The 144179-nt window shown below is 39.9% G+C and overlaps 1 long non-coding RNA gene across 1 annotated transcript; it reads left to right on the top strand.

The window, feature by feature from the left end:
* The first annotated feature begins 29340 nt into the window (after positions 1–29340).
* On the top strand, positions 29341–136729 carry LOC128642759 (uncharacterized). Its single transcript, XR_008399703.1, has 3 exons — positions 29341–29353; positions 34792–34847; positions 136651–136729. It is a non-coding gene; the product is annotated as an uncharacterized LOC128642759 (long non-coding RNA).
* The last annotated feature ends 7450 nt before the right edge of the window (positions 136730–144179 follow it).

The raw sequence follows: 144179 nt of genomic DNA, 5'->3' as shown, positions 1-144179 counted from the left end.
AAACTGCAAAAAGAGGTGTCGTTGGGGCGCATGGCGGGTCCTTTTGATTGGCCTCCTATTGCGGATTTGAGAATATCTCCGCTGGGAGTGGTTCCAAAGAGGGAGCCTGGTAAGTTCAGGCTAATTCATCATTTATCTTTTCCTACAGAGGGGTTGGTTAATGATGGTATCCACAGGAATTGTAGTCTTTCAAATATGCCTCTTTTGATCAGGCGATTGACTTGGTGAGGGAGGCTGGACCTTCGGCTTTGTTAACGAAAATTGACATTGAACCGGCTTTTAGGCTGTTGCCTGTGCACCCTACCTCGCAACATTTGTTGGGTTGTTGTATGGAGGGCTCGTACTATCTTGGTCTGTGCGTGCCCATGGGCTGCTCCATTTCATGTTCGTTCTTTGAGCAGTTTAGTACGTTCCTGGAATGGGTTGTCGCAGAGCGGTCGGACCTTTCGTCATTGGTTCACTACCTTGACGATTTCTTGTTTGTGGGTCCGGCTGGTTCAGGGGCTTGTAAGCGGCTAAGGGATGTTTGCTATCAGGTGGCGTCTGATTTTGGTGTGCCCATTGCTCTCAAGAAATCGGAAGGGCCTATTACGTCCCTAGAATTCTTGGGCATTACAATTGATTCGGTTGGCATGGAATGCAGACTTCCAAGTGACAAGGTGACAGACTTGCTGGAGGTTATTGACCGCTGTTTGTTAGCAAAAAAGGTTACGTTACGTGAACTCCAGTCGTTGGTGGGCAAGTTTAATTTTGCATGCAGAATCATCCCGATAGGGAGGGTTTTTTGCAGGCGATTGTCTGGCTACGGCGGGTGTTGTGAAACCGCACCATTTCGTGCGGTTATCCAAGGAGCTAAAAGATGACTTACGGGTTTGGAGGCATTTTTTTGGGGGTTTTAACGGTTCAGCATTGATTCAGGCCGTTAGGGTGTCTAATGAGGAGTTGGGGCTGGTGACAGATGCGGCTGGTGGTTGTGGTTTCGGTGCATATTTTATGGGCCGTTGATGTGCAGCTGAGTGGCCGGCTGAGTGGGCTGCTCTGGGGCTGGTAAAAAAATTGGTTTTCTTGGAGCTTTTCCCGATCGTGGTCTCCCTGTTTGTTTGGGAGGCTGATTTATGTAATCAGTCGGTTGTGTTCTCGACTGATAATATGGGAGTGGTGTATGCTTTGAATACTTTGACAGCTTCTTCTTTGCCTGTGTTGAGATTGTTGCGTCTGCTGGTTCTGAAATGTTTGAGGATGAATGTTTGCATTAAGGCTAAACATATCCCAGGTGTTTATAATTCTATAGCCGATTCCCTCTCTTGCTTTCAGTGGCAGTGGTTCTGGTAATTGGCCCCTCATGCGGACGTGAATGGTTGCCAGTGCCCAAGTTATTTGTGGCGGCTTGGGGTGGAGGATTGGCTGGACTGGTTAAGGCTTTGCTGGCTCCAGGTACTTGGGCTGCTTACTCTAGAGTGTGGTGGGAATGGGAGTCCAGGTTGGGTTCAAGGGGTATCCGTGAAGAGGGTGCCGATCTTACTGGTTTTCTGTTGGAATGAATGTGGGAATGGGGGTCCCTCAATTTGTCACCTTCCGCAATGGATAGGCATCTGGCGGTTTTGTCCTTCCGTTTTCAAGCTTTTGGGTGTGCAAGGTTTCACAAGAGGTTTTTGTGTTCGACAGGTTCTAAAGGGTTTGAAGAAGGGTTCGGTAGGACCTTCCCCTGATCGGAGGCGACAGATTTTTTTTTCGCTGCTAAGGAGTTTGTATAGTATTTTGGAGGTTGTATGCTTGTCGGAGTTTGAACTCTGTTTGTTCCGATTGGCTTACATTTTCGCCTTTTTCGGGGCATTCCGGATTTCGGAATTGGTCAGCAAGAACTTGAGTTCTATGGGTGGTTTGGGTTTTGCTGATGTGTTTTTGAGTCAAGGGTTGAAATATTTTTGAGAAGGAGTAAAACGGATCAGTTGGGGAAAGGTAGGATGATTGTCCTTTTTCCTAGTGGTTCTGAGGTTTGTCCATGGCTTTGTTTACGGTCGTACTTGAGGGTTCAGCCTGTGGTGGGTGGTTCGTTGTTAGTCCACCAGGATGGGAGGCCTTTGCCGCACTTTCAGTTCCGGGCGGTGCTTAATAAATCTTTGTGTCGTTTGGGCCTCAATTCTGTGGATTTTGGGACCTATTCTTTCCGTATAGGGGCAGCGACTGAAGCTACAAGGAGGGTTCTCTCTGAGGCGGAGGTTAAAGGCATTGGTAGGTGGGGATCTGGTCATTTCCACTTGTATGTCCGTCCTGAGTTGGGTCTTTGAAGGGGTTTTTTCTTGTGGTTACTTTTGTTTTCTGTGTTTTAGGTGTGGAATGTTTGTGGCTGGTCGGCCACACTTTTATTTATTGGGCCCAGAGGGTGGCTTCGGTGAAGGTGGATGGATTGCAGTTTGGTATTCCCAAGTCTCGTTGTGAAGTTAAATGATTTGGTGTGAGGGGGCGCCGGTGGGACAGATTGTTGCCTCTAGTGTTGGATTATTGCAGGCGTTTTCAGCCTCCGACTGTGTTGTTGATCCATGCTGGGGGGAATGATCTTGGTTTTCTGCCGCAGAGGGAGTTGGTGAAAGGCATGAAGAGGGACATTGGTAGACTGATGGTTTTGTTCCCCTCTCTGAAAATTGTGTGGTCTGACATTTTGCCGCAAATGGTGGGGAGGGTGGCTTGGGACCCGTTGCGTTTAGACAAAAGCAGGTGAAAGGTTAATAAGATTGTGGGGTCCTTTGTGTGGAGGCTTGGTAGCACGGTTGTGCACCACACGGGCTTGGCTGAGGTTGGCGAGGGTGAATTCTATTTGCCTGACTGGGTGTATTTGAATGACTTTGGTCTGCAGCTGTTTATCCTTAATTTTAAAGGGGCACTGTGTTCAATTGGTGGGTTGGCGGGACTGGGCTGAGGTGTCAGGCCAGTCAGTGGCGGGGGTGCTAGCCCTTAAATTTCAGGAAATTATGGCCAATGGTTAGTGTGGTGGTATTTTGCATTCCCATGGGGGGAATTCAAGATGGGGGGTTTCTAAGGGCAAGGGGTTCCTTAGAGACTTATGTGGATTATCGCTGACGGGCCCAACCACTTGCACGGTTGGGTCCAGTAAAAGGAGTTACAGCCATAGTTAAAATATATATGAAAATCAGGAGGAACTAGCACCGCTGTGGGTTGATGTGTAATATGTTTACAATTATTTGCACTGTTATTTATTGAGTTATTAAAGTTTTATAAAGTTATTTATTAAATAAATGGGCTGTGGCCAATTTGCACCAAAGCTAAGTCTGTTGTCTGTTATTTATGGGGTTGGTTGTCTGGAAGGATTAGTGATGGAGGTTTTTGGTGTGTAAGGGGCTCGGAAAATGACGACCTAAAAGGTCAAGAGAATCTGAGGGCCAATTACCATAAAGTAATCAGTATGGAGAGAATATATATATATATTAGCATTATCTTGTAATATATGTGTCTCTACTACACACCCAGAACCCGTAAAGTTAGATAAACATCTCTAAAGCTAAAATTTGCATTTATAAAATTTGTTGCAGTACAAACGAGACCCTTCAGAGAATCTCACCAGCCCAGAGGGCATTAGAGAATCACGCCCTGGGTGAGAATTTATCCTGCCCTGTCTATATGTAAATGAAACAAGAATTGCACACATAATTCCAATGAGGAAATCACAGCCAACTCCCTGTACCTATGGACTTCAGAACCACAAGTTGGAAAGAGACATATTAGCAGAATGAAAGTATTTGCAGAAACATATGGTACACAGATGTACCACAAGGTGCCAGCTGTATAGACAATATCTGCACAAGTTATAGAGTAACAATTTCTACAACTGAGGCTGCACTTCCCAGACTTGCACACACAAACATAACTCCATCCAAAGACAAGCCTAACAAAAAGCTTTTTGTGCTCTGCCAGATATCAGCAAATCTAAGCTGTTACCGGATCTGAACAGAAAGCAATTCTTGGGATGGTTCCTTGAGTTTTGCAAGACAGACTCAACAGACAGTGACTGCTAAATAGAGACCTAGGGCTGTCATAATCCAAAGATTAGCTCCAAGGGTGAGAACAGAGTTCTCAAATAAACGTGTAAAGATTGTGAGATATTGCATAAAGGCTGTGGAATCCTCATCATGACCTTGCATTAGCTGGAGACTGGTGAATGCCTTGACAAACTGTTAATGATTTATTTAAATTGCTTAGGCTGTTCCCATTGTTAAAAAAAAAGCTCAATAAACTCAAAGTAAAAATAAAAATCTCTATAGCTTCTGTCCTGTGACTGGAGATATTTTTAAAAAAAACCCCACAAGAGTTGCAACACAGCAATACTTATATAACGTGTTGGAATCTGAGCTTGGAATCCAACTAACTGTAAAAAAAAAACAATAAACAAGTTAACAAAGAATTCTCAGCTTCAAAGGATCTTATAGCCGTAAAGCCACCTATAAAATCTTACCTATTACACAGATGCCAACATTAAAAAAATAAATAAAAATAAAAAAAATTCCTGGGATACTTTACAGCAGAGCAATTAAAGGGAGAAAAAGGTTGAAAATTGAAATGTGCATGAGAGTATTTCAATTTTGACTAGAAACATTTTTATATTTTCATTAGCAATGGCATATGCACATATGCTGTGAAGGCCCGGGCACTAGTATTTAAACACTGCACCTTCTCAGAGAGTCAGCAGTAACATGTATGATACACAGGCACAGTACATACCACACCAGCTCTCTGAGCATGCATGTTGTTGCAGCATATGTGCATATGCCGCTGAAACAGTAATAACGTTTATTAGAAGCATTTTTACTAATGGATGTATATTGCAAACAGGTTTCTATTTAAAATTGAAAATGCACCCATGCACATTTTATTTTTGACTGTTCTATCCCTTTAAGTAAGAAGGTTACAGGAGTATTAACCACACTAACTGCTCTGCCCTAAACAAACCAATATAAATTGCAAAACATATACAAAAAGCACCCAATTAAAAAACTCCTAATCAGCATGAGCAAGAGTTCACAGCATACACTAGTATGCCTTTTGTGATTGGCTGGTGGCACATTATACAGGGGGAGGGGAAATGAATAACTTTTAAATTTGTCAGAACAAAATCCACTGCTAATTTGACATTCAGAGCAAATGGTATTGCATGGTATTTTTACTGTGCATTTGTCATTTTACCGTATTTAACTCCTTTGCTGCTAAGCAGATTTGAGCCTTTTTTGCTGCTTACATATTAACACATTTAGCGCTGCGGAATCTGTTGGCGCTCTACAAATAACCAATAATAATAATAACACCGTTGTAAGTCATATTTCAGTGAGTGACCCACACAGATTATGGGGTAGATTTATTAATGGTCAAGCGAACATGATTTGCTGTAGCATACACTGTTGGTATTTAACATTGCACTAACATTTCTGGTGACGATTGTGCAATGCCGCCCCGTGCACTTTCGGCTGCTAGCAGGGGCCACCAATCATCCCGATCGTATTAGATTGAGATCATTTCAGTCCACCACCTTAAAGTAGGAGGAGTTAAGAAGCAGCAGTCGTACTTACTTTTCAGCATCCGCTGCTTAATAGATCAACCCTTTCATGTTGTATTTTTTTCAGCAGACCCAGCAGATACAGAATACATAATCCCATTCCCCAGCAAATCCCCATGTTTTGAGTTTTTACATTTAAGAAAATGTTTGGGGGTCCATGGATTTCCAAGAGCAGATGATTATTTTTCAAATGAGGGATCTTGGAGGTCTGGAGCTAAGATAGAGGGGTTTGAACAACCTGCCACCATCTAGCTCCCTTTATGGCTGTCACTTCCTGATCCCACCCCCTCTGTGATGTCACCATGCATGTTTGCGGTGACTTCCCCAACACTCCTAGCCTTGGGAGTGCCACTTATTTTACCATCACAGATCATAGCCTGCAGTGAGGAGGATCGCTGACAGTAGCATTAGCGGTGACGTCCCCAGCACTCCTAGCCTTGGGAGTGCCACTTATTTTACCATCACAGATCATAGCCTGCAGTGAGGAGGATCGCTGACAGTAGCATTAGCGGTGACGTCCCCAGCACTCCTAGCCTTGGGAGTGCCACTCATTTTACCATCACAGATCATAGCCTGCAGTGAGGAGGATCGCTGACAGTAGCATTAGATTGGCGATCCCCTTGCATGACGAGAACCAGTCGTCATGTGATCACAGGAAGAGACTTACATGGCGACCTGTTTTTGTAATGCGCATGAAAGCAGTTAAAGTGATGGTAAATCCTAGCATTTGTTAAATGTTAGGATTAACCAGTGCTACAAATAAAGGGGACTTCAAGTCATGAAGAATACAATACTTCATGCTATAAGCTCCTTTATTTGTCTGAAGCATATGCGCTTAGTGCTTCAGGCCTCCACAGCAGAGCGTTCAGACGTTTCCACCTCTAAGCCAATAGCCGTGCGGCCCAGTTGGTATTATGCCGGATAGCTAGCACGCTATTGACTAACATCACCTAACTGACAAAATAGCGTTCAGCGCTGCATATGCTGCAGGCAAATAAAGGAACTTTCAGCATGAAGTGTTTTATACTTTATGACTGAAATTTATCTTTATTTGTAGCACTGGTAAATCCTAACGTTTCACAAATGCTAGGATTTACCATCACTTAATGGTCATTTAACTATTCTACAATTTGATCTTATTTGTAAACTAAAGGAGACTTGTGTGTATGTGTATATATATATATATATATATATATATATATATACTGTATATATATATTATACTGAACCTCAGATCAGACCCCAATACATGTAGCTTCTACATGTAGTAAGCCCATGGTATGCGTCCAGAATGCACCTCAGATCAGACCCCATTACATGTAGCCCCTGTTATATGTCCAGAATGGACCTCAGATCAGACCCCCATTATATGTAGTCCCTGTTATATGTCCAGAATGCACCTCAGATCAGACCCCATTACATGTAGCTCCTGTTATATGTCCAGAATGCACCTCAGCTCAGACCCCATTACATGTAGCCCCTGTTATATGTCCAGAATGGACCTCAGATCAGACCCCCATTATATGTAGTCCCTGTTATATGTCCAGAATGCACCTCAGATCAGACCCCATTACATGTAGCCCCTGTTATATGTCCAGAATGGACCTCAGATCAAACTTCATTACATGTAGCCCCTGTTATATGTCCAGAATGGACCTCAGATCAGACCCCATTACATGTAGCCCCTGTTATATGTCAAGAAAGGACCTCAGATCAGACCCCATTGCATGTAGCCCCTGTTATATGTCCAGAATGGACTTCAGATCAGACCCCATTACATGTAGCCCCTGTTATATGTCCAGAATGGACCTCAGGTCAGACCCCATTACATGTAGCTCCTGTTATATGTCCAGAATGGACCTCAGATCAGACCCCATTACATGTAGCCCCTGTTATATGTCCAGAATGGACCTCAGATCAGACCCCATTACATGTAGCCCCTGTTATATATCCAGAATGGACCTCAGATCAGACCCCATTACATGTAGCCCCTTGTTATATGTCCAGAATGGACCTCAGATCAGACCCCATTACATGTAGCCCCTGTTATATGTCCAGAATGGACCTCAAATCAGACCCCATTACATGTAGCCCTTGTTATATGTCCACAATGGACCTCAAATCAGACCCCATTACGTGTAGCCCATGTTATATGTCCAGAATGGACCTCAGATCAGACCCCATTACATGTAGCCCCTGTTATATGTCCAGAATGGACCTCAAATCAGAGCCCATTACATGTAGCCCCTGTTATATGTCCAGAATGGACTTCAAATCAGACCCGATTACATGTAGCCCTTGTTATATGTCCACAATGGACCTCAAATCAGACCCCATTACATGTAGCCCCTGTTATATGTCCACAATGGACCTCAAACCAGACCCCATTACATGTAGCCCTTGTTTTATGTCCACAATGGACCTCAAATCAGACCCCATTACATGTAGCCCATGTTATATGTCCAGAATGGACCTCAGATCAGACCCCATTACATGTAGCCGCTGTTATATGTCCAGAATGGACCTCAGATCAGACCCCATTACATGTAGCCCCTGTTATATGTCCAGAATGGACTTCAAATCAGACCCCATTACATGTAGCCCCTGTTATATGTCCAGAATGGACTTCAAATCAGACCCGATTACATGTAGTCCATGTTATATGTCCACAATGGACCTCAGATCAAACTTCATTAGCTGAACCCCCTAGTATATGGCCAGACTTGATCTCAGATCAGACTGCATTACTATTCTGTGTGTGCCATACAATAACACAGTGTTGCTTTATAGGAACTTTGTGCAATACATTTTACTGATACTCAGGGTTTAAAACAGACTTACTCTAATAAATAAATATATAATATGGACTTGTCTGTGAATATCTTCAGAACTGAACACAACATCTCCTTGGTCAATACTCACTGATATGTATAAGGTTTTTGAGGTATTGTATTGAATTTCCATACCTAAGCAGGAACGGTGCTAAACCAAAAAGTTAAAGGGACATTAAACACTTAGAGATTATAAAATAAAATTATAAATCGTATATATAAAAAAACCTCTGCAATATACTTTCATTATTTATTTTGTCCCCTTTTCCTGTAGTTCAATTCTGAAATTGTGAGCTTTTCAGTTCCTGTTAGAAATGGAAGTGCAGAACACTGTTAAATCCAGCACAACCATTGGCTGCACACTCTAGTGACCTATTTATAACTGCCTCTAATTGGCCACAGCAGAGAAGGTAACCTAAGTTACAACATGGCAGCTCCATTGTTTTATAAACACTAAGGGGCCCATTTATCAAGCTCCGTAACCATAACCTGTCCGCCTGCTATGAGGAGGCGGACAGAGATTGCGTGAAATCAACCCGATCGAATACGATCGGGCTGATTGACACCCCCTACTAGCGGCCAATTGCAGGGGGCGGCGTTGCACCATCAGTTCACAAGAGCTGCTGGGGCAATGCTGAATGAGGAGAGCGTATTGCTCTCCGCATTCAGCGATGTCTGTCGGATCTGATCCGCTGATCGTATCATGTCGGACAAACATTTGTTAAATAGGCCCCTAAAACTTTACACTTATTTTGTCAATATTTAAACAGATAATGAAGTTTAAAACAATTTATCTACAAGTTATTCTCAGGCTAATCTTTTATTTGTATGCATCATTCTATCTGGCATTTATTTAGTGTTTAATGTCCCTCTAAGGACTCGGGGGGGGGGGGGGGGTCCAGGTGTGGACCGCATCTTGTAGTATTTTTTCCTACTATTTTGCTGTTAATTCGCACTCTACTCCTGAGTGTAGCACCGGTCATGTAACAAACTAACATTCTGGCACATTCAGGGCAGCTGGCACCTTTGAGATTTCTAGCGAGCCACAGTTATGAATAGAATCTCGTTTATGTCACATGTAATATTGTACCTTGTGAGTAACACTTGAGAACACGTTGATGCTTTAAAAAACAACTAAAGGAACCAATAAACTCGTCGTCATACCAAAAACACATAAATGGCCAGATTATGAGTGGTGCAATAACAGTTACGTGTGAGCGATAAGGGGTGTTTGCAAGCGTTGGGCTTTCAGCTGGTAAATTGAGAGTAGACGCGAATGCACTCAAGCAATGATTGCCGCATCCTCAGAGCTCTAACTGTTTCTCAAAGCAAAAAAGTGTCACATCACACATGAATAACAAAGTACACTTACACTTATAATAACACCATCTAATAACAATTATTCCACAAAAAGTTATAAAGGCTCAAAGATGTGCGGTCTCAGGTGTTAGAAAAAAAGCAGGCAAAGGGCTTTAAAGGGACATGAAACCCAATTTTTTTTCTTTCATGGTTTAGAAAGAGCATGCAATTTTAATCAACTTTCCAATTTACTTCTATTATCTAATTTGCTTCGTTCTCTTGATATCCTTAGTTTAAAAGCATATCTAGATAGGCTCAGTAGCTGATAATTGGTGGCTGCACGTAGATGCCTCTTGTTATTGGCTCACCCATGTGCATTGCTATTTCATCAACAAAGAATATCTGAAGAATGAAGCAAATTAAATATAAGAAGTAAATTGGAATGCTAAAATAAAATTTTTGAGTTTCATGTCCCTTTAACAAAGGGCAAAGGGCTTATATATATATATATTTAGCCCTTTGCACATATTTTGATATGTGTGGACTGTGTACATATGTATTTATATGTGTATATATGTATTTACAGACGTATATTCAAATATAAACACATAAATACATATGATTGTACACACTTTTATTTTGGATAAACCTGTGTTGTGTTTGCAATTGTTTGATATCCATGAGAGCAGAGTATTTTTGTTTAATTTTTTAACAAAAGATCAAAAGGTTAAACAATAAAAACATTTTTTCACAGCCTTCTTTGCTCATATTTACCAATATTAGAGGGCACTGTATATAATTGCATTGGAGCCCTTTACAGACATATATACACATATAAACACATAAATACATATGGATACATATATAGATATGTGTGTGTATATATATATATATATATATACATATATATATATAAATATAAATAAATATATATAAAACAATACACAGTATATATATATATATGTATTCTCATTATATTATATTGCTAGTGCGCAGTTTCTGAGAAAAAAAATGCAAGGGAATTTCAGCTATTTCCAAAACCCGAAACCAAATGGACAGTTGCCACATTTTTTCAGTTTGAGAGAAAAAAATGAGAGAGAAAAAAAAACAGGGATTCCAAACACCAGTAAAGTTAACCCTTCACAGAGTCTGTATCCTGGAGTCTGAGAAAAGTAAAATGAATACAATGAATTTTAAAATGATATATATTACAGTTGTGAATCAATCAATCTATCTATCTATCTATCTATCTATCTATCTATCTATCTCTCTCTCTATCTATCTATCTATCTAACTATCTATCTATCTATCTATCTATCATCTCTCTATCTATCTATCTATCTATCTATCTATCTCTCTATCTATCTATCTATCTATCTATCTATCTCTCTATCTATCTATCTATCTAACTATCTATCTATCTAACTATCGATCTATCTATCTATCTATCTATCTATCTATCTCTCTCTATCTATCTATCTATCTAATTATCTGTCTATCTATCATCTATCTATCTATCTATCTATCTATCTAACTATCTATCTCTCTCTCTCTATCTATCTATCTATCTATCTATAATCTCTCTATCTATCTCTCTATCTATCTATCTATCTATCTATCTATCACTAACCCTTGGCTGTCAGAGATAGCTTCAGTTTCAATGTAGCCCTTTAATACTCAGGGGCCGATTTATCAAGGGCGGAATTGCCCTGATGCGCCTGTTTCTGCGCAACCCTTCAGGCTCGCCGGAAGCAGCAGTTATGAAGCAGTGGTCTTAAGACCACTGCTCCTTAACTGGTTCTCTGCCTCTGAGGCTGTGGACATCAATCCGCCCGATCCTATACGATTGGGTTGATTGACACCCCCTGCTAGCCGCTGATTGGCCGCAAATCTGCAGGGGGCAGCATTGCACAAGCAGTTCACAAGAAGTGCTTGTGCAATGATAAATGCCGACAGCTTATGCTATTGGCATTCAGCAATGTCTGTCGGACATAGTACACTACAGCGTATCATGTCAGACAGACATTGATAAACCAGCCCCTATGTCTAAATCAGTTTGTCAAGGTCGGTGTGAGTTCTCTGTTAACTAATCTGAAGCTGTTTACCCCTTGTACAGATTTAAGAAAAAGAGATAGAGAGGGCGCCACATAGCGTGATATTGTTTCAAAAGGAGTGATACAAAAGCAGAGAGGTAATGCGCTTACCAATAACTGTGGTACTGTGCTGTGACCAGTACAATCTCGCCTGCTAGCACTTAAATCAGTGGCTAGTACACTGTCAGACAGGATCCTTCCTGGGACTCTTTCTTTGGATTGAAATGTTTGCTGTGAGCGTATCTTAGTTTGGCAACTTTGATATCTTGCTCAATGTAGCCGTGTTAAAAAAGGGTGTACAACTTCCAAGGTTAAAAGAATTATAAAAGGCTTTATTATAACGCGTTTCTCAACCTCCAAGGGTCGTTTCTTCAGATACCAAAGCGAAGATTTAAGAAAAGACTTTTCTCACTGTATTTGTTGACCCTACGACAACCGGTGGTGAAATATTATTGAGTCTCCAAATCTGATTTGTTTTCTGACAAAATGAACTGAAAAAGAAGGAAAACAGCTCTCAATGGTTGTCCTGAAGATAAAGCACTAATTAGTAAAAAATACCCTCCTTTTCTTCAATTTAACTCTAAATTCTTCTGAGAGGTTAAAGTGTTTGCTCCAAACCTCAGAACAATATCCCTGCAATTTAAAGGGATTGTAAAGTTTAATGAATTAAAGCCCAGTACCTAAAAATAATCTTAAATACAGGGGCACTTTAATTCACTAAACATTACATAAATGCTACTTTTTAAAAATACTTACAACTTTGTTACAGTAAACATACCGCCGATCCTCCGCCCGCACCTCCTTCTGTATTTAGCATATCGATGACGAATCCGGCTTCCTCCAATCGTTGCTTGCCCCACGAGCTGGATGCCAAAGGGGGCATGCAACGATTGGAGGAAGTTGGATTCATCATCAATATACTCAATACAGAAGGAGATGCTAGCAGAGGAACGGCGGTATGTTTACCATAACAAAATGGTAAATATTTTAAAAAAGAAGAGTCTTTGTAAAGGTTAATGAATTAAAGTGCCCATGTTTTAAAGATTACTTTTAGGTACTGGACTTTAATTAATTAAACTTTACAATCACTTTAAACAGAGGTGTAATGGAGGGCGTTGACAGGGGCTGGAGCCCTGAACATTTTGACAAAAGCCCTGATTGTGCCACAGTTCCAACTTTTGCCATCTAATATAAATAAAACATTTTATTTTAGCATTAAACATTTACAATACTATTGCTGCATGCTAAAATACAATGGTTTATTTATATTAAATGCATTGTGGGATATGCAGCTGCGTGGCGCATACACCGGCGGGAAGAGGAGAGGGAATGCCGTGGGATCTCAGAGTGAACAATGCAGGCCAATTTGAAGCACAGCGCAGGGAGCACGTAGAGGACACAAAGGAGTGAGGACGTCGGTGGAGGCTGCTTATTAGCAGTAGCATCTGGGTGAGTTCTTCAGAGGTGCACAAACTACAATTCTGTCTCTATATAAGGTAGGCCTCAGGCTCAGCAGAAGAACTATATACACCAGGGGTGCGATCAAATATACGGCGCAGGTTTCGTCGCAAGCGTGGAAACCTGTGCCGCACGTAATTTCACCTTGCACATCGGGGTATTACATATACGGCGCCGGCATTTCCTAAGTGCCGTAAGTCTGATAAACTAGCGATGTCCAGAAATGAGCGTAAATACAGATTTCTGGTGTCGCCAGTGACTTACGGCACTTTAGAAACTGCCGGCGCCTAAGAAAAGTAAAGAAAATAACAAATCTCCCGTAAAAGTCTAACACGCCTCCCAAAAATAAGCCTGACACGTAAAACCCCTATATCCGCAACCCCCCCTCTCATTACTACTATTAAATGTATTAACCCCTAGAACAACAACCCCCCACAACGCAATATGCCTATTTAAACTATTAACCCCTATATCCGCCATCAAACCCACAACCCAAGTAATAACTCAATTATTAACCCCTAAATCCACAAACCCCAACATCGCAAACTACCTATTAAAACTATTAACTCCTAATCCGCCATTAACCCACAAGGCAATAAACCTAATCAAGTATTAAACCCTAAACCGCCATAGCCCACAACGCAATAAACCTAATCAAGTATTAACCCCTAAACCGCCATAGCCCACAACGCATTAAACCTAACCCCTAACCTAACCCCCCCTAACCTAACACCCCCTAAATGAACTAAAATTACCTAATTTACAAAATACTAACGTTACTATTAAATTTAAAAAAAACTAACACTACTTAAAAAAATAAAAATAAACTAAGTATAAATTAAAGGGGCAGTCTAATCAAAATTCAGGAGTAGACTGTCCCTTTAAGCAAGAATTACAGAAAATAATAAAATCTAAGATTACAGAAAATAATAAATAAAATTACAAAATTTAAAAAAAATTACACCTAATCCTTATGAAAATAAAAAAGCCCCCCCAAAATAAAAACACCCCCTAATCTAATAAACTATCAGTAGCCCTTTAAAGGACTTTTTGCAGGGCATTGCCCCAAGATAATCAGCTCTTTTGCACAAAAAATACACACAGCCCCCTACCAGTAAATCCTCCCACCCACCAAACCCCCCCCCAAAAAAAAACTAACACTAAAAATGCTAAACTACCCATTGCCCTGAAAAGGGCATTTGTTGGGCATTGCCCTTAAAAGGGCATTCAGCTCTTTTGCTGCCCACCCTAAATTAATCAGCTCTTTTACCTGTAAAAAAAAAGAATACATTACAACCCACCACCCACACTCCCCTACTCTAAAACCCACCCAATCCCCCCTTAAAAAAACCTAACACTAACCCCCTGAAGATCACCCTACCTTGAGCCGTCTTCACCCAGCCGGGCACAAGTGGTCCTCCAGAGGGTCCGTGAGAAACTTCCTAGAATGGAAACAAAGAGGCGCCAATCGGGTGATAACGTTTAAACAAACTGGCGTAACTGCAAACAGCAAACGAAAAAAGAACTACTCACAAGCGGAGCGGCACTAGAGGTAGGACATTTTTTTGTGGGTCTATATAACCATAAGAATAATTATATATATCAATAACATCCATTGGGATAATATATATATATTTTCCAGAGATATTTATGTGTATTAATTATGGTAGATTCTTATTAATTGAAATAGGAAGAGAGCTGTGGGATATTTTCATAAAAATGTTAATATGTCTATATGTCCTTACATAGTCCCGTCAATACGCATTAAATTAATTGTATATGTTTAAATTTTATTAGTTCTGGTACGATTCCACCATTTGCAATAATTTTAGTTTTTATTTTTATATGTAATTTGCCAAATATGTATCAAGAAAATCTTAAATGTTAAATTTTGATGGGTAGTATTATGGTTTTACAATATTTATCAGAGTGACTAAATTTGTCTATGTTTTTACAATTAATTGATTTTGACAGGTCCAGTGGCGAGTGTATCGATTTAAATGGGTGAAATGTCACAAATCGAACATGTGAAAACTTGAAAACTTAGATTTTATTTTCATTGTTTATTTTTCACACTGTGAATTCATACTTAAATATTCACCCTGAGATGTTTAGTTATTTTGCTCATTGGGGATATGAGATCACTAGCAATAGGGGAGTGGTGTAAAACTGCAATTTGATTGGTCCAGAGGGGTTTATATACTACAGGTGTGTATATGCACACTATTGCCTGATGAAACGGCTCTGTGTAGCCGAGAAACGCGTTGCATGTGTTTTAAACTTTGAAATAAACAGTTTTAATTTTATACCCCTTTGGAGTTCTTTCCAAGTCCTTCCTGCCTATTTTTGGATTGTTTGGCGTAGTTTGCCGCTTTGTCTTTTCCAAAACGCCAACAGAGTATAGTCACTGTGGAAGGTGTATGTTCCAGCTGACCGCTGATTGGCTGTTTGGTCTTCCGGACGAAGGTGTGGAGACAATCCCTCTTTGGATTGGTGGAAGGATCCCTCGTGATTGCCCTGAGAATCGAGCTGAGTGTTTGTCTGCCGGGCGACGAATAGGTCCCGGTCTGCTGTGTCTGGCACCTCTAGTGCCGCTCCGCTTGTGAGTAGTTATTTTGTCGTTTGCTGTTTGCAGTTACGCCAGTTTGTTTAAACGTTATCACCCGATAGGCGCCTCTTTGTTTCCATTCTAGGAAGTTTCTCACTGTCATCGTTGTACATTTGGGAGAGCAGCCTGCATCATCTTCGGTTTCAGTTAACCTTTCAGGACCCGGACTGTGTGACATATAGCGCACCTCTAGAGTTGGAATCGCCACCTCGTATTGAACTTTACTCCAGAGGGTCCGAAGTCTTCATCCGATCGGGGCAGAAGAGGTCCTCCAGACGGCAGAAGGCTTCATCCAGGCGGCATCTTGTATCTTCATCCTTCCGGAGCGGAGCGGGTCCATCTTCAATCCAGCCAACGCGGAGCCATCCTCTTCAAACGAAGTTCTAACGAAGAATGAAGGTTCCTTTAAATGACGTCATCCAAGATGGCGTCCCTTGAATTCAGATTGGCTGATAGAATCTTATCAGCCAATCGGAATTAAGGTAGGAAAAATCCTATTGGCTGATGTAATCAGCCAATCGGATTGACCTCGCATTCTATTGGCTGTTCCAATCAGCCAATAGAATGCAAGGTCAATCCTATTGGCTGATTGGATCAGCCAATCGGATAGAACTTCATTCCGATAGGATTTTTCCTACCTTAATTCCGATTGGCTGATTCTTAAGGGGGGATTGGGTGGATTTTTTAAGGGGGGATTGGGTGGGTTTTAGAGTAGGGGTGTGTGGGTGGTGGGTTGCAATGTATTCTTTTTTTACAGGTAAAAGAGCTGATTACTTTGGGGCAATGCCCCGCAAAAGGCCCTTTTAAGGGCTATTTGTAATTTAGTATAGGGTAGGGAAATTGTATTATTTTGGGGGGCTTTTTTATTTTATTAGGGGGATTAGATTAGGTCTAATTAGTTTAAAATTCTTGTAATTCTTTTTTTTTCTCTGTAATTTAGTGGGGGTTTTTTTGTACTTTAGTTTATTTCATTTAATTGTAATTAATTGTAGTGAATTAGTTTAATGATAGTGTAGTGTTAGGTGTAATTGTAACTTAGGTTAAGATTTATTTTACAGGTAAATTTGTATTTATTTTAGCTAGGTAGTTATTAAATAGTTAATAACTATTTAATAACTATTCTACCTAGTTAAAATAAATACAAACATGCCTGTAAAATAAAAATAAACCCTAAGCTAGCTACAATGTAACTATTAGTTATATTGTAGCTAGCTTAGGGTTTATTTTATCGGTAAGTATTTAGTTTTAAATAGGAATAATTTATTTAATTATGTTAAATTAATTTAGTTTAATTTAAATTATATTTAAGTTAGGGGGGTGTTAGAGTTAGGGTTAGACTTAGGTTTAGGGGCTAATAACTTTATTATAGTAGCTGCGACGTTGGGGTCGAAAGATTAGGGGTTAATAATTGTAGGTATCGGTCGGCGACGTTGGGGGCAGATTAGGGGTTAATAAAATTTAAAAAGTGTTTGCGAGGCGGGATTTCGTCGGTTTAGGGGTTAATACATTTATTAAAGTTGGGGCGATGTCCGGTCGGCAGATTAGGGGTTAATAATTGTAGGTAGGTAGGTGTCGGCGATGTTAGGGGCAGCAGATTAGGATTCATAGGTATAATGTAGGTGGCGGCTATGTCCGGTCGGCAGATTAGGGGTTAATAAAATTATTATAGTGTTTGCGATGTGGGGGGGCCTCGGTTTAGGGGTTAATAGGTAGTTTATGGGTGTTAGTGTACTTTGTAGCACTGTAGTTAAGAGCTTTATGTTCCGGTGTTAGCCCATAAAACTCTTAACTACTGACTTTTAAATGCGGTAGGAGTCTTGGAGGTAGAGGCTGTACCGCTCACTTCTTCCAAGACTCGTAATACCAGCGTTAGGCAAATCCCATTAAAAAGATAGGATACGCAATTGACGTAAGGGGATTTGCGGTAGCCTCGAGTCGCGGAAGAAAAGTGAGCAGTACACCTGTACCTGCCTGACTCGTAGTACCAGCGGGCGTTAAAAAGCAGCGTTGGGACCTCTCAACGCTGCTTTTTAAGGCTAACGCCAAACTCGTGATCTAGCTGTTTATTAGTTATTGCGGTGGGGGATTGCGGTTGACAGGTAGATAGACATTGCGCATGCGTTAGGTGTTAGTTTATTTTTGCAGTCTCTACAGGTGACCCCCTTATGTATACGGGAGAGACTGTGTACATTATGTTAACACGGTATGCAGTCATTCTTTATTAAAAACTTGTCCCTCACAGTTTTTGAGTGTTTAACTAGATTTTTATATATTGCTAATGTCATACAAATAATTAACAGTTTACAGATCCCAAATACCTCCCTCAAGCCTAGATTACGAGTTTTGGGCTAAACAGGGTGCGAAAATAACGCAAAAATTTTTTGCGTTATTGCACTCTCCATAGCGCTGCCATTACGAGTTACTGAAAAACCTCCTTGTGCTGTGCGTTATGGTGCGTTAAGCTCCATACCGCACAAAAGCCAAGGGGGACGATCTATGAAAGTGCGAGCGGACATGATACGATGTAGCGTATCATGTCTGCCGCGCATCTTTTATCATTGCACAAGCAGTTCTTGTGAAATGCTTGTGCAATTTCGCCCCCTGCAGATTCGCGGCCGCTAGCTGGGGGTGTCAATAAGCCCGATTGTATAGGATCGGGCGGATTGATGTCCGCAGCCTCAGAGCAGGCAGACAAGTTATGGAGCAGCGGTCTTTAGACCGCTTTTTCATAACTGCTGTTTCCGGCGAGCCTGAAGGCTCGTGCAGAAACAGGGGCATCAAGCTCCATTCGGAACTTGATAATTCGGCCCCAAGTGCTAAGTTTACGTGCTCGTGCGCGCTTTCCCCCATAAACATCAATGGGGAGAAAGTGTTAGAAAAAAAAACTAACACCTGAAGTGCGGAATGGCAAATCGCTGTAACGCAACCCCATTGATGTCTATTGGGAAAAGAAAGTTACGTTTAAACCTAACACCCTAACATAAACCCCTAGTCTAAACACCCCTAATCTGCCGCCCCCCGACATCACTGACAGTAATAAAAGTTATTAACCCCTATTCCACCGCTCCCCGACATCGCCGACACAAAATAAACCTATTAACCCCTAAACCGCCGACTCCCCACATAGCACACACTATAATCAAGTACTAACCCCTAAACCTCCAGCCCCCCACATCGTAACTACTAAACTAAACCTATTAACCCCTAAACCTCCAGCCCCCCACATAGCAAAACACTAAATTTAACTATTAACCCCTAAACCTAACACCCCACTAACTTTAAATAAAAATTACATTGTAACTATCTTTAAATAAAAACTTACCTGTGAAATAAAAAAAAAACTAACAAACTATAAATTAACTTAATATAACTATTCTATTAAAATAAAAAAAAACTACCAATTGAAAACCTAAATTAAAAATTTAAAGGCGTACCTTGCATTCCTTTTGGCTAATTTGATTCTTCAAATTCAAATCAGCCAATAGGATGAGAGCTTCTGAAATCCTATTGGCTGTTCAAAACAGCCAAAAGAATGAGAGCTACTGAAATCCTATTGGCTGTTTTGAACATCCAATAGGATTTCTGAAGCTCTCATCCTATTGGCTGCCTCCCACCGTTTACTCTCCCTCCCTCACTTCTCTCTCTCCCTCCCTCCATTCTCTCTTTTCCTTCTCTGCCTCCCATCCACCGTTCTCTCTCTCCCTTCCTCCCTTCCACCGTTTTCTCTCTCCCTTCCTCAATCCCTCCCTTCTCTCTATCCCTCCCTCCCTTTTCTCTCTTCCTGCTCTACCTATCTTTCACCGTTCTCTCCCTCCCTTCTCTCTCTTCCTTCTCTGTGTCCCTCCCACCATTCTCTCCCTCCCTCCCTCCTCTCTCTTCATTCTCTGCCTCCCCTCCTCTTTCTCTCTCTCTCTCTCTCTCTCTCTCCCTCCCTCCCTCCCTTCTCTCTCTCTCTCTCCCTCCCTTTCTCCTCTTTCTTTCTCTCTCCCTCCCTCCTCTCTCTCTCTCTCTCTCTCTCTCTCCTGGATCTCCCTTTCTTCTCTCTCTCCAACTCTTCTCTACTTTCTCTCTCCCTTCCTCCCTTCCACCGTTTTCTCTCTCCCTTCCTCAATCCTTCCCTTCTCTCCATCCCTCCCTCCCTTCTCTCTCTTCCTGCTCTACCTCTCTTTCACCGTTCTCTCCCTCCCTTCTCTCTCTTCCTTCTCTGTCTCCCTCCCACCGTTCTCTCCTTCCCTCCCTCCTCTCTCTTCATTCTCTGCCTCCCCTCCTCTTTCTCTCTCTCCCTCCCTTCTCTCTCTCTCCCTCCCTTCTCTCTCTCTCTCCCTCCCTTTCTCCTCTTTCTTTCTTTCTCTCTCCCTCCCTCCTCTCTCTCTCTCTCTCCTGGATCTCCCTCCCTTCTCTCTCTCTCTCTCTCTCTCTCTCTCTCTCTCCCTCCCTTTCGCCTCTTTCTTTCTCTCTCCCTCCCTCCCTCCTCTCTCTCTCTCTCTCTCTCTCCTGGATCTCCCTTTCTTCTCTCTCCATCTCTTCTCTACTTTCTCCATTCCTTCCTTCTCTCTCTTAATCTCTTCTCTCCTTCTCTCCCTCTATTCTCTCTGTCCCTTCCTTCTCTCTCTTCATCTATTCTCTTCTTCTCTCCTCTCTCTCCTTCCCAGACAGTTTATAGAGTCACAAATAAGTTTAAATGATCCCCTATTACTAAAATGTTTGGATTCCACGGGACCCAGAATCAAACGCACGAAGCCCAGCGAATACATGTTAGTTTACTAGCTCTCTCATGCCTCAACCTGTTGCCAATTTAAAGGGACATAAAACCCAAATTTGTCTTTAATGATTCAGACAGAACATACAATTTTCAACAACTTTCCAATTTACTTCTATTATCATATTTTCTTTGTTTTCTTGTTATCTTTTGTTAAGAACCATGAAAGTCAGTTCAGGACAGTGCACCTCTGCAACATTATATGGCAGCAGTTTTGCAACAATGTTATACATTAGCAAGAGCACTACTAGATAACAGCACTATTACCTGTTATGTAGTGCTACAGATACTACCTAGGTATCTCTATAACACACAATATTATACATTAGCAAGAGCACTAGATAACAGCACTATTACCTGTTATGTAGTGCTACAGATACTACCTAGGTATCTCTATAACACACAATATTATACATTAGCAAGAGCACTAGATAACAGCACTATTACCTGTCATGTAGTGCTACAGATACTACCAAGGTATCTCTATAACACACAATATTATACATTAGCAAGAGCACTAGATAACAGCACTATTACCTGAAAAGAAAAGTGTGGAGTGATACGTAGATGGGACTCAACTAGCTTCCCCAAATCTGATATGCTCCCAATATCAGATGTATAGAAATGTGCAAGTAGTGATGGGTGTGGGGAGCGCTCTAAAAGAGCTGTGAGTATAAACTATGATTTGAAGTGTGTATACACTGTGATAGAATGTGTATGGATTTACCAAATATAATTTCTTTGAATAAATATAATTACTTTGAATCATAAATATTGTGTGGTTCTGGTGTTATGTAGTGTCTCTCCAAAAAATGTGAACAAATAAACAAACAAAAACAAAACGTTGATTCTTAAAATTCTTCAAGGACAATTTTATAAAATCCTTCTATTTATCCAAAATGTGTATGCTCGGTGTATTATCACTGTACCTTTAAATAAATTGATGTGCCTCTAAATAAAATTGATACACAAATTGTGCTTCAAAATGGATAGACAAACAAATCGTTATGAATTTGAAACGTGATGAATTTAAAACGTGATGAATTTAAATGAATAAACAAACAAATCGTGATGAAAAAAAAAAAATGACTTAACTTCTAGGTGAATAAACAAACAAATCGTGATAAATTCAAAAACTTTACTAAGATAAAAAACAGTATAAGATCGTTTCGATCGTATTTTATGGTTATACCATACATTGAATCTGTTTAGAGCATGTGGGGGTACATCTTTATCGTAAAACAATGCTAAAAGTTCGGATTTTTAATCCTTATGGTGGAAGTTCGGATTTGTAATCCTTATGGTTTTCTTAAGTTGTGGCCACAACCAATTTTAAAACAGTTAAAATCCAAATGTAGTACTGTGCTGTTGTTAATTTTGCAGTTTATTCTCCCCCTAATATCAGAGGTCCGGTTAGGGGGAGAATAAACTGCAAAATTAACAACAGCACAGTACTACATTTGGATTTTAACTGTTTTAAAATTGGTTGTGGCCACAACTTAAGAAAACCATAAGGATTACAAATCCGAACTTCCACCATAAGGATTAAAAATCCGAACTTTTAGCATTGTTTTACGATAAAGATGTACCCCCACATGCTCTAAACAGATTCAATGTATGGTATAACCATAAAATACGATCGAAACGATCTTATACTGTTTTTTATCTTAGTAAAGTTTTTGAATTTATCACGATTTGTTTGTTTATTCACCTAGAAGTTAAGTCATTTTTTTTTTCATCACGATTTGTTTGTTTATTCATTTAAATTCATCACGTTTTAAATTCATCACGTTTCAAATTCATAACGATTTGTTTGTCTATCCATTTTGAAGCACAATTTGTGTATCAATTTTATTTAGAGGCACATCAATTTATTTAAAGGTACAGTGATAATACACCGAGCATACACATTTTGGATAAATAGAAGGATTTTATAAAATTGTCCTTGAAGAATTTTAAGAATCAACGTTTTGTTTTTGTTTGTTTATTTGTTCACATTTTTTGGAGAGACACTACATAACACCAGAACCACACAATATTTATGATTCAAAGTAATTATATTTATTCAAAGAAATTATATTTGGTAAATCCATACACATTCTATCACAGTGTATACACACTTCAAATCATAGTTTATACTCACAGCTCTTTTAGAGCGCTCCCCACACCCATCACTACTTGAACAGCACTATTACCTGTCATGTAGTGCTACAGATACTACCTAGGTATCTGTATAACACATAATATTATACATTAGCAAGAGCACTAGATAACAGCACTATTACCTGTCATGTAGTGCTACAGATACTACCTAGGTATCTGTATAACACATAATATTATACATTAGCAAGAGCACTAGATAACAGCACTATTACCTGTTATGTAGTGCTACAGATACTACCTAGGTATCTCTATAACACACAATATTATACATTAGCAAGAGCACTTGATAACAACACTATTACCTGTCATATAGTGCTACAGATACTACCTAGGTATCTCTATAACACATAATATTATACATTAGCAAGAGCACTAGATAACAGCACTATTACCTGTTATGTAGTGCTACAGATACTACCTAGGTATCTCTATAACACACAATATTATACATTAGCAAGAGCACTAGATAACAGCACTATTACCTGTCATGTAGTGCTACAGATACTACCTAGGTATCTCTATAGCACAATATTATACATTAGCAAGAGCACTAGATAACAGCACTATTACCTGTCATGTAGTGCTACAGATGCTACCTAGGTATCTCTATAACACAATATTATACATTAGCAAGAACACTAGATAACAGCACTATTACCTATCATGTAGTGCTACAGATACTACCTAGGTATCTCTATAACACACAATATTATACATTAGCAAGAGCACTAGATAACAGCACTATTACCTGTCATGTAGTGCTACAGATGGTACCTAGGTATCTCTATAACACAATATTATACATTAGCAAGAGCACTAGATAACAGCACTATTACCTGTAATATAGTGCTACAGATACTACCTAGGTATCTCTATAACACAATATTATACATTAGCAAGAGCACTAGATAACAGCACTATTACCTGTCATGTAGTGCTACAGATGCTACCTAGGTATCTCTATAACACACAATATTATACATTAGCAAGAGCACTAGATAACAGCACTATTACCTGTCATGTAGTGCTACAGATGGTACCTAGGTATCTCTATAACACACAATATTATAGATTAGCAAGAGCACTAGATAACAGCACTATTACCTGTCATGTAGTGCTACAGATACTACCTAGGTATCTCTATAACACATAATATTATACATTAGCAAGGGCACTAGATAACAGCACTATTACCTGTCATGTAGTGCTACAGATACTACCTAGGTATCTCTATAACACACAATATTATACATTAGCAAGAGCACTAGATAACAGCACTATTACCTATCATGTAGTGCTACAGATACTACCTAGGTATCTCTATAACACACAATATTATACATTAGCAAAAGCACTAGATAACAGCACTATTACCTGTCATGTAGTGCTACAGATACTACCTAGGTATCTCTATAGCACAATATTATACATTAGCAAGAGCACTAGATAACAGCACTATTACCTGTCATGTAGTGCTACAGATACTACCTAGGTATCTCTATAATACACAATATTATACATTAGCAAGAGCACTAGATAACAGCACTATTACCTGTCATGTAGTGCTACAGATAATACCTAGGTATATCTATAACACAATATTATACATTAGCAAGAGCACTAGATAACAGCACTATTACCTGTAATGTAGTGGTACAGATACTACCTAGGTATCTCTATAACACACAATATTATACATTAGCAAGAGCACTAGATAACAGCATTATTACCTGTCATGTAGTGCTACAGATACTACCTAGGTATCTCTATAACACACAATATTATACATTAGCAAGAGCACTAGATAACAGCACTATTACCTGTCATGTAGTGCTACAGATGCTACCTAGGTATCTCTATAACACACAATATTATACATTAGTAAGAGCACTAGATAACAGCACTATTACCTGTCATGTAGTGCTACAGATGCTACCTAGGTATCTCTATAACACAATATTATACATTAGCAAGAACACTAGATAACAGCACTATTACCTGTCATTTAGTGCTACAGATACAACCTAGGTATCTCTATAACACAATATTATACATTAGCAAGAGCACTAGATAACAGCACTATTACCTGTCATGTAGTGCTACAGATACTACCTAGGTATCTCTATAACACACAATATTATACATTAGCAAGAGCACTAGATAACAGCACTATTACCTGTCATGTAGTGCTACAGATACTACCTAGGTATCTCTATAACACACAATATTATACATTAGCAAGAGCACTAGATAACAGCACTATTACCTGTCATGTAGTGCTACAGATACTACCTAGGTATCTTTATAACACACAATATTATACATTAGCAAGAGCACTAGATAACAGCACTATTCCCTGTCATGTAGTGCTACAGATACTACCTAGGTATATCTATAACACATAATATTATACATTAGCAAGAGCACTAGATAACAGCACTATTACCTGTCATGTAGTGCTACAGATACTACCTAGGTATCTCTATAACACACAATATTATACATTAGCAAGAGCACTAGATAACAGCACTATTACCTGTCATGTAGTGCTACAGATACTACCTAGGTATCTCTATAACACACAATATTATACATTAGCAAGAGAACTAGATAACAGCACTATTACCTGTCATGTAGTGCTACAGATACTACCTAGGTATCTCTATAACACACAATATTATACATTAGCAAGAGCACTAGATAACAGCACTATTACCTGTCATGTAGTACTACAGATGCTACCTAGGTATCTCTATAACACACAATATTATACATTAGCAAGAGCACTAGATAACAGCACTATTCCCTGTCATGTAGTGCTACAGATACTACCTAGGTATCTCTCTAACACAATATTATACATTAGCAAGAGCACTAGATTACAGCAGTATTACCTGTCATGTAGTGCTACAGATACTACCTAGGTATCTCTATAACACAAAATTATACATTAGCAAGAGCACTAGATAACAGCACTATTACCTGTCATGTAGTGCTACAGATACTACCTAGGTATCTCTATAACACAAAATTATACATTAGCAAGAGCACTAGATAACAGCACTATTACCAGTCATGTAGTGCTACAGATACTACCTAGGTATCTCTATAACAGAATATTATACATTAGCAAGAGCAATAGAAAACAGCACTATTACCTGTCATGTAGTGCTACAGATACTACCTAGGTATCTCTATAGCACACAATATTATACATTAGCAAGAGCACTAGATTACAGCACTATTACCTGTCATGTAGTGCTACAGATACTACCTAGGTATCTCTGTAACACACAATATTATACATTAGCAAGAGCACTAGATTACAGCACTATTACCTGTCATGTAGTGCTACAGATACTACCTAGGTATCTCTATAACACACAATATTATACATTAGCAAGAGCACTAGATAACAGCACTATTACCTGTCATGTAGTTCTACAGATACTACCTAGGTATCTCTATAATACACAATATTATACATTAGCAAGAGCACTAGATAACAGCACTATTACCTGTCATGTAGTGCTACAGATAATACCTAGGTATATCTATAACACAATATTATACATTAGCAAGATCACTAGATAACAGCACTATTACCTGTAATGTAGTGCTACAGATACTACCTAGGTATCTCTATAACACACAATATTATACATTAGCAAGAGCACTAGATAACAGCACTATTACCTGTAATGTAGTGCTACAGATACTACCTAGGTATCTCTATAACACAATATTATAGATTAGCAAGAGCACTAGATTACAGCACTATTACCTGTCATGTAGTGCTACAGATACTACCTAGGTATCTCTATAACACAATATTATACATTAGCAAGAGCACTAGATAACAGCACTATTACCTGTCATGTAGTGCTACAGATGCTACCTAGGTATCTCTATAACACACAATATTATACATTAGCAAGATCACAAGATAACAGCACTATTGCCTGTCATGTAGTGCTACAGATACTACCTAGGTATCTCTATAATACACAATATTATACATTAGTAAGAGCACTAGATAACAGCACTATTACCTGTCATGTAGTGTTGCAGGCATGTGCATGCTACCTAACTAGATATCACTTTATAATTATAATTTATGTGTAGAGCGCCAACAGATTCCGCAGCGCACTTTAACAAAGAATTACATGAGTACGAAGCAAATTTAATATTAGAAGTAAATTGTAAATTCAAATTGTATTCACAGTCTAAATCATAAAACAAATAATATGCGATGCAATGTCCCTTTAACTAAATGAATCCATTTTCTATTTATGTTTGGAGTGAATTTTATCACATGACATTAACTGCGTTTCCCCTTTACTCTTTTTAGATAGAGATATAGGAGTTTGTGGCTCATTTAGGCTGAACTTGCATGGGTTAAACCTATATCCTTTTCACAGGGCAAGTCCCAAACTGGGCAAATGTATATATTGTTAAAAGAGTAAAGTTATGAAATCTTTTTATTATGTTTTTTACTGGTTTTGCCCATACTGATATCTTTCTTATGGGAAGATGGAAATTTGAGCCCTATTACATTGCTTTCAAAAGAAACACATAAATAATAGTAAATGATGCATGCTGCTGCCATTCATTTGTACGGCAACTTGTGCTGAATATGAGATTAAGTGGTTTACAATAGGTTTATACATAATGTAACAGATATTGGGAATACAGTCAGAAAAGGGCATCACATGATCCTAGCATAGGAGGCTTCCAGTATATCAATCTATTCGCTTGACACGGTCGTGCAACTGGAGCTTTCCAATATATTGCTCTCTAACTGGTAAATAACAATATTGCTGTTTGTGTGGTTTATAAAGTGGCTCCTGGAGGCTGCAGGGCATGGACGGAGGGAGCTTTGACCTGGGAGGAAGAGGCCCTTGTATGGGGTAGGAGGTGCTATAGGAGGAGCTGGAGGCAAAGTGTTAAATAGGCGGGCAGAGCGGGAAAACCAGCAGATTGTTATTGTATGACTAGAGAAAACATCTCTCTTCCTGGTTCTCCCGCTCTGCCTGTGGTTTGGCTGCGGTGGACGATCTTCTGCGTAGGCTTAGGGAGGTGGCTGAGGAGCGAGGACCTACCTGGCTGGAGTCGCAGGTTCGGTCGTTGTTGAGGGCTTGTGTGTCCGTTCCGGATGCGGAAATCTTCTCGGCCTTCGAGGCCTCCATCCAGGCTCAGTCCGGAGGTGAGCTGCAGGTCTGCTGGTGGGCGAAAAGCTGGATCCAGTGCCGGAAAAAAGGCGGCTGTTGCAGTGTCGGCTGTTGGCGCATCTACTCCATCCAGGCCTGCGGCGGTGACGTCATCGGCGGGGAGGAGCGGCGGTGATCCGGAGCTGAGGACTGTGGCTGTTCCGGCCACTTCAGGTAGATCAGGTGACGCGGCGGTTGTTCACGGCCAGGAGAGGCCTGTAATTGGGGGCCAGTTGGCAGGGAGTAATCTGGGCCTTGCTGGGCCTAGCGGTCCTCCTTTGGCTTTTGGGGGGGGTGGTAGGATATAAGCGAGGGGGAGGGGAGTTTGGCCCCTAATCAGACTTCTGTGGGGGATGGGGTGGGTGGAAGCTTTGGCCAGCATGGACAGGGTGTGTTGAATAGGCCCATCATGGCTCATCCTGGCGTTAGGGGGCAGGTGGCAGAGGACAGGTCCCAGGGGTTTTTAGTGGATAGTGAGTATGGGTCTGGGGAGGAGATTGAGGATTTTGAACTGGATTCTGGGGCGGTGGGGTTGTTTTTGAATTCCTCAGATGATGAGTGTGTCCCCCCCTCTCCAGGGACTAGTGGTAAGATGGTTAGCTGTTTTGGGGGGGGGGGGCAGGGATTAGGGCCTCTACTGTGGTTCCGCCATCTGGGGTCCCCTTAGTTGCCGGGAGGAGTAGTAATGTTGTTGTAGGTGGCTCACGTGTGAGTTTTTCTTTTTCAGATGCTAGCACTGCATTGCAATGGCCTTGCCCTCGGCCTGGCCCGTCCGCGGAGGCAGACACTATTGACGGCTTGGAGGAGGATTTCTTTGGCCTACACGGCTCTTGGACGGATACCATTCATCATGAGCTTGATGACGGCAGACAACGGGATGCCTTGCCAGTTGCTGGTGGAGAGGTGAGTGGAGGGGGTAGGGCCAGGGGGTAGAGAGAGCCGGGATCCAGAGTGGGGCCAGAACATGTACAGCGACCACTTGTTGTTTTGGGTGGGGGGGAACAGATGGCCGGGTAAATTGCTGGGCCATGTGGGGGTTTCTAGAGGGGGAGCTAGACATCGGCCGGGGGCAGAGGCCCCCTGGTCTGGGGGTGAAGGGGGCGGAGCTCCTAAGAGAGGGAGGGGGGTGCCTACGGCTAGGGGTGCCAGCCTGCATCAGGAAAGATGGGGGGTAGGGGTTTTCCTCCCCTGAATATGAGTTCACGTGCTGTTGTTTTTCAGGACCAGCCACGGCAGCCGGACCAGCATACACGGACGGCTGCCATAATGCAGGAGGGCGTACAGCAATGAACGGTGCCGCGTATTGGCGGGCTCCAAGCGTCTACAGGAGAGTCATCAAGGGGACTGCAGTCGGCGGAGGCTTCAACAGGTGAGACAGGGTTGGCTAATGTGAGGGGGAATGTTGTAGTGAGTGACAGTGATTCTGTGGCTGTAAGGGTAGTTGCGGGCTTGAGGGATTTGTTGTTACAGTTGGAGGGAGCTGTACCTGCTGGGGATGTATCTGTGGAGAGGTCATGGGTTCCAGCGCCGGGGGCGTCAGGTGCTCTGGTTCTGGGGACGCTTGAGGTCCACGCGGAGGCGGGACCCTTGGGCGTGGGTGGAGGGGCTCCTGTAATGGTTCAGGGTTCTGGGCCATCGGTGGTTTCTGCTAGTGGAGCCCCTAAGCCGGTTTATGGGGCAGAGCTGAGAGTGGCGGACACGGCGATGTCCCGTTCTTGCCTCTGTTCCATTGGCCCGCTAGGGATACATTTGACTTTGGAAATCAAAGAAAAGATATGTAAACGGGAATTTATTGAGTTGTTTTCCCTCCTTCCACTTGAGCAATCTTTTGAGATTCTGGAGGATTCGAAAAAGGACGTGGCCAAGAAGGAGGAGGAGGAGAGGAAAAAACGTTATAGGAAGTTACCTAAAACGTTTACTAATTGGTTCCAAGCCTTTGTGATGTAAGCAAGTGTGTTTGCTGGTAGGTTCTAGTAGGTTCCCGGATCAAGGCGGTGCCTTGTTTTGTTACCTAGATGAGATTGCGGCCGCGCAAAGGACATACGGGGATATGGCCTGGTGGTCATACAATGAACAATTTCGTCAACAGCTGTCGGTCAAGCCAGATATGAAGTGGGACGACCGGGACATGGGTTTGTGGCTCAAAATAATGACACCTTTGAGAGCCTCCCAGTCCTTTCGGTAGGGAGCCGGTAGCTCCTCCTCTAGCGGGTCCCCGGTGTCGGTTAGAAAGGGGTGCTGCTTTGCATTTAATGAAAAACTGTGTAAGTGGGGTTCCGCATGTAAATTTAAGCATGAGTGCTCTGGGTGTGGGGGATCCCACCCCTATGCAAAGTGTTTCCGTAAGGGTAAATCAGGTGGAGCAGGCGACGCGGCTGACAAAGGGGGTGACTCCGGTGAGGCTAGACATGATGGAGCCTTGGCTCGTACTGTACGCTATGGGTCAGGACTGTAGGGAGCGGGCGGCATTATTGTACCATGGTTTTCAGTTCGGCTTTATTATCTCATCACAAGGGGGGAGTCGGGTGTTCAGGGGTAATTTGAAGTCCACTCGCTTGTGGCCTGGGGTGGTTCTTGAAAAATTGCGTAAAGAAGTGTCGTTGGGGCGTGTGGCGGGCCCTTTTGGTTGCCTGCCCATTGCGGATTTGAGAATATCTCCGCTTGGGGTTGTACCTAAGAGGGGTCCTGGAAAGTTCAGGCTTATTCATCATTTATCTTTTCCTAAAGGGGGATCGGTAAATGATGGTATTCCTCAGGAATTGTCTTCAGTCAAATATGACTCTTTTGACCAGGGTGTTGAATTGGTGAGGGTAGCGGGACCTTCTGCATTGTTAGCTAAAATTGACATCGAATCGGCTTTCAGGTTGTTGCCTGTGCACCCGATTTCGCACACCATTTGCTGGGTTGTTGTGTGGAGGGCTCGTACTATGTTGATCTGTGTTTGCCCATGGGCTGCTCCATTTTGTGTTCCTTTTTCAAGCAATTCAGTACATTTCTGGAGTGGGTCATCTCGGAGCGGGCGGGCTTGTCGTCATTGGTCCATTACCTTGACGATTTCTTGTTTGTGGAACCGGCTGGTTCGCCGGCTTGTAAGCGGCTACAGGATGTTTCTTGTCAGGTGGCGTTAGACTTTGGCGTTCCCATTGTGAAGGAGAAATCTGAAGGGCCCGTTACGACCCTAGACTTCTTGGGTATTACGATTGACTCGATAAGTATGGAGTGCAGACTTCGCAGTGACAAGGTGATGGACTTGCTGGAAGTTATTGACCGCTGTTTGTTGGCAACAAAGATCATGTTGCGGGATCTACAGTCGTTAGTAGGCAAGTTTAATTTTGCATGCAGAATCATCCCGATAGGGAGGGTTTTTTGCAGGCGGTTGTCGCTGGCTACGGCGGGTGTTGTTTAACTGCACCATTTTGTGCGGTTATCCAAGGAGATAAAGGATGACTTGTGGGTTTGGAGGCGTTTTTTGGTGGGTTTTAACAGTTCTGCATTGATTCAAGCTCCTAGGGTGTCTAATGAAGAGTTGGGGTTGGTGACTGATTCCGCTGGTGGTTGTGGTTTTGGTGTGTATTTCTTGGGCCGTTGGTGTGCAGATAGGTGGCCGGATGAATGGTCTTCGCTGGGTTTGTTGAGGAATTTAGTCTTTTTGGAACTGTTCCCGATTGTGGTCTCACTGTTTGTTTGGGAGGCTGATTTGTGTAATCGGTCAGTGGTGTTTTCAACAGATAATATGGGGGTGGTGTATGCTTTGACGGCTTCTTCCTTGCCGGTGTTGCGTTTGTTGCGCCTGTTGGTTTTGAAATGTTTGAGGATGAACGTTTGCATTAAGGCTAAGCATATCCCGGGTGTTTATAATTCCATTGTCAACTCCCTCTCTCGATTTCAGTGGCGGTGTTTCCGGGAATTGGCCCCCCTGGTGGACACGACTGGTTGCCCATGCCCGGGTTATCTGTGGCGGCTTGGAGTGGAGGACTGGCACTTTAAGCTGTTGGGTGTGCAAGATGTTTCAAGGGTTTTCTGTGTTCGACAGGTCCTAAAGGGTTTAAAGGAGGGTTCGGTAGGACCCTCCCCTGATAGGAGGAGACCGATTACTTTTTCATTGCTGAAGAATTTGTATAGGATTTTGGAGGTTGTTTGCTTGTCGGAGTTTGAAACCTGTTTGTTCAGAGTGGCTTACGTTTTGGCCTTCTTTGGGGCTTTCCGGATCTCGGAATTGGTCAGCAAGAATTTGAATTCTATGGGGGGTTTGGGTTTTGCAGATGTGGCTTTGTACGAGTCCAGGGTGGAAATATTTTTGAGGAAGAGTAAGACGGATCAGCTGGAGAAGGGTAGGACGATTGTCCTTTTTCCCAGTGGGTCAGAGGTTTGTCCTTGGCTTTGTTTACGGTTGTACTTGAGGTTTCGGCCCGTTATGGGTGGGTCGTTGTTGGTCCATCGGGATGGGAGACCTTTGTCACATTTTCAGTTCAGGGCGGTGCTTAAAAAAGCCTTGTGTTATTTGGGCCTAAATTCGGCTGATTTTGGGACCCACTCTTTTCGTATTGGGGCGGCAATGGAGGCTTCAATGAGGGGGCTTTCCGAGGCTGAGGTTAAAGGCATTGGTAGGTGGGGATCTAGGCGTTTTCGCTTGTATGTCCGCTCTGAGTTGGGTCTTTGAAGGGAAATTTTCTTGTGGTTACATTTGTTTTCTGTGTTTTAAGTGTGGAACGTTTTTGGCTGGTCGGCCACTCTTTTACTTATTGGGCCCAGAGGGCGGCTTCGGTGAAGGTGGATGGATTGCAGTTGGGTATCCCCAAATCTCGTTGTGAAGTGAAATGGTTCGGTGTGAGGGGGCTCTGGTGTTGGATTATTGCAGGCGTTTTCAGTCTCCGACTGTTTTGTTGATCCATGCTGGGGGGAACGATCTTGGTTGTTTATCGCAGAGGGACTTGGTGAGAAGCATGAAAAGGGACATTGGTAGATTGAAGGTGTTGTTCCCCTCCATGACAATTGTATGGTCTAACATTTTGCCGCGGATGGTGTGGAGGGCGGCTTGGGACCCGGTGCGTTTGGACAATAGCAGATGAAAAGTAAATAAGATCATGGGGGCATTTGTGCGGAGACTTGGTGGTGCGGTGGTTCACCATTCAGACTTAGCTGAGGTTGGCGAGGGTGAGTTCTATCTGCTTGATGGGGTGCATTTGAATGACTTTGGTCTGCAGCTGTTTATCCTTAATTTTAAGGAGGCACTGTGTATGTGCCATGGGGGGAATTCAAGATGGGGGGTTTCTAAGGGCAAGGGGTTCCTTAGAAACTTATTTGGATGATCGCTGACGGGCCCAACCACTTGCACGGTTGGGTCCAGTTAAAGGAGTTACGGCCATAGTTGAAAGATATGGAAAACAGGAAGGACTAGCACCACTGTTGGTTTAATGTGTAAAATGTTTACAGTTACTTGCACTTTATTTATTGAATTATTAAAGTTTTTTTACAAAGTTATTTATTGAATAAAGGGCTGCGGCCAAGTTGTACCAAAGCTAAGTCTGTTGTCTGTTATTTATGAGGGTGGTTGTTGGAAGGATGGTATTGGGGTGTTTGTTGTTTAAGGGACCGGAGCTTGACGACATAAAAGGTCAAGGAACTATTTTAGAGTGATTGACTCTATTGACTCATGTGTTTGGTCCCAGTAACACCTGGTATTCCTGGGAATTTACCATCATCTTGTGATTCTGACATCAAACAACAAAGTTCTTTTAGCTTTCTAAAAACTAATACTGTGTTGCTGGAAAACACTATTTTTGAGGCTTTGCATTGGTCTGGTAAATTGCTTTCTTTTGCAGCATTTTACAGCTACCCGCAAAGCAGAGCTTCATTGAGCCAATGACAAAAGGCATGTGTGTGCAGCTAGCCCCCATTAGTGTATTTATGCTCATAAGCCTACCTAGGTGTGCTCTTCAACAAAGGATAATAAAAGAACAAAGGAAATTAGACAATAAAAGTACATTGGAAAGTTTAAATAATGAACGTAGAATTACAATTAGGGAGTTTTAAAATGTGTTTTCAATTCTTTGTTCTGAAATGTTTTGTCGGCGCGTTTGCGTTGGTGCACCTGGTGTTCTTCATAGTGGAACTTGTGCTATGCACTGGCTGGTTACAAGAAATATGCTTTTTTTATTGACCATAATGGAGAGTGAGTTACAATCTCTGACTGTGGCGAAATCTTTATGAATTCACAATTTTCCAGTTGCGATATTACGGCACGTTTTCCCACCATAAGATATTAGTTTTACATTCAGGTTTCATTAAATCTAGTGTATGCTCATAGTGTGCACACTTATAAGCCTACTTCAGTATGTTCTCATGGAAAATGATCTACATTTCAACAAAGGACACCAAGAGAAAGAGTTTAATTTGATAAAAGAAATACATATATTTAAGTTGTATCTGTTTTAACTCTCAACTGGAAATTCAAAGGATACCTGAAAGTTTTGGGTACCCAGATAATAAAAAATAATGACATTTAGTCAGGGTACACTTTTTTGTTAGACAGATGCATACAACATATAGCCAAAATAAATACAGCACAAGCGTAACAAAACCGCACGAGCTATGCATTGCAGCCTACTGGAAAATACGTTATTAAATATTATTTGAAACCACACTTGGTACAAAACCACACAATTCTGCCCAATATATCATTCCTACACATGCAAAAGAGAAAGTACAAACAAAAATTATTTTTTGAGGGGGCGAGATGTTCTTGTGGTGAGAGCTGAGCTGATTATAGACTGCAGATTACAAATAATTACCTTTCATTTTAAATAGGAACGCTATAAAAAGATATCATTCGCCAAAACTTGCAGAGCAAAGTGCAAAGGAAGGTAAGTAGGCGAAGGGTTTGTACAGACTGTGTGTCACCTGGTTCTGTATCAGAGTTGTCCAAGTTCTGCAAATAAAGGGCCACAATGATTTAGTTTTTGTTTAACTTGCAAGTCAATGTTTGCCTGACGTGGTGCCTGTCACTCTCTATTGATAACTGTCACTCTTCTCAGCTCCCTGTCACTCTCTAGTGGTATCTGCCACTCTCCTCAACTCCCTGACACTCTCTATTGATACGTGTCACTCTTCTCAGCTCCCTGTCACTCTCTAGTGGTATCTGCCACTCTCCTCAACTCCCTGTCACTCTCTATTGATTAGTGTCACTCTCCTCAGCTCCCTGTCACCCTTTAGTGGGGCCTGTCACTCTCCTTAGCTCCCTGTCACTCTCTATTGATTAGTGTCACTCTCCTCAGCTCCCTGTCACCCTTTAGTGGGGCCTGTCACTCTCCTTAGCTCCCTGTCTCTCTCTAGTGGTATCTTTAAATCTCCTCAGCTTCCTGTCCCTCTCTAGTGGTATCTGTCAATCTCTTCAGCTCCCTATCACTCTCTAGTGGTGCCGGTCACCTTCTTCAGCTTCCTGTCACTCTCTAGTGGTGCCTGTCACTCTCCTCAGCTCCCTGCCACTCTCTAGTGGTATCTGTCACTCTCCTCAGCTCCCTGTCACCCTTTAGTGGGGCCTGTCACTCTCCTTAGCTCCCTGCCACTCTCTAGTGGTATCTGTCAATCTCCTCAGCTTCCTGTCACTCTCTAGTGGTATCTGTCAATCTCCTCAGCCTCCTGTCAATCTCTAGTGGTATCTGTCAATCTCATCAGCTCCCTGTCACTCTCTAGTGGTGCCTCTCATTCTCTTCAGCTCCCTGTCACTCTCTATTGGTATCTGTTAATATCCTCAGCTCCCTGTCACTCTCTAGTGGTGCCTGTCATTCTCTTCAGCTCCCTGTCACTCTCTAGTGGAATCTGTCACTCTCCTCAGCTCCCTGTCACTCTCTAGTGGTGCCTGTCACTTTCCTCAGCTCCCTGTCACTCTATGCAGCTCCCTGTCAACCTCTAGTGGTGCTTGCCACTTTCCTCACATCCCTGTCACTCTCTAGTGGTGCCTGTAATTTTACTAAGCCCCCTGTCACTCTCTATTGGAGTTTGTCACTCTCCTCAGCTCCCTGACACTCTCTAGTGGTATCTGTCAATCACCTCAGCTCCCTGTCACTCTCTAGTGGTAACTGTCATTCTCTTCAGCTCCCTGTCCCTCTCTAGTGGTATATGTCACTTTCCTCAGCTCCCTGTCACCATTAGTGGTGCATGTCACTCTCCTCAGCTCCCTGTCACTCTCTAGTGATAACTCTCAATCTCCTCAGCTCCCTGTCACCCTTTAGTGGTGCCAGTCACTCTCCTCAGCTCCCTGTCAGTCTCTAGTGGTGCTTGTCGCTCTCCTAAGCTCCCTGTTGCTCTCTAGTGGTGCCCGTCACTTTTTTTTAAGCTCCCTGTCACTCTCTAGTGGTGCTTGTCACTTTCTTCAGCTCCCTGTCACTCTACAGTGATGCCTGTCCGTCTCCTCAACTCCCTGTAACTCTCTAGTGGTGCCTATCACTTTCTTCAGCTCCCTTTCACTCTCTAGTGGTGCTTTTCATTCTCCTCAGCTACCTGTCACTCTCTTGGGGTAATTGTCACTATCCTCACCTCTGTGTCACTCTCTAGTGGTAACTGTCATTCTCTTCAGCTCCCTGTTACTCTCTAGTGGTAACTGTCACTCTCCTCACCTCTGTGTCACTCTCTAGTGGTAACTGTCACTCTCTTCACCTCTGTGTCACGCTCTAGTGGTAACTGTCACTCTCATCACCTCTGTGTCACTCTCTAGTGGTAACTGTCACTCTCCTCACCTCTGTGTCACTCTCTAGTGGTAACTGTCACTCTCTTCACCTCTGTGTCACTCTCTAGTGGTAACTGTCACTCTCTTCACCTCTGTGTCACTCTCTAGTGGTAACTGTCACTCTCCTCACCTCTGTGTCACTCTCTAGTGGTAACTGTCACTCTCTTTACCTCTGTGTCACTCTCTAGTGGTAACTGTCACTCTCCTCACCTCTGTGTCACTCTCTAGTGGTAACTGTCACTCTCTTTACCTCTGTGTCACTCTCTAGTGGTAACCTGTCACTCTCCTCACCTCTGTGTCACTCTCTAGTGGTAACTGTCACTCTCTTTACCTCTGTGTCACTCTCTAGTGGTAACTGTCACTCTCCTCACCTCTGTGTCACTCTCTAGTGGTAACTGTCACTCTCTTCACCTCTGTGTCACTCTCTAGTGGTAACTGTCATTCTCTTTAGCTCTCTGTCACTCTCTAGTGGTGCTTGTCACTTTCTTCAGCTCCCTGTCACTCTACAGTGATGCCTGTCTGTCTCCTCAACTCCCTGTAACTCTCTAGTGGTGGCGTTAGGAGTCTGAAAATCAGCACAATGTTATTAAAAAATAAGCAAAACTATACATTGTTACAAAAACACTGCCAGGTGGGCTGTATAAATGGATCATCTACAAAACATTTATGCATTTTTTTCTTCCCTTTAATTTGTTCCCAATGATTTTTTTTTACCTGCTGAGGTGTATTAAAAGAACAGTCTACACCTACTATTTATTATGAACCTAATAATAATAATTAGACTGGAGTAGAGTGAGGGTAATGCACCTTTAAGACTTATAAAATTCAGTCTTGCAAGCCTCTGAGTATTCAGCAATATTATGTAATTTATTTTACAAAAATGCAGTAAAGACTGCACAAAAGAAAAGATTGCTTAACTCTAAATATGTAAGGAGCAAAGGTGATTGTAATATAAATAAGGGGATAGTATTGTCCATGCATACACACTAATTTTATTGGGCGGAAAAAAACAGCCAGACGATACATACACACACACCACAATTAAAATGACTTAAACTCTGAGTGCATATAGAATAACCTATAATGATACAATGTATACCAGAGTAGCAATGTGAATATAATAAGGAGCCACAGTAGCAATATTGTTAAAAAGATTTCAGCTAATCTAAGGCTAAGCCCCTTCTATAGCGGGATCTACAATTATTATTACTCTATCTGGTAGGTGAAGTTGTAATATCAGCGGTTATTTGAAAATACCAAAGACTGCAGAATAAGCAGTCTGTTTCACATAACGCTTCCTCTGAGGGGTACGCGGCGACTGGAATTGTGATCTTTTATTTGATCCTTAGTCCCACCTCCTACGTTTCATTGGATCCAGGTTAAATTTTTAGTTGATCTTATTAGTAGCTGCATTTTCAATCACAGTATTGCAGCCTATTGTAAATGGCGATAGTATGAGCATGACACAGACCAATAGTGAATAGCGTGACATTTCCAAATATGTTTCATATGTTGATTGTGTGGGTTAATTCAATCTTCACTCATATGTTAAATTAAACTATATACAATAAATATCAGAACATTGGTGTTTGTCGCTATGGCCACAATCTGTGATTGCATACGTTTTTCATGTTGAATAATTGTTCCAATCATAGCTTTTTTTATTGATGGGGGTGGGTTTGTGTTGACCAATGAAGTTGAACTGTCATCCCTTGGGAGATATAGTTGGATGATTCAATTTACATACGTGATGTAAAACATGTCGCAGAGATTTGTTCTATATTGAGATAAATAGTTACATATTTTCGCTCTCATTTACTGAAATTTATAATCTGTCATATTAGGCTGCAAATCTTTTTTATATTCTTAGAGATAATTTGCAAAAGCGGACATCTGTGTTAAAAAAATTAATTTCTCAATAGTATTGCATCTGCTCATGTTTATTTATAGATTTACCTTTTATGTCAAAATATAATGTTATGATATACACTTTAAATATATATTAGACCTGGTGTCAAATTGATTGACAAAAGGTGACAGACTTGATGCGTGCAAGATTGCTGTTTAGTGACTAAACAGAGGTGTAAAAACGGATTGGTACCGTGACATATGAAACTATAAAAAGAGAGTGAAAGAAAGCAAAATATCAATCATGATTGGAGTGAAGGTATCAATTGTAGGATAAAGCAAAAATGGTGTACATGAAGCAGAAAAGTAGTCACCAAGATTACAAATTGTGCGCTAAACCTGGTGCGTAAATAACACAAACAATTTAGCGGTTTCGCACTCTCCATAGCGCTGCCATTACGAGTTACAGAAAAAAACTTCTTGTGTTGTGCGGTATGGTGCGTTAAGCTCCATACCACACAAAACCCAAGGCCTGACTTGACGTGCTCGTGCACGTTTTCCCCCATAGACATCAATTGAGAGAAAGTGTGTATTTGCGGAATGGCGATCTCTATAACGCAATCCCCATTGATGTCTATGGGGACAAGAAGATTATGTAAAAACCTAGCACACTAACATAAACACCTAATCTAAATACCCCTAATCCGCCCTCCCCCCGACATCGCCGACACTAAAGTTATCAACTCCTGAATCGCTGCCCCCACATTGCCAACACTAAATAAACCTATTAACCCCTAAACCACTAACCCTCCACCACCCACATAGCAACTACTATAATAAACCTATTAACCCCTAAACCGTCTCCCCCCCACATCGCAAATACTAGACTAAACCTATTAACCCCTAAACAGACAGCCCCCCACATCGCAACACTAAATTAAACTATTTACCCCTAAACCTAACACCCCCAACTTTAAAATAAAGTTACAATATACTAACTACCTTAAAATAAATAAAAATTTACCTGTGAAATAAAAAAAACCTAAGCTTAAACTATAAATTAACCTAACATTACTATTTTAAAAAACTAAAATAAACAAAAAAGTTACAAAACTAAAAAATCCTAACACTACGAAAAAAGAAAAAAAATCTAAGATTACAAAAAATAATAAATGAAAGGGCCAGCGGCAATGATGACATCCAGCGTGATCCTCCTCTTCATGCGATCTCCGCCGCACACTGAAGATTGAATGCAAGGTACCCCTTTATATTTGGGGTACCATGCATTCCTATTGACTGAAATCTTCAAATCAGCCAATAGGATGAGAGCTGCTTAAATCCTATTGGCTGATATAAATATTTCAGCCAATAGGAATGCAAGGTACCCCAAATATAAAAGGGGAACCTTGCATTCAATCTTCAGTGTGCGGCAAAGATCGCATGAAGAGGAGGCTCTGCGCTGGATGTTGCAGTCACCACTGGTCCTGCTCAGCTCCGCGCCGCCACCGGGATGAAGATAGAAGATGCCCCCACGATGGATGAAGATGTCGCCGCCTGGATGAAGATGGATGTCTGGACTTCATGAACTGTGAGTACATTTTTGGGGGTTAGTGTTAGATTTTTTTGGGGGGTGTTTTTTTATTTTAGATTGGGGATTACTTTTATTTTTAATAGACACTAAAGAGCTGATTTATTTATCTTAAGGTAGTTAATATATTGTAACTTTAATTAAAAGTTAGGGGGTGTTAGGTTTAGGGGTTAATAGTTTCATTTTGTGTGTCGCGATATGGGGCACCAGCGGTTTAATGGTTAATTGGTTTATTATAGTAGTTGCCATGTGGGGGGATGGCAGTTTAGGGGTTAATAGGTTTATTATAGTAGTTGCAATGTGGGGGGTCGGCGGTTTAGAGGTTAATAGGTTTATTTAGTGTTGGCGGATTAGGGGTTAATAGTGTAGTTCATGAGCGTTAGTGTACTTTGTAACATTTTTGTTATGAGTTTTGTAAAACATTTTTGCTTTGCAAAATCCATAACTACTGGTCTCAGATCGCGGGAATGGATTGTGGCGGTATAAGCTATAATGCTAGCATTACAGCCGGACTGCACAACCTGTATTACAGGGGCAATGAATATTCCACACTCAAAAGCCATTTTTTTGAGTGTGGAATGGAGAGTTGCGGTACAGGCTAAAACGCTATCGGTATAGATGTACCACCGCGACTTGTAATATGGGAGACCTGCCATTCCGTGCACAAAGGCCAATTTTTCAGCAGTATAACCATACCTCAAAACTTGTAATTTTGCCCAGTGGGAGTAAATATAAAGTAAAATTAACATTATACGTTAAAAACATGATAAAGTGATGTTGGGGAGTTAAATACTCCAAAAAATGAGATAAGGTAAAAATTTGCAAGAATATTAGACTGAGATAGTGAAACATCTTATTGGGAAGTGAGTTCACCTAGTGAGGGGGACATATGAAGAAAGAATATGTGGATATTATGAATGTGGTAAAGATATGGACTTTTATATATATATATACATAGTAGTTGTTATAGTCATTTTAACCATGAGGTTGTAACGTTAAACTCTCAAGATCTCCCCCTCTTACGCCTAAAGAGATTTTTTGAACAACTGTAAATTTCAATTGTTTGGATTGACTTTGGTGTGTTAAAAGGAAATATTTTGCAATGCTGGTGATGTTTTTGCCTCTTTTTTTAATCTTTTTCTGCATTTTTTATGTTGTTCATGTGTTCCAGGATTCTAACTCGTACTTGCAAAAAGAAGAAATCGGTCGGTACTCCTTGATAAAAGTTAAGTGTTACTTTATTGGCATAAAATGTCCAAGATGTGAAGGAAAGTTACATCTTACGCATTTCGTCTCTCGCCTTAATTATAGATGCTAACTCGTACTTCCCTATTCATCATCTCTACATAGGCCATATGACAGGGACAGTATAGGACATTGATAACGCCAGTAGATATGCAGGTGTAATGACATTGGAGTTTGTGTATTTTGCCATTCTTATCAGAGATCTCTTTCGCTTTTATGACTTGAGAGCAGATTGAATTGGTATTACACGGATACATACCAGGGTCCCTATCTGTTATTTTAGGGATGTGTATGTTTTGTTTCTTACCAGTTGCGAGGCATTTTATTACCTATGGTTACACTTTCTCCTATTGTTTGTTTGAAGATAGGGTCACTTTGGAGAATGTGTAAGTTTTCATTCAATATGTCCCCAACATGGTGTTATTGTGGATTGTATCTGGTAATCAGTCTTGGAGCACTGTTTAACTTCAATGTTCTCTCTTTTGGTTGAAGTAATATACCTCTTTCTGTTTTAATTGCTTTGTGTTTTGCTTGCTTGATGCACCTTTTACTATAACCTCTCTGTAGGAGTCTTTCTGTAAGGGCAATGCTTTCATCATGAAAGATTTGTATGCTTAAACAATTTCTTCTGAGTCTGAAGAATTTACCAATTGGTATTGCTTTTAAAGTGTTTGTAGGGTGTGCACTGGTGTGGGGTAGTAAACTGTTTGTTGCTGCTTCTTTTTCTAAATACTGTAGTGCTTACACTACCATCTTCATCTTTAAGTATTTTCAGATATAAGAAAGTAATCTGTTTTAAATTTGCCTGTTAAGTAAGTTTGATATTGACGTTATTCTCAATTAATTTAGATGGAAACTTGGCAAATAATTCTTCTGTGCCGTTCCATAGGAAGGGCACATCATCAATGTACCTAAACCGAAGGGAAACGTGGTTTGTGAAATCTTCCATCCCTCCAGTAAAGACATTGTGTAGTTCCCAAAACCCCCAAAATAGGTTTGCATATGTTGGGGTACATGCTGTGCCCATGGCCATGTCCTTTGCTTGTAAGTAGAAACAATCTTAAAATGTGAAGACATTGTGTGTGAGTACATATCTCATTAATGTAATAATATATTCATTATGTTCATCATTATCCTTTTTATTGGTGGTAAGAAAATATCTTATGGCTGATATACCATCATTGTGTTTAATGCTGGTGTAACGTGACTCTACATCAGCCGTAACAAGCCATGTAATTTGTAACACCTCCATAGTGTCGCGGTCATAGGATGGTATTGCTGTGAGATACTTGAATCTACATACCTGCTAGCAGCTTCTGTAAGGTTGTTATTTCCTGACAAAATTGATCTTCCAGGAGGATTGTTTACATTTTTATGTACTTTTGGCAAAAAAATAAATTGTGGCCAGTGTGAGGTTTTTTGGATCAAAAAGGTTTTTTTTCGTTTTTTCAGATAATATAATTTTGCCAGTTTTCAATTATTAGTTTGTTGTATTGTTCGGTGTAACCTGGATATGGATTAAGTAAAAGTTTTTTATAGCAATTTTTGTTGGTTAACTGCTTCATGGCTTCATTCACATAATCTTCTTTGGACCATAATACTATGTTGCCACCTTTGTCTGATGACTTTTTTATTGTGTCTGTCCATGATTCAACTTTTTTAAGTGCCATATTTTCAGAATACTTGGTTACAAACAATTTTAGAGAAATCCTCTATTTATTTGTGGTGATATAGAATTAGAAGGTGTATGTGTAGCTTTAGGTTTTATGTTCTTTTTCCAATAATGTTGCTGGGAATGTTCATCACTTTCTCCTAAGAGTTCTTCTAAATATTTTAATGTGTCTAATTCTTCCTCAGTCCACACATGGCATTTTTATTAGCATATATCTTTTTGTTAAAGTAATTTACGTGTTAACAGATGGATGTATGTCGTTAGTTAATTCAAATTTGTTAAGTGTGTTGGTAGGGCAAAAAGTTTTTCCTTTTGTTGCCTCTGGTTTTTGGTGTTATATTGGTACAGGCTTATTGTTGCTTTGGCTTAACGCTAAAAAAAGACACCCCACTAGTAGATAGTAACACATTAGATGGAAAACTGCTGTTTTGTATTAGTGCTGATGTATTGCTCAACCCCACAATGTTTGTTCCTGTATTTGTGATTTCATTATCTGAGAGTACAGTACAACTATTATATTCTCTTGTCTGTTGTACCTTTGTCTAGTGGATGCATGATACCTCCATCCATTTATAGACTCTCTAATGTTTGAAGTCATCTATGTCTCTTTGAAGTGTTTGTATAAGTTCACTTTCTAATCTATCCAGTTCTTTTTGATATGTTTGATATTTATCAATATAGTTAAATTTTTCCTCAAATTTTTTAAAAATGTTATTCTGATCTCAGAATCTAATTTGTTAAGTTCTAAAGTGACATGCTGGATAAGTACCTGAATCATATTTAAAGAGCATTCTGTAAGGATACTCTCCCATTTTTTAACCATTTCATCATTGTTTAAAGTGAATGCTGGAAATACTTTCGGCGAGATTACGAGTTTTGCGTGTAACAGGAGTGCGTTGCTAACGAGCCTTTTTTTTCCCACCGCTCACTTAAGACAACGCTGGTATTACAGGTTTTTTTAAACACAGCGTTAGCCGCAAAAAGGTGTGCGTAGAGCAAAATTTAGCTCCACATCGCACCTCAATACCAGCGCTGCTTAAGTCAGCGGTGAGCTGGCTAAACGTGCTCGTGCACGATTTCCCCATAGGAAACAATAGGGTTGAGCTGGCTGGAAAAAAAAACTAACACCTGCAAAAAAGCAGCGTTCAGCTCCTAACGCAGCCCCATTGTTTCCTATGGGGAAATAAAATTTATGTCTACACCTAACACCCTAACATGAACCCTGAGTCTAAATACCCCTAATCTTACACTTATTAACCCCTAATCTGCCGCCCCCGACATCGCCACAACCTACATTATATTATTAACCCGTAATCTGCCGCTCTGGACACCGCCGCCACCTACATTATACTTATGAACCCCTAATCTACTGCCCCCAACATCGCCGACACCTACATTATATTTATTTACCCCTAATCTGGCCCCCCCAACGTCACCGCAACTATATTAAATTTATTAACCCCTAATCTGCCGCCGCCAATGTCGCCGCCATTAAATTTATTAACCCCTAAACCTAAGTCTAACCCTAACCCTAACACCCCATAACTTAAATATAATTTAAATTAAACTAAATAAATTTTCCATAATTAAATAAATTAATCCTATTTAAAACTAAATACTTACCAATAAAATAAACCCTAAGCAAGCTACAATATAAATAACAGTTACATTGTAGCTAGCTTAGGATTTATATTTATTTTACAGGCAACTTTGTATTTATTTTAACTAGGTACAATAGTTATTAAATAGTTATTAGCTATTTAATAACTACCTAGCTAAAATAAATACGAAAGTACCTGTAAAATAAACCCTAACTAAGTTACAATTACACCTAACACTACACTATAATTAAACTAATTACCTAAACTACCTACAATTAATTACAATTAAATTAAATAAACTAAATTACGGAAAACCCCGCCCACTAAATTACAGAAAAAAATAAAAGAATTACAAGAATTTTAAACTAATTACCTAATCTAATCCCCCTAATAAAATAAAAAAGCCCCCCAAAATAATAAAAATCCCTACCCTATACTAAATTACAAATAACCCTTAAAAAGGCCTTTTGCGGGGCATTGCCCCAAAGTAATCAGCTCTTTCACCTGTAAAAAAAATACAATACCCCCCCAACATTAAAACCCACCACCCACACACCCAACCCTACTCTAAAACCCACCCAACCCCCCTTAAAAAACCTAACACTACCCCCTTGAAGATCTCTCTTGAACCGTCTTCACCCAGCCGGGCACAAATGGTCCTCCAGAGGGTCCGAAGTCTTCATCCTATCCGGCCAGAAGAGGACATCCAGACCGGCAGAAGGCTTCATCCAGGCGACATCTTCTATCTTCATCCTTCCGGAGCAGAGCGGGTCCATCTTCAAGACATCTGACGCGGAGCATCCTCTTCATCCGACGGCCAACGACTGAATGACTGGTCCTTTAAGTGACGTCATCCAAGATGGCGTCCCTTGAATTCCGATTGGCTGATAGAATCCTATCAGCCAATCGGAATTAAGGTGGCTGATCCAATCAGCTAATAGGATTGAGCTTGCATTCTATTTGGCTGTTCCAATCAGCCAATAGAATGCGAGGTCAATCCTATTGGCTGATTGCATCAGCCAATAGGATTTTTCCTACCTTAATTCTGATTGGCTGATATAGGTAAAGCGCATCATACTGAATGTGTCACAGTAAAACACGACGGATAAACATGCCACTGTGACATAGATAAAGCGCATCATACTGAATGTGTCACGGTAAAACAAGATGGATAAATGTGCCACTGTGACATAGGTAAAGCGCATCATACTGAATGTGTCACAGTAAAACAAGACAGATAAATGTGCTACTGTGACATAGGTAAAGTGCATCATACTGAATGTGTCACAGTAAAACAAGACAGATAAATGTGCTACTGTGACATAGGTAAAGCGCATCATACTGAATGTGTCACAGTAAAACAAGACAGATAAATGTGCTAATGTGACATAGGTAAAGCGCATCATACTGAATGTGTCACAGTAAAACAAGACAGATAAATGTGCTACTGTGACACAGGTAAAGCGCATCATACTGAATGTGTCACAGTAAAACAAGACAGATAAATGTGCTACTGTGACATAGGTAAAGTGCATCATACTGAGTGTGTCACAGTAAAACAAGACAGATAAATGTGCTACTGTGATATAGGTAAAGCGCATCATACTGAGTGTGTCACAGTAAAACAAGACGGATAAATGTGCCACTGTGATATAGGTAAAGCGCATCATACTGAATGTGTCACAGTAAAACAAGACGGATAAATGTGCCACTGTGACATAGGTAAAGCGCATCATACTGAATGTGTCACAGTAAAACAAGACAGATAAATGTGCCACTGTGACATAGGTAAAGCGCATCATACTGAATGTGTCAGAGTAAAACAAGACATATAAATGTGCTACTGTTACATAGGTAAAGCGCATCATACTGAGTGTGTCACAGTAAAACAAGACGGATAAATGTGCCACTGTGACATAGGTAAAGCGCATCATACTGAATGTGTCACAGTAAAACAAGACAGATAAATGTGCTACTGTGACATAGGTAAAGCGCATCATACTGAATGTGTCACAGTAAAACAAGACAGATAAATGTGCTACTGTGACATAGGTAAAGCGCATCATACTGAATGTGTCACAGTAAAACAAGACAGATAAATGTGCTACTGTGACATAGGTAAAGCGCATCATACTGAATGTGTCACAGTAAAACAAGACAGATAAATGTGCTACTGTGACATAGGTAAAGCGCATCATACTGAATGTGTCACAGTAAAACAAGACGGATAAATGTGCCACTGTGACATAGGTAAAGCGCATCATACTGAATGTGTCACAGTAAAACAAGACAGATAAATGTGCTACTGTGACACAGGTAAAGCGCATCATACTGAATGTGTCACAGTAAAACAAGCAGATAAATGTGCTACTGTGACATAGGTAAAGCGCATCATACTGAGTGTGTCACAGTAAAACAAGACATATAAATGTGCCACTGTGACATAGGTAAAGCGCATCATACTGAATGTGTCACAGTAAAACAAGACAGATAAATGTGCTACTGTGACATAGGTAAAGCGCATCATACTGAATGTGTCACAGTAAAACAAGACAGATAAATGTGCTACTGTGACACAGGTAAAGCGCATCATACTGAATGTGTCACAGTAAAACAAGACAGATAAATGTGCTACTGTGACACAGGTAAAGCGCATCATACTGAATGTGTCACAGTAAAACAAGACAAATAAATGTGCCACTGTGACATAGGTAAAGCGCATCATACTGAATGTGTCACAGTAAAACAAGACAGATAAATGTGCTACTGTGACATAGGTAAAGTGCATCATACTGAATGTGTCACAGTAAAACAAGACAGATAAATGTGCTACTGTGACATAGGTAAAGTGCATCATACTGAATGTGTCACAGTAAAACAAGACAGATAAATGTGCCACTGTGACATAGGTAAAGCGCATCATACTGAATGTGTCACAGTAAAACAAGACAGATAAATGTGCTACTGTGACATAGGTAAAGTGCATCATACTGAATGTGTCACAGTAAAACAAGACAGATAAATGTGCCACTGTGACATAGGTAAAGCGCATCATACTGAATGTGTCACAGTAAAACAAGACAGATAAATGTGCCACTGTGACATAGGTAAAGCGCATCATACTGAGTGTGTCACAGTAAAACAAGACAAATAAATGTGCTACTGTGACATAGGTAAAGTGCATCATACTGAATGTGTCACAGTAAAACAAGACAAATAAATGTGCTACTGTGACATAGGTAAAGTGCATCATACTAAATGTGTCACAGTAAAACAAGACAGATAAATGTGCCACTGTGATATAGGTAAAGCGCATCATACTGAATGTGTCACAGTAAAACAAGACAGATAAATGTGCTACTGTGATATAGGTAAAGCGCATCATACTGAATGTGTCACAGTAAAACAAGACAGATAAATGTGCTACTGTGACATAGGTAAAGTGCATCATACTGAATGTGTCACAGTAAAACAAGACAGATAAATGTGCTACTGTGACATAGGTAAAGCGCATCATACTGAGTGTGTCACAGTAAAACAAGACAGATAAATGTGCTACTGTGACATAGGTAAAGCGCATCATACTGAATGTGTCACAGTAAAACAAGACGGATAAATGTGCCACTGTGACATAGGTAAAGCGCATCATACTGAATGTGTCACAGTAAAACAAGACAGATAAATGTGCTACTGTGACATAGGTAAAGCGCATCATACTGAATGTGTCACAGTAAAACAAGACAGATAAATGTGCTACTGTGACATAGGTAAAGAGCATCATACTGAATGTGTCACAGTAAAACAAGACAGGATAAATGTGCCACTGTGACATAGGTAAAGCGCATCATACTGAATGTGTCACAGTAAAACAAGACAGATAAATGTGCTACTGTGACATAGGTAAAGTGCATCATACTGAATGTGCCACAGTAAAACAAGACAGATAAATGTGCTACTGTGACATAGGTAAAGCGCATCATACTGAATGTGTCACAGTAAAACAAGACGGATAAATGTGCCACTGTGACATAGGTAAAGCGCATCATACTGAATGTTTCACAGTAAAACAAGACAGATAAATGTGCTACTGTGACATAGGTAAAGTGCATCATACTGAATGTGTCACAGTAAAACAAGACAGATAAATGTGCTACTGTGACATAGGTAAAGTGCATCATACTGAATGTGTCACAGTAAAACAAGACAGATAAATGTGCTACTGTTACATAGGTAAAGCGCATCATACTGAGTGTGTCACAGTAAAACAAGACAGATAAATGTGCTACTGTGACATAGGTAAAGTGCATCATACTGAATGTGTCACAGTAAAACAAGCAGATAAATGTGCCACTGTGACATAGGTAAAGCGCATCATACTGAATGTGTCACAGTAAAACAAGACGGATAAATGTGCTACTGTGATATAGGTAAAGCGCATCATACTGAATGTGTCACAGTAAAACAAGACAGATAAATGTGCTACTGTGACATAGGTAAAGTGCATCATACTGAATGTGTCACAGTAAAACAAGACAGATAAATGTGCCACTGTGACATAGGTAAAGTGCATCATACTGAATGTGTCACAGTAAAACAAGACAGATAAATGTGCCACTGTGACATAGGTAAAGCGCATCATACTGAATGTGTCACAGTAAAACAAGACAGATAAATGTGCCTACTGTGACATAGGTAAAGCGCATCATACTGAGTGTGTCACAGTAAAACAAGACAGATAAATGTGCTACTGTGACATAGGTAAAGCGCATCATACTGAATGTGTCACAGTAAAACAAGACAGATAAATGTGCCACTGTGACATAGGTAAAGCGCATCATACTGAATGTGTCACAGTAAAACAAGACAGATAAATGTGCTACTGTGACATAGGTAAAGCGCATCATACTGAATGTGTCACAGTAAAACAAGACAGATAAATGTGCTACTGTGACATAGGTAAAGTGCATCATACTGAATGTGTCACAGTAAAACAAGACAGATAAATGTGCTACTGTGACATAGGTAAAGCGCATCATACTGAATGTGTCACAGTAAAACAAGACAGATAAATGTGCTACTGTGACATAGGTAAAGCGCATCATACTGAATGTGTCACAGTAAAACAAGACAGATAAATGTGCTACTGTGACATAGGTAAAGCGCATCATACTGAATGTGTCACAGTAAAACAAGACAGATAAATGTGCTACTGTGACATAGGTAAAGTGCATCATACTGAATGTGTCACAGTAAAACAAGACAGATAAATGTGCCACTGTGACATAGGTAAAGCGCATCATACTGAATGTGTCACAGTAAAACAAGACAGATAAATGTGCCACTGTGACATAGGTAAAGCGCATCATACTGAGTGTGTCACAGTAAAACAAGACAGATAAATGTGCTACTGTAACATAGGTAAAGTGCATCATACTGAATGTGTCACAGTAAAACAAGACAGATAAATGTGCTACTGTGACATAGGTAAAGTGCATCATACTGAATGTGTCACAGTAAAACAAGACAGATAAATGTGCTACTGTGACATAGGTAAAGTGCATCATACTGAATGTGTCACAGTAAAACAAGACAGATAAATGTGCCACTGTGACATAGGTAAAGCGCATCATACTGAATGTGTCACAGTAAAACAAGACAGATAAATGTGCTACTGTGACATAGGTAAAGTGCATCATACTGAATGTGTCACAGTAAAACAAGACAGATAAATGTGCTACTGTGACATAGGTAAAGCGCATCATACTGAATGTGTCACAGTAAAACAAGACAGATAAATGTGCTACTGTGACATAGGTAAAGCGCATCATACTGAATGTGTCACAGTAAAACAAGACAGATAAATGTGCTACTGTGACATAGGTAAAGCGCATCATAGCGCATCATACTGAATGTGTCACAGTAAAACAAGACAGATAAATGTGCCACTGTGACATAGGTAAAGTGCATCATACTGAATGTGTCACAGTAAAACAAGACAGATAAATGTGCTACTGTGACATAGGTAAAGTGCATCATACTGAATGTGTCACAGTAAAACAAGACAGATAAATGTGCTACTGTGACATAGGTAAAGTGCATCATACTGAATGTGTCACAGTAAAACAAGACAGATAAATGTGCCACTGTGACATAGGTAAAGCGCATCATACTGAATGTGTCACAGTAAAACAAGACAGATAAATGTGCTACTGTGACATAGGTAAAGCGCATCATACTGAATGTGTCACAGTAAAACAAGACAGATAAATGTGCTACTGTGACATAGGTAAAGCGCATCATACTGAATGTGTCACAGTAAAACAAGACAGATAAATGTGCTACTGTGACATAGGTAAAGTGCATCATACTGAATGTGTCACAGTAAAACAAGACAGGATAAATGTGCTACTGTGACATAGGTAAAGCGCATCATACTGAATGTGTCACAGTAAAACAAGACGATAAATGTGCTACTGTGACATAGGTAAAGCGCATCATACTGAATGTGTCACAGTAAAACAAGACAGATAAATGTGCTACTGTGACATAGGTAAAGCGCATCATACTGAATGTGTCACAGTAAAACAAGACAGATAAATGTGCCACTGTGACATAGGTAAAGCGCATCATACTGAATGTGTCACAGTAAAACAAGACAGATAAATGTGCCACTGTGACATAGGTAAAGCGCATCATACTGAATGTGTCACAGTAAAACAAGACAGATAAATGTGCTACTGTGACATAGGTAAAGCGCATCATACTGAATGTGTCACAGTAAAACAAGACAGATAAATGTGCCACTGTGACATAGGTAAAGCGCATCATACTGAGTGTGTCACAGTAAAACAAGACGGATAAATGTGCTACTGTGACATAGGTAAAGCGCATCATACTGAATGTGTCACAGTAAAACAAGACAGATAAATGTGCCACTGTGACATAGGTAAAGTGCATCATACTGAATGTGTCACAGTAAAACAAGACAGATAAATGTGCTACTGTGACATAGGTAAAGCGCATCATACTGAATGTGTCACAGTAAAACAAGACAGATAAATGTGCTACTGTGACATAGGTAAAGTGCATCATACTGAATGTGTCACAGTAAAACAAGACAGATAAATGTGCTACTGTGACATAGGTAAAGCGCATCATACTGAATGTGTCACAGTAAAACAAGACAGATAAATGTGCCTACTGTGACATAGGTAAAGCGCATCATACTGAATGTGTCACAGTAAAACAAGACAGATAAATGTGCTACTGTGACATAGGTAAAGCTGCATCATACTGAATGTGTCACAGTAAAACAAGACAGATAAATGTGCTACTGTGACATAGGTAAAGCTGCATCATACTGAATGTGTCACAGTAAAACAAGACAGATAAATGTGCACTGTGACATAGGTAAAGCGCATCATACTGAATGTGTCACAGTAAAACAAGCAGATAAATGTGCTACTGTGACATATGGTAAAGCGCATCATACTGAATGTGTCACAGTAAAACAAGACAGATAAATGTGCTACTGTGACATAGGTAAAGCGCATCATACTGAATGGTCAAGTAACTGAATGTGCTACTGGACAAGGTAAAGGAACAAGACAGATAAATTGTGCTACTGTGACATAGGTAAAGCGCATCATACTGAATGTGTCACAGTAAAACAAGACAGATAAATGTGCTACTGTGACATAGGTAAAGTGCATGAATGTGTCACAGTAAAACAAGACAGATAAATGTGCTACTGTGACATAGGTAAAGTGCATCATACTGAATGTGTCACAGTAAAACAAGACAGATAAATGTGCTACTGTGACATAGGTAAAGCGCATCATACTGAATGTGTCACAGTAAAACAAGACAGATAAATGTGCTACTGTGACATAGGTAAAGCGCATCATACTGAATGTGTCACAGTAAAACAAGACGGATAAATGTGCTACTGTGACATAGGTAAAGCGCATCATACTGAATGTGTCACAGTAAAACAAGACAGATAAATGTGCTACTGTGACATAGGTAAAGCGCATCATACTGAATGTGTCACAGTAAAACAAGACAGATAAATGTGCTACTGTGACATAGGTAAAGTGCATCATACTGAATGTGTCACAGTAAAACAAGACAGATAAATGTGCTACTGTGACATAGGTAAAGTGCATCATACTGAATGTGTCACAGTAAAACAAGACAGATAAATGTGCTACTGTGACATAGGTAAAGCGCATCATACTGAATGTGTCACAGTAAAACAAGACAGATAAATGTGCTACTGTGACATAGGTAAAGCGCATCATACTGAATGTGTCACAGTAAAACAAGACAGATAAATGTGCTACTGTGACATAGGTAAAGCGCATCATACTGAATGTGTCACAGTAAAACAAGACAGATAAATGTGCTACTGTGACATAGGTAAAGTGCATCATACTGAATGTGTCACAGTAAAACAAGACAGATAAATGTGCTACTGTGACATAGGTAAAGCGCATCATACTGAATGTGTCACAGTAAAACAAGACAGATAAATGTGCTACTGTGACATAGGTAAAGTGCATCATACTGAATGTGTCACAGTAAAACAAGACAGATAAATGTGCTACTGTGACATAGGTAAAGCGCATCATACTGAATGTGTCACAGTAAAACAAGACAGATAAATGTGCTACTGTGACATAGGTAAAGCGCATCATACTGAATGTGTCACAGTAAAACAAGACAGATAAATGTGCTACTGTGACATAGGTAAAGCGCATCATACTGAATGTGTCACAGTAAAACAAGACAGATAAATGTGCTACTGTGACATAGGTAAAGCGCATCATACTGAATGTGTCACAGTAAAACAAGACAGATAAATGTGCCTACTGTGACATAGGTAAAGCGCATCATACTGAATGTGTCACAGTAAAACAAGACAGATAAATGTGCTACTGTGACATAGGTAAAGCGCATCATACTGAATGTGTCACAGTAAAACAAGACAGATAAATGTGCTACTGTGACATAGGTAAAGTGCATCATACTGAATGTGTCACAGTAAAACAAGACAGATAAATGTGCTACTGTGACATAGGTAAAGCGCATCATACTGAATGTGTCACAGTAAAACAAGACAGATAAATGTGCTACTGTGAGCCATAGGTATAAGTCGCATCATACTGAATGTGTCACAGTAAAACAAGACAGATAAATGTGCTACTGTGACATAGGTAAAGCGCATCATACTGAATGTGTCACAGTAAAACAAGACAGATAAATGTGCTACTGTGACATAGGTAAAGCGCATCATACTGAATGTGTCACAGTAAAACAAGACAGATAAATGTGCTACTGTGACATAGGTAAAGCGCATCATACTGAATGTGTCACAGTAAAACAAGACAGATAAATGTGCTACTGTGACATAGGTAAAGCGCATCATACTGAATGTGTCACAGTAAAACAAGACAGATAAATGTGCTACTGTGACATAGGTAAAGCGCATCATACTGAATGTGTCACAGTAAAACAAGACAGATAAATGTGCTACTGTGACATAGGTAAAGTGCATCATACTGAATGTGTCACAGTAAAACAAGACAGATAAATGTGCTACTGTGACATAGGTAAAGCGCATCATACTGAATGTGTCACAGTAAAACAAGACAGATAAATGTGCTACTGTGACATAGGTAAAGCGCATCATACTGAATGTGTCACAGTAAAACAAGACAGATAAATGTGCTACTGTGACATAGGTAAAGCGCATCATACTGAATGTGTCACAGTAAAACAAGACAGATAAATGTGCTACTGTGACATAGGTAAAGTGCATCATACTGAATGTGTCACAGTAAAACAAGACAGATAAATGTGCTACTGTGACATAGGTAAAGCGCATCATACTGAATGTGTCACAGTAAAACAAGACAGATAAATGTGCCTACTGTGACATAGGTAAAGCGCATCATACTGAATGTGTCACAGTAAAACAAGACAGATAAATGTGCTACTGTGACATAGGTAAAGCGCATCATACTGAATGTGTCACAGTAAAACAAGACAGATAAATGTGCCTACTGTGACATAGGTAAAGTGCATCATACTGAATGTGTCACAGTAAAACAAGACAGATAAATGTGCTACTGTGACATAGGTAAAGCGCATCATACTGAATGTGTCACAGTAAAACAAGACAGATAAATGTGCTACTGTGACATAGGTAAAGCGCAACATACTGAATGTGTCACAGTAAAACAAGACAGATAAATGTGCTACTGTGACAAGTAAGGCATCAAAATGAATGTGTCACAGTAAAACATGACAGATAATGTGCTACTGTGACATAGGTAAAGCGCATACATATGAATGTGTCACAGGAAAACATGACAGATAAATGTGCTACTGTGACTAGGTAAAGCGCATCATACTGAATTTGTCACAGTAAAACAAGACAGATAAATGTGCTACTGTGACATAGGTAAAGCGCATCATACTGAATGTGTCACAGTAAAACAAGACAGATAAATGTGCTACTGTGACATAGGTAAAGGCGCATCATACTGAATGTGTCCACAGTAAAACAAGACAGATAAATGTGCTAACTGTGACATCAGGTAAAGTGCATCATACTGAATTTGTCACAGTAAAACAAGACAGATAAATGTGCTACTGTAACATAGGTAAAAGTGCATCATACTGAATGTGTCACAGTAAAACAAGACAGATAAATGTGCTACTGTGACATAGGTAAAGCGCATCATACTGAATGTGTCACAGTAAAACAAGACCAGATTAAATGTGCTACTGTGACATAGGTAAAGCGCATTCATACTGATGTGTCACAGTAAAACAAGACAGATAAATGTGCTACTGTGACATAGGTAAAGCGCATCATACTGAATGTGTCACAGTAAAACAAGACAGATAAATGTGCTACTGTGACATAGGTAAAGCGCATCATACTGAATGTGTCACAGTAAAACAAGACAGATAAATGTGCTACTGTGACATAGGTAAAGCGCATCATACTGAATGTGTCACAGTAAAACAAGACAGATAAATGTGCTACTGTGACATAGGTAAAGCGCATCATACTGAATGTGTCACAGTAAAACAAGACAGATAAATGTGCTACTGTGACATAGGTAAAGCGCATCATACTGAATGTGTCACAGTAAAACAAGACAGATAAATGTGCTACTGTGACATAGGTAAAGCGCATCATACTGAATGTGTCACAGTAAAACAAGACAGATAAATGTGCTACTGTGACATAGGTAAAGCGCATCATACTGAATGTGTCACAGTAAAACAAGACAGATAAATGTGCTACTGTGACATAGGTAAAGCGCATCATACTGAATGTGTCACAGTAAAACAAGACAGATAAATGTGCCTACTGTGACATAGGTAAAGCGCATCATACTGAATGTGTCACAGTAAAACAAGACAGATAAATGTGCTACTGTGACATAGGTAAAGCGCATCATACTGAATGTGTCACAGTAAAACAAGACAGATAAATGTGCTACTGTGACATAGGGAAAGTGCATCATACTGAATGTGTCACAGTAAAACAAGACAGATAAATGTGCTACTGTGACATAGGTAAAGCGCATCATACTGAATGTGTCACAGTAAAACAAGACAGATAAATGTGCTACTGTGACATAGGGAAAGCGCATCATACTGAATGTGTCACAGTAAAACAAGACAGGATAAATGTGCTACTGTGACATAGGTAAAGCGCATCATACTGAAGTGTGTCACAGTAAAACAAGACAGATAAATGTGCTACTGTGAACATAGGTAAAGCGCATCATACTGAATGTGTCACAGTAAAACAAGACAGATAAATGTGCTACTGTGACATAGGTAAAGCGCATCATACTGAATGTGTCACAGTAAAACAAGACAGATAAATGTGCTACTGTGACATAGGTAAAGCGCATCATACTGAATGTGTCACAGTAAAACAAGACAGATAAATGTGCTACTGTGACATAGGTAAAGCGCATCATACTGAATGTGTCACAGTAAAACAAGACAGATAAATGTGCCACTGTGACATAGGTAAAGCGCATCATACTGAATGTGTCACAGTAAAACAAGACAGATAAATGTGCTACTGTGACATAGGTAAAGCGCATCATACTGAATGTGTCACAGTAAAACAAGACAGATAAATGTGCCTACTGTGACATAGGTAAAGCGCATCATACTGAATGTGTCACAGTAAAACAAGACAGATAAATGTGCTACTGTGACATAGGTAAAGCGCATCATACTGAATGTGTCACAGTAAAACAAGACAGATAAATGTGCCACTGTGACATAGGTAAAGCGCATCATACTGAATGTGTCACAGTAAAACAAGACAGATAAATGTGCCACTGTGACATAGGTAAAGCGCATCATACTGAATGTGTCACAGTAAAACAAGACAGATAAATGTGCTACTGTGACATAGGTAAAGCGCATCATACTGAATGTGTCACAGTAAAACAAGACAGATAAATGTGCTACTGTGACATAGGTAAAGCGCATCATACTGAATGTGTCACAGTAAAACAAGACAGATAAATGTGCTACTGTGACATAGGTAAAGCGCATCATACTGAATGTGTCACAGTAAAACAAGACAGATAAATGTGCTACTGTGACATAGGTAAAGCGCATCATACTGAATGTGTCACAGTAAAACAAGACGGATAAATGTGCTACTGTGACATAGGTAAAGTGCATCATACTGAATGTGTCACAGTAAAACAAGACAGATAAATGTGCTACTGTGACATAGGTAAAGCGCATCATACTGAATGTGTCACAGTAAAACAAGACAGATAAATGTGCTACTGTGACATAGGTAAAGCGCATCATACTGAGTGTGTCACAGTAAAACAAGACAGATAAATGTGCTACTGTGACATAGGTAAAGCGCATCATACTGAATGTGTCACAGTAAAACAAGACAGATAAATGTGCTACTGTGACATAGGTATAGCGCATCATACTGAATGTGTCACAGTAAAACAAGACAGATAAATGTGCTACTGTGACATAGGTAAAGCGCATCATACTGAATGTGTCACAGTAAAACAAGACAGATAAATGTGCCACTGTGACATAGGTAAAGCGCATCATACTGAATGTGTCACAGTAAAACAAGACAGATAAATGTGCCTACTGTGACATAGGTAAAGCGCATCATACTGAATGTGTCACAGTAAAACAAGACAGATAAATGTGCTACTGTGACATAGGTAAAGCGCATCATACTGAATGTGTCACAGTAAAACAAGACAGATAAATGTGCCACTGTGACATAGGTAAAGCGCATCATACTGAATGTGTCACAGTAAAACAAGACAGATAAATGTGCTACTGTGACATAGGTAAAGCGCATCATACTGAATGTGTCACAGTAAAACAAGACAGATAAATGTGCTACTGTGACATAGGTAAAGCGCATCATACTGAGTGTGTCACAGTAAAACAAGACAGATAAATGTGCTACTGTGACATAGGTAAAGCGCATCATACTGAGTGTGTCACAGTAAAACAAGACAGATAAATGTGCTACTGTGACATAGGTAAAGCGCATCATACTGAATGTGTCACAGTAAAACAAGACAGATAAATGTGCTACTGTGACATAGGTAAAGCGCATCATACTGAATGTGTCACAGTAAAACAAGACAGATAAATGTGCTACTGTGACATAGGTAAAGCGCATCATACTGAATGTGTCACAGTAAAACAAGACAGATAAATGTGCTACTGTGACATAGGTAAAGCGCATCATACTGAATGTGTCACAGTAAAACAAGACAGATAAATGTGCTACTGTGACATAGGTAAAGCGCATCATACTGAGTGTGTCACAGTAAAACAAGACAGATAAATGTGCTACTGTGACATAGGTAAAGCGCATCATACTGAGTGTGTCACAGTAAAACAAGACAGGATAAATGTGCTACTGTGACATAGGTAAAGCGCATCATACTGAATGTGTCACAGTAAAACAAGACAGATAAATTGTGCTACTGTGACATAGGTAAAGCGCATCATACTGAATGTGTCACAGTAAAACAAGACCAGATAAATGTGCTACTGTGACATAGGTAAAGCGCATCATACTGAATTGTGTCACAGTAAAACAAGACAGATAAATGTGCTACTGGTGACATAGGTAAAGTGCATCATACTGAATGTGTCACAGTAAAACAAGACAGATAAATGTGCTACTGTGACATAGGTAAAGCGCATCATACTGAATGTGTCACAGTAAAACAAGACAGATAAATGTGCTACTGTGACATAGGTAAAGCGCATCATACTGAATGTGTCACAGTAAAACAAGACAGATAAATGTGCTACTGTGACATAGGTAAAGCGCATCATACTGAATGTGTCACAGTAAAACAAGACAGATAAATGTGCTACTGTGACATAGGTAAAGCGCATCATACTGAATGTGTCACAGTAAAACAAGACAGATAAATGTGCTACTGTGACATAGGTAAAGTGCATCATACTGAATGTGTCACAGTAAAACAAGACAGATAAATGTGCTACTGTGACATAGGTAAAGCGCATCATACTGAATGTGTCACAGTAAAACAAGACAGATAAATGTGCCACTGTGACATAGGTAAAGCGCATCATACTGAATGTGTCACAGTAAAACAAGACGGATAAATGTGCTACTGTGACATAGGTAAAGTGCATCATACTGAATGTGTCACAGTAAAACAAGACAGATAAATGTGCTACTGTGACATAGGTAAAGTGCATCATACTGAATGTGTCACAGTAAAACAAGACAGATAAATGTGCTACTGTGACATAGGTAAAGCGCATCATACTGAATGTGTCACAGTAAAACAAGACAGATAAATGTGCCACTGTGACATAGGTAAAGTGCATCATACTGAATGTGTCACAGTAAAAACAAGCAGATAAATGTGCTACTGTGACATAGGTAAAGTGCATCATACTGAATGTGTCACAGTAAAACAAGACGGATAAATGTGCCACTGTGACATAGGTAAAGTGCATCATACTGAATGTGTCACAGTAAAACAAGCAGATAAATGTGCTACTGTGACATAGGTAAAGTGCATCATACTGAATGTGTCACAGTAAAACAAGACGGATAAATGTGCCACTGTGACATAGGTAAAGCGCATCATACTGAATGTGTCACAGTAAAACAAGACAGATAAATGTGCTACTGTGACATAGGTAAAGCGCATCATACTGAATGTGCCACAGTAAAACAAGACAGATAAATGTGCTACTGTGACATAGGTAAAGTGCATCATACTGAATGTGTCACAGTAAAACAAGACAGATAAATGTGCTACTGTGACATAGGTAAAGTGCATCATACTGAATGTGTCACAGTAAAACAAAACAGATAAATGTGCTACTGTGACATAGGGAAAGTGCATCATACTGAATGTGTCACAGTAAAACAAGACAGATAAATGTGCTACTGTGACATAGGTAAAGTGCATCATACTGAATGTGTCACAGTAAAACAAGACAGATAAATGTGCTACTGTGACATAGGGAAAGTGCATCATACTGAATGTGTCACAGTAAAACAAGACAGATAAATGTGCTACTGTGACATAGGTAAAGCGCATCATACTGAATGTGTCACAGTAAAACAAGACAGATAAATGTGCTACTGTGACATAGGTAAAGCGCATCATACTGAATGTGTCACAGTAAAACAAGACAGATAAATGTGCTACTGTGACATAGGTAAAGCGCATCATACTGAATGTGTCACAGTAAAACAAGACAGATAAATGTGCTACTGTGATATAGGTAAAGCGCATCATACTGAATGTGTCACAGTAAAACAAGACAGATAAATGTGCCACTGTGACATAGGTAAAGCGCATCATACTGAATGTGTCACAGTAAAACAAGACAGATAAATGTGCTACTGTGACATAGGTAAAGTGCATCATACTGAATGTGTCACAGTAAAACAAGACAGATAAATGTGCTACTGTGACATAGGTAAAGTGCATCATACTGAATGTGTCACAGTAAAACAAGACAGATAAATGTGCCACTGTGACATAGGTAAAGTGCATCATACTGAATGTGTCACAGTAAAACAAGACAGATAAATGTGCTACTGTGACATAGGGAAAAGTGCATCATACTGAATGTGTCACAGTAAAACAAGACAGATAAATGTGCCACTGTGACATAGGTAAAGCGCATCATACTGAATGTGTCACAGTAAAACAAGACAGATAAATGTGCTACTGTGACATAGGTAAAGCGCATCATACTGAATGTGTCACAGTAAAACAAGCAAATAAATGTGCTACTGTAACATAGGTAAAGCGCATCATACTGAATGTGTCACAGTAAAACAAGACAGATAAATGTGCCACTGTGACATAGGTAAAGCGCATCATACTGAATGTGTCACAGTAAAACAAGACAGATAAATGTGCCACTGTGACATAGGTAAAGCGCATCATACTGAATGTGTCACAGTAAAACAAGACAGATAAATGTGCTACTGTGACATAGGTAAAGCGCATCATACTGAATGTGTCACAGTAAAACAAGACAGATAAATGTGCCACTGTGACATAGGTAAAGTGCATCATACTGAATGTGTCACAGTAAAACAAGACAGATAAATGTGCCACTGTGACATAGGTAAAGCGCATCATACTGAATGTGTCACAGTAAAACAAGACAGATAAATGTGCTACTGTGACATAGGTAAAGCGCATCATACTGAATGTGTCACAGTAAAACAAGACAGATAAATGTGCTACTGTGACATAGGTAAAGCGCATCATACTGAATGTGTCACAGTAAAACAAGACAGACAAATGTGCTACTGTGACATAGGTAAAGTGCATCATACTGAATGTGTCACAGTAAAACAAGACAAATAAATGTGCTACTGTGACATAGGTAAAGCGCATCATACTGAATGTGTCACAGTAAAACAAGACAGATAAATGTGCCACTGTGACATAGGTAAAGCGCATCATACTGAATGTGTCACAGTAAAACAAGACAGATAAATGTGCTACTGTGACATAGGTAAAGCGCATCATACTGAATGTGTCACAGTAAAACAAGCAGATAAATGTGCTACTGTGACATAGGTAAAGTGCATCATACTGAATGTGCCACAGTAAAACAAGACAAATAAATGTGCTACTGTGACATAGGTAAAGCGCATCATAGCGCATCATACTGAATGTGTCACAGTAAAACAAGACAGATAAATGTGCTACTGTGACATAGGTAAAGCGCATCATACTGAGTGTGTCACAGTAAAACAAGACAGATAAATGTGCTACTGTGACATAGGTAAAGCGCATCATACTGAATGTGTCACAGTAAAACAAGACAGATAAATGTGCTACTGTGACATAGGGAAAGTGCATCATACTGAATATGTCACAGTAAAACAAGACAGATAAATGTGCTACTGTGACATAGGTAAAGTGCATCATACTGAATGTGTCACAGTAAAACAAGACAGATAAATGTGCTACTGTGACATAGGTAAAGCGCATCATACTGAATGTGCCACAGTAAAACAAGACAGATAAATGTGCTACTGTGACATAGGTAAAGTGCATCATACTGAATGTGTCACAGTAAAACAAGCAGATAAATGTTCCACTGTGACATAGGTAAAGCGCATCATACTGAATGTGTCACAGTAAAACAAGACAGATAAATGTGCTACTGTGACATAGGTAAAGTGCATCATACTAAATGTGTCACAGTAAAACAAGACAGATAAATGTGCTACTGTGACATAGGTAAAGTGCATCATACTGAATGTGTCACAGTAAAACAAGACAGATAAATGTGCTACTGTAACATAGGTAAAGCGCATCATACTGAATGTGTCACAGTAAAACAAGACAGATAAATGTGCTACTGTGACATAGGTAAAGTGCATCATACTGAATGTGTCACAGTAAAACAAGCAGATAAATGTGCTACTGTGACATAGGTAAAGCGCATCATACTGAATGTGTCACAGTAAAACAAGACAGATAAATGTGCTACTGTGACATAGGTAAAGTGCATCATACTGAATGTGTCACAGTAAAACAAGACAGATAAATGTGCTACTGTGACATAGGTAAAGCGCATCATACTGAATGTGTCACAGTAAAACAAGACAGATAAATGTGCTACTGTGACATAGGTAAAGCGCATCATACTGAATGTGTCACAGTAAAACAAGCAGATAAATGTGCCACTGTGACATAGGTAAAGCGCATCATACTGAATGTGTCACAGTAAAACAAGACAGATAAATGTGCTACTGTGACATAGGTAAAGTGCATCATACTGAATGTGTCATAGTAAAACAAGCAGATAAATGTGCCACTGTGACATAGGTAAAGTGCATCATACTGAATGTGCCACACTTTTTTTTAGAGTAAGGTTGGGTATGTGGGTGGTGGGTTTTAATGTTGGGGGGGGGGTTGTATTTCTTTTTTTACAGGTAAAAGAGCTGATTACTTTGGGGCAATGCCCCACAAAAAGCCATTTTAATGGCTATTTGTAATTTAGTGTAGGGTAGGGAATTTTATTATTTTGGGGGGCTTTTTTATTTTATTAGGGGGCTTAGTTTAGGTGTAATTAGTTTAAAATTCTTGTAATTATTTTATTATTTTCTGTAATTTAGTGTTTGTTTTTTTTGTACTATAGTTTATTTTATTTAATTGTATTTAATTTTAGGTAATTGTAGTTAATTCATTTAATTAATTTAATGATAGTGTAGTGTTAGGTGTAATTGTAACTTAGGTTAGGATTTATTTTACAGGTAATTTTGTATTTATTGTAACTAGGTAGCTATTAAATAGTTATTAACTATTTAATAGCTATTGTACCTGGTTAAAATAAATACAAACTTCCCTGTAAAATAAAAATAAACCCTAAAATAGCTACAATGTAATTATTAATTAATTTGTAGCTATTTTAGGGTTTATTTTATAGGTAAGTATTTAGTTTTAAATAGGAATAATTTAGTTAATAATAATAATAATATTATTTAGATTTATTTAAATAATATGTAAGTTAGGGGAGTGTTAGGGTTAGACTTAGGTTTAGGGGTTAATACTTGAATAGGTTAATTGTGTTGTGGGCTATGGCAGTTTAGGGGTTAATAATTTAGTTATTACTTGCGGTGTGGGGTTAATAGTATTACTTGCGGATATAGGGGTTAATAATTTAAATAGGCATATTGCGTTGTGGGGGGTTGTCGGTCTAGGGGTTAATACATTTAATATTAGTAATGAGAGGGGGGATTGCGAATATAGGGGTTTTACGTGTCAGGCTTATTTTTGGGAGGCGTGTTAGACTTTTACGGGAGATTTGTTATTTTCTTTATTTTTCTTAGGCGCCGGCAGTTTCTAAAATGGCGTAAATCACTAGCGACTCCAGAAATTTGTATTAACGCTTATTTATGGACATCGCTAGTTTATCCGACTTACGCTACTTAGGAAATGCAGGCAGCATATATGTAATACCCCGATGTGCGAGGTCAAATTACGGGCGGTGCAGGTTTCCACGCTTGCGCCGAAACCTGCGCTGTATATTTGATTGCGCCCTATATGCGTGAGTTAAGGTTTGCACTTATGCACAATCTAAAGTAAAATGAAAAAATAAAAGTCAAAATTAATCTTTTATGATTCAAATAGAGCATGTCATTTTAAGCAACTTTCTAATTTACTCTTATTATCAATTTTTCTTTGTTCTATCTTTATTTGTAAAAGCAAGAATGTAAGCTTAGGAGCCTGCCCTTTTTTGGTTCAACACCTGGGTAGCGTTTGCTGATTGCTGGCTACATTTAAATCATGAAAGTTTAATTTGGACTAGACTATGCCTTTAAGACTGGAAGTAAACAATTATTAATAATAGTATAGCACAGAACTACACAGATAATTTCACTACTTGTGAACCATTGATTTAGCGCTTGAGCAATATCTGTCAGGAATTATTCTGCCTCCATAGAAGTCTATTATGTGAGGAATTGAATGCGCCTGGGAGTTCAGACATCCAGGCCTCGATCCGATATACAGCGTCGCCCGCAGAAGCCGGCGACACCAAAATTTGCGCAGGTTTGGTATCCTATATACGGCGTAACTTAGAAGTTACGCGCGTATATTTCTGCCTTCGCCTGTCGTTTTTTGGCCCATAGACTGACATACAAAACACGCGCAGTTTGGTATCCAATATACGGCGTAAGGACTTACGCACGCAGATTTCAGAAAATCTACTCCATTCTCATCTCGCCACAAATTGAAGGCGCAGCAACCCTTGCACTGACTTAGAAACCAACATAACTCTCTGAAGGCCTAACAAGTGCATGCTTAACAACATACATATCAGCAGCTTAATCACAAATAGTTAACCTCTTCAAAGCATTTAATATTCCTGCCCCTGCAAGTGTGTCAAACCAATCACAAAGGGGTGCATCATGGGGCACAAGGGGTCATCATGGGGCACAAGGGGTCATCATGGGGCACAAGGGGTGCGTCATGGGGCACAAGGGGTCATCATGGGGCACAAAGGGTCAATCATGGGGCACAAGGGGTCAATCATGGGGCACAAGGGGTCATCATGGGGCACAAGGGGTCAATCATGGGGCACAAGGGGTCAATCATGGGGCACAAGGGGTCATCAGGGGGCACAAGGGGTCATCATGGGGCACAAGGGGTGCTGGAAGCCCTACAATCCCCTGTTGTTCTGTCTACACATGCTGATTCTATAGTTGCTGCTGAGGTCCATGGCGATGGTGCTACCCCTGCTCATCGAATTACATACTGCGGATTTCCACTGCATGTAAGTGAAACTACTACATCCCACCCCCATTCCCTTAACTACCCTAATTACTGAAAATATATCATTAGTTCAATTCATGTTTTGGTCACTATGATTTATTGACTATCATTTTGAGGAATGAAAATGGATGTTTATACCTTATGTTCCCACCTTCTGTAAAAACATTATTAATTAGATATATATACCCATGTGCAGGGATAGGCAAGGTGTCCTTCACTAAAAGTCTTTACCTTAGAAAATTTCCGCCACAGCCTTGGCTCGTGCCTATCCCTGCACATGGGTCAATTTCTATTGGATGTGAGAAACCTTGATTTACATCTTAAAAGTGAATATCACTATATGTACCCTTCATACACAACTATGTGATGTGGTTTAGAGAACATGAATATGTCATAAACATGATGATATTACCTTTTCTGGGCCATTTCCACACAGGCCTTATTATATTTTTCAAAAATATTAGTGTACTAAAACACCCCTCACATGGATGTGGATGACAATTATATGGTAAATAACAGAGGACAAGATTTAGGATGAAATATAACAATATTTTTATTTTTTTAGGCTTCTTAGATGAGGGGGCTGAGGGGCCTGGAGTGGGTCTCCTGCCTCTCCTGGGTTGTGTGGATTCAGAGGATTCTGCAGGAGTGCTGGCCACAGATGAGAGGCTGGAGGTAGTGTCCTGCTGGTGTGTGAAATGCTCCACCAACACACCCAACAGTTGGTTTTGTTTCCGCCATCTGTCTGCATCTGCATATCCGAAATAACTCTCAGCATCTGAAATTGGTTCTGGACGATACCACTTAAAGATGCTGCCATGTCCCGTTGCAGCTCAATGGAACGCTGTACTAAAGTCTGTTGGCTCCTGTAAAACCTGCGTTGGTCTCTCTGCATTCTCTCGCAGGCTGATGTTTGCCTCCTCTGGAGGGCAATGTATTCGTCGCCCAGGGCAGAAGTCAGAGGATCTAAAGGCTCTTCACCAGCAGGGATTATAGGCGCAGGTTCACCTCTAGCTGCTGTTGCATCTGGAACAATGACAGCTGGTGCCTCAGGATGAACAACCCCAGCTGGTGCCTCATGATGAATAATGACAGCTGGTGCCTCAGGATGAACAACCCCAGCTGGTGCCTCAGGTGGAACTACAAAAGCTGGTGCCTCAGGATGAACAACCCCAGCTGGTGCCTCAGGTGGAACTACAAAAGCTGGTGCCTCAGGAGGAACTACCACAGCTATATGCTCCTCTTCATATGCTGGAGCTCTTCCAAGGGAAGCGGATGGTGGAGCTCTCCGGGTGGACTGGTAGTCCCATTGACGACTGGTGTGCGACCACTCAGCCTGACCAGTTTGTATGTCCTGGTGGTAAAAGTCCTGACTGGCCTGATATTGGGGGGGGGGGGGGTAAAGACATTTACCCTTTGGGGATGCCTTGGCTGCCCCTCATAACCAAAAGAATAGTCCTCCGGCTAGGGCTCCTGCCAGGGCTCCTCTTCAAAACTTGGTGGCATGACATATGGGTCCTCAACAGAGGCAATCCAACCCACCTCATGCCTGAGAGCATACTGTTGAGGGATTCTCTGGCCTGGTGGTTGTGGTGGAGCCATTCTCCGGCCTGCTGGTTGTGCTGGAGCCATTCTCTGGCCTGGTGGTTGCGGTGGATGCATGCCCGTTTGCACCCTGGTGACAGGAGGTTCTGTGGAGGAGTCAAATGATGAGAGGTATTAGTACAATCATATATATATCCATGTGGGCATACAATGTACATTGATACATGCTAGGGCCTATACTCATTCTCATGTCAAACTCTATAACATGCATGTGCACATTGTGATTTGTGATATGAGGGATTTTAATATGCAAAGTATACATGTATGTGTTTCATACAATAGTTCTGTGTACATGTCAGTGATGGAGAAAATGTGTTCTTTAAGTGACACTATGGTCACACAATTTCCTTTAGACTGATGTAGGCACATAACGTGCTTTCTTGAGCTTAAAGTATTGTGATGGCTATAGTGTCCGTATACTGAAAACTCTACATGTGGCATGTGGCCTGTGTTACTCCAAGACATGTTAGTATTTCACTATTCCACCTCATATCATGAATTTCAATGTGTTAAGTAGCATTAAATGGACATTAAACCCATTTTTATTCTTTCATGATTCAGCTAGAGCATGCAATTTTAAACAACTGTAATTTACTTCCATTACCTAATTTGCTTCATTCTCTTGATATTCTTTGCTGAAAAGCATATCTAGATAGGCTCAGAAGCTGCTGATTGGTGGCTGCACATCAATGCCTCATGTGATTGGCTCACCCATGTGCATTGATATTTAATAAACAAAGAATAACAAAATAATGAAGCAAATTACATAATAGAAGTAAATTGAGATGTTGTTTAAAACTGTATTCTCTATCTGAATAATGACATAAAAAGCTTTGGTTTAATGTCCCTTTAATGTGAAATCTAATTGTAGATGTTTTTGTTAGTAGGCCAAATACCATGCTCCTCATTGTGTACATGAATGTGTGACATTAAAGGATGTTATATCTCAAATACATATAATACTGGTGTGTGGGATGTTACTCACCAGCATGCTGTGCTGATGTTGCAGTCCCTGAGTCACAAGCCCCTGGAAGTCCACGGACTGCTGTGACGTACCTGTGGGGCACCTCATGCGCTCCTCGTCCTGGGCCGCCTGGCTCCCTCCCTGGGATTTCCCTGGTGTGGGTTCCTCCCTATCCTCTCCCTCCTCCCCCCTTCTATCCCCATGTGCACCCTCTGTCCCTCTTCTGAGTGTGCCTGACCTTGGGGCAACCCCACTCCCATCCTCCCTTCTAACTCTCCCCCCTCCACTCACTCCCTGACGGGGACCCTGCTGCTCCTCCTGTCAATAATCCTCTCCCTGCAACTCCCCTTCCCTCCTCCCCCCGCCCTAGCTCTCCCTGTCATCCTCAAACTACACACACTCACACACTCACTCCCACTTCAATCACACACAATCACAACCAAACACTCAGCCTATCACACTGTAAAAGATAAATAAAATGTGTGAGGTGTTAGAAAAAAAAAAGTGTTGTGTATTTTGTATATGTGTGTATGCAAAATGTGTGCAATATGTAAAAAATAGTGTAAGTAAATGTACAGGCTTAACAATCCAACAATCCGACCTACCTAACTGAATGAAATGCTCCTCTCTCACTACTCTTACCACTAATCTCTCTACTCACTGTAGTGTGCTGTAGCTCTAAGAACCAACCAAACACACTAAAGAAAATGGCCGCTGCGCATGGGTTTATGTATGAATTTTGAATGGCGTAATTACATGTCGCATCTTTTAGAACTGGCCGTTGTTCTTTACGATTCGTAGCCTAATTTGCATAAAACTACACTTTATTGAGACTTTACATGAACAAAATACTGGCGTAAGTACTTGCGACGACTAAAATGTGTATTCGCGCACATTTTAGTTGATCGCCGGTTTTCCTACTTACGCCAGTTTAGCATCTGACGGCGCAGAATATTGAATAGGTCGAGTTGCGAGGTGAAACTACAGGTGGCGTGGGTTCCCTCGCTTGCGCCGAAAACTACGCCGTATATCGGATTGCGCCCCCAGACGTTAGCATTCCCTACACTATTGCTCCAGTAATAAAAAATAACTTTAGACTTGAAAAATAAAAATAGAATCCCTATTGGTTGTGCTCAAACAGAGTTAAATCACAATAGCTCATACATTTTTGTGCTCCACTTGTAATTTACCCCTTTATGAGGAATGACATTTTGAGTTTAATGTCCCTTTAATCAACTATATCAATGCATGACTTGTGTAATAAATCATTTAAAATAATTTGATTACTTTTATAAGTAACATGTTTAAACCTTCATTATTTATTTTGTCCTCCTTTTCTATACTTTTTTTTTTTTTTAATAAATTTTTTATTGAGGTTATGAGAATTATTACATATAGTATCCATCCAATGACAATGAAAACATAACATTGAGTCATATATTATTTACCCAAAAATGTAGGAAAGGAGTAGAGATATAGCAATTCTGGCCATAAATTCTGAGGGTTTAAAGAAAAACATGAATACGATAACTATGAAATATACAACTATATCTGGCATTCACACTGCCAGTATTATAGCTAAGGAAATTTACAACAAGTATTTAGTAGATGAAAGTAATATAGTGGAATAAGCGCAACTAGTATGTCAGTGAAGGGTAATGAAACCTCATTTTTATATTATTTAAATAGAGAGTATGGTCCATACCTTGTCACAATCGTAAAATTATTTATTCTAGTAAAGTTGGGACAAGTGTGGATTAGGTTCTGTTTGGTCGCTTTTGGGCCAAATTAGCAAGGAGGGTGGGGAAAGGAGTTCAGCGGGCAAGAGCCGCTCTAGTTGAAATGGGGGAGGGGATGGGGAGCGGAGCCATATAGAATACCAGAGTAGCAAAGTAGAGGGAGTGAGTGAGGATCATGATGTATAGTTATAAAGGTGGATTTCAAAGGAGCGACCTACTGTTTCTGGGACTAGTGGGGAGGGACAGAGCCAGCTCAAGGTATAGTAATTAATAAGATGAGGTGTATCCATTATAGATGAGACATCAAGAGAGTCCCAGATATGACAGTGTTTTAACATCCTCTAGATATTGTGTGTAATACTCCATATAATGTGTAGTGACTAAGTTATTGCACTGTTAAGTCTATCTAGTGGGGAGCTACATAAATTAAGCAATAATACTCTGAGGTCCCGGCCGCTGACCAGAAGTATATTAATATAAAGTTTGCATGTAAATTAAGAGAGGATTAGCTGCAATATCCAAAGAGGTCTTGAATATAGATAGTGTCATATACTGCTATCACAGAGGCTTATCACTCTAATGAAAGAGGGGAGAAGGGGGGGCGGAGTCTGTTAGGGTAAGAATCTGGGGGAGCTTTTGGGTCTCTAGGTGTGACTTACTGAAGAAATTACGTATAGGGGGATAAGCTAATATATACTCTGTGTTACTTAGTGTGGATGCTCAGTCGAGTGTAGAACAAATAATGTTTATATAAATAGGATAGTGTGGGAGATAGGTTACTTATTGTAGATGTTTAAATACATGCAGTCTAAACATTATTGAGGTTATATGGGACTATTATGTCAATATCCACCTTTTCACGTATGAACCGGTGTAGGAGGGGAGATGTTAGTCAGTGAGTAGCTTCCCTGGGGCTACATTGTAGATAGCATTGCCCCATGGTAGTTGAGGGCTAAACTTACGGTAGCTACGATAGCTACATAACAGCTGAAACACCAAAATTTTATGTCACACTTAACATATATTATAAATAAAGAACTGATGGATTTGTGGTTTTAGTCTATGTGGAAATAAGCAGTGCATGGGGAAAACAGACAAAAGGGCACAATCAATAAGACAACCAGCAAGGTCCTTGGCAGAGCTAATAACAGACTCAGAGCAAGAATATATAACAATAAACGAAAATGCTAAGATGTGGGAAAGACAATATATTCGGAGGGATTAATAGTTGTGGTGTTACCTAGCAGGTGACGGTAAAGAGGGTCAAGGTTAGATTTCCAGGCGTCCGAGAGAATAAGGCTGCACTTCTCTGAGTTAAATAGTAGCATGTTGAAACATCTAACTTCGGTTGCTCTAAGAAGTACTATCTCCTATGGTCTGTTTTGTATAAAGACATATACCTAAACAAAGCTGAGAGTCATCTAACTCATTACATTCACTCACACATAAGATAGATAAACTTTAGGTACCATCATATATATATAGGGGCTTACATATAAAAACATTTAAATAAGTCACATCTAGGGAAGCTCTAATGATGTGAGGCTATAATATTTGAGCAGAATAAGAGCAAGTATAGTAGGATGTGGTATAAAGTTAGTGAGTAGCTGTACTAAATAACTGCACATATCTCTACTATGATTGGCAGAGCTGGCACTTAGAGAGAGGCCACATTATTGAGGTAGAATGTAAGTTTAGGAGGACAATATGGGGAAGATTTACATTTAAGATAGGCTGGGTATAGTAAACTTGTGGGCACCTGGGCATTTGGGGTCAATAATATGTAAATAAGCAGATTATAGATACGATCTAACCCATACGCCAACCCTTAGGAAGAGAAAGGTATATAACACTTATATACAGTAGTAATAACCACATAGAAACTCAAGCCCAATAGCTAAAACTTTAAAAAGAAAACAGATAAATAGTAATCAACCTGTCTAAACACCAGCTAAGATGTCAGAAATTCTGATTAGGAACATATAATATACAGTTTGAATAAAGGTGGTGTATATCCTGCGCAAAGAACAGGTGGGGAAGGGGGGTGGGGATGCCTCTAGCTCTCCTCGATGGGTACCCTAGCGTGCCCAATGTGTAAAAGATATATGCAAGGTAGAGGTGAGCGCCAATAGAAGGCTGAGGGTAGGGTGGGGAACGCTAAAATAGGCTAAAATTAGCTGATAGAATGTAAAATTAAAAATTACAAATTTTTTTATTCCATACAATAATTATAATAATAAAAAAGAACAATATACACTGATAGTTTTTCATGGATCCATGTTACAAATGGTAGCAAATTACAGTGTTAGGTAAAATACAATACAATATAATAATAAAAACAATTGTAAATACTGATAAATTCAGTGGCTGATGATATAGCCTTTTATGCTGAGTATCTGTTAAATGATTAACACCTTGGTTGAGTCCAGTAAGTGTAAGATGCTCCTGGTAGATAGTGTAGGGTTAATTGTAATCCAATATTGTGCAGGAGAAAAAAGTAGCAAGATTTGGGTGTGATCAGTGTCCAATACAACAATTTAGAAAAAAGTGGTAGAAAAAATGTGTGTTCACTCTATGTGATGAAAAAATGATGATAAAAAATGATGAAATCCCTCCAAAAAAATGTTATAAAAAAATGAAAAAAGGTGAAAAAGGATAAAATAGGATAAAAAAATAGTGTCAATTTCGAAATCCGAAGTGATGTTGGTGATGTCAGTGCAAATCAATCAATCAGTGGTTCAGTATTGATGCAATGTTTTGAAAAAATAAGATTATGCAAAAAGAAAAAATCCTGAAAAAAAGAAAACAAACAATACTCTAATATATGCAATCTGTACAATAGATATATCAGTATTATGATTACTCAGATCTGTCGACGCGTTTCGGCCATATACCTCTGGCCTTTATCAAGACTGATAAACTGAGTAAGCTCACAGTATTTATAAGAGTTATGGCTGATGTTTTGGCGCCAAACACTAATAGGCCACGCCCCCTTCCTGTTTGGTAGCATTATGGGTATGGGCGAAAGCATTGTGGGTATGGGCGAAGGCATTTATTTTGCTTGTGTTATTGAGGTCATTACTAAGTTTTTAAAGACATGTGTAGTTATAAATTGTCTTTCCATTGTATATGGCTAGTTTGTGTGTGTCCTAATATGGATTTGTTGTTCATACATATACTTCCGGTTTCGCTGGTGGATCTAGCCCTTACTTCCTGTTTAGCCCTTACTTCCTGTTTAGCTACCCTATGGGACGTTTTAGTCCTGGTTGTTCATATCAATTCTTATGCTAATGTGTGTGAGTAATTTTATTGCGACTTATCTTAGCGATCTGTTTATATGGGCTCTATTCTTTCTCTCTAATTTCTAAATCATGCATGTGTTGCTTTTGTTTACCATTTATTGTTTACGGTTACCATTTCCGGTTCCGGTTTGTATCAATGCATGTGTTGTTTTTGTTTACCATTTTCTTGCTTCCGGTTACCATTTCCGGTTCCGGTTTTTATTGCTCCTTAGTACTTAACATTTCTGACAGTAAAAGCCAACATTATATGATGACTATGCAAATGAGTTTATTTCAAACATGTGTGTTGAAGAGAAAAAAAAATCAAATGCAGTAGGAATCGAATGTGCGACTGTGCTATATAATAAGTCAAATCGTAATTCTGGATTGAATCTTCAAACAAAAAGATGAATTTGTGAGCAAATGTGATGGTGTACAGACACAATGAAAAGCTATGATCTAAATGCGTTAGACTATATAAAATCCATTTTGAGATATAATATGGAAAATACGTTGATTTTACAAGGATGATAAAACTAGTGGATATACACTAGAGGATAAATACTTATTAATAAAATCTACATATATAAAATCCCATATAAAATGCTAATGCTTATGAAAGGCTTAAAGCTTTAAAAGGTGTAAATACAATTTTGATAAAAAATATAAAATATATATAAAAAGTGTATAAAATGTGTATAAGAGGGGGGGCAACACAGAGAGAGTACACTAAAAGTAGGGTGTCACCTATGGTGAGGAGATGACATAAGGAGGGTATAAAAGAGTATATAAAAATATATAAAAAAATATAAAAATATAAAAATATATATGCGGACCTCCTAAAATTGGGCACCAGATGTTGACATCTGTTAATCGGACCCAGATATTAATAAAATATGAATAAAACCAGACAAAATAAAACAGGATAATGAGAAACTTGTGGCTGCGATGGCTGATCTCTAAAAATGAATGAACTCATGTTTAGTGTCGTAGAGTCCTGACTAAGGAACTATATGTTTATATGTGGAACACTATAATGGATGAAGGACATCTGACTGAAATGGGGGGAGGGTAATATGATAGATCTTTGTGGCGGATAGTTGCTTAGAGTGCTATACTGATCAGTGCTTAGCTTTATTTCGTGAAACTGAACAGATGAGATAGGTCCTCCTTATTATTTAGGCCCTTAGGATATAGACAATTTAGGGAAAATATCCATTTGGACTCTTGTAGGAGTAGTTTCTGCTCATGGTTTCCTCCTCTCCAATTTTTTCTCACTATCTCTATTCCACAAAATTTCATTTCCCTAACATTTCCTCCATGTTTAGTTGTGAAATGTTTATATAGGGCTGTATCTGTCCTTTTATTCTCTATACATAGTATATGCTCCCTCATTCTGTCTTTCAGTTTTCGAGAGGTTTGTCCTACATAATGTAATTTGCATGGACATTCAATGAGGTATATGACATTCTGGTCACTACATCTTATCAGACTGTTAATCATAAAGGTACATTGATGACATTTTTCTCATTTGGAAGGGAACCATGGAAGATTTACATTACACCATACAAATTATGAACAAAAATATGAGAAATTTGAGATTCACTTATGAATGTAATAAACAATCTATACACTTCCTGGATCTCAAGATAGACATAATAAATGGAGAATTTGTCACGTCGACCTTCTTTAAGGAGGTCGACTGTAACAATTACATTCACAATGAAAGCTGCCACCACAGAGTTTGGAAAGAAAATATACCGAAGGGGCAACTCTTAAGGATTAAAAAGAATTGTTCAGATCCGAAAAAATGGGAAGAACAAACTCAGGTACTAAAAAAGAGATTCATTGAGAGAGGATACGAAGCAACACTATTGGAAGAAAAAATTAAAGAAGTCAAAGCTGTTGATAGAAAAACCCTCCTAAAATATAAAACCAGAGAAGATAGAACGACTTCGAAAGACATTATAGATGTCCCTTTTATTACAGAATATTGTGAGAACAAACACATTATAGAAAAGATTTATAAGAAGCACTGGTCACTTTTGAAGGATGATGACATCCTGGGAGAACTACTAACGCCACATCCGAAATTTATTTATAGGAAGACGAACAACCTAAAGAACAGATTGGCTCCAACTGTACCCAAACAACAAAAAATAGGCAAAATAGGCACAGTGGTAGACCATTGTAATAAGAAGATAAAGGGCTTCTACCCGTGCCCGAATTGCAAAGCGTGCAAAAATGGTTGGAAAACAACTTCATTTTTATCAGCATATACCAAAGAAAAATTTATGATTAACAGTCTGATAAGATGTAGTGACCAGAATGTCATATACCTCATTGAATGTCCATGCAAATTACATTATGTAGGACAAACCTCTCGAAAACTGAAAGACAGAATGAGGGAGCATATACTATGTATAGAGAATAAAAGGACAGATACAGCCCTATATAAAACATTTCACAACTAAACATGGAGGAAATGTTAGGGAAATGAAATTTTGTGGAATAGAGATAGTGAGAAAAAATTGGAGAGGAGGAAACCATGAGCAGAAACTACTCCTACAAGAGTCCAAATGGATATTTTCCCTAAATTGTCTATATCCTAAGGGCCTAAATAATAAGGAGGACCTATCTCATCTGTTCAGTTTCACGAAATAAAGCTAAGCAACTGATCAGTATAGCACTCTAAGCAACTATCCGCCACAAAGATCTATCATATTACCCTCCCCCCATTTCAGTCAGATGTCCTTCATCCATTATAGTGTTCCACATATAAACATATAGTTCCTTAGTCAGGACTCTACGACACTAAACATGAGTCATTCATTTTTATGAGATCAGCCATCGCAGCCACAAGTTTCTCATTATCCTGTTTTTATTTTGTCTGGTTTTATTCATATTTTATTAATATCTGGGTCCGATTAACAGATGTCAACATCTGGTGCCCAATTTTAGGAGGTCCGCATATATATTTTTATATTTTTATATTTTTTTATATATTTTTATATACTCTTTTATACCCTCCTTATGTCATCTCCTCACCATAGGTGACACCCTACTTTTAGTGTACTCTCTCTGTGTTGCCCCCCTCTTATACATATTTTATACACTTTTTATATATATTTTATATTTTTTATCAAAATTGTATTTACACCTTTTAAAGCTTTAAGCCTTTCATAAGCATTAGCATTTTATATGGGATTTTATATATGTAGATTTTATTAATAAGTATTTATCCTCTAGTGTATATCCACTAGTTTTATCATCCTTGTAAAATCAACGTATTTTCCATATTATATCTCAAAATGGATTTTATATAGTCTAACGCATTTAGATCATAGCTTTTCATTGTGTCTGTACACCATCACATTTGCTCACAAATTCATCTTTTTGTTTGAAGATTCAATCCAGAATTACGATTTGACTTATTATATAGCACAGTCGCACATTCGATTCCTACTGCATTTGATTTTTTTTCTCTTCAACACACATGTTTGAAATAAACTCATTTGCATAGTCATCATATAATGTTGGCTTTTACTGTCAGAAATGTTAAGTACTAAGGAGCAATAAAAACCGGAACCGGAAATGGTAACCGGAAGCAAGAAAATGGTAAACAAAAACAACACATGCATTGATACAAACCGGAACCGGAAATGGTAACCGTAAACAATAAATGGTAAACAAAAGCAACACATGCATGATTTAGAAATTAGAGAGAAAGAATAGAGCCCATATAAACAGATCGCTAAGATAAGTCGCAATAAAATTACTCACACACATTAGCATAAGAATTGATATGAACAACCAGGACTAAAACGTCCCATAGGGTAGCTAAACAGGAAGTAAGGGCTAAACAGGAAGTAAGGGCTAGATCCACCAGCGAAACCGGAAGTATATGTATGAACAACAAATCCATATTAGGACACACACAAACTAGCCATATACAATGGAAAGACAATTTATAACTACACATGTCTTTAAAAACTTAGTAATGACCTCAATAACACAAGCAAAATAAATGCCTTCGCCCATACCCACAATGCTTTCGCCCATACCCATAATGCTACCAAACAGGAAGGGGGCGTGGCCTATTAGTGTTTGGCGCCAAAACATCAGCCATAACTCTTATAAATACTGTGAGCTTACTCAGTTTATCAGTCTTGATAAAGGCCAGAGGTATATGGCCGAAACGCGTCGACAGATCTGAGTAAGCATAATACTGATATATCTATTGTACAGATTGCATATATTAGAGTATTGTTTGTTTTCTTTTTTCAGGATTTTTTTCTTTTGCATAATCTTTTTTTTCAAAACATTGCATCAATACTGAACCACTGATTGATTGATTTGCACTGACATCACCAACATCACTTCGGATTTCGAAATTGACACTATTTTTTTATCCTATTTTATCCTTTTTCACCTTTTTTCATTTTTTATAACATTTTTTTTGGAGGGATTTCATCATTTTTTATCATCATTTTTTCATCACATAGAGTGAACACACATTTTTTCTACCACTTTTTTCTAAATTGTTGTATTGGACACTGATCACACCCAAATCTTGCTACTTTTTTCTCCTGCACAATATTGGATTACAATTAACCCTACACTATCTACCAGGAGCATCTTACACTTACTGGACTCAACCAAGGTGTTAATCATTTAACAGATACTCAGCATAAAAGGCTATATCATCAGCCACTGAATTTATCAGTATTTACAATTGTTTTTATTATTATATTGTATTGTATTTTACCTAACACTGTAATTTGCTACCATTTGTAACATGGATCCATGAAAAACTATCAGTGTATATTGTTCTTTTTTATTATTATAATTATTGTATGGAATAAAAAAATTTGTAATTTTTAATTTACATTCTATCAGCTAATTTTAGCCTATTTTAGCGTTCCCCACCCTACCCTCAGCCTTCTATTGGCACTCACCACTACCTTACATATAATATACACCAATGAAACAAATAAAATGGAGTATCAGTAACAGACTTCAATTGTAAGGGACAGTCTGAAACATGCATATAAACTAAACTAAAGGGGAGATCCTTGTGGATGTGTAAGAGTCCTCTGTAGCCCACTCCGATTTTATCATCATTTTGGGGACCCATACGCCTTACAACCAGGGAAGTCGCGGGACCAAACTGAAATACTTCCAGTACCCGGGTAGATGCACTGTACACTGGAATTCAAGTGCTCCTGGAATTATAGGGAAGCATTCGGAGATGCATCTCCCATATGCCGGCTCTGTAATTCGAGGGAGTTAGAAACTTCCAACCCCGCAGCAGGAAATCAGCCGCACCTCCTACGCGGCAGGTCCGAGGTAAGTGACCGGGTCCCTCCAACATGCTGGCCTCATGCACAAGTGGGGATATCAAAGGTGACTGAAAGTTAATATACAGGTCCTCTGCGTCTGTCTATTCAGCATCCGAGTCCTCAGTTGTGCTGCGACATGATGAAATTGTGGGCCTTGTGGTATTCTATTCTTGCTCTTTACTGCCTACAGCTATAGGTGGGATCGGAGTAGCTAGTGGACTGTGGTAAAGTACGCTGCGATTACCTTCGTAGACCTCTGAGAGGTTATGGGATTCCACACTCCCAGAGTATGTAGGAGCTAAGAGCTTGTCAGGACTCAGACTATTGTCACAGGAAACCGGGCATATATTTCTAAAGGTCAAAATCCCGGCATTTATAGACTTTGTTAGCTTTAGGAGTCCTTCCCTCGTGAACATAGGTTGGCTCTCTCTAAGCTCATTCATTCCCGGATGTGGTGGTGGTGTGTCCATCTTTAGGGCCGAGAGGTCTGGGGTTGGCTCGCCTGGGCCCGGCGTATTTTGTTCTCCCTTACCATTGGGAATTATCACATGTTCATTAGGCCAGGCAGAGAATTCACTGCCTGTGCCACTACATGCTGTGATGAGATCTGCGAAGTAGTAGTCCATCTTAGCCTCTAAGTTTTTAAGAAGGGATTGTAGAGTGGCGTAGGATCCCTCCTTGTTCAAGGCACATAAAAGGCTGCGTGACTTTGCACCTATGGATCCAGATCGTGCCACTATGATGAAGGTGATCGGCTCTGTAGAGACGCTAAAAGGTGCTGGAGCTATCTAGGAGCTGTTAGGAGGTAGTTAAAGTGTTTTTTAAGTGCTTATCTTCAATTTACTTTTGGTCGGAGCTCCGTGTTTAAGCGGCCATCCATGTTGGCAGTTGGCTCCGCCCCCCTCCTTTTCTATACTAATAATACTCATTATAAGTTAAGAAACTGCAAAAACAATGCAGGATTTGCTAACAAAATTACAGTGTCAAGCCTAGTCTACTTCAATATCCAGTCTTGATTGGCTCTTCAAAATCAGACAAGTGATTGGTGGCATTTGGCTATTAAAAACAAACAATTAGAGCAAATAAAATAAAGTTAAATAAAATAAACACTAAAAAATGCTGGACATAATAATGTATTAATCCCAAAGTGTAGCCACCTGATGTACTTACTTCCAATAAGAAATTGAACTGATTGGCTCCTGTAGTTTTGGGCTGGCATTTTATTGTACTGGAATGGTGGCCACTTTTTGGCATTTGTAACCATCTGACAATAATACCAGCTGCACAGCGGTCTTGTGCACAATGCTCTGATGTTTAAAGTCTACAGAATCTCTACTTATTGGTGTGGAATGTAAAATGCGAAGACTTCTGTACAAGGGAGTTCCCCAGCACTTCTAAACACATTATTCAATACTTACAAGCTTTCCCTTTATAACGATTACAACAAAGTGTAGAAATGTTTTGTGAACAGGCTCAGCCGTCAACAGGAAGATCCACATTACATCTCTATGTGCAGAATTTTGGATATTCTCCAGGAGAGTTTTAAGTATTTAATCTCTAGTGACATCAAAGTCCATATTTTGCAATGGGAGTGTTTGAAGGGAACCATTTGCCTTCTTATCGCTTTGCAAAGCTTGAATCCGAAATGAAACTCAGTGCCAGTAAATTGTACGGCTTGTTATAAAGAATGTATAAGCCTCATGGCAAATACTAATTTTATACTGCCTATAGCAGAAGGAGGTGAGTTTCCTGTGGTCATTACTTCTGAGACATAGGCACACATTAATTAATAGATAGATGAACAAGGTTCCCAGTCAGGAACCTGTACTCAAGAGCCTGCAGATAGCAAGGCAGCATTAGCTTTTCATATTTATCAATGCACAAGCAAATGATTGTGTAGCCCTGCCACTTGCTCTCGCACAAACCATTGCACAAGAGCAGGGGCTGTCATGCACCCAAGGTTAATTTAACTCTATCTCCAGAGAGGTTAAGAAACAGCAATCTTACAACTATTATTCTTTATTTATTGTTGCACCCTCTCTTGAGTTAGCCTCAACTGCTGGGGCTCTAATATTGCATTTGCAGATTCTTAAAGGGACATGATAAAGAATACAGTTTAAAACGGAATTCCATTTTCCATCTATTATCTAATTTGCTTAATAGCAATCCACACGGGTGAGCCAATAACATGAGGCATCTATGTGCAGTCACCAATCAGCAGTTACTGAGCCTATTTAGATGTGCTTTTCAACAAAGGATATCAAGATAATTAAGCAAGTTAGATTATAGAAGTAAATTAGAAAGTTGTTTAAAATTGCTGCTCTTTCTAAATCATGAAATAATTTGGGGTTTCATGTCCCTTTAATGTGAGCACCGTATATTCAATGCTAAGCTTTCTGGTCAAGATATTTTACCTCAAAATTTCTTCAGCTGATAATATGAAGAGCTCTGTGAGCAGTTATAGTTCAGCTGCTGTTCAGCTTGAAGCTGGAAAAGAAGCCAATAGCCAATCAGCAGTGCTAAGGTCATTCTATGCTTTGCTGTGATCTCATGAGATTTCACATAGTAAACTTCCTTAAACTGAATAGTAAAATAACATGACTGTGCCTGCACATGCCAGATGCTCGCTCCCTTGCAAGTCCTAGGACTGGTATCCTGATTGGATGCTTAAAGTCCCTTTACAATGCGGTGTAAATACTTAGGAAAAACCTGCAACCTTTGCAAAATAACGGCACTGAATGTTTTAAAGATATATATATTTGTAAGGACGTCTTTAGCAATGTAGTGACTCTAGAATACAATCGACTCAGCTTTAATCTTAAACCAAGATGCTTCAGATACTCATGATTACTTTTTTGTTAAGGGTAGATTTATGAAGCAGCGGATGCTGCAATCTACCCCTGAAGTTTCAGATCCGCCTGAAACTTAAGTCAAGAAGAAGCAGTCGTAAAGGCCGCTACTCCTTAACTCACCCACCACCTCTGAGGTGGCAAACGGCAATCAATCGGATACGATTGGGATGATTGACACCCCCCTGCTAGCGGCTGATTAGGTACCCGTTTTTTATTTGGGGTACCTTGCATACCTATTGGCTGAAAATTTCAAATCAGCCAATAGGATGAGAGCTACTGAAATCCTATTGGCTGAATTGAACAGCCAATAGGATTTCAGTAGTTCTCATCCTATTGGCTGATTTGAATTTTTCAGCCAATAGGAATGCAAGGTACCCCAAATAAAAAACGGGTACCTTGCATTCAAGCTTCAGTGTGCGGCATCGATCGCATGAAGGGGATCCTCCAGACTTGATGGCTCAGCGGCCTCCGGTCCTGTTCCGCAGCCACTTTCACTCCGCCATTGCCCCGGGATGAAGATAGAAGAGGTCCATGCGGTGGATGAAGATGTCGCCACCTGGAAGAAGATCTTCACTGCCGTACTTCAGGAATGGTGAGTACCTATTTCGGGGTTAGACTTAGGCTTTTTTTTATTTTTTTGGGGGTGTTTTTTTTTTTAGATTAGGGATTTTTTTATTTTAATGGGCTGCAAAAGAGCTGATTGACGTTTTAAGAGCAATGCCCATACAAATGTCCCTTTAAGTGCAATGGGTAGCTTAGGTTTTTTTAGTGTTAGTTTTTTTTTTTGGTGGGTTGGGAGGCTTACTGTTAGGGGTTAATTTGTATTTTTGGGGTAAAAGGGCTGTTTAACTTAGGGCAATAACCTACAAAAGGCCCTTTTAAATGCTATTGGTAGCTTAGTGTTAGATTAGTTGTTTTTTTTAGGGGGGCTTTTAATTTTTATACGAGTATTAGATTAGGTTTATTTTTTTATTTTTGATAATTTGGTTTATTTTTTGCTGTAATTTTAGACTTTTTTATTTCTTGTAATATTAGATTTATTTTAATTTAATCTTAGTTTTTTTTTAGGTAATGCTAGGATTTTTTATTTTAATTTTAACTTAGTATTTTTTTATTTTCTGTAATTGGGGTTATTTTAGGGGGTGTTAGGTTAGGGGGCTTAGTGATTAAATTATTTATTTGCGTTGTGGGGGGATGGTGGTTTAGGGGTTAATAGTTTAATTGGGTTTATTGCATTTTGGGGGATGGCGGTTTAGGGGTTAATAGGTTTATTTTATTAGTAGCGATGTGGAGGGCCGGTGCTTTAGGGGTTAATAGGTTTATTGTAGTAGCGATGTGGGAGGTTGGCGGTTTAGGGGTTAATAGGATTATTTTGGTGTTAGCTATAGGGGACAGTGGTTTAGGGGTTAATAACTTTATTTAGTGTTGGCAATTTTGGGAGGGGTCGGATTAGGGGTATTTAGACTAGGGGTTTATGTTAGGGTGTTAGGTTTTTACATAACTTTCTTTTCCCCATAGACATTAATGGGGATTGCGTTACGGCGATCGCCATTCAGTGATTGCAGGTGTTAGTTTTTTCTAACACTTTCTCTCCATTGATGTCTATGAGGGAAGACGTGCACGAGCACGTCAAGTCAGGCCTTGGGTTTTGTGCGGTATGGAGCTTAATGCACCGTACCGCACAACAAAAGAAGTAACTTGTAATGGCAGCGCTATGGAGAGTGCAATACCACTTATTTTTTGCGTTATTTACGCACCGTGTTTAGCTCACAACTTGTAATCTTGGTCATTATGAGATAAAACCATCCTTAACATATTTATCACATAGTAGAGTGGCATTCAATTTACAAAAGCCTTTCCCACAGACCAAGGAGTTAGTTAATGGTGATTTTAAGCAAAACCTGTCAATCTTAAAAAATAGTTGAAATCAGCACACTCACAGCACTGGGGCACGGAGTCAAAGACCTGCCAAGTGTTCACCAATGCTTCAATTCAACATAGATTCCAGCCACCTCCAACCTTGGTAGCTGTAATTGATGTTGAATTTAAAGGGACAGTCTAGTATAAATTAAACTTTCATTATTCAGATAGGACTTTTAATTTTAATCAACTTTCCAATTTACTTTTATCATCAAATTTGCTTTTTTCTCTTGGTATTCTTAGTTTAAACTAAACCTAGGTAGGCTCATATGCTAATTTCTAAGCCTTTGAGGGCTGCCTCTTATCACATGCTTTTTAAATCTCTTTTCAACACAGAGAGACAGAAAGTACACGTGGGCCATATAGATAACACTGTGTTCAGGCACAGGGGGTTATTTAAGATTTAGCACAACACAATGCTAAATGTAAGACAATAGATAATAAACAGTCACAGTCATGTGATCAGGGGGCTGGAAGAAGGTTCCTAGATACAAGAAAATCACAGAGGTAAAAAGTATATTACTATAACTGAGATAAGGAGCAGTCTGCAGAAGCTTAGATACAAGGTAATCACAGAGGTAAAAAGTATATTAATATAACTGTGTTGGTTATGCAAAACTGGGGAATGGGTAATTAAGGGATTATCTATCTTTTAAAACAATAACAATTCTATGGTAGACCGTCCCTTTAAGCAAAACATAGTCGGAATGTTCCATTGGTATAGTCTAAAAATATTCTGAAAAATTCTATGTTTTAACCCCTTAATGACTGATGTACCCTGGATGTCCACTGTAATTTTTGGTTTTACTAGCACAGCGGCAAAGCTGTGGTAGTACTGCATGCTTCACTTTCGTAGGCATGCAGGTATAGTGCAACCTGTGGTATAGACCCAAGGTATTTCTGGTGCATGAATGGGAACATTTGAATGACCGCTAACGTACATGTTACATCGTTGGGTGTTAAGAGGTTAATATACAGTCCTTCAATACAACTAGACCATGGACCTTTATGATACGTATAACCACGACCACAAGGGGAATTCATTTTAAAAACATCTACAAGACCTATTTGTGTAATCATATTTTTAAGATCATTTTCATCAAGATGTAATGTATGATGGTGACTATTTCTATCGTGATTACTAAAACTGCAGATAATATTCTGTTTACATTCATATTTAGAATGTCCCAGACAGTGGCAGTTTGAGGACTTCACCTTCGCCTATAGGAACCATAGTCAGTCCTAGGCTAACCAGGATAATAGCAGACTCCTCTCTCAGAAACAATAAACATGCTATAAGGAAGATGTTGTGTTCTTCGTCCATCCTGCCTCAAATGTCCCAGCCTCCATTACACATACCATCTTCATTTTGAAAATTTTGAAGGTTCCTCCAACACGCAGCAATGCCTGTTAAGCCAATAAACAATATCTACCAAATCTACTACTTCAGAATGAAATAAAAGAGTAACCACCGCTGTGCTTCCCAGGTTGAGCGCTTCTCTTTTTTTATTTATGCAAATTATAACTCTTAGGGAAGTCTCCCTAAGCGCGATGCGGTAATCCAGACGTGGACCCGTTGCTCAGTGTGCCTAGAGCGATATGGCTGCACCTCACTGACGAGGCCCACAATAGGCCGAAACGTACGTCTGGGGTTTTGCTGTTTCTCTCGTTCAGAGAGGGATTGCCTGGTATTTCAGGGCTGGGCTGTACTCTGAAGTCAGGATCAGACTGATATGCTTCAGGAAAGTTCTCCTCTGTGAAAGGCACATGTTGAGCAAAAAGAGGCTGCTTCTTGGGTGGTAACTAGTAGCCACAGAACAAACTATTATGCTATTGTTCGTTCCCAGGTTGAGCGCTTCTCTTTTTTTATTTGTATTACCTGTGCTTTACTTGGATAACTGAATCAGTTTTAAGTTCTTCCAAATATTAGCCTCTTTCATTTTATAAAACTCTAGAATAATTAAACATTTATACTGACAAGAGTTAGGAAAATTAATCAGTGCAGACAAATCATCATCAGCAAAACCCATAAAGTCCATTTCGGAGCTGCCTTGCAATGTACTTTGTATCAGAAATGTCTTTATCAGAACCAGTATACACAATACGCACTGTATTTCTTCCTTTAGGTGCTTCCCATACATATTTCATTTTATTAAAAAGATCCCATTCCAGTTTTGCTTGCACAATCCAGTAATCCATCTCTTTGTGGCAGCTGAGAAGCTGTGTTCCCCATTCCACACTGCAAAGTGCTTCCAGGTTTTGCAGCATTTTCGCTTCTGGACTGTGTAGCTGAGTGTATGACATCATCAGCACCTGTGCTGAACTCACCTGCAGGAACTGAAACAGATTCAGCATCAGTGCTGCAATCACCCTGCACAAGCCTAGCAGCTTTATTCACAATGTATGTTTAAACAGAGTTCTTGTGCGTTTAATACTAGTCCTAGAAACGGCAAGCTGGCTCATTACCGCCTTTACTGGGCTCACCTGTCTGCTGATTACCCCAGCCCAGGGGTCAAGTCGGGTGGGAACGCATGGGAACGGAGTTCCTGCACTATTGGAACTAAGTTCCCTCTGGACAAAGAACAGAAATGCTTCAGTAAACACTGCTGCTGCTGGTGGAAGGAGCTGGAGCATAGTCTAATTAGAGGGATAGTGAGATCCTCTAGTAATGGGCAGTAACACTTCCTACAATACACTAAATGCAAGCCTGTCAGCGGTCCTGCTGTGTGATCACCTCACAATGTGTTTAACACCTGGTGCTTACATCTCTGTATGGCTTGCTCTGGGGTTATGTAGCTCCCCTCAGCAGAAATAGGACTATTGCACCTTAAAGGAGTGAGACTCTGTGACAGAGGAGGATTCTCAGGCAACCATTCAACCCTATATTGGTTTTACTTTGCTTCCATTAACCTATTTTTATAGATTATATACATATAAATACAGTATGTGTGTGTGTGTATGTATGTATACATATATTATTATTTTTTTAATTTTTTTTTAAATTAATTTTTAGAGGAGGTGGAAGTCTTGGTGAGTTTTTTTTTAAGACTTGACCCCTGCCCCAGCCTGTCTCACCTTGCTGGGCTCACCTGTCTGCTGATTACCCCAGCCTGGCTCACCTGTCTGCTGACTACTCTCAGCCTGTCTCACCTTGCTGGGCTCACCTGTCTGTTGATTACCCCAGCCTGTCTCACCTGTCTGCTGACTACTCTCAGCCTGTCTCATCTTGCTGGGCTCCCCTGTCTGCTGATTACCCCCAGCCTGTCTCACCGAGATGGGCTCACCTGTCTGCTGATTACCCCCATCCTGTCTCACCTGTCTGCTGACTACTATCAGCCTGTCTCACCTTGCTGGGCTCCCCTGTCTGCTGATTACCCCCAGCTTCTGTCACCTTGCTGGGCTCACCTTTCTGCTGATTACCCCCAGCCTGTCTCACCTAGATGGGCTCACCTGTTTGCTGATTACCCCCAGCTTGTCTCTCCTTGCTGGTCTCAGCTGTCTGCTGATTACCCCCAGCCTGTCTCACCTTTCTGGGCTCATATGTCTGCTGATTACCCCCAGCCTGTCTCACCTTGCTGGGATCACCTGTCTGCTGATTACCCCCAGCTTGTCTCACCTTGCTGGGCTCACCTTTCTGCTGATTACCCCCAGCCTGTCTCACCTTGCTGGGCTCAACCTGTCTGCTGATTACCCCCAGCCTCTCTCACCTTGCTGGGCTCCCCTGTCTGCTGATTACCCCCAGCCTCTGTCACCTTGCTGGGCTCACCTTTCTGCTGATTACCCCCAGCCTGTCTCACCTAGATGGGCTCACCTGTTTGCTGATTACCCCCAGCTTGTCTCTCCTTGCTGGTCTCAGCTGTCTGCTGATTACCCCCAGCCTGTCTCACCTTTCTGGGCTCATATGTCTGCTGATTACCCCCAGCCTGTCTCACCTTGCTGGGTTCACCTGTCTGCTGATTACCCCCAGCGTGTCTCACCTTGCTGGGCTCACCTTTCTGCTGATTACCCCCAGCCTGTCTCACCTTGCTGGGCTCAACCTGTCTGCTGATTACCCCCAGCCTCTGTCACCTTGCTGTGCTCCCCTGTCTGCTGATTACCCCCAGCTTCTCTCACCTTGCTGGGCTCACCTGTCTGCTGATTACCCCCAGCCTGTCTCACCTAGATGGGCTCACCTGTTTGCTGATTACCCCCAGCTTGTCTCTCTTTGCTGGTCTCATCTGTCTGCTGATTACCCCCAGCCTGTCTCACCTTTCTGGGCTCATATGTCTGCTGATTACCCCCAGCCTGTCTCACCTTGCTGGGTTCACCTGTCTGCTGATTACCCCCAGCTTGTCTCACCTTGCTGGTCTCACCTTTCTGCTGATTACCCCTAGCCTGTCTCACTTAGATGGGCTCACCTGTTTGCTGATTACCCCCAGCTTGTCTCTCCTTGCTGGTCTCACCTGTCTGCTGATTACTCCAGCCTGTCTCACCTTTCTGGGCTCACCTGTTTGCTGATTACCCCCAGCTTGTCCCTCCTTGCTGATCTCACCTGTCTGCTGATTACCCCAGCCTTTCTAACCTTTCTGGTCTCACCTGTCTGCTAATTACCTCAGCCTGTCTCACCTTGCTGGGCTCACCTATCTGCTGATTACCCCCAACTTCTCTCACCTTGCTGGTCTCAACTGTCTGCTTATTACCACAGCCTGTCTCACCTTGCTGTGCTCAACCTGTCTGCTGATTACCCCCAGCCTCTCTCACCTTGCTGGGCTCCCCTGTCTGCTGATTACCCCTAGCCTGTCTCACCTAGATGGAGCACCTGTTTGCTGATTACCCCCAGCTTTTCTCTCCTTGCTGGTCTTACCTGTCTGCTGATTACCACAGCCTGTCTCACCTTGCTGGGCTCACCTGTCTGCTGATTACCCCCACCCTTTCTAACCTTTTTGGGCTCATATGTCTGCTGATTACCCCCAGCCTGTCTCACCTTGCTGGGTTCACCTGTCTGCTGATTACCCCCAGCTTGTCTCACCTTGCTGGTCTCACCTTTCTGCTGATTACCCCCAGCCTGTCTCACCTAGATGGACCCACCTGTGTGCTGATTACACCCAGCTTGTCTCTCCTTGCTGGTCTCACCCTGTCTGCTGATTACCCCAGCCTGTCTCACCTTTCTGGGCTCACCTGTTTGCTGATTACCCCCAGCTTGTCTCTCCTTGCTGGTCTCACCTGTCTGCTGATTACCCCAGCCTGTCTCACTGTTCTGGGCTCACCTGTCTGCTGATTAACCCCAGCCTGTCTCACCTTTCTGGGCTCATATGTCTGCTGATTAGCCCCAGCCTGTCTCACCTTGCTGGGTTCACCTGTCTGCCAATTACCCCCAGCTTGTCTCACCTTGCTGGTCTCACCTGTCTGCTGATTACCCCCAGCCTCTCTCACCTTGCTGGGCTCCCCTGTCTGCTGATTACCCCCAGCCTCTCTCACCCTGTTGGGCTCATCTGCCTGCTGATTACCCCAGCCTGTCTCACCTTGCTGGTCTTACCTGTCTGCTGATTACCCCAGCCTGTCTCACCTTGCTGGGCTCAGCTGTCTGCTGATTACCCACAGCCTGTCTCACCTTTCTGGGCTCACATGTCTACTGATTACCCCCAGCCTGTCTCACCTTGCTGGGCTCCCCTGTCTGCTGATTACTGCCAGACTGTCTCACCTTGCTGGGCTCCCCTGTCTGCTGATTACCCACAGCTTCTCTCACCTTGCTGGTCTCACCCGTCTGCTGATTACCCCCAGCCTGCCTCACCTTGCTGGATCACCTGTCTGCTGATTACCCATAGCCTCTTTCACTTTGATGGTCTCACCTGTTTGTTGATTACCCCCAGTTTCTCTCACCTTGCTGGTCTCATCTGTCTGCTAATTACCTCAGCCTTTCTCACCTTGCTGGGCTTACCTGTCTGCTGATTACCCCCAACTTCTCTCACCTTGCTGGTCTCAACTGTCTGCTGATTACCACAGCATGTCTCATCTTGCTAGGCTCACTTGTCTGCTGATTACCCCCAGCCTGTCTCACCTTGCTGGGCTGACCTGTCTGCTGATTACCCCCAGCCTGTCTCACCTAGCTGGTCTCACCTGTCTGCTGATAACCCCCAGCCTGTCTTCCATTGCTGGGCTCCCCTGTCTGCTGATTACCCACAGCTTCTCTCACCTTGCAGGTCTCACCTGTCTGCTGATTACCCCCAGCCTCTTTCACTTTGATGGTCTCACTTGTTTGTTGATTACCCCCAGTTTCTCTCACCTTGCTGGTCTCATCTGTCTGCTTATTACCCCTAGCCAGTCTCACCTGTTTGCTGATTACTCCCAGCCTGTCTCACATTGCTTGTCTCACCTGTCTGTGATTACCCCCAGCCTGACTCACCTTGCTGGGCTCACCTGTCTGCTGATTACCCCCAGCCTGTCTCACCTAGATGGGCTCATATGTCTGCTGATTACCCCCAGCCTGTCTCACCTTGCTGGGTTCACCTGTCTGCTGATTACCCCCAGCTTGTCTCACCTTGCTGGTCTCACCTGTCTGCTGATTACCCCCGGCCTCTCTCACCTTGCTGGGCTCCCCTGTCTGCTAATTACCACCAGCCTCTCTCACCCTGCTGGGCTCATCTACCTGCTGATTACCCCAGCCTGTCTCACCTTGCTGGTCTCACCTGCCTGCTGATTACCCCAGCCTGTCTCACCTTGCTGGGCTCAGCTGTCTGCTGATTACCCACAGCCTGTCTCACCTTTCTGGGCTCACATGTCTACTGATTACCCGCAGCCTATCTCACCTTGCTGGGCTCCACTGTCTGCTGATTACCGCCAGCCTGTCTCACCTTGCAGGGCTCACCTGTCTGCTGATTACCCCCAGCCTGCCTCACCTTGCTGGGCTCACCTGTCTGCTGATTACCCATAGCATCTTTCACTTTGATGGTCTCACCTGTTTGCTGATTACCCCCAGTTTCTCTCACCTTGCTGGGCTCATCTGTCTGCTGATTACCACAGCCTGCCTCACCTTGCTGGGCTCAACCTGTCTGCTGATTCCTTGTTTGTACCACCTCTTAGCCTTACAGTTTCTTTATTCTTTTCATTTAAACTTAAAGCTTTCTACAAAGCACAGATCTCAGTCTCTGGCTGCTCAGCCTCATACTGTAACTCAGCCTTTTCAGCCTCATGTCATTTTCTTTTCCAAATTTTGTTTTTGTTTCTTTAACTTTAAAATGATTTCAGACAAAGCATCACTTTTTTCTTTTCCAAAACATCCAGACATTTTCTTTAGATTATTTACTGACTGTAACTTCTGGGCCTTCCATAGGCTGCAAGCCTGAGCCTGGATTAGACACAGTATCCAGCAAAGCCCCACTTCCTCCTTGGTCAGAGGTCACTCTGACTCCCCTGCAGGAGCTCACCTACATTCATGAGTTATAATGAGGGTTATATGGTGTAGTAGGAGATTTTATAGGGAGGGTTATATGGTGCAATATGAGGAGTTATAGGGAGGGTTATATGGTGTAGTAGGAGATTTTATAGGGAGGGTTATATGGTGCAATATGAGGAGTTATAGGGAGGGTTATATGGTGTAGTAGGAGATGTTATAGGGAGGGTTATATGGTGCAATATGAGGAGTTATAGGGAGGGTTATATGGTGTAGTAGGAGATGTTATAGGGAGGGTTATATGGTGCAATAGGATGAGTTATAGGGAGGGTTATATGGTGCAATAGGAGGAGTTATAGGGAGGGTTATATGGTGCAATAGGAGGAGTTATAGGGAGGGTTATATGGTGCAATAGGAGGAGTTATAGGGAGGGTTATATGGTACAATAGGAGGAGTTATAGGGAGGTTTATATGGTGCAATAGTAGGAGTTATAGGGAGGGTTATATGGTGCAATAGGAGGAGTTATAGGGAGGGTTATATGTTGCAATAGGAGGAGTTATAGGGAGGGTTATATGGTGCAATAGGAGGAGTTATAGGGAGGGTTATATGGTGCAATAGGAGGAGTTATAGGGAGGGTTATATGATGCAATAGGAGGAGTTATAGTGAGGGTTATATGGTACAATAGGAGGAGTTATAGGGAGGGTTATATGGTGCAATAGGAGGAGTTATAGGGAGGGTTATATGGTACAATAGGAGGAGTTATAGGGAGGGTTATATGGTGCAATAGTAGGAGTTATAGGGAGGATCATATGGAGCAATAGGATGAGTTATAGGGAGGGTTATATGGTGCAGTAGGAGGAGTTATAGGTAGGGTTATATGGTGTAGTAGGAGATGTTATAGGGAGGGTTATATGATACACTAGGAGGAGTTATAGGGAGGGTTATATGGTGCAATAGTAGGAGTTATAGGGAGGGTTATACGGTGCAATAGGAGGAGTTATAGGGAGGGTTATATGGTACAATAGGAGGAGTTATAGGGAGGGTTATATGATGCAATAGTAGGAGTTATAGGGAGGGTTATATGGTGCAATAGGAGGAGTTATAGGGAGAGTTATATGGTGCAATAGGAGGAGTTATAGGGAGGGTTATATGGTGCAATAGGAGGAGTTATAGGGAGGGTTATATGGTGTAGTAGGAGGAGTTATAGGGAGGGTCATATGGTGCAATAGGAGGAGTTATAGGGAGGGTTATATGGTGCAATAGGAGGAGTTATAGGGAGGGTTATATGGTGCAATAGGAGGAGTTATAGGGAGGGTTGTATGGTACAATAGGAAGAGTTATAGGGAGGGTTATATGGTGCAGTAGGAGGAGTTATAGGGAGGGTTATATGGTGCAATAGGAGGAGTTATAGGAAGGGTTATATGGTGCAATAGGAGGAGTTATAGTGAGGGTTATATGGTGCAGTAGGAGGAGTTATAGGGAGGGTTATATGATGCAATAGGAGGAGTTATAGGGAGGGTTATATGGAGCAATAGGAGGAGTTTTATAGAGGGTTATATGGTGCAGTAGGACAAATTATAGGGAGGATTATATGGTGCAATAGGAGGAGTTATAGGGAGGGTTATTTGGTGCAGTATGAAGAGTTATAGGGAGGGTTATATAGTACAATAGGAAGAGTTATAGGGAGCATTATATGGTGCAACACGATGAGATATAAGGAGGGTTACATGCTATAATAGGAGGAGTTATAGGGAGGGTTATATGGTGCAATAGGAGTAGTTTTAGGGAGGGTTTTATGATGCAATAGGAGAAGTTATAGTGAGGGTTAAATGAAGAAGTAGAAAGAAATATAGGGAGGGTTATAAGGTGCAGTAGGAGTTATAGGGAGGGTTATACAGAGCAGTAGGATGAGTTATAGGGAAGGGTTATATAGAGCAATAGGAGGAGTTATATGGAGGGTTATATGGTGCAATAAGGTGAGTTATAGGGAGAGTTATATGGAGCAATAGGAGAAGTTATGGTGAGTATTATATGGTGCAATTGGAGGGTTACATAATGTAATAGGAGGAGTTATAGAGAGGGTTTTATGGTGCAATAGGAGGAGCTATAGGGAGGGTAAAGGAGCAGTAAGGAGGTGTTATAGAGAGGGTTATATAGAGCAGTAGGAGGAGTTATAGGGAGGATAATATATAGTGCAATAGGAGGAGTTATAGGGAGGGTTATATGGTGCAATACTAGGAGTTTTAGGGAGGGGTATATGGTGCAATTGGAGTTATAGTGAGGGTTAAATGGAGGAGTATGAGGATTTATAGAGAGGGTTATATGGAGCAATAGGAGGAGTTATAGGGAGGGTTATATGATGCAATAGGAGGAGTTATAGGGAGGGTTATTTAAAGCAATAGGATGGAGTTATAGGGAGGTTTATATACTGCAATATGAGCAGTTATAGGGAGGATTATATGGTGCAACACGATGAGTTATAAGGAGGGTTATATGCTACAATAGGAGTTATAGGGAGGGTTATATGGTGCAATAGGAGGAGTTATAGTGAGGGTTATATGGTGCAATAGGAGGAGTTATAGGGAGGGTTATATAGTGCAATAGGAGGAGTTATAGGGAGGGTTATATGGTGCAATAGGAGGAGTTATAGGGAGGGTTATATGGTGCAATAGGAGGTGTTATAGGGAGGGTTATATGGTGCAATAGGAGGGGTTATAGGGAGGATTATATGATGCAATAGGAGGAGTTATAGTGAGGTTAAATGGAGAAGTAGGAGGAGTTATAGAGAGGATTATATGGTGCAATATGTGGAGTTTTAAGGGAGGGTTATATGGTGCAATAGGAGGAGATATAGGGAGGGTTATATGGTGCAATAGGAGGAGTTATAGGGAGGATTATATGGTGCAATAGGAGGAGTTATATGGTTATATGGTGCAATGGGCGGAGTTATAGGGAGGATTATATGGTGCAATAGGATGGAGTTATAGGGAGGTTTATATACTGCAATATGAGCAGTTATAGGGAGGATTATATGGTGCAACACAATGAGTTATAAGGAGGGTTATATGCTACAATAGGAGTAGTTATAGGGAGGGCTATATGCTATAATAGGAGGAGTTATAGGGAGGATTATATGGTGCAATAGGAGGAGTTATAGTGAGGGTTAAATGGAGAAGGAGGAGTTATAGAGAGGGTTAAATGGAGAAGGAGGAGTTATAGAGAGGGTTATATAGTGCAATAGGAGGAGTTATAGTGAGGGTTAAATGGAGAAGGAGGAGTTATAGAGAGGGTTATATGGTGCAATATGTTGAGTTATAGGGAGGGTTATATGGTGCAATAGGAGGGGTTATAGGGAGGGTTATATGGTGCAATAGGAGGAGTTATAGGGAGGGTTATATGGTGCAATAGGAAGAGTTATAGGGAGGGTTATATGGTGCAATAGGAGGAGTTATAGGGAGGGTTATATGGTGCAATAGGAGGAGTTATAGGGAGGATTATATGGTGCAATAGTAGGAGTTATAGGGAGGGTTATATGGTGCAATATGAGGAGTTATAGGGAGGGTTATATGATGCAATAGGAGGAGTTATAGGGAGGATTATATGGTGCAATAGGAGGAGTCCTATGGAGTGTTATATGATACAATAGCTGGAGATATAAGGAGGGTTATATGCTACAATAGGAGGAGTTATAGGGAGGGTTATGTGGCGCAATAGAAGGAGTTATAGGGAGGTTTATATGGTGCAATAGGAGGAGTTATAGGGAGGGTTAAATGGAGGAGTAGGATGAGTTATAGGGAGGGTTACGTGGTGCCATAGGAATAGCTATAGGGAGGGTAATATAGAGCAGTAAGGAGGAGTTATAGGGAGGGTTATATGGTGTAATAGGAGTTATAGGGAGGGTTATATGGTGCAATAGGAGTTATAGAGAGGGTTATATGGCACAGTAGGAAGAGTTATAGGGAGGGTTATATGGTGCAATAGGAGGAGTTATAGGGAGGGTTATATGATGAGATAGGAGGAGTTATAGGGAGGGTTATATGGTGCAATAGGAGGAGTTATAGGGAGGATTATATGGAGCAGTAGGAGGAAATATAGGGAGGGTTATAAGGTGCAGTAGGAGGAATTATAGGGAGGGTTATATAGAGCAATAGGAGGAGTTATATGGAGGGTTATATGGTGCAATAGGAGGAGTTATAGGGAGGGTTATATGGTGCAATAGGAGGAGTTATATGGAGGGTTATATAGAGCAATAGGAGGAGTTTTATGGAGGGTTATATGGAGCAATAGGAGGAGTTATAGGGAGGGTTATATGGTGCAATAGGAGGAGTTATAGGGAGGGTTATATGGTGCAATAGGAGAAGTTATATGGAGGGTTATATGGAGCAATAAGGGGAGTTATAGGGAGGGTTATAAGGTGCAATAGGAGGAGTTATAGGGAGGGTTATATGGTGCAATAGGAGGAGTTATAGGGAGGGTTATATGGTGCAATAGGAGGAGTTATAGGGAGGGTTATAAGGTGCAATAGAAGTTATAGGGAGAGTAATATGGTGCAATAGGAGCAGTTATAGGGAGGGTTATAAGGTGCAATAGGAGGAGTTATAGGGAGGGTTATATGGCGCAGTAGGAGGCGTTATAGGGAGGGTTATAAGGTGCAATAGGAGGAGTTATAGGGGGGGTTATATGGTGCAATAGGAGGAGTTATAGGGAGGGTTATATGGTGCAATAGGAGGAGTTATAGGGAGAGTTATATGGTGCAATAGGAGGAGTTATAGGGAGGGTTATATGGTGCAATAGGAGGAGTTATAGGGAGGGTTATATGGTGCAATAGGAGGAGTTATATGGAGGGTTATATGGTGCAATAGGAGTAGTTATAGGGAGGGTTATATGGTGCAATAGGAGTAGTTATAGGTAGGGTTATATGGTACAATAGGAGGAGTTATAAGGAGGGTTATATGGTACAATAGGAGGAGTTATAAGGAGGGTTATATGGTGCAATAGGAGGAGTTATAAGGAGGGTTATATGGTACAATAGGAGGAGTTATAGGGAGGGTTATATGGTGCAATAGGAGGAGTTATATGGAGGGTTATATGGTGCAATAGGAGTAGTTATATGGAGGGTTATATGGTGCAATAGGAGGAGTTATAGGGAAGGTTATATGGTGCAATAGGAGAAGTTATAGGGAGGGTTATATGGTACAATAGGAGGAGTTATAGGGAGCATTATATGGTGCAATAGGAGGAGTTATAGGGAGGGTTATATGGTGCAATAGAAGGAGTTATAGGGAGGGTTATATGGTACAGTAGGAGGAGTTATAGGGAGGGTTATATGGTGCAATAGGAGGAGTTATAGGGAGGGTTATATGGTGCAATAGGAGGAGTTATAGGGAGGGTTATATGGTGCAATAGGAGGAGTTATAGGGAGGGTTATATGGTGCAATAGGAGGAGTTATAGGGAAGGTTATATGGTGCAATAGGAGGAGTTATAGGGAGGGTTATATGGTGCAATAGGAGGAGATATAGGGAGGGTTATATGGTACAATAGGTGGAGTTATAGGGAGGGTTATATGGTGCAATAGGAGGAGTTATAGGGAGGGTTATATAGAGCAATAGGAGGAGTTATATGGAGGGTTATATGGTGCAATAGGAGGAGTTATAGGGGGGGTTATATGGTGCAATAGGAGAAGTTATAGGGAGGTGTTATATGGTGCAATAGGAGGAGTTATAGGGAGGGTTATATAGAGCAATAGGAGTTATAGGGAGGGTTATATGGTGCAATAGGAGGAGTTATAGGGAGGGTTATATGTTGCAATAGGAGGAGTTATAGGGAGGGTTATATGGCGCAGTAGGAGGCGTTATAGGGAGGGTTATATGGTGCAATAGGAGGAGTTATAGGGAGGGTTACATGGTGCAATAGGAGGAGTTATAGGGAGGGTTATATGGTGCAATAGGAGGAGTTATAGGGAGGGTTACATGGTGCAGTAGGAGGAGTTATAGGGAGGGTTATATGGTGCAATAGGAGGAGTTATAGGGAGGGTTATATGGTGCAATAGGAGGAGTTATAGGGAGGGTTATATGGTGCAATAGGAGGAATTATAGGGAGGGTTACATGGTGCAGTAGGAGGAGTTATAGGGAGGGTTATATGGTGCAATAGGAGTTATAAGGAGGGTTATATGGTGCAGTAGGAGGAGTTATAGGGAGGGTTACATGGTGCAGTAGGAGGAGTTATAGGGAGGGTTATATGATGCAATAGGAGGAGTTATAGTGAGGGTTATATGGTACAATAGGAGGAGTTATAGGGAGGGTTATATGGTGCAATAGGAGGAGTTATAGGGAGGGTTATATGGTACAATAGGAGGAGTTATAGGGAGGGTTATATGGTGCAATAGTAGGAGTTATAGGGAGGATCATATGGAGCAATAGGATGAGTTATAGGGAGGGTTATATGGTGCAGTAGGAGGAGTTATAGGTAGGGTTATATGGTGTAGTAGGAGATGTTATAGGGAGGGTTATATGATACACTAGGAGGAGTTATAGGGAGGGTTATATGGTGCAATAGTAGGAGTTATAGGGAGGGTTATACGGTGCAATAGGAGGAGTTATAGGGAGGGTTATATGGTACAATAGGAGGAGTTATAGGGAGGGTTATATGATGCAATAGTAGGAGTTATAGGGAGGGTTATATGGTGCAATAGATGGAGTTATAGGGAGGGTTATATGGTGCAATAGGAGGAGTTATAGGGAGGGTTGTATGGTACAATAGGAAGAGTTATAGGGAGGGTTATATGGTGCAGTAGGAGGAGTTATAGGGAGGGTTATATGGTGCAATAGGAGGAGTTATAGGAAGGGTTATATGGTGCAATAGGAGGAGTTATAGTGAGGGTTATATGGTGCAGTAGGAGGAGTTATAGGGCGGGTTATATGGTGCAGTAGGAGGAGTTATAGGGAGGGTTATATGATGCAATAGGAGGAGTTATAGGGAGGGTTATATGGTGCAATAGGAGGAGTTATAGGGAGGGTTACATGGTGCAGTAGGAGGAGTTATAGGGAGGGTTATATGGTGCAATAGGAGTTATAAGGAGGGTTATATGGTGCAATAGGAGGAGTTATAGGGAGGGTTACATGGTGCAGTAGGAGGAGTTATAGGGAGGGTTATATGGTGCAATAGGAGGAGTTATAGGGAGGGTTATATGGTGCAGTAGGAGGAGTTATAGGGAGGGTTATATGGTGCAGTAGGAGGAGTTATAGGGAGGGTTATATGGTGCAGTAGGAGGAGTTATAGGGAGGGTTATATGGTGCAATAGGAGGAGTTATAGGGAGGGTTATATGGTTGCAGTAGGAGGAGTTATAGGGAGGGTTATATGGTGCAGTAGGAGGAGTTATAGGGAGGGTTATATGGTGCAGTAGGAGGAGTTATAGGGAGGGTTATATGGTGCAGTAGGAGGAGTTATAGGGAGGGTTATATGGTGCAGTAGGAGGAGTTATAGGGAGGGTTATATGGTGCAGTAGGAGGAGTTATAGGGAGGGTTATATGGTGCAGTAGGAGGAGTTATAGGGACGGTTATATGGTGCAGTAGGAGGATTTATAGGGAGGGTTATATGGTGCAATAGGAGGAGTTATAGGGAGGGTTATATGGTGCAGTAGGAGGAGTTATAGGGAGGGTTATATGGAGCAATAGGAGTAGTTATAGGGAGGGTTATATGGTGCAATAGGAGGAGTTATAGGGAGGGTTATATGGTGCAATAGGAGTAGTTATAGGGAGGGTTATATGGTGCAATAGGAGGAGTTATATGGAGGGTTATATGGTGCAATAGGAGGAGTTATAGGGAGGGTTATATGGTGCAGTAGGAGGAGTTATAGGGAGGGTTATATGGTGCAGTAGGAGGAGTTATAGGGAGGGTTATATGGTGCAGTAGGAGGAGTTATAGGGAGGGTTATATGGTGCAGTAGGAGGAGTTATAGGGAGGGTTATATGGTGCAGTAGGAAGAGTTATAGGGAGGGTTATATGGTGCAGTAGGAGGAGTTATAGGGAGGGTTATATGGTACAATAGGTGGAGTTATAGGGAGGGTTATATGGTGCAATAAGAGGAGTTATAGGGAGGGTTATATAGAGCAATAGGAGGAGTTATATGGAGGGTTATATGGTGCAATAGGAGGAGTTATAGGAGGGGTTATATGGTGCAATAGGAGGAGTTATAGGGAGGTGTTATATGGTGCAATAGGAGGAGTTATAGGGAGGGTTATATAGAGCAATAGGAGGAGTTATAGGGAGGGTTATATGGTGCAATAGGAGGAGTTATAGGGAGGGTTATATGGTGCAATAGGAGGAGTTATAGGGAGGGTTATATGGCGCAGTAGGAGGCGTTATAGGGAGGGTTATATGGTGCAATAGGAGGAGTTATAGGGAGGGTTACATGGTGCAATAGGAGGAGTTATAGGGAGGGTTATATGGTGCAATAGGAGGAGTTATAGGGAGGGTTACATGGTGTTGTAGGAGGAGTTATAGGGAGGGTTATATGGTGCAATAGGAGGAGTTATAGGGAGGGTTATATGGTGCAATAGGAGGAGTTATATGGAGGGTTATATGGTGCAATAGGAGGAGTTATAGGGAGGGTTACATGGTGCAGTAGGAGGAGTTATAGGGAGGGTTATATGGTGCAATAGGAGTTATAAGGAGGGTTATATGGTGCAATAGGAGGAGTTATAGGGAGGGTTACATGGTGCAGTAGGAGGAGTTATAGGGAGGGTTATATGGTGCAATAGGAGGAGTTATAGGGAGGGTTACATGGTGCAGTAGGAGGAGTTATAGGGAGGGTTATATGGTGCAATTGGAGGAGTTATAGGGAGGGTTATATGGTGCAGTAGGAGGAGTTATAGGGAGGGTTATATGGTGCAATAGGAGGAGTTATATGGAGGGTTATATGGTGCAGTAGGAGGATTTATAGGGAGGGTTATATGGTGCAGTAGGAGGCGTTATATGGAGGGTTATATGGTGCAGTAGGAGGATTTATAGGCAGGGTTATATGGTGCAGTAGGAGGAGTTATAGGGAGGGTTATATGGTACAATAGGAGGAGTTATAGGGAGGGTTATATGGTGCAGTAGGAGGAGTTATAGGGAGGGTTATATGGTACAATAGGAGATATTATAGGGATGGTTATATGGTGCAATAGGAGGTGTTATAGGGATGGTTATATGGTGTAATAGGAGGTGTTATAGGGAGGGTTATATGGTGCAATAGGAGGAGTTATAGGGAGGGTTATATGGTACAATAGGAGGAGTTATAGGGAGGGTTATATGGTGCAATAGGAGGAGTTATAGGGAGGGTTATATGGTGCAATAGGAGGAGTTATAGGGAGGGTTATATGGTACAATAGGAGGAGTTATAGGGAGGGTTATATGGTGCAATAGGAGTTATAAGGAGGGTTATATGGTGCAGTAGGAGGATTTATAGGGAGGGTTATATGGTGCAATAGGAGTTGTAAAGAATATAAAAGTAAATTGAGGGAAGTGTTAAAAATTCAGCAACTGCTGCTGCTTAGCAAAAAAGCTTTAATAGTCTGAAAAAAAAAAAAAAGCAAAACTTAATGTTACATGCTGGTAGGAACAGATGTTACATCGCATCACACATGGTGCTCGCTACTGCTCACTTCTAAGGTCTGCTACCGGCACAGACGTAGAAAAAAAACAGATGGAAATTAAGAAGCCACCTGGTTTGAAATGAGATCGTGTTATCTGACTGTGATAAATAAAACAAGATCCCTAACATAACACAGAAGTATTTCATACAGGGGAGGAGGGGGGGGGGGCAGTCTGCTATGCAAAGTGCAACTGTGGCTGGAATATGACAAATACAAACTGATATGAATTCAGTTACTAAAATAATTTGATTATATTTCCCAGAAGGTATTTTTAACTAGGCTCGCTGGCTATTTCCTGTTCCAGCTAGAAAGATGAGGCTTTTTATAAGTGGATGCTGTTATCAGGGCTGTCAGGAGGATGTTTGAATTGCTTATCTGTTTATTACAAATAAAGATAAAATACCCAGTAGTTCAGATATTTATATTTCATGTGTCTTTAGCTTGCTTTATTCCCGCTGTTGACACATCTGTGGTTGACAAGGATTCTTGGTAGTGACTTGCAAACAAACACGCTGCAGGTTGTCATTTTTAAGTTGCTTGTTTGGATTTTCCACCATGTACAAGAATGGGTTAGCCAGGGCCAAAAATAAAGCATCAACACCAAATCGCAAATACTTGTTTTTAATTCCCCATAGAGAGCCAGATTACGAGTGACACACTAACAGTTATGCACAAGCAAAAAGCGGTTTATTGCGTGTGTTTGCGTGCGTCAGGTTTATAGCTTGTATTATAAGTTGAAAGTAAATGCAAATGAGTAAGCACAATCGTGATTTACGCTAGAATGAATACTGCGTCCTTATGGTTAACTGTTTAATGAAACAAAAAAGTATCACAAAACACATCAAAAATACATTACAGTACAGTTATACTCATAATAACACTGTCTAATAAATATTCATTACACAGTACAGTTACACTCATAATAACACTATCCAATAAATATACATTACACAGTACAATTACACACATAATAACACTATCTAATAAATATACATTACACAGTACAGTTACACACATAATAACACTATCTAATAAATGTACATTACACAGTACAGTTACACACATAATAACACTATCTAATAAATATACATTATACACTACAGTTATACTCATAATAACACTGTATAATAAATATTCATTACACAGTACAGTTACACTCATAATAACACCATCTAATAAATATACATTACACAGTACACTTACACTCATAATAACACCATCTAATAACAATACATTACACAGTACAGTTACACACATAATAACACTATCTAATAAATATACATTACACTGTACAGTTACACACATAATAACACCATCTAATAAATATACATTACACAGTACAGTTACACACATAATAACACTATGTAATAAATATACATTACACAGTACAGTTACACACATAACACCATCTAATAAATATACATTACACAATACAGTTACACACATAATAACACCATCTAATAAATATACATTACATAGTACAGTTACATAATAACACCATCTAATAAATATACATTACACAGTACAGTTACACACATAATAACACTGTCTAATAAATATACATTACACAGTACAGTTACATAATAACACCATCTAATAAATATACATTACACAGTACAGTTACACACATAATAACACCATCTAATAAATATACATTACATAGTACAGTTACACACATAATAACACTATCTAATAAATATACATTACATAGTACAGTTACACACATAATAACACTGTCTAATAAATATACATTACACAGTACAGTTACACACATAATAACACCATCTAATAAATATACATTACACAGTACAGTTACACACATAATAACACCATCTAATAAATATACATTACACAGTACAGTTATACTCATAATAACACTGTCTAATAAATATTCATTACACAGTACAGTTACACTCATAATAACACTATCTAATAAAAATACATTACACAGTACAGTTACACACATAATAACACTATCTAATAAATATACATTACACAGTACAGTTACACACATAATAACACTGTCTAATAAATATACTTTACACATTACAGTTACACACATAATAACACCATCTAATAAATATACATTACACAGTACAGTTACACTCATATTAACACTATCTAATAAATATACTTTACACATTACAGTTACACACATAATAACACTATCTAATAAATATACATTACACAGTACAGTTACACTTATAATAACACCATGTAATAACAATACATTACACAGTACAGTTACACTCATAATAACACTATCTAATAAATATACATTACACAGTACAGTTACACACATAATAACACCATCTAATAAATATACATTACATAGTACAGTTACACACATAATAACACCATCTAATAAATATACATTACACAGTACAGTTACACACATAATAACACCATCTAATAAATATACATTACACAGTACAGTTACACACATAATAACACTATCTAATAAATATACATTACACAGTACAGTTATACTCATAATAACACTATCTAATAAATATTCATTACACAGTACAGTTACACTTATAATAACACTATCTAATAAAAATACATTACACAGTACAGTTACACTCATAATAACACCATCTAATAAATATACATTACACAGTACAGTTACACTTGTATTAACACTGTCTAATAAATATACATTACACAGTACAGTTACACTCATAATAACACCATCTAATAAATATACATTACATAGTACAGTTACACTTATAAAAACACTGGCTAATAAATATACATTACACAGCACACTTACACACATAATAACACCATCTAATAAATATACATTACACAGTACAGTTACACACATAATAACACTGTTTAATAAATATACATTGCACAGTACAGTTATACTCATAATAACACTGTCTAATAAATATACATTACACAGTACAGTTACACACACAATAACACCATCTAATAAATATAAATTACACAGTACAGTTACACACATAATAACACCATCTAATAAATATACATTATACAGTACAGTTACACTCATAATAACACTGTTTAATAAATATACATTACACAGTACAGTTACACTCATAATAACACTGTCTAATAAATATACATTACACAGTACAGATACACTTATATTAGCACTGTCTAATAAATATACATTATATAGTACAGTTACACTCATAATAACACTGTCTAATAAATATACATTACACAGTACAGTTACACACAAAATAACACCATCTAATAACTATACATTACACAGTTGAGTTACACACATAATAACACCATCTAATAAATATACATTACACAGTACAGTTACAAACATAATAACACCATCTAATAAATATACATTACACAGTACAATTACACACAGAATAACACTATCTAATAAATATACACTACACAGTACAGTTACACACATAATAACGCCATCTAATAAATATACATTACACAGTACAGTTATACTCATAATAACACTGTCTAATAAATATACATTACACAGTAAAGTTACACTTATAATAACACTGGCTAATAAATATACATTACACAGCACACTTACACACATAATAACACTGTTTAGTAAATATACATTGCACAGTACAGTTATACTCATAATAACACTGTCTAATAAATATACATTACACAGTACAGTTACACACACAATAACACCATCTAATAAATATACATTACACAGTACAGTTACACACATAATAACACCATCTAATAAATATACATTACACAGTATAGTTACACACATAATAACACCATCTAATAAATATACATTACACAGTACAGTTACACACATAATAACACTGTCTAATAACAATACATTATACAGTACAGTTACACACATAATAACGCCATCTAATAAATATACATTACACAGTACAGTTACACTCATAATAACACTGGCTAATAAATATACATTACACAGCACAGTTACACACATAATAACACTGTTTAATAAATATATATTACACAGTACAGTTACACTCACAATAACACTGTCTAATAAATATACATTACACAGTATAGTTACACTCATAATAACACTGTCTAATAAATATACATTACACAGTACAGTTACACACATAATAACAGTATCTAATAAATATAAATTACATAGTACAGTTACACTCATAACACTATTTAATAAATATACATTACACAGTACAGTTACACTCATAATAACACTGTCTAATAAATAAACATTACACAGTACAGTTACACACAAAAGAACACCATCTAATAACTATACATTACACAGTACAGTTACACACATAATAACACTATCTAATAAATATACATTACACAGTACAGTTACAAACATAATAACACCATCTAATAAATATACATTACACAGTACAATTACACACATAATAACACTATCTAATAAATATACATTACACAGTACAGTTATACACTTAATAACACTGTCTAATAACAATACATTATACAGTACAGTTACAAACATAATAACACCATCTAATAAATATACATTACACAGTACAATTACACACATAATAACACTATCTAATAAATATACATTACACAGTACAGTTACACACATAATAACACTGGATAATAAATATACATTACACAGCACAGTTACACACATAATAACACTGTTTAATAAATATATTTTACACAGTACAGTTACACTCATAATAACACTGTCTAATAAATATACATTACACAGTATAGTTACACTCATAATAACACTGTCTAATAAATATACATTATACAGCACAGTTACACACATAATAAAACTGTCTAATAAATATACATTACACCATAAGGTTACACTCATAATAACACCATCTAATAAATATACATTACACAGTACAGTTACACTAATAATAACACATCTAATAAATATACATTACACAGTACAGTTACACTCATAGTAACAATATCTAATAAATATACATTACACAGTACAGTTACACTTATAATAACACTGGCTAATAAATATACATTACACAGCACAGTTACACACATAATAACACTATCTAATAAATATACATTACACAGTACAGTTACACACGTAATAACACCATCTAATAAATATACATTACACAGTACAGTTACACACATAATAACACTATCTAATAAATATACATTACACAGTACAGTTACACTTATAATAACACTGACTAATAATTATACATTACACAGCACAGTTACACACATAATAACACTGTCTAATAAATATACATTACACAGTACAGTTACACTCGTAATAACACTATCTAATAAATATACATTACACAGTACAGTTACACTGATAATAACACTGTCTAATAAATATACATTACACAGTACAGTTACACTCATAATAACACTCTCTAATAAATATACATTATACAGTACAGTTACACACATAATAACACTATCTAATAAATATACATTACACAGTATAGTTACACTCATATTAATACTGTCTAATAAATATACATTACACAGTACAGTTACACACATAATAACACTGTCTAATAAATATACATTACACAGTACAGTTACACACATAATAACACCATCTAATAAATATACATTATACAGTACAGTTACACATATAATAACACCATCTAATAAATATACATTACATAGTACAGTTACACACATAATAACACTATATTATAAATATACATTACACAGTACAGTTACACACATAATAACACTATCTAATAAATATACATTACACAGTACAGTTACACAGTTACAGTTACACACATAATAACACTATCTAATAAATATACATTACACAGTACAGTTACACACATAATAACACTGTCTAATAAATATACATTACACAGTACAGTTACACTCATAATAACACTATCTAATAAATATACATTATACAGTACAGTTATACTCATAATAACACTGTTCATAAATATACATTACACAGCACCGTTACACTCATAATAACACGTTCTAATAAATATACATTACACAGTACAGTTACACGCATAATAATATAATCTAATATATATACAATACACAGTACAGTTATACTCATAATAACACTGTCTGATAAATATACATTACACAGTACAGTTACACTCATAATAACACTGTCTAATAAATATACATTACACAGTACAGTTACACACATAATAACACTGTCTAATAAATATAAATATACATTACACATTACAGTTATACTCATAATACCACTGTCTAATAAATATACATTACACAGTACACTTACACACATAGTAACACTGTCTAATAAATATACATTACACAGTACAGTTACACACATAATAACACCATCTAATAAATATACATTACCCAGTACAGTTACACACATAATAACACCATCTAATAAATATACATTACACAGTACAGTTACACACATAATAACACTATCTAATAAATATACATTTACACAGTACTGTTACACTCATAACACTGTCTGATAAAAATACAATACACAGTACAGTTACACTTATAATAACACTGTCTGATAAAAATACGTTATACAGTACAGTTACACACATAATAACATTATCTAATAAATATACATTACACAGTACAGTTACACACATAATAACACCATCTAATAAATATACATTACACAGTATAGTTACACTCATAATAACACTTTCTAATAAATATACATTACACAGTACAGTTACACACATAATAACACTGTCTAATAAATATACATTACTAAGTACAGTTATACTCATAATACCACTGTCTAATAAATATACATTACACAGTACACTTACACACATAGTAACACTGTCTAATAAATATACATTACACAGCACACTTACACACATAATAACACCATCTAATAAATATACATTACACAGTACAGTTACACACATAATAACACCATCTAATAAATATACATTACACAATACAGTTACACTTATAATAACACCATCTAATAAATATACATTACACAGTACAGTTACACACATAATAACACTATCTAATAAATATACATTACACCGTACAGTTACACACATAATAACACCATCTAATAAATATACATTACACAATACAGTTACACTTATAATAACACTGTCTAATAAATATACATTACATAGTACAGTTACACACATAATAACACCATCTAATAAAAATACATTACACAGTACAGTTACACTCATAATAACACTATCTAATAAATATACATTACACAGTACAGTTACACACATAATAACACCGTCTAATAAATATACATTACACAATACAGTTACACTTATAATAACACTGTCTAATAAATATACATTACATAGTACAGTTACACACATAATAACACCATCTAATAAATATACATTACACAGTACAGTTACACACATAATAACACCATCTAATAAATATACATTACTCAATACAGTTACACTTATAATAACATTGTCTAATAAATATACATTACATAGTACAGTTACACACATAATAACACCATCTAATAAATATACATTACACAGTACAGTTACACACATAATAACACTATCTAATAAATATACATTACACAGTACAGTTACACACATAATAACACCATCTAATAAATATACATTAATCAATACAGTTACACTTATAATAACACTGTCTAATAAATATACATTACATAGTACAGTTACACACATAATAACACCATCTAATAAATATACATTACACAAGTACAGTTACACACATAATAACACTATCTAATAAATATACATTACACAGTACAGTTACACACATAATAACACCAACTAATAAATATACATTACACATTACAGTTACACTTATAATAACAACCATCTAATAAATATACATTACACAGTACAGTTACACACATAATAACACTATCTAATAAATATACATTACACAGTACAGTTACACACATAATAACACTATCTAATAAATATACATTACACAGTACAGTTACACACATAATAACACTATCTAATAAATACATTACACATTACAGTTACACACATAATAACACCATCTAATAAATATACATTACACAGTACAGTTACACACATAATAACACTATCTAATAAATATACATTACACAGTACAGTTGCACACATAACACCATCTAATAAATATACATTACACAATACAGTTACACTTATAATAACACCATCTAATAAATATACATTACACCGTACAGTTATACACATAATAACACAATCTAATAAAATTATTTAAAAAAATATTGCACAATAAAGTTATAAGGGCTCAAATATATGAGATCTCAGGTGTTTTTTTTAAAAAAAGCTGCAAAGGGCTTTAACATAGAGATAGATACAGATATGTGTCTAAGATGGATATCTTTATAAATATATATGTATATATATATTTATATATGTGTGTGTGTTTATATGTGTGTACATATGTATTTATGTATTTATATGTGTATAAGTATTTACAGACATAAATACACATGTAAACACATAAATACATATGTACACATAAATATATATTATGTACAGCACTGGTCGTTATGCCCTTAAGGACCAGCGACGTACCCTGTTCCATGCTGCAGTCCTGGGCTTCTCTCTGTCGCTATCTTGCTCAAAATTGCGAGCTTGTGCTATTTCTGCATGCCCCATGAGTGGGGCACTGCAGAAATAGATTTGAAGAGTTACTGATGCAGAGAGGGCCATTCTGTGGCCCTCTCTGCATCAGATAGTGGTGGTGCCGATTGTTGGTGGGTGGAATGGTAAGGAGGGAGGAAGGTGGGCGGCCCATCGCTGTAGGAGGCGGGAGGAGGGCAGGAGCGGGTTGGACTGCTTGGCCACGCTAGAGGAAAGCCAAAAAATAAAAATAAATACCTGCATTATTGAGTGGAAAGGAGGGAGTAGGGGCAATGAGGGGGATCCCATGTGGAATCCGTTGCCATAAAGGGATCTGGGAGGGGAGGGGGGAGGGTATTGAGGGGGTCAGCTACACTACAGAAATAAAAGGTTATTTTATTTTATTTTTTTGTAAAACAGTTGCCTAATTTGCAGCAATCTGGGTACTGGTCTAAGATGGCGGCAAATAGGTAGAGGGGGAAGGTTAGAGAGCTGTTTGGGGGGATCAGGGAGGTTGGGGGCTAAGGGGGATCCAACGCTGAGTGTTTATAATTTTTTTTTAATAATAATAATAATAATAATAATAATAATAATAATAAAAAGCCTTTTATTTTAGTACTGGCAGACTTTTTGCCAGTGATTAAGATGGGGGTGACATTTTTTTTTTTTTTTGTCACCCCCCAAAAAAAGTAAGATGGGGGTGACAATTGTGAGGTGGGGAGAGAAGAGCTGTTTGAGAGGGATTAGGGGGTGGGATGTGTCAAGTGGGAGGCTGATCTCTACACTAAAGCTAAAATTAACCCTACAAGCTACCTAATTAACCCTTTCACTGCTGGGCATAATACAAGTCTGCTTTTTCTGAAGAAAGGGGATCCCAGAGAAGCTTTTACAACCATTTGTGCCATGATTGCACAAGCTGTTTGTAAAACATTTCAGTGAGAAACCTTAAATTGTGAAAAAATTAAGAAATGTTTTATTTTGATCGCATTTGGCAGTGAAATGGTGGCATGAAATATACTAAAATGTGCCTAGATCAATACTTTAGGTTGTCTACTAACAATATATATATATATATATATATATATATATATATATATATATATAGTTTTGATAGGTAAATATATAAAAAGAAAAGGTATGTTTAAATGTAGTGATGGCAAAAATGCTAAAAAATACTCTGGTCTTTTATTGAAGTTGTTGTCTAAAATGCCCAGTCCTTAAGGAGTTAAATATAAATGCACTAGCACCCTTTGCAGTTAAGTAAGATGAAAACATGTAAAATCATATTTATGCAATATTCATATTTAGTAAAGTTTTATAATGTGTATTTACTGTAAATATTTCACATTCCAATGTTTTTACATATGTTCTATGCATTTCTAAATAGATATTCCTGTATATAACTGTATATATCTATACCTATATATAATTATGTATATATAAGTAGGTATATATTTTTTGCACCAAAAAAACATTATATATATAAAAATATAAATATAAAAATAAATAAATAAAAAAATAGAACATATTTTTCTATGTCAAGAACATTGGAATATGAAATATTAATATTTTGATGTCAGGTTAGTGGACGAGTAGGAAGTTAGGTTTTTTCCTCACTTTTTTTGCTTCATTAGGGCACAAGAGAGAATAACCGCCTTTTGTTACATTGGACAGAATTGAATCAATTTAATTAATTCAGTTCATATTACATTAAATAGATACAGCCCATCTGGAGTTAATAATTAGATAAAAATAAATAAAACTTTGATTTTAATAATGGAACTGTGTAGTGAAGTCATTTATATATCCTCACTTGTTAAAGTGATTGTAAAATTAAATGACATAAAGCCCAGTATTTAAAAATACTATTAAAACATATTCACTTTAAAGGGACATTAAACACTAAATACAAGCTAGATAGAATGATGCATACAAACAAAAGATTAGCCCATGACTAACATGTAGATGTATTTTTTAAAGTTTCATTAGTTGTTTAAAAAGTGACAAAATAAGTGTAAAGTTTTAGGCCTAGATTTGGAGTTCGGCGGTAAAAGGGCTGTTAACGCTCCGCAGGTTTTTTTTCTGGCCGCACCATAAATTTAACTCTGGTATCGAGAGTTCAAACAAATGCTGCGTTAGGCTCCAAAAAAGGAGCGTAGAGCATATTTACCGCAAATGCAACTCTCGATACCAGAGTTGCTTACGGACGCGGCCGGCATCAAAAACGTGCTCGTGCACGATTCTCCCATAGGAAACAATGGGGCAGTTTGAGCTGAAAAAAAACCTAACACCTGCAAAAAAGCAGCGTTCAGCTCTTAACGCAGCCCCATTGTTTCCTATGGGGAAACACTTCCTACGTCTGCACCTAACACTCTAACATGTACCCCGAGTCTAAACACCCCTAACCTTACACTTATTAACCCCTAATCTGCCGCCCCCGCTATCGCTGACCCCTGCATTACACTTTTAACCCCTAATCTGCCGCTCCGTAAACCGCCGCCACCTACGTTATCCCTATGTACCCCTAATCTGCTGCCCTAACATCGCCGACCCCTATGTTATATTTATTAACCCCTAATCTGCCCCCACAACGTCGCCGACACCTGCCTACACTTATTAACCCCTAATCTGCCGAGCGGACCTGAGCGCTACTATAATAAAGTTATTAACCCCTAATCCGCCTCACTAACCCTATCATAAATAGTATTAACCCCTAATCTGCCCTCCCTAACATCGCCGACACCTACCTTCAATTATTAACCCCTAATCTGCCGACCGGAGCTCACCGCTATTCTAATAAATGTATTAACCCCTAAAGCTAAGTCTAACCCTAACACTAACACCCCCCTAAATTAAATATAATTTTTATCTAACGAAATAAATTAACTCTTATTAAATAAATGATTCCTATTTAAAGCTAAATACTTACCTGTAAAATAAATCCTAATATAGCTACAATATAAATTATAATTATATTATAGCTATTTTAGGATTAATATTTATTTTACAGGCAACTTTGTAATTATTTTAACCAGGTACAATAGCTATTAAATAGTTAAGAACTATTTAATAGTTACCTAGTTAAAATAATAACAAATTTACCTGTAAAATAAATCCTAACCTAAGATATAATTAAACCTAACACTACCCTATCAATAAAATAATTAAATAAACTACCTACAATTACCTACAATTAACCTAACACTACACTATCAATAAATTAATTAAACACAATTGCTACAAATAAATACAATTAAATAAACTATCTAAAGTACAAAAAATAAAAAAGAACTAAGTTACAGAAAATAATAAAATATTTACAAACATAAGAAAAATATTACAACAATTTTAAACTAATTACACCTACTCTAAGCCCCCTAATAAAATAACAAAGCCCCCCAAAATAAAAAATTCCCTACCCTATTCTAAAATACAAATATTACAAGCTCTTTTACCTTACCAGCCCTGAACAGGGCCCTTTGCGGGGCATGCCCCAAGAATTTCAGCTCTTTTGCCTGTAAAACAAAAACATACAATACCCCCCCCCCAACATTACAACCCACCACCCACATACCCCTAATCTAACCCAAACCCCCCTTAAATAAACCTAACACTACCCCCCTGATGATCTTCCTACCTTGTCTTCACCATGCCAGGTTCACCGATCCGTCCTGGCTCCAAGATCTTCATCCAACCCAAGCGGGGGCTAGACATCCACTGAAGAAGTCCAGAAGAGGGTCCAAAGTCTTCCTCCTATCCGGCAAGAAGAGGACATCCGGACCGGCAAACATCTTCTCCAAGCGGCATCTTCTATCTTCTTCCATCCGATGACGACCGGCTCCATCTTGAAGACCTCCAGCGCGGATCCATCCTCTTCTTCCGACGACTAGACGACGAATGACGGTTCCTTTAAGGGACGTCATCCAAGATGGCGTCCCTCGAATTCCGATTGGCTGATAGGATTCTATCAGCCAATCGGAATTAAGGTAGGAATTTTCTGATTGGCTGATGGAATCAGCCAATCAGAATATAGTTCAATCCGATTGGCTGATCCAATCAGCCAATCAGATTGAGCTCGCATTCTATTGGCTGTTCCGATCAGCCAATAGAATGCGAGCTCAATCTGATTGGCTGATTGGATCAGCCAATCGGATTGAACTATATTCTGATTGGCTGATTCCATCAGCCAATCAGAAAATTCCTACCTTAATTCCGATTGGCTGATAGAATCCTATCAGCCAATCGGAATTCGAGGGACGCCATCTTGGATGACGTCCCTTAAAGGAACCGTCATTCGTCGTCTAGTCGTCGGAAGAAGAGGATGGATCCGCGCTGGAGGTCTTCAAGATGGAGCCGGTCGTCATCGGATGGAAGAAGATAGAAGATGCCGCTTGGAGAAGATGTTTGCCGGTCCGGATGTCCTCTTCTTGCCGGATAGGAGGAAGACTTTGGACCCTCTTCTGGACTTCTTCAGTGGATGTCTAGCCCCCGCTTGGGTTGGATGAAGATCTTGGAGCCAAGACGGATCGGTGAACCTGGCATGGTGAAGACAAGGTAGGAAGATCATCAGGGGGGTAGTGTTAGGTTTATTTAAGGGGGGTTTGGGTTAGATTAGGGGTATGTGGGTGGTGGGTTGTAATGTTGGGGGGGGGGGTATTGTATGTTTTTTTTTTACAGGCAAAAGAGCTGAAATTCTTGGGGCATGCCCCGCAAAGGGCCCTGTTCAGGGCTGGTAAGGTAAAAGAGCTTGTAATATTTGTATTTTAGAATAGGGTAGGGAATTTTTTATTTTGGGGGGCTTTGTTATTTTATTAGGGGGCTTAGAGTAGGTGTAATTAGTTTAAAATTGTTGTAATATTTTTCTTATGTTTGTAAATATTTTATTATTTTCTGTAACTTAGTTCTTTTTTATTTTTTGTACTTTAGATAGTTTATTTAATTGTATTTATTTGTAGCAATTGTGTTTAATTAATTTATTGATAGTGTAGTGTTAGGTTAATTGTAGGTAATTGTAGGTAGTTTATTTAATTATTTTATTGATAGGGTAGTGTTAGGTTTAATTATATCTTAGGTTAGGATTAATTTTACAGGTAAATTTGTTATTATTTTAACTAGGTAACTATTAAATAGTTCTTAACTATTTAATAGCTATTGTACCTGGTTAAAATAATTACAAAGTTGCCTGTAAAATAAATATTAATCCTAAAATAGCTATAATATAATTATAATTTATATTGTAGCTATATTAGGATGTATTTTACAGGTAAGTATTTATCTTTAAATAGGAATTATTTATTTAATAAGAGTTAATTTATTTCGTTAGATAAAAATTATATTTAACTTAGGGGGGTGTTAGTGTTAGGGTTAGACTTAGCTTTAGGGGTTAATACATTTATTAGAATAGCGGTGAGCTCCGGTCGGCAGATTAGGGGTTAATAATTGAAGGTAGGTGTCAGCGATGTTAGGGAGGGCAGATTAGGGGTTAATACTATTTATGATAGGGTTAGTGAGGCGGATTAGGGGTTAATAACTTTATTATAGTAGCGCTCAGGTCCGCTCGGCAGATTAGGGGTTAATAAGTGTAGGTAGGTGTCGGCGACGTTGAGGGGGGCAGATTAGGGGTTAATAAATATAACATAGGGGTCGGCGATGTTAGGGGTAGCAGATTAGGGGTACATAGGGATAACGTAGGGTGGCGGCGGATTTGCGGTCGGAAGATTAGGGGTTAATTATTTTAAGTAGCTTGCGGCGACGTTGTGGGGGGCAAGTTAGGGGTTAATAGATATAATACAGGGGTCGGCGGTGTTAGGGGGCAGCAGATTAGGGGTACATAAGTATAACGTAAGGTGGCGGTCGGCAGATTAGGGGTTAAAAATTTTAATCGAGTGGCGGCGATGTGGGGGGCCCTCGGTTTAGGGGTACATAGGTAGTTTATGGGTGTTAGTGTACTTTAGGGTACAGTAGTTAAGAGCTTTATAAACCGGCGTTAGCCAGAAAGCTCTTAACTCCTGCTATTTTCAGGCGGCTGGAATCTTGTCGTTAGAGCTCTAACGCTCACTGCAGAAACGACTCTAAATACCCGGCGTTAGGAAGATCCCATTGAAAAGATAGGCTACGCAAATGGCGTAGGGGGATCTGCGGTATGGAAAAGTCGCGGCTGTAAAGTGAGCGTTAGGACCCTTTAATCACTGACTCCAAATACCAGCGGGCGGCCCAAAACCAGCGTTAGGAGCCTCTAACGCTGGTTTTGACGGCTACCGCCGAACTCTAAATCTAGGCCTTAGTGTCTATAAAACACTGGGAGCTGCCATGTTGTAACTTGTGTTACCTTCTCTGCTGTGGCCAATTAGGCTCAGTTATAAATAGGTCACTAGTGTGTGCAGCCAATGGTTGTGCTGGATTTAACAGTGTTCTGCACTTCCATTTCTAACAGGAACTGAAAAGCTCACAATTTCAGAATGGAATTACAGGAAAAGGGGACAAAATAAATAATGAAAGTATATTGCAGAGTTGTTTTATATATACAATTTATCATTTTATATTACCATCTCAAAGTGTTTAATGTCCCTTTAAGTCATTAAACTTTACAATTACGCTTCTTTTTAAAAATTCTCACCTTTTTGTTACTGTAAACTTACCGACGATCCTCCCGCCCGCATCGCCTTCAGTATTGAGCAGACCAATCGTTGTGTACCCCCTTTGGCGTCCACCTCGTGAGGCATACAACTGTTGGTGGAAGCCGGATCATCGTCAATATGCAAAATAATGAAGGGGATGCAGGCGAAGGATCGTCCGCTACCTCAGAAGTGGCGGATGAGATAAAAATCAGCGGTCTTATGACCGCTGCTTCTTAACTTAAGTTTTAGGCAGACCTGAAACTTCGGTAGTAGATTGCAGCATCAGTTGATTTATACATCTACCCCTATGTGTTTGTTTTGCAGTTGGATAGAATGGTGTTTATAATAGTAAACAATATGAATACTATTTGTATATGGGCATGTTGGGAATAGGGGCATGTTTAATCAATGTTTTTTTAAACTTTTTATAATTTATAATATATATATATATTATATATATATATATAATTTATAATTTTTTCTTTTTTCTTTAAGGAATATGAAACCCAATTATATTTCTTTTCATGATTCAGATACAGCATGTGATTTTAAACAGCAACAGCAACATTTTCTTTGTTCTCTTGGTACCTTTTTTTGAAAAGCAGGAAAGTATGCTTAAGAGCCGACTCATGTGTAGAGCACCCTATGGCAGCAGTTTTGTAAAAATGTTATCCATCTGCAAGAGCACTAGAGGCCAAAAGAATCTAAAAGAAACAAAGCGCAACCAGATTCAAGAGTAGTATAACGTTATGGAACATACAACGCTGCAGAGTTGCACTTACAATGTTAAAAAGCGTTTATTGCATATCATCCCATAAAATACATCAAAGGCACAAGAAGTCCCATATAAATATTTTTCCCTCTAATCAGTGTCCACAGTCAGCGTCTCTCTACGCTAAAATGGCGGCTGACGTCCACTACGACCTGTGTATCTCTGATGCCGGATAGTTTTTCTTCGCTGATTCAGAAAGTGTGTGTGTAATGTCAATTGGCTACGGGTCCTCACTTCATCCCAAAAACCACAACGCGTTTCAACCGCTATCGTGCGTTCTTTCTCAAGAGGGTAAATGATCTGATTATCAAAAGGTGTGATTCTCTTTAAATATCCAACGTGCCCTTCTTATTGGTTCAAACTCGGCACATAGATCAGTGTCTTTCAAATGTCATTACCACCTCACAACCTGCTTAACCATCCAATCTAAGTTTGAAACAAAACTGAACAGTATGTTATAAATCATTAACATTAAAAATACATCTGTGCACTAAATGAATTAATAAATGTTAAAAACCAATTACATCGTAAATGTCATTATTAAAAACTTTTAATGAATATTGATAAAATTTCATACATTTCTTAGGTTTTAATGGGTTGCGATCCCTATATATTTCTAAAAAACAGTTAAAGTAAATACAAGAACAATTAACCTCTTGGTAAAAGCAGATTTGATAGTATAAATTATATGTTTGAGATTTTGAGCTTCCCAGTACAATAGTCTGTCTCAATTGAGATTGGAATAATGTAATGTTACACTATCTTATATTATCTTCATAAATAGATCACATTCTGTGTCATTTTAGCCAATGCATAATCATTACCTATAATTTAGCTCTGTCCTAAGAGGCAATATTTACATAAATGCAGCCAGATCTAGGTTCACATTTAAACCCCTTGGATGCAAACAATTTAGCTTTTGTATCCAAAAATTCCTGTTTCCTAAGTATTAACAGTCTATTCTTTTTACTTGGAGAGATCCAATCAGTGATTTGGATTTTAAGAGTCCTGGAATCACACCCATGACACCCTCTGAAATGTAGGGGAACACTATTGGCTAGATTACGAGTTGTGTGTTAGGCTGAAAAAGCAGCGTTAACAGCTGCTTTTTCACTACTGCTGCTATTACGAGTCTTGTAGGTTTAGGGGCACTGCACACTTTTTTGGCCTTCCCGCAAAACGACTTACATAAACTTTGTAAAGTCTTTTTTCTATGGGACTTCCATAGCGCCATTTTAACGAGTCTGTCCTGGGAGGCCAAAAAGTGAGCGGTACACCCTACCCCGTCAAGAGTCCTAACGCAATTTAAAAGTCAGTAGTTAAGAGTTTTATGGTACAACGCCGTAACATAAAACTCATAACTAAAGTGCTAAAAAGTACACTAACACCCATAAACTACCTATTGACCCCTAAACCGAGGCCCTCCCGCATCGCAAATACTAAAATAAAATTTTTAACTCCTAATCTGCGGCTCCGGACACCGCTGCCACCTACATTATATTTATGAACCCCTAATCTGCTGCCCCCAACATCGCCGACACCTACCTACACTTATTAACCCCTAATCTGCCGCCCCCAATGTCGCCGCAACCTACCTACACTTATTAACCCCTAATCTGCCGCCCCCAATGTCGCCGCAACCTACCTACACTTATTAACCCCTAATCTGCCGCCCCCAACGTCACTGCCACTATACTAAATGTATTAACCCCTAAACCTAAGTCTAACCCTAACACCCCCTAACTTAAATATAATTAAAATAAATTTAACTAAAAATTCCTATCATTAACTAAATTATTCCTATTTAAAACTAAATACTTACCTATAAAATAAACCCTAAGATAGCTACAATATAACTAATAGTTACATTGTATCTAGCTTAGGGTTTATTTTTATTTTACAGGCAACTTTGTATTTATTTTAACTAGGTAGAATAGTTATTAAATAGTTATAAACTATTTAATAACTACCTAGCTAAAATAAATACAAAAGTACCTGTAATATAAAACCTAACCTAAGTTACACTAACACTACACTATAATTAAATAAATTAACTAAATTAACAACAATTAAATAAATTAAATTAGCTAATATACAAAAACAAACAAACACTAAATTACAGAAAATAAACAAATTACAAGATATTTAAACTAATTATACCTAATCTAATAGCCCTATCAAAATAAAAAAGCCCCCCCCCAAAATAACCCCCCCCCCCCTAGCCTAAACTAAACTACCAATAGCCCTTAAAAGGGCCTTTTGCGGGGCATTGCCCCAAAGTAATCAGCTCTTTTACCTGTAAAAAATAAATACAAACAACCCCCCAACAGTAAAACCCACCACCCACACAACCAACCCCCCAAATAAATAAGTGTAGGTAGGTTGCAGCGACATTGGGGGTGGCAGATTAGGGGTTAATAAATATAATGTAGGTATCGGCGATGTTGGGGGCAGCAGATTAGGGGTTCATAAGTATAATGTAGGTGGCGGTGGTGTCCGGAGCGGCAGATTAAGGGTTAATAAATATAATGTAGGTGTCGGCGATGTCCGGGGTGGCAGATTAGGGGTTAATAAGTGTAACATTAGGGGTGTTTAGACTCGGGTTCATGTTAGGGTGTTAGGTGTAGACATAAATTTTATTTCCCCATAGGAATCAATGGGGCTGCGTTAGGGAGCTTTACGCTGCTTTTTTGCAGGTGTTAGACTTTTTCTCAGCCGGCTCTCCCCGTTGATTCCTATGGGGAAATCGTGCACAAGCATGTATGACCAGCTCACCACTGACTTAAGCAGCGCTGGTATTGAAGTGTGTTAAGGAGCAAAATTTTGCTCAACGCTCACTTCTTGCCTTTTATCGCCGGGTTTGTAAAAACCTGCAATACCAGCGCTGCAGGTAAGTGAGCGGTGAGTAAAAACTGCTCGTTAACACCGCACAGCTCAAAACAAAAAACTCGTAATCTGGCCATCTGTTTAGCCAATTTTATTTTTATATTATAGAGATGTTCAGAAAATCTACGTCTTATTTTCCTTTTCCGTGCACACCACATAGATTAGGTCACACCCCGCATGTTAAAAATATATACTACATGGGTAAAATCACAAGTACAGCGACTTTTAATATTATGGGGCCTATTTAAGAAGGTGCGAATCATGTCTGCTGCACATTGATAAATGCCGACAGCATACGCTCTTGGCATTTATCATTTCACCAGCAGTTCTGGTGAGCTGCTGGTGCAATGCTGCCCCCTGCAGATTCGTGGCCAATTGGCCGCTAGCAGGGGGTGTCAATCAACCCGATCGTATTCGATTGGGTTGATTTCTGGCGATGTCTGTCCGCCTGCTCTGAGGTTGTGGAGCAGCAGTCTTTAAACATAGGGCATCAAGCTCCGTACGGAGCTTGATAATTCAAACCCTAAACATAATAGTATGATCACTATTGAAGAATTTTGGTTCCATATTTACGTTTGCACATTTCACAGTTATTCTTACCACACTTATATGCGCCTTCTTTTAAACTTAACCAATTGCTTTGTATGGCCGTCTCTTTTTTTAATAGGTATCAATTTACTAGGGGCCAATACATTTTTGAGATTTTTTCCCTTTTTAAATGTTATCAATAGTTTATCAGTTGGCGCTAATAAAGCATCTGACTTCAATATCCCCCAATGTTTTTTTGAAAACTTCCTTAACCCCTTAATGACCACAACACTTTTCCATTTTCCGTCCGTTTGGGACCAAGGCTATTTTTAGATTTTTGCGGTGTTTGTGTTTAGCTGTAATTTTCCTCTTACTCATTTACTGTACCCACACATATTATATACCATTTTTCTCGCCATTAAATGGACTTTCTAAAGACACCAATATTTTCATTATATCTTATAATTTACTATAAAAAAAATTATAAAATATGAGGAAAAATTGAAAAAAACCCCACTTTTTCTAACTTTGACCCCCAAAATCTGTTACATATCTACAACCACCAAAAAACACCTATGCTAAATAGTTTCTAAATATTATCCTGAGTTTAGAAATACCTAATGTTTACATGTTCTTTGCTTTTTTTGCAAGTTATAGGGAAATAAATACAAGTAGCACTTTGCTATTTCCAAACCATTTTTTTTTTCAAAATTAGCGCTAGTTACATTGGAACCCTGATATCTTTCAGGAATCTCTGAATATCCCTTGACATGTATATATATATTTTTAGTAGACATCCCAAAGTATTGATCTAGGCCCATTTTGGTATATTTCATGGCACCATTTCACCGCCAAATGCGATCAAATAAAAAAAATTGTTCACTTTTTCACAAATTTTTTCACAAACTTTAGGTTTCTCACTGAAATCATTTACAAACAGCTTGTGCAATTATGGCACAAATGGTTGTAAATTCTTCTCTGGGATCCCCTTTGTTCAGAAATAGCAGACATATATGGCTTTGGTGTTGCTTTTTGGTAATTAGAATGCCAATAAATGCCACTGTGCACCACACGTGTATTATGCCCAGCAGTGAAGGGGTTAATTAGGGAGCATGTAGGGAGCGTTTTGGGGTAATTTTAGCTTTAGTGTAGTGTAGTAGACAACCCCAAGTATTGATCTAGGCCCATTTTGGTATATTTCATGCCACCATTTCACCGCCAAATGCGATCAAATTAAAAAAAAACGTAACATTTTTCAAACTTTTAGGTTTCTCACTGAAATTATTTACAAACAGCTTGTGCAGTTATGGCACAAATGGTTGTAAATGCTTCTCTGGGATCCCCTTTGTTCAGAAATAGCAGACATATATGGCTTTGGCGTTGCTTTTTGGTATTTTGAAGGCTGCTAAATGCCGCTGCGCATCACACGTGTATTATGGCTAGCAGTGAAGGGGTTAATTAGGTAGCTTGTAGGGAGCTTGCAGGGTTAATATTAGATTTAGTGTAGAGCTCAGCCTCCCACCTGAAACATCAGACCCCCTGATCCCTCCCAAACAGCTCTCTTCCCTCCCCCACTCCCACAATTGTCCCCGCCATCTTAAGTACTGGCAGAAAGTCTGCCAGTACTAAAATAAAAGCTATATTTGTTTTTTGGTGTTTTTTTTTAAAGCATATTTACATATGCTGTTGTGTACTATCCCCCCTTAGCCCCCAACCTCACTGATCCCCCCCAAACAGCTCTATAACCCTCCCCCTCTAACTTAATGGGCACCATCTTGGGTACTGGCAGCTGTCTGCCAGTACCCAGTTTAGAAGAAAAAATGTTTTTGTTTTACATTTTTTAGACTTTTCTGTAGTGTAGCTTCCCCCCCACACAAAAACCAACCCCCCCACCCCTCCACGATCTCTTTTTGTGTTTATTTTTTTGTGTGCTTAGGCACTTTTAACATTTTACTTTTTATTCATTTTCCGTAGTGTAGCGGTTCCCACCCGCTCCCGCCCCCATGCACGCTCCCCCGCCCGCCACCCTCCGTGCACGCATGCGCCCTGACGGCACACCGATGGCCGCCCACCCGCCTCCCAAGTTGGCTCCCACCCACCAACGATACCGGCCATCGATGTCCGGTGCAGAGAGGGCCACAGAGTGACTCTCTCTGCTTCGGATGGCCATCTAAGGTTATTGCAGGATGCCTCGATATCGAGGCATCACTGCAATAACCGGAAAGCAGCTGGAAGCGAGCAGGATCGCTTCCAGCTGCTTTCCACACCGAGGACATGCAGGGTACGTCCTCAGGCGTTAACTGCCTTTTTTTTGAGGACGTACCCTGCACGTCCTCGGTCATTAAGGGGTTAATAATTTTATAACCCTCATTGTAGGTCGTTATACATCTAACTGCTTCCCTCTTATCTTGTTGAGTCTTATTGTTCTTTCCAATAGTCTCCTTTTTTAGCAGTAGGTCTCTGTCTTGATCCAGTGCTCTAATACGAGACTCTTCTATGCTGTTTAAACTGTACCCCTTCTCCCTACATTTATTAGTCATAATCTCGACTTCACTGTTAAAATCTTCTAAAGAGGTACAATTTCTTCTAAGCCTAAGAAATTGACTGTATGGTACATTATCCAATTTCTTTTGATGGGCACTCCTATAATTAATATAATTATTTCTATCTGTAGGCTTTCTGAAATTGGATACTACGGTTTTATTTTTAGGATTCACAGATAAACGTAAATCTAAAAACCCAATCTCTGTAGTAATGTCCCCTTCCCAGAGTATAATAATATCATCAATGTATCTATGATATTTAATTATATTACCATTAAAGCGGTTTGAACTCCAAATGTAATAATTTTCAAATGTATGCATATATATATATATATTCACGTAAGATGGGGCAAAAGTAGTCCCCATTGCCGTACCTCTGATTTGTCTGTAGGATATACTGTATTTTCAAAAACAAAATAATTATGTTAAAGAATGAACTGAATACACTCCAAAATAAATTTCTGAAGATTACCCCATTTAACTAATTCAGTCTTCACTGCTCTTATACAGTTAACATGTGGTATGGACGTATAGGGGCCTACTTATCATATGTCTGTCGGACCTGATCCGACAGTGCGGATCAGGTCCGACAGACATCGCCGAATGCAGACATCAATACGCTCTCCGTATTCAGCATTGCACCAGCAGCTCTTGTAAGCTGCTGGTGCAAACGCCGCCCCCTGCAGACTTGCGGCCAATCGGCCTCCAGCAGGGAGGTGTCAATCAACCCGATCGTACTCGATTGGGTTGATTTCCGGCGATTCCTGTCCGCCTCATCAGAGCAGGCGGACAGGGTTATGGAGCTGCGGTCTTTAGACCGCTGCTTCATAACTGGTGTTTCTGGCGAATCTGAAGACTCGCCAGAAACACGGGCCCACAAGCTCTGTTCGGAGCTTGATAAATGGGCCCCATTGAGTGCCGATACATTGCATCCAAAAATAGTTCTCCCTCCATTGAATGCCCTCAAAAATATTGATTGTATGACTGGTGTCCTTCATATATGTAAATGAAAGAGTGGTTGTGGATCTGTGCATGGACTATAGATATATGTTAAAATGTATTTAAAAAATATTGCTACTCATAGTACTGAGAGTGGGTCACTATTACCAGAATATATATATAGATAATGTTCAAATTGGAACAGTTAATATGGTCCCAATTAGTGAACCAGCAATTTCAAGATAGGCAATTAATACTGTATAAATATATAAACACACTTAAAAGGGTATAAAAAGTTCAATTTCTAAAAACTGGAGTTACCAAAAACAGGAAGAGCATATACTAGCTCTTAAATTTAAATAAAACACACATTTATTGGGGGTGGCAGTTAGGGGAGGAGCTATATAGACAGCTCTGCTGTGGGTGTCCTTTTGCAACTTCCTGTTGGGAAGGAGAATATCCCCCAAGTAATTAATGAACCCGTGGACTGGATACACCTTACAAGAGAAAATGTTCATAATATTAGCGAAGATAGAAGGCTCAATAATCCTGGTCCCATATGGGTATCTACTTCTACCTCAATCATATGAGGTAAGGGCCGCACAGTGTAAAAAATCCTTATATAGATAAAAGGTGTAGCTTGTCTCCACGTTATATATTGGTAGTAATATTCCAACGTTGTCCCAATAGCAATCCCTTGTGTCTGATGTGTCTTGTGCAGTTTTTACTGCAGCTCTTGTTAGCTGTAAAAATGTCTATTAAACTTATACAAAGATGTCTCTGCTACTTATATTTCCCTCTCCCTCAACTTCTGTTTTTCCTTTAAACTGTAAGCTTGAGAGCCTCTCTAAATGTATCTCACTGTGTATAAAGTGCAGCTACTACTGATTGTGCTTTAGTCTTTATACTGTAAGCCTGAGAGCCTCTCTAAATGTATCTGACTGTGTATAAAGTGCAGCTACTACTGATTGTGCTTTAGTCTTTATACTGTAAGCTTGAGAGCCTCTCTAACTGTATCTCACTGTGTATAAAGTGCAGCTACTACTGATTGTGCTTTAGTCTTTATACTGTAAGCTTGAGAGCCTCTCTAACTGTATCTCACTGTGTATAAAGTGCAGCTACTACTGATTGTGCTTTAGTCTTTATACTGTAAGCCTGAGAGCCTCTCTAAATGTATCTCACTGTGTATAAAGTGCAGCTACTACTGATTGTGCTTTAGTCTTTATACTGTAAGCTTGAGAGCCTCTCTAAATGTATCTCACTGTGTATAAAGTGCAGCTACTACTAATTGTGCTTTTAGTCTTTATACTGTAAGCCTGAGAGCCTCTCTAACTGTATCTCACTGTGTATAAAGTGCAGCTACTAATGATTGTACTTTATTTTTTATACTGTAAGCCTGAGAGCCTCTCTAACTGTATCTCACTGTGTATAAAGTGCAGCTACTACTGATTGTGCTTTATTCTTTATACTGTAAGCTTGAGAGCCTCTCTAACTGAATCTCACTGTGTATAAAGTGCAGCTACTACTGATTGTGCTTTGATTCTTTATACAGTAAGCCTGAGAGCCTCTCTAACTGTATCTCACTGGTGTATAAAGGCGCAGCTACTACGTGATTGTGCCTTTAGTCTTTATACTGGTAATCCCTGAAGCCTCTCTAAACTGATCTCACTGTGTATAAAGTACAGCTACTAAGATTGTGATTTATTCTTTTATACTGTATAGCTTGAGGGCCTCACTATACTGTACCTCACTGGTGTAAAAAAAGTACAGCTACTACTGAATTGTGCTTTATTCTTTATACTGTAAGCTTGAGAGCCCTCTCTAACTGTATCTCACTGTGTATAGAAAAGTGGCAGCTACTACTGATTGTGCTTTATTCTTTATACTGTTAAGCCCTGAAAGCCTCTCTAACTGTATCTCACTGTGGTATAAAGTGCAATACTACTGAATTGTGCTTTATATTCTTTTACTGTAGCCTGTAAGCCGATCTATACTGTATCTCAACTGTTGTATAAGTGCATGCTACTACTGATTGTGCTTTATTCTTTATACTGTAAGCCTGAAAGCCTCTCTAACTGTATCTCACTGTGTAGTAAAGTGCAGCTACTACTGATGTGCTTATTCTTTATAATGTAAGCTGAGAAGCCTCTCTAACTGTATCTCACTGTGTATAAAGTGCAGCTACTACTGATTGTGCTTTATTCTTTATACTGTAAAGCCTGAGAGCCTCTCTAACTGAATCTCACTGTGTATAAAGTACAGCTACTAATGATTGTGCTTTATTCTTTATACTGTAAGCTTGAGGGCCTCACTAACTGTACCTCACTGTGTATAAAGTACAGCTACTACTGATTGTGCTTTATTCTTTATACTGTAAGCTTGAGAGCCTCTCTAACTGTATCTCACTGTGTATAAAGTGCAGCTACTACTGATTGTGCTTTATTCTTTATACTGTAAGCCTGAAAGCCTCTCTAACTGTATCTCACTGTGTATAAAGTGCAGATACTACTGATTGTGCTTTATTCTTTATACTGTAAGCCTGAAAGCCTATCTAACTGTATCTCACTGTGTATAAAGTGCAGCTACTACTGATTGTGCTTTATTCTTTATACTGTAAGCCTGAAAGCCTCTCTAACTGTATCTCACTGTGTATAAAGTGCAGCTACTACTGATTGTGCTTTATTCTTTATAATGTAAGCTTGAGAGCCTCTCTAACTGTATCTCACTGTGTATAAAGTGCAGCTACTACTGATTGTGCTTTATTCTTTATACTGTAAGCCTGAGAGCCTCTCTAACTGAATCTCACTGTGTATAAAGTACAGCTACTAATGATTGTGCTTTATTCTTTATACTGTAAGCTTGAGAGCCTCACTAACTGTACCTCACTGTGTATAAAGTACAGCTACTACTGATTGTGCTTTATTCTTTATACTGTAAGCTTGAGAGCCTCTCTAAATGTATCTCACTGTGTATAAAGTGCAGCTACTACTGATTGTGCTTTATTCTTTATACTGTAAGCCTGAAAGCCTCTCTAACTGTATCTCACTGTGTATAAAGTGCAGCTACTAATGATTGTGCTTTATTCTTTATACTGTAAGCTTGAGAGCCTCTATAAAAGTATCTCACTGTGTATAAAGTGCAGCTACTACTGATTGTGCTTTATTCTTTAAACTTCTCTCCCCCCCTCTCTTTTGCGCTCCTCTCTCTCTCCCTCTTCTCTTTTGTGATCTCTCCCCACTCTCTTTTGCGATCTCTCTCTCCCCCCTCTCTTTTGCTCTCTCTCCCCCCTCTCTTTTGCACTCTCTCTCCCCCCCTCTCTTTTGCGTTCTCTCTCCCCCCTCTATTTTGTGCTCTCTCCACCCCTCTCTTTTGCACTCTCTCCCACCTCTCTTTTGCTCACTCTCTCCATCCCTCTCTTTTGCTTTCTCTCTCCCCTCTCTTTTGCTCTCTCTCTTTCCACCTCTTATTTTCTCTCTCTCTCCTCTCTTGCTCTTTCCCATCTATTTTGTTCTTTCCCCCTCTCTTTCTATCTCTCTCCCCTTCTCTTTCTTCTTCTCTCCCCTCTATTCCTCTTGCGTGCGTGACCGCGCCAGGCCACGCCCCCTCATGCCCGACCACGTCCCCGTCACACCATGCCACGCCCCTATCACGCCATTCACACCCGGCCACGCCCACTTTCGCCCGCACCAGATTTTCAGGTAGGGACTCTAAGGCCAGGTGTGTTTGTCCTTGTGCGCAGTCTCTACTGCGCATGACAGCTTAGGACAAACACACTTGGCCTTTTATTATATAGAATACTGTAATCTTGAGAGCCTCTCTAACTGTATCTCACTGTGTATAAAGTGCAGCTACTACTGATTGTGCTTTAGTCTTTATACTGTAAGCTTGAGAGCCTCTCTAACTGTATCTCACTGTGTATAAAGTGCAGCTACTACTGATTGTGCTTTATTCTTTATACTGTAAGCCTGAGAGCCTCTCTAACTGTATCTCACTGTGTATAAAGTGCAGCTACTACTGATTGTGCTTTATTCTTTATACTGTAAGCCTGAGAGCCTCTCTAACTGTATCTCACTGTGTATAAAGTACAGCTACTAATGATTGTGCTTTTTTTCTTTATACTGTAAGCCTGAGAGCCTCTCTAACTGTATCTCACTGTGTATAAAGTGCAGCTACTAATGATTGTGCTTTTCTCTTTATACTGTAAGCTTGAGAGCCTCTCTAACTGTATCTCAGTGTGTATAAAGTGCAGCTACTACTGATTGTGCTTTATTCTTTATACTGTAATCTTGAGAGCCTCTCTAACTGTATCTCACTGTGTATAAAGTGCAGCTACTACTGATTGTGCTTTAGTCTTTATACTGTAAGCTTGAGAGCCTCTCTAACTGTATCTCACTGTGTATAAAGTGCAGCTACTACTGATTGTGCTTTATTCTTTATACTGTAAGCCTGAAAGACTCTCTAACTGTATCTCACTGTGTATAAAGTGCAGCTACTAATGATTGTGCTTTATTCTTTATACTGTAAGCCTGAGAGCCTCTTTAACTGTATCTCACTGTGTATAAAGTACAGCTACTACTGATTGTGCTTTTTTCTTTATACTGTAAGCCTGAGAGCCTCTCTAACTGTATCTCACTGTGTATAAAGTGCAGCTACTAATGATTGTGCTTTTTTCTTTATACTGTAAGCTTGAGAGCCTCTCTAACTGTATCTCACTGTGTATAAAGTGCAGCTACTACTGATTGTGCTTTATTCTTTATACTGTAAGCCTGAGAGCCTCCCTAACTGTATCTCACTGTGTATAAAGTACAGCTACTAATGATTGTGCTTTTTTTCTTTATACTGTAAGCCTGAGAGCCTCTCTAACTGTATCTCACTGTGCATAAAGTGCAGCTACTACTGATTGTGCTTTATTCTTTATACTGTAATCTTGAGAGCCTCTCTAACTGTATCTCACTGTGTATAAAGTGCAGCTACTACTGATTGTGCTTTAGTCTTTATACTGTAAGCTTGAGAGCCTCTCTAACGGTATCTCACTGTGTATAAAGTGCAGCTACTACTGATTGTGCTTTATTCTTTATACTGTAAGCCTGAGAGCCTCTCTAACTGTATCTCACTGTGTATAAAGTGCAGTTACTAATGATTGTGCTTTATTCTTTATACTGTAAGCCTGAGAGCCTCTCTAACTGTATCTCACTGTGTATAAAGTGCAGCTACTACTGATTGTGCTTTATTCTTTATACTGTAAGCCTGAGAGCCTCCCTAACTGTATCTCACTGTGTATAAAGTACAGCTACTAATGATTGCGCTTTTTTTCTTTATACTGTAAGCCTGAGAGCCTCTCTAACTGTATCTCACTGTGTATAAAGTGCAGCTACTACTGATTGTGCTTTATTCTTTATACTGTAATCTTGAGAGCCTCTCTAACTGTATCTCACTGTGTATAAAGTACAGCTACTAATGATTGTGCTTTATTCTTTATACTGTAAGCTTGAGAGCCTCACTAACTGTATCTCACTGTGTATAAAGTGCAGCTACTACTGATTGTGCTTTATTCTTTATACTGTAAGCCTGAAAGACTCTCTAACTGTATCTCACTGTGCATAAAGTACAGCTACTAATGATTGTGCTTTATTCTTTATACTGTAAGCCTGAGAGCCTCTCTAACTGTATCTCACTGAGTATAAAGTGCAGCTACTAATGATTGTGCTTTTTTCTTTATACTGTAAGCCTGAGAGCCTCTCTAACTGTATCTCGCTGTGTATAAAGTGCAGCTACTACTGATTGTGCTTTATTTTTTATACTGTAAGCTTGAGAGTCTCACTAACTGTATCTCACTGTGTATAAAGTGCAGCTACTACTGATTGTGCTTTATTTTTTATACTGTAAGCTTGAGAGTCTCACTAACTGTACCTCACTATGTATAAAGTGCAGCTACTATTGATTGTGCTTTATTTTTTATACTGTAAGCTTGAGAGCCTCACTAACTGTATCTCACTGTGTATAAAGTGCAGCTACTACTGATTGTGCTTTATTCTTTATACTGTAATCTTGAGAGTCTCTCTAACTGTATCTCACTGTGTATAAAGTGCAGCTACTACTGATTGTGCTGTACTCTTTATACTGTAAGCTTGAGAGCCTCACTAACTGTATCTCACTGTGTATAAAGTGCAGCTACTACTGATTGTGCTTTATTCTTTATACTGTAAGCTTGAGAGTCTCACTAACTGTATCTCACTGTGTATAAAGTGCTGCTACTATTGATTGTGCTTTATTTTTTATACTGTAAGCTTGAGAGCCTCACTAACTGTATCTCACTGTGTATAAAGTGCAGCTACTACTGATTGTGCTTTATTCTTTATACTGTAAGCTTGAGACCTTTCTCACTTTATCTCACTGTGTATAAAGTGCAGCTACTACTGATTGTGCTTTATTCTTTATACTGTAAGCTTGAGAGCCTCTCTAACTGTATCTCACTGTGTATAAAGTGCAGCTACTACTGATTGTGCTTTATTCTTTATACTGTGAGCTTGAGAGTCTCTCTAACTGTATCTCACTGTGTATAAAGTGCAGCTACTACTGATTGGGCTTTATTCTTTATACTGTAAGCTTGAGAGTCTCTCTAACTGTAGCTCACTGTGTATAAAGTGCAGCTACTACTGATTATGCTTTATTCGTTATACTGTAAGCTTGAGAGCCTCTCTAACTGTAACTCACTGTGTATAAAGTGCAGCTACTGCTGATTGTGCTTTATTCTTTGTACTGTAAGCCTGAGAGACTGACTAACTGTATCTCACTGTGTATAAAGTGCAGCTACTACTGATTGTGCTTTATTGTTTATACTGTAATCCTGAGAGCCTCTCTAACTGTATCTCACTGTGTATAAAGTGCAGCTACTACTGATTGTGCTTTATTCTTTATACTGTAAGCCTGAGAGCCTCTCTAACTGTATTTCACTATGTATAAAGTGCAGCTACTAATGATTGTGCTGTATGCTTTATACTGTAAGCTTGAGAGCCTCACTAACTGTATCTCACTGTGTATAAAATGCAGCTACTACTGATTGTGCTTTATTCTTTATAATGTAAGCTTGAGAGTCTCTCTAACTGTATCTCACTGTGTATAAAGTACAGCTACTAATGATTGTGCTGTATTCTTTATTCTGTAAGCTTGAGAGCCTCACTAACTGTATCTCACTGTGTATAAAGTGCAGCTACTACTGATTGTGCTTTATTCTTTATAATGTAAGCTTGAGAGCCTCTCTAACTGTATCTCACTGTGTATAACGTGCAGCTACTACTGATTGTGCTTTATTCTTTATATTGTAAGCTTGAGAGCCTCTCTAACTGTATCTCACTGTGTATAAAGTGCAGCTACTATTGATTGTGCTTTATTCTTTATACTGTAAGCTTGAGAGCCTCTCTAACTGTAACTCACTGTGTATAAAGTGCAGCTACTACTGATTGTGCTTTATTCTTTATAATGTAAGCTTGAGAGTCTCTCTAACTGTATCTCACTGTGTATAAAGTGCAGCTACTACTGACTGTGCTTTATTCTTTATAATGTACGCTTGAGAGTCTCTCTAACTGTATCTCACTGTGTATAAAGTGCAGCTACTACTGACTGTGCTTTATTCTTTATAATGTACACTTGAGAGTCTCTCTAACTGTATCTCACTGTGTATAAAGTGCAGCTACTACTGATTGTGCTTTATTCTTTATACTGTAAGCTTGAGAGCCTCTCTAACTGTATCTCACTGTGTATAACGTGCAGCTACTACTGATTGTGCTTTATTCTTTATATTGTAAGCTTGAGAGCCTCTCTAACTGTAACTCACTGTGTATAAAGTGCAGCTACTACTGACTGTGCTTTATTCTTTATAATGTATGCTTGAGAGCCTCTCTAACTGTATCTCACTGTGTATAAAGTGCAGCTACTACTGATTGTGCTGTATTCTTTATACTGTAAGCTTGAGAGTCTCACTAACTGTATCTCACTTTGTATAAAGTGCAGCTACTACTGATTGTGCTTTACTCGTTATACTGTAAGCTTGAGAGCCTCACTAATTGTATCTCACTGTGTTTAAAGTGCAGTGTGACGGATACCCCGGCTACCCCGACTGGGTAGCTCCTCCAAATGGGTCCTGCTTCCTCCCTGCTGACTGCAGCTATGTAGCTGGCAAGTGACCACAGCCTGTAGCCACCCCTGATGCCCGACAGCACCAGTACTCAGGGTCCCACCCTGTGGCAGACTCCAGCTACCCAGACTAGGTAGCTCTGCCAGAGTGTCCTTCCTCTGCCTGGAACAGGCTGCTATGTAGCCCAGGAAAGTGATTTTAGCTGGAGCACACCAAAATAACTAGACAGACTAGCCTTCAGGTGAAACAAGAACTGATTTTATTGTACAACATACACTCCTTTTATACACAAAGCTCATCTTGATAAGACAATGGACAATCCCACTATTTTCCCGCCATTCCCGCCCCTCCAGACAGCCCGGCACCTCCATAGGAGCCACAGTTTCACATAATCCCAAAACCTAGGGGTGGCAGTTTCGGGGTGATCCTGGTGGAGCGGCGGCAGTTACGGCAGAGTTACAGATTGTTGAAGTTATGGGGTTAGGGGTGTCCAAAACCCCCAGTTCCCAAAGGGGCTCCCCTCTGATAATTGCCACAGCTCTTGTCCTCCCTAGGGGCTACCAATCCCCAAAAGAGCGGAGCTCTGGGGCAAAGGGCTGCTGGAGCGACCAGGGGTAAAGTTAGCGGGTGTCCTGCTATCCTGTGGCCGACCGGGAGTTCCAGGAGTCCGGCCAGCCAAGGAGGGTTTTCCTGGTCATACACCAGCTCTCCACTAAACAAGCAAACAAAAGCTTCCAGAGATTGTGGTTGCTCTAAGGAGCCCAAAACCACTGAGAAACAACAGGGGTAAGGTTGTAGAGGGGGTTGGGGGTAGCCTTAGCTGTCTGGTATCCGTGACATCTCCCCCCCTCCAGTACGGCAGACCCGGCTAGACCCTTAACGGGTCAGCCTGGGGCTGTCAGACGGTGGACCTCCACTTGTCGGTTGCTGGGAGAGGTTATCCCATCTCTCCTGAGCTTGGGGCATCCTAGGGGGTTCCTGCTGGCGTTTATACCCTGTGCCCTGGGCGCAGGAATAGTCACATAATGCAAAGTCCCAAACAAGTTTGCTAAGGCCGGCTCCCAAACAATTGCTGTTCCACAAGTTTCAGTGTCCTTTAGTTCCATGGCCAAACTGTCTCCCTCTGTGACACTCTGTTGAGTACCGGCTGACCCACCCACAAACAAAGCCAGTGCCAGTTTCCTGGCTGTATCCCACCCCAGACCAGAGGGGGAGGTTGCTCCTTGGTGGGGCAGGCAAAGCTCGGGTGCCCAAACATGTGGCACCAACTGTATAAGCTTTTATCCTCCTTGCCTAATGCAACGCCTGCCCCCGGTGAGAAATACTCCGGGACAAGAAAAGGGTAGAGACCCTGCCAAGCTAATGAGGGGAGAGTATATACAAAGAAAGCGGGTCTCAAGCGAAAGGTGAAATTCAAAAGCACCTTTATTGTGAGCAACATAGAAAGTTAAATAATAATAGAACATAAAATAACTACATGTAGACTAAGTGGTCAGACGCGTTTCGGCTCACGCCTTCATCTGTGACCTATACATTATACTGTGCTAAGCATGTATATACCCTAAGGGCATTTCTGATTGGTTGATTGATGCACAGAACAATCAGTTGATTGACACTAAGAGAACACCCTCTTGAGATTTTAACCCCTGGAAAAATGCATGTTACAAAAAATGCATGTTGTAAAAGGACGGATTAACATCAATAAGAGCTTATATGCAGGAAAAGAAAAAAGGAAATAATAATAATACAAAAACAAACACAAAAACAAAGGCAAAAACTAGGCACAAAATCTAAAACATAAAACATAAAACATAAAACATATAAAATATAGTAAAACAGAGGAGTTTACTTATATATAGCAAAAAAATAATAATAATAAACAATACAATGATATTAAAAAATTATTATGTGTACAGATGTACCTGCTAAAACACCGCTCAGACATGTGAAATTTATATAATTTTATTATCAAATGTTATTATTAATTAATATTATTTGATGTTATTTAATTTTTGTTATGTTGATTGCAGGCTCTCAATGTGTAAACCTATAATAGTGAGCTAAAAAGAGAAGAAAAATAGTGCTTGATAAGGGGGGAGGTTGCCTGGACTATTGACATGTCATGTCACTAAGTCTTTAAAGACATTTTAAACTGTATAAGTTGTCACTTGAACTATCATCCCCTTGCCAAGTCAAAACTCTTTTATCACAATACTTGATCACTGAATCCTAAATTTTATACCACATTGAGAGCACTGCAAAAAGCCATAGATTCTCATAACGAGTGTTTCTCAGCAGTAATTGATCTGGAACATATATTATATGTACTATAATATTGAACTCCTCTTACCCTATTATAGGGAACCCCACTCTTATAAACAACCTTCCCCAGAGATGAAGTAATGATAATAAAGAAAGTCATTTAAAGACACAGAATTATCTCCTATGGTGTCCATGGCGCCAGAGTAAACTGAGTGCACAGTACTAAGGGTCGGGATGACGTGGGTACCCTTTAATTCTTCCTACCAGGATATCCACTCTGATGAGTCGCTCCATAAGCCCAGCTCTAAAATTGTATGATGCTAAATCTGTGCTACCAGGGTGAGATTAAGTTCCTATTTCCAGACATTTATGATGTCTGAATCAATATTGAAGCCTAATGGTACTCTTGTTCGCAGAACAAAAATCCAAAACGCTTCTCTCTTAGAGAGGATCTCATCCAGATTTCCCCCCCTTTGGGGGCGACGAATTTGTTCTATCACAAGCCACTTGAATGTGTTCACTTTGCAGTCAGAGGGGGAGGTTGCTCCTTGGTGGGGCAGGCAAAGCTCGGGTGCCCAAACATGTGGCACCAACTGTATAAGCTTTTATCCTCCTTGCCTAATGCAACACCTGCCCCCGGTGAGAAATACTCCGGGACAAGAAAAGGGTAGAGACCCTGCCAAGCTAATGAGGGGAGAGACCGTCTGTTTCTTCTCCCGAGAAGGAGATCTACCACTGGGGAGGGGGGTCTGCTACCTCCGCTCCATGGGAAACTGTGCTGTCACTGGGGAGGGAGACCGGCTGTCTCTGCTCCCTGAAAGGGGTTCTGCTTACAGGGAGAGAAGATGACTACCTCCACTCCCAGGGGATGGCTCTGCCGCTGGGGAGAGAGACCGACTGTCTCCTCTCCCGGTTCCTGGCTCTGCTGCTGGGGAGAGAGACCGACTGTCTCCTCTCCCAGGAAGGGGTTCTGTTTACGGGGAGGGAGGAGGACTACATCTGCTCCCAGGGGATGGCTCTGCCGCTGGGGAGAGAGACCGACTGTCTTCTCTCCCGGCTCCTGGCTCTGCCACTGGGGAGAGAAACCGACTGTCTCCTCTCCCAGGAGGGGGTTCTGCTTACGGGGAGGGAGGACGACTACCTCTGCTCCCAGGGGATGGCTCTGCCGCTGGGGAGAGAGACCAACTGTCTCCTCTCCCAGGAAGGGGTTCTGCTTACGGGGAGGGAGGACGACTACCTTCGCTCCCAGGGGATGGCTCTGCTGCTGGGGAGAGAGACCGACTGTCTCCTCTCCCGGGAAGGGGTTCTGCTGCTGGGTAAAGTTATTGACATCCATCTCTACCTGCAAGGGTTTCTCTGTAAGGGGAGGGAGGACGATTACCTCTGCTCCCAGGTTTCCTGGAGCTGTTACAGGTGCTGGGCAGAGGCCAGCGGCTCTCTGCCCTGTTGTCAGCACTTCTGCTGGGGTGGCTCCCTTGTCCAAGTCTATAAGCTCAGAGCCAGACTGCTGATCAGGATCCAGCAGCCCTGGTTCCCTTTGTCTTTGCTGCCACTCCTCCACGGTCGAGCTCCATGAATCCCAGAGGGCTGCACCCCAGATCTGTATACCCCTGGCACGCTGCTTAGCGAGATCCAGCAGCCTCTTGTATTCCTTGACCAGTGCCTCTTCCTGGTCATTTATAAAATCCAGATCATCCAGCAGCCAGGTCTCCTCCAAGAGATCCAGCAGTTCCTCTTGGAGCCCAGAGATATCCTCCAGACCCTTGTCTGTCTTGCTCCCAAACTGTGGGTCCTCTGTCCTTTTTGTAAACAGCAATCCAGGGCCGCCGAAGCCAAAGCCCTCTGTGGGGGAGCTATCCTCCAGCCATGGCTGCACTTGAATAGCGAGCCATTGGAGGGCCCGATAGCCGTTCTCCACCCACATCTCTTGCTGGATCAGTCTATGTAGAACAGCTAGCCATTCCTTCTTTGGCTGTTCTCCCAGGAAAGGCAGTCTCATGGTCCACCGAACCTGGAATCTCGTGTCATTCGTGGGGAGGACCTTTCCATTTTCCTGCTCCTGTTGAAGAGCCTCCCACCAGAGGTCTTGGAGGGCAAGGTTCCTCCATGCCAGAACGTCCGAACAAGGATAATTTGTTCCGGTCAGCATCTTTTGTACTCTCCCTAGGAACTCTGCCTCCATATTTACCGGCTACTGTGGTACGTCTCCTCTGTCAGCAGAAACTGTGTGAAAGAAGCAGATCCCACCGCTGCCAGCCAATGTGATGGATTCCCCGGCTACCCTGACTGGGTAGCTCCGCCAAATGGGTCCTGCTTCCTCCCTGCTGACTTCAGCTATGTAGCTGGCAAGTGACCACAGCCTGTAGCCACCACTGATGCCCGACAGCACCAGTACTCAGGGTCCCACCCTGTGGCAGACTCCAGCTACCCAGACTAGGTAGCTCTGCCAGAGTGTCCTTCCTCTGCCTGGAACAGGCTGCTATTTAGCCCAGGAAAGTGATTTTAGCTGGATCCCACCCAAATAACTAGACAGACTAGCCTTCAGGTGAAACAAGAACTGATTTTATTGTACAACATACACTCCTTTTATACACACAGCTCATCTTGATAAGACAATGGACAATCCCCCTATTTTCCCGCCATTCCCGCCCCTCCAGACAGCCCGGCACCTCCATAGGAGCCAAAGTCTCACATAATCCCAAAACCTAGGGGTGGCAGTTTTGGGTGATCATTTTAAAGCTCTCGGTCCCCAGATGCCACAGTCCAAAAATCAGCATGATTTGTTACTGGGGACCGGAGTTACAGATTGTTGAAGTTATGGGGTTAGGGGTGTCCAAAACCCCCAGTTCCCAAAGGAGCTCCCCTCTGATAATTGCCACAGCTTTTGTCCTCCCTAGGGGCTACCAATCCCCAAAAGAGCGGAGCTCTGGGGCAAAGGGCTGCTGGAGCGACCAGGGGTAAAGTTAGCGGGTGTCCTGCTGTCCTGTGGCCGACCGGGAGTTACAGGAGCCCGGCCAGCCTAGGAGGGTTTTCCTGGTCATACACCAGCTCTTCACAAAACAAGCAAACAAAAGCTTCCAGAGATTGTGGTTGCTCTGAGGAGCCCCAAACCACTGAGAAACAACAGGGGTAAGGTTGTAAGGGCAGTTGGGGGTAGCCTTAGCTGTCTGGTATCCGTGACATGCAGCTACTACTGATTGTGCTTTATTCTTCCCTAAGGTTCACTTTGAGTGGATGCCAGAGTATTGATGATGAGTGCCCTGCTAAGTATGACAAGCGTAAAAGAAACAAGAACAATGCGGGAAAAGAGAATCAAGCACCCGAGAGGTAACATATGCTTTTGAAAATAATGGTATGTTTCCATTAACGGACCAAAACTCAAAGCACCATCTACTGGCAGTCTGTATTCACCAACAAAGGGGCAGTCCATTCATGTGGAAAAGTACCAATAACATTAAATACATATACATATGTAAATGACCAATCCCAGTACCGAGGAACTGTAGAATAGTGAAAAATTCAGTTTTCATGAATCTAGACCATATATTGTTCTAGACATCTAAAATGACCATTTCAGAGTGTATTGCAAAATAATATAATTATTCCAATTCATCTTAGAATAATAAGAAAATATGTAAAAAAAGTGTTGTATTTTATCAATACCCTTTTTTTTTTTAATTTGATGCGTCAATTTTGTTACTGAAATAAAATGTAAAACCCATGGTCGGGGGGTGGAGAGGAGGAGTTGTGATTACCGTAGCTAATGCTGTTCATGCATCGAATGGGTCATTTTTCAAGATATTTCCCAATAACAAAATGGTGTTATTGATTGGATTGTGATTACACAGAACTTGATGAAAAAAACGGGATTGGAGACTTTGGAAACGATCCCATAGGTATATGCCAGCAGTATTGCAGAAATAAAATATGTTACCACATTACAGCATTTTGTTTTAACAAATGTATGTTCCTTTAACACACAGCTACAGAAATGGAGAGAATAGTGTGCAAAAGAATGCAATGGATAATTATCACATGGGTTAACAAGAAGGTGACATCAGTAACAAAACAAACAAATCTTTCTATTCTGTGACCCAGAGGTCAAGCACTAAGTGACCTTCACAAGGCTGAAAAGTGACTTCATATTCTCATGTACACAAAACTTCTTTATGGACACTCACAGAGGAGAAGTCAGGTCTGGCTATTACACAGAACACAGAACGGATCCATTCAGTCGGCATCAAGTAAAACCTTTTTTTTATCAACAAAACTATTCTTAATATATACTCGTTGGTTTTGCCTTTAATTTAGAGATCTGTAATAAACTGTGCCATAGAATACAGTGGCCCCCAAATCCAATCTTTTAGGATTGTGTGTTAATGTCTTTTTTCCCCAGGTTTTTCAAACTCATTAAAAGAGTTTTGAATGAATAAAGAATACAGCAAGAAAATCTTGTTAAATATGTAAAAACCAAATAAAATATAACTATAACAAACAAGTATATTACAGGTAGGACTTGGTGGCTAATGAGATTTACTATTGACTGGATATTTCACTTACCCATTAATATTACCTTATGGTGTGTGCACATTTAACAATTTTATAGCATTTTAAATAATTAAATATCGTTTAACATTCTTTAAATCCTCATAAATAGAGAATCCCTGATGATGTCTATTATACATTTATATTTTAATAGTTAACAATAGTTTTAGATTTTTAGTAAACCAAATATAAAAATGAGCTTATTAATGTAAACTGTGCACGTGCAGAAACATTATAGTGACCTAACAGTTAAAATAAGAATACTGCACTATTGCATGTGTATAACTCTGTGTTTTCGCCTTCAAAAGGGTTAAAGTGAGTTCCAGAGCAGCAATGTATTACTGTGAGCTAACTGAACCAGGGATTTGGCTACATTTGGGGTTGATCACAATTCATTGGAAAAGCTAAAAGCAGTCCTGTTATTGGTGTAGTGGTTGAGGGTTGTAGCTGTTATTAGGTAACAGCAGATACACGTGATGATGGGTAATGTAGCTTTAGTGATTTTATTAAGGTTATTGGTATAATGGTTAAGGGTTGTAGCTGTTATTAGGTAACAGCAGATACACGTGATTATGGGTAATGTAGCTTTAGAAGCTTTATTTAGGTTGTTGGTGCAGTGGTTGAGGTTTGTAGCTGTTATAAGGTAACGTCAGATACAAGTGATGATGGGTAATGCAGCTTTATTAAGGTTATTGGTATAATGGTTAAGGGTTGTAGCTGTTATTAGGTAACATCAGATACATGTGATGATGAGTAATGTAGCTTTAGAAACTTTATTAAGGTTATTGGTGTATGGTTGAGGTTTGTAACTGTTATAAAGTAACAACAGATACATGTGATGATGGGTAATGTAGCTTTATTGAGGTTATTGGTATAGTGGTTGAGGTTTGTAACTGTTATAAGGTAACAGCAGATACATGTGATGATGGGTAATGTAGCTTTAGAAGCTTTATTAAGGTTATTGGTGTAGTGGTTGAGGTTTGTAGCTGTTATTAGGTAACAGCAGATACATGTGATTATGGGTAATGTAGCTTTAGTAGCTTTATTAAGGTTATTGGTGTAGTGGTTGAGGGTTGTAGCTGTTATTAGGTAACAGCAGATATATGTGATGAAGGGTAATGTAGCTTTAGAAGCTTTATTAAGGTTATTGGTGTAGTGGTTGAGGTTTCTAGCTGTTATAAGGTAGCAGCAGATACATGTGATGATGGGAAATGTAGCTTAATTAGCTTTATTAAGGTTATTGGTATAGTGGTTGAGGTGTGTAGCTGTTATAAGGTAACAGCAGATACCTGTGAATATGTGATGATGGGTAATGTAACTTTAGAAGCTTTATTAAGGTTATTGGTGTAATGGTTGAGGTTTGTAACTGTTATTAGGTAACAGCAGATACATTTGATGATGGGTAATATAGCTTTAGAAGCTTTATTTAGGTTATTGGTGTAATGGTTGAGGTTTGTAACTGTTATAAGGTAACAGCAGATACATGTGATGATGGGTAATGTAGCTTTAGTGGTTTTATTAAGGTTATTGATGTAGTGGTTGAAGTTTGTAGCTGTTATAAGGTAACAGCAGATACATGTGATGATGGGTAATGTAACTTTAGTGGTTTTATTAAGGTTATTGGTGTAGTGGTTAAGGTTTGTAACTGTTATAAGGTAACAGCAGATAAATGTGATGAAGGGTAATGTAGCTTTAGTAGCTTTATTAAGGTTATTGGTGTAGTGGTTGAGTTTTTAGCTGTTATTAGGTAACAGCAGATACATGTGATGATGGGTAATACAGCTTTATTAGCTGTATTAAGGTTATTGGTGTAGTGGTTGAGGTTTGTAACTGTTATAAGCTAACAGCAGATACATGTGATGATGGGTAATGCAGCTTTAGAAGCTTTATAAAGGTTATTGGTGTAATGGTTGAGGTTTGTAGCTGTTATAAGTTAACAGCAGATACATGTGATGATGGGTAATGTAGCTTTATTAAGGTTAATGGTGTAATGGTTGAGGTTTGTAGCTGTTATACGGTAACAGCAGATACATGTGATGATGGGTAATGCAGCTTTAGAAGCTTTATTGAGGTTATTGGTGTAGTGGTTGAGGTGTGTAGCTGTTATAAGGTAACAGCAGATACATGTGATGATGGGTAATGTAGCGTTAGAAGCTTTATTGAGGTTATTGGTGTAGTGGTTGAGGTTTGTAGCTGTTATAAGGTAACAGCAGATACACGTGATGATGGGTAATGTAGCTTTATTAAGGCTATTGGTGTAATGGTTGAGGTTTGTAGCTGTTATAAGGTAACAGCAGATACACGTAATGATGGCTAATGTAGCTTTAGAATCTTTATTGAGGTTATTGGTGTAATGGATGAGGTTTGTAGCTGTTATAAGGTAACAACAGATACATGTGATGAAGGCTAATGTAGCTTTAGAAGCTTTATTAAGGTTATTGAAGCCTACACAATTATCACATATATGTCTTTGTTATAACAAGAGGTCTGAGACAGGGTGAAGCTTGAGAAAGAGCAGAAGTAGTGTCAATAGATGAATAAGTTTAGGTATTGTCAGTGGGATGCATTATACAGGATGTCCATCAGGACACAGTATATAGCAAAGGTTACAGGTCACAATGCACAGATAATAGCTAGCAGTGCATATTATTAAGTAATAGCCAGCAGGTCATAATATGCAGGTAATGGCTAGAAGAATATGGCAGCAGGTAATGGTCAGTAGGTCATTGTATACAGGTGTTGGATGGCAGGACACACTATACAGGTAATGGATGGCAGGACACAATATGCAGGTAATGGCCAGAAGGATATGGCAGCAGGTTATGGTCAGTAGAACATTGTATACAGGTATTTGATGGCAGGAGACAATAGGCAGGTGATCAATGGCAGGACACAGTATGTAGGTAATGGTCAGAAGGTCACAGTATGTAGGTAATGGTCAGCAGGACATAGTATGTAGGTAATGGTCAGCAGGACACAGTATGTAGGTATTGGTCAGCAGGACATAGTATGTAGATAATGGTCAGCAGGACACAGAATATAGGTAATGGTCAGCAGGACACAGGATGTAGGTAATGGTTAGCAGGACATAGCAGCAGGTAATGGTCAACAGGACATAGTATGTAGGTAATGGTCAGCAGGACACAGTTTGAAGGTAATGGTCAGCAGGACACAGTATGTAGGTAATGGTCAGCAGGACATAGTATGTAGGTAATGGTCAGCAGGACATAGTATTTAGGTAATGATTAGCAGGACACAGTATATAGGTAATGGTCAGCAGGACATAGTATGTAGGTAATGGTCAGAAATACACATTATGTAGGTAATGGTCAGCAGGACACATGATGTAGGTGATGGTCAGCAGGACACAGTATGAAGGTAATGGTCAGCAGGACACTATGAAGGTAATGGTTAGCAGGTCACAGTATGTAGGTAATGGTCAGAAGGACACAGTATGACGGTAATGGTCAGCAGGACACAGTATGTAGGTAATGGTCAGCAGGTCACAGTATGTAGGTAAAGGTCAACAGGACACAGGATGTAGGTAAAGGTAAGCAGGACATAGTATGTAGGTAATGGTCAGTGGGACACAGTATGTAGGTAATGGTCAGCAGGGCACAGGATGTAGGTAATGGTTAGCAGGACATAGCAGCAGGTAATGGTCAACAGGACATAGTATGTAGGTAATGGTCAGCAGGACACAGTATGAAGGTAATGATCCTTGATAAATATTGGTTAAACTTTTTAATTAAATCCATTGTTATTCAGTTTCTATTCCAACGATTTAACTGATACAGGTGATTCTATTTTGAAAAAGGAGAATTCTCAAACGGACAACAATTTTATATTTGTTACGGTTACCCTTAGTCTCGCTGAGAGATGGACCGCTTAGTAGCCTGGATTCCTATTGCTGAAGAGGGGAGAAACTGCTTTCCATAGTATTCTATATGAGTCTCGCAAATGTAGAATAATCCCCCTTAGCTGTAGTACAGCTAGGATACCCTTCTGCCCACAAAAACGAGTCAACGCTGCGATTGAGGGACAACCAAGAACTGAGGACTGGGATGCCCAGCCTGCTTTTTATTTAGGTTACATGCACACAGGGCACTCCCAGGGGGGGAAGCATAAAATCCCCCATCACACATTTAGACAAAGCCCTTGGACAGGCCACAGCAGATAACAAGTACACACAAGAAAACAATTGAGTCCTTCTTATCACCTAGCAGTGAATGCTTATCACAAACTTAATTACAGTACACAATATGCTAGGAAACCTGCCTCAGAAAATAGTTTTCTCAAAACTGAACAGAGTTAACCCTTTATGAAATGATACTTGTTACAGTTTTCTTGGAGCCCTTCTTAGGCGCTGGCTTGGCTGGTTCAGGCATTGCTGCTGGGAAATAAGTTTCTTCACAACAAAATAACTAATGCTTCTGTAACAGTGCTCCCTTTCTGTGGAACACTCTGGCAGACACGGTCTGACCCCTTTTCGGGGCAGACTAAGGCTGTCCAGACCGCTGGTTATGCGGGGCTGAGGTCGGTTTGTCTGGACAACCCGTCGGCGTTGCCATTCTGTTTCCCAGGTCTGTAAGTAATGGTGAAATTGAAGGGTTGCAACGATAAACTCCAACGTAATAGCCTGCCATTATCTCCAGAGACCCGGTTCAGCCACACCAACGGGTTATGGTCGGTGACCAGAGTGAACTCCTGCCCATATAAATAGGGAGTCAATTTCTTTAATGCCCACACCAAAGCCAAACACTCCTTTTCGACCGCTGCATAGCTGACTTCGCGGGGCAGGAGCTTCCGGCTGATGTAGGCAACTGGATGCTCCCCTCCATCTTCGCCTACTTGGCTGAGGACGGCTCCCAGCCCGAACATGGAAGCATCTGTATGGACGATAAAACGTTTGTTAAGGGCTGGAGCCGCCAAGACAGGAGCGTTAATTAGAGCATTTTTGAGAGCCTGGAAAGCCGTTTCACAGTGGGGAGACCACAGGACCTGTCGAGGTAAGTTCTTCTTGGTCAAGTCAGTCAGGGGTTTGGCAAGTGTGCTGTAGTCTGGTACGAACCGTCTATAGTACCCTGCCGTGCCCAGGAAGGCTAGGACCTGAGTCTTAGTGATGGGGGTGGGCCAATTGGCGACAGCTTCTATCTTGGCCGGCTCTGGTCACTGCTTTCCACACCCCACCCGGTGACCCAGGTACTGTACCTCGGCCATCCCAAAGTGGCATTTTTCTGGCTTCAGAGTCAGGCCAGCAGCCCGGATCTGATCCAGAACCATTCCTATGTGAGCTAAGTGGTCCTCCCATGACTCACTGTGGATCGCTATGTCGTCCAGGTAGGCGCAAGCAAAACTCTGGAAGCCATCCAGGAGCCTATCCACCAAGCGCTGGAATGTAGCTGGGGCATTCTTCATCCCAAACGGCATTACCCTAAACTGATATAAGCCGAATGGGGTGACGAATGCCGACTTGGGGATAGCCTCCGGGGCCAGGGGAATCTGCCAGTAACCTTTGCAGAGGTCAATAGTGGTCAGGTAATTTCCCCTGGCTATACGATCGAGTAGCTCGTCTACCCTGGGCATAGGGTAAGCGTCCGTCACGGTCTTTTCATTGAGCCTCCGATAGTCTACGCAGAACCGGGTGGTCCCATCTTTCTTGGGCACCAAGACAACTGGGGAGGCCCAGGGACTATCGGAGGGCTCAATTACCCTGAGTTGGAGCATCTCATCGATCTCCTTCTTCATTCCTATCCTAACTGCTTCGGGGATTCGGTACGGAGCCTGGCGCAAGGGAGCTTGTCCCGGAGTATCTACCTGGTGGGTGGTTAAAGTAGTGTACCCTGGCTTCGGGGAGAAGGTGAGGTGTTTGGACTGTAGGAGTTGGTTGAGCTGCTCCCTTTCAGTGGGGCTAAGTCGGTCTCCTATCTGAACCTGAGCCACTATACCTGTGGGGAGACTCTTTTCTAATAGGTCTGGAATGGGTAGACTGTCGGGGCCTTCCTGAGGGGAACAACATACGGCCGTCACGTTCTCTGGTTGCTCAAAATATTCCTTGAGCATGTTTACATGGAATGTCTTTCTCAGATTGTTGTTGTGGCAGCTAGCTATCACATAAGTGGTGTCTCCCCTTTTCTCTACGATCTGGTAGGGGCCCTGCCAGGACGCCTGCAATTTGTCTGTCTTCACCGGCTTAAGTACTA

The sequence above is a fragment of the Bombina bombina genome, chromosome 12 (genome assembly GCF_027579735.1).
Source record: "Bombina bombina isolate aBomBom1 chromosome 12, aBomBom1.pri, whole genome shotgun sequence".
In the NCBI taxonomy this organism is placed as follows: domain Eukaryota; kingdom Metazoa; phylum Chordata; class Amphibia; order Anura; family Bombinatoridae; genus Bombina; species Bombina bombina.
Note: the sequence above shows the minus strand (reverse complement) of the source record. Positions and strands in the feature narration are given on the sequence as shown.